This window comes from Salvelinus fontinalis, chromosome 29 (genome assembly GCF_029448725.1).
Source record: "Salvelinus fontinalis isolate EN_2023a chromosome 29, ASM2944872v1, whole genome shotgun sequence".
Lineage (NCBI taxonomy): Eukaryota > Metazoa > Chordata > Actinopteri > Salmoniformes > Salmonidae > Salvelinus > Salvelinus fontinalis.
In genome coordinates, this window is record NC_074693.1 from 34,588,249 (window position 1) to 34,710,552 (window position 122,304).

General features: G+C 42.5%; 6 protein-coding genes across 12 annotated transcripts; 4 read left to right on the forward strand and 2 right to left on the reverse strand.

The window, feature by feature from the left end:
* Window positions 1-44,376: 44,376 nt before the first annotated feature.
* On the forward strand, window positions 44,377-59,587 carry cpxm1b (carboxypeptidase X (M14 family), member 1b). Of its 2 annotated transcripts, XM_055889168.1 has the most exons (15): window positions 44,377-44,864; window positions 46,133-46,281; window position 47,424; window positions 47,924-48,033; window positions 48,204-48,343; window positions 48,473-48,557; window positions 49,303-49,456; window positions 49,580-49,671; window positions 50,618-50,741; window positions 53,809-54,005; window positions 54,157-54,345; window positions 54,766-55,060; window positions 55,206-55,345; window positions 55,429-55,531; window positions 55,714-59,587. In XM_055889168.1, the coding sequence occupies exons 1-15, from the start codon at window positions 44,429-44,431 to the stop codon at window positions 56,016-56,018; spliced, it is 2,520 nt and encodes an 839-aa protein (XP_055745143.1). In that variant the 5' UTR covers window positions 44,377-44,428; the 3' UTR covers window positions 56,019-59,587. The 2 variants fall into 2 exon arrangements, with proteins under 2 accessions (XP_055745143.1, XP_055745142.1); XM_055889167.1 differs by lacking the exons at window positions 46,133-46,281; window position 47,424 and having other exon boundaries at window positions 44,379-44,864.
* Window positions 59,588-59,674: 87 nt separating this feature from the next.
* LOC129827896 (cytochrome c oxidase assembly protein COX18, mitochondrial-like) lies at window positions 59,675-69,538 on the forward strand. Of its 3 annotated transcripts, none has more exons than XM_055889171.1 (9): window positions 59,675-59,825; window positions 62,498-62,632; window positions 63,908-63,969; window positions 64,375-64,800; window positions 65,927-66,027; window positions 66,393-66,559; window positions 66,689-66,804; window positions 67,670-67,777; window positions 68,737-69,538. In XM_055889171.1, exons 4-9 carry the CDS (start codon window positions 64,387-64,389, stop codon window positions 68,902-68,904), a joined length of 1,074 nt encoding a protein of 357 aa, XP_055745146.1. In that variant the 5' UTR covers window positions 59,675-59,825; window positions 62,498-62,632; window positions 63,908-63,969; window positions 64,375-64,386; the 3' UTR covers window positions 68,905-69,538. The 3 variants fall into 3 exon arrangements, with proteins under 3 accessions (XP_055745146.1, XP_055745145.1, XP_055745144.1); XM_055889170.1 differs by lacking the exon at window positions 62,498-62,632 and adding an exon at window positions 63,064-63,188; XM_055889169.1 differs by lacking the exon at window positions 62,498-62,632.
* Window positions 69,539-69,663: 125 nt separating this feature from the next.
* Window positions 69,664-84,286, forward strand: LOC129827897 (insulin-like growth factor-binding protein 7). Of its 2 annotated transcripts, XM_055889172.1 has the most exons (5): window positions 69,667-70,137; window positions 73,775-73,884; window positions 76,472-76,579; window positions 81,266-81,392; window positions 82,126-84,286. In XM_055889172.1, exons 1-5 carry the CDS (start codon window positions 69,720-69,722, stop codon window positions 82,146-82,148), a joined length of 786 nt encoding a protein of 261 aa, XP_055745147.1. In that variant the 5' UTR covers window positions 69,667-69,719; the 3' UTR covers window positions 82,149-84,286. The 2 variants fall into 2 exon arrangements, with proteins under 2 accessions (XP_055745148.1, XP_055745147.1); XM_055889173.1 differs by lacking the exons at window positions 81,266-81,392; window positions 82,126-84,286 and adding an exon at window positions 78,515-81,229 and having other exon boundaries at window positions 69,664-70,137.
* Window positions 84,287-84,427: 141 nt separating this feature from the next.
* Window positions 84,428-105,827, reverse strand: LOC129827893 (DNA-directed RNA polymerase II subunit RPB2). 2 transcript variants are annotated; one of them, XM_055889166.1, is made up of 24 exons: window positions 105,684-105,827; window positions 105,154-105,226; window positions 100,592-100,742; window positions 100,373-100,485; window positions 100,042-100,261; window positions 96,547-96,705; window positions 96,284-96,448; window positions 95,987-96,183; window positions 90,684-90,803; window positions 90,344-90,530; window positions 90,074-90,217; window positions 89,750-89,889; window positions 89,501-89,612; window positions 89,006-89,359; window positions 88,665-88,833; window positions 88,450-88,546; window positions 88,273-88,367; window positions 87,855-88,105; window positions 87,088-87,177; window positions 86,649-86,756; window positions 86,269-86,382; window positions 86,000-86,160; window positions 85,566-85,761; window positions 84,428-84,782 (listed from the first exon to the last, which is right to left on the reverse strand). In XM_055889166.1, exons 1-24 carry the CDS (start codon window positions 105,700-105,702, stop codon window positions 84,693-84,695), a joined length of 3,525 nt encoding a protein of 1,174 aa, XP_055745141.1. In that variant the 5' UTR covers window positions 105,703-105,827; the 3' UTR covers window positions 84,428-84,692. The 2 variants fall into 2 exon arrangements, with proteins under 2 accessions (XP_055745141.1, XP_055745140.1); XM_055889165.1 differs by having other exon boundaries at window positions 84,689-85,761.
* Window positions 105,828-106,032: 205 nt separating this feature from the next.
* noa1 (nitric oxide associated 1) lies at window positions 106,033-110,985 on the forward strand. The gene is made up of 7 exons (XM_055889176.1): window positions 106,033-107,424; window positions 108,562-108,726; window positions 108,922-109,136; window positions 109,756-109,887; window positions 110,104-110,220; window positions 110,336-110,453; window positions 110,573-110,985. Exons 1-7 carry the CDS (start codon window positions 106,122-106,124, stop codon window positions 110,803-110,805), a joined length of 2,283 nt encoding a protein of 760 aa, XP_055745151.1. The 5' UTR covers window positions 106,033-106,121; the 3' UTR covers window positions 110,806-110,985.
* A 158-nt stretch (window positions 110,986-111,143) lies between these two features.
* On the reverse strand, window positions 111,144-120,133 carry LOC129827899 (RE1-silencing transcription factor-like). 2 transcript variants are annotated; one of them, XM_055889175.1, is made up of 4 exons: window positions 119,558-120,133; window positions 117,121-118,019; window positions 116,937-117,020; window positions 111,144-116,583 (listed from the first exon to the last, which is right to left on the reverse strand). In XM_055889175.1, the coding sequence occupies exons 2-4, from the start codon at window positions 118,001-118,003 to the stop codon at window positions 114,356-114,358; spliced, it is 3,195 nt and encodes a 1,064-aa protein (XP_055745150.1). In that variant the 5' UTR covers window positions 118,004-118,019; window positions 119,558-120,133; the 3' UTR covers window positions 111,144-114,355. The 2 variants fall into 2 exon arrangements, with proteins under 2 accessions (XP_055745150.1, XP_055745149.1); XM_055889174.1 differs by lacking the exon at window positions 119,558-120,133 and having other exon boundaries at window positions 117,121-119,551.
* Window positions 120,134-122,304: the final 2,171 nt, after the last annotated feature.

The window sequence follows — 122,304 nt, forward strand, 5'->3', positions numbered from 1 at the left end:
CAAACTTGACAGAGCCTGGAGTATATTTTTAAATAATAATGTGCAAATATTGTACAATCCATGTATGCAAAGCTCTCAGAGACTTACCCATCTCTAATTGGTGCCAAAGGTGATTCTAACATGTATTGACCCAGGGGTATGAATACTTATGTAATTAAGATATTTCTGTATTTCATTTTCAATACATTTGCCCCCAAAAAACAAACATGTTTTCACTTTGTCATTCATTTTGAATTCAGGCAGTAACATAAACAAAATGTGGAATTAGTCAAGGGGTATGAAGACATTCTGAAGGCACTGTACATGGGTTTGAAGGTGTGACTGAGGGAGGGGACATCGGTGGTCAGGTGATAACTTTCCCCTTAATTGCTTTTGCTGACCACACACACACACACACACACACACACACACACACACACACACACACACACACACACACACACACACACACACACACACACACACACACACGGACGCACGCACGCACGCACACACACATGCACACACACACACATACATGCACACACACACACATACATGCACACACACACACACACACACACATACACTCCCACAGTTAGTTTAAAAAATGAGATTTCTGTGAACAGGTTCATTAATTAGATGTGCAGCACACACATTTCCTTCACTCATTGTTCTCAGTGGCATATTGTCTGTGTCTGATTGACTGGCAGTTGTAGTCTGCGTGTGTTTCTGAGAGGGGTTTGGTGCATGGGGAATCCATGGTGCAACAATGATGAGAGGATAATGACAGCTTTCAACGTGTTATCGAACGCACCGCAGCATATCTTGCCTGGCCCCCCTGTGGACAGTTGCTGTCATCACAAACAGCTCCTATGAATTGCAATGATGTTTGCCATACACACAACCAAAGCACTTACGCACGTGTCCATTTTCATTCAAACTCTTTCTCTTTGTCATATAAAATATCTGATGTGAATAATATTCAAAATATATATTTTTCACCACAGCATCATACCTGTAAAATATCTATTTAGTTAATTCTAGGCAAGCCAGTAAGGTTTCTCACACCATATGAACTACGTCTTAAAATGTCAGGGAATGTGTATATTTCTTTGTCTTGGACTTTTTTTGATTAGAGTTCATACACTGCTTTATAGCCATTGCAACACACACACAAAATAAAGAAAGAATAAGCCGCTTTTTTCCCCCCCACATCAAACTAGATGGTAGGTATACAGTACGGCTCCCTCATCATACCTTCTGTTTTCCAGCACACGTTACATCAATAAATGATCCTGAAGATACATTTAGAATAAATAAGTCATCCTGACATGTATGACACATTAATAATGGAAACACTGTTTTTCTTAACTTTCCTTTGTCCTTCTTAAACATCTCCCATGTTTGAAGCTGAAGGCACTTCAAATTAAACAACATGTTTTCCGATCCAGCAGTAAGTGACGCAGTTGGTTTCTACTTTGTTATTACATGAAATTACCCGCTTTGTGTCTGCTAGGCCTCTCGGGATTGGTTCATGCAATTGCACAAAAGAGGAACTAAAATGCTCAGGGTGATTTGAATCCCAAAGGTGGGGCGGGGGATTATTTGATAGACAGTCTGGAAGCTACTGTAACTGCAGCTGCCATCTTGATGCAGCTGAAGTCAACCACAGTTTCCTCGCCTCTCTTCATGGGAGAAGAAACAGCCTCTCTGATAGGGTATATTTGAAATTTGACCAGGGCCCCAAATACTCTTGTTGCAAATACGGAGATGTGATGACACTTGAAATTATTCATGAGTCTCATTCGCTGAACGTATGACTGGTGAGAAAGTGAAGTAAAGAAATCCAATGGATAGAGTGTAAACTGTACACTAGAGAGTTGCTGTGACACTGCTACAGTCCGCCTTGGGTGGTTTTTGTACCAGCTGAAAATTCACCTGTACTGTAAAGGAAAAAATGAAATACAAAGCTATAAAAGAGCCTCACGTTGGCGAGTACGCTGTTTCAAAAAAGAAAAGACCTGCAACATTTTTTTTAAAGTCTAAAGTCAAGTCTAAAAAAATTCTAACATGTTGGAGGGACAGTCTGTAACATGTGTTGAGCCAAAAGGATCACACATCCTCCCTCATGCTGAGGTTCCTCTGTGTCAAGATATTGGACATTTCCATGAAGAAAAAGACAACGTAGACACCTGGTGCAGCAGGCAAAACCACCTGGCCAGTCGCTGTGAAGCTCTGTCTTCGGCTAAGGTGACCCTTCCACAATCCAAAACCCTGGTTAAACATCTGGCACACGAGCTGCCCCTTCCTAGAGATCTTCACCCCCTATTTCTCTTCAGGAATATTAATTATCATGCAGGCATCATTTTCAGGCACGTTATTTCACATTAAAAATAAGCAAAAGCAAGGTGTGTTTTGCTTGCAAAATTCTAATGCCAACATTTGTCTATTTCTTCGACGAAGGAAGAAATACTGAAATGTTGGCATTCAAAAGAGTGAAAGTGAAGCAAGAAGTGTGTAGTGTGAAGCAAGAAGTGTTTGGGAATTTCTATTTCAGAATCGTGTTCAATATCTCAATGCACCTGCAGGAGACTCTCAGCAGGTGTGCGGAGTGAGTGCATTATATTTCACTGTACTCCACATTATTTTATTTTAACCCTTATTTTACCAGGTAAGTTGACTGAGAACACGCCCTCATTTACAGCAATGACCTGGAGAATATTACAGGGGAGAGGAGGGGCGGTCATGATGGTATGAGGGCCAGATTGGAAATTTAGTCAGGACACCAGGGTTACCACCCCTACTCGTACAATAAGTGCCATGGGATCTTTAGTCACCACAGAGAGTCAGGACACCTGTTTAATGTCCCATCCGAAAGACGTAACCGTATATAGGGCAATTTTCCCAATCACTGCTCTAGGGCATTGGGATATTGTTTTAGACCAAAATCACCACTTGCAACAGCATCTGGTCTCCCATCCAGAGACCAACCAGGACCAACTCTGCTTAGATTCAGAGGCAAGCCAGCAGTGGGATGCAGGGTGGGATGCTGCTGGCCTTACATAACATACTGTGCATTTTCTATATTGAACTGACAGTCAAATGAGCCTCCCATCATCTGGCGAGGCACAGAGCTGTGTTTTGACAGGCATGTAATGAAGTGATGTTTCCTTGCGATGAGCTGCTGTTATGATTATTACCACTATGATCGTTACCTTCAGGCTGAGTGCCACTTGTTGTCTCAGAGAGGGAGAGAGGGCGATCTACTATACTGATGTTCAGACCATGATCAGTTACAGGCTCCCAATCAACACTCAATTTTCTCCTTAGGGATGGTGCCATCAGTCTAGGTAAGGTGGGCAATATGAGATATCTACTGCATGTTCTTCTGTTTGACATTGCCTCTTTGCCAGACACTTTTTTCAAGGAGGGTCTATAATCTAGATAGAATAGAAATAAGTAAGAAATTGTTTGCAAACCATTTGTGAGTTGAATTTGAATGTTACTCACTCGTCGTTCAGCTGGTCTTCCACTTTCGTAAGGTGAAGTTACACGATCTGTAAGACTGTAAATCATGAGAGACTGACTGTATCACTATTCACTCTGTATGCCGCCAAACTTTTCATGCCCACTCCCCAGGTGCAGAACGTCTCAGTGTCTGTTTGCGGTGGGCTTCCAGAGTTAGGTCTATACAGTGAATTGGCTCAGATCACATGTGCAATGTAAGCGCTCTCGACCTAAGAGACTTAGACTCAAGAATGAGTTATGGTTCTAGCTCCGGACAACGCAGTGTTTCCTGGGTTCACGCAGATGACAAAAACATTATCCCCAATCCCTTTTTTCTCTCCACTGAGACATTGGGGATTTCAAACTGAGCCTTGTCTAATGGTATGAATATGTTTTTTGGCAAAGAGTTGTGGAAAAATGTCAAATTGAAGAGAAAAAAAGACTCAGGAAGTTCATCATGTTTGATGACAGACTTGACAATGAAAAGGGCAGGATGTCGTGGAAGACGAACCCTTCTTTTGAAACTGTTTTGATTCGCCTCACTGAATGGTTTCCTGTTAATAGCAAATCACTGGTTAAAGAACAACATTTGTGAGAATATTGTTTGGTAGATCCATCTTGGACCTGATTACTCAGAGACTCTTCTATTTCTCAAAGACAGCCTGTCCTGTACTCTCTCTCCAATTGATGTGCAGTTTTAATTAAGCATAATGAACATAATTATTTTATCCATCCTGTGATACTGAAGTGATACTCCACTTTACATATCTCATATTGTAATGTTGGTCTCAAATGGACAAACGGACGTCAAACAGATTGAAATCAACAACTATGTACGGCGCTACGGGGCTACGGTGCTACGGGGCTACGGCGCTACGAGGCTACGGCGCTACGGGGCTACGAGGCTACGGGGCTACGAGGCTACGGCGCTACGGGGCTACGGCGCTACGGGGCTGCGGCGCTGCTCATTTGTGTTTTTCATGTGAAACAAAAGGTCCAAGCACACTCATCGAAAGAAGTGGAAATCTCAGGCTTTAAAGAAAATCTGACATGGTAACATTCCCAACAATAGTATAATTACACGCTAAATATGGGTCGGTATTAAGATCCACTGGGGACTAATATCAAATTGGCTTTGGCTTCAACAAGGTCATGAACAAGGTTTTAAGCAGAAATCACATACTTCAGATACTGACATTTATGTGGTTCCTAATTGGTTTTAAAAGATAAAAATCTGAAGGAAATGGCTTGAAGTAAAATAGTCAAATATGCATTTCCCCTTAGATATCATGGTGTATGTACCCCCAAAATGTGCATAATAGGTCTTGGGTAGATTTTTATTCATTGTTATATTTGTTCAAATTAACTTATTGGGGATTTTAGACCTTGAAAAACAGAATAGACTATCCATTCTCTCTCGCTCTCTCTCGGGGTTTTATTGGCATGAGAAACAAATGCTGACATTGCCAAAGCAAGTGAAATAGATAATAAACAAAAGTGAAATAAACAATAAAAATGTACATTACACTCACAAAAGTTCCAAAAGAATAAAGACATCTCTCTCTCTCTCACTCACACACACACACACACACACACACACACACACACACACACACACACACACACACACACACACACACACACACACACACACACACACACACACACACACACACACACACACACACACACACACACACACACACACACACACACAGACACAGACACACACACAGACACACACACACACACACCTCATGTTTTCGCATGACCATCAAGCACTCACATATATTTGACATTGAAAACATCTTAAGCCATTAACCCCTGTTGACCATTAAATTCCACTTTTTCTTATCAGTCATCCCACTGGTCTTTGTCTTAGTACAGCCCCCCATCCGGGATAGGGTTTGGGAGGGGGCAGTATAACCAAAGCATGAAGAAAGGGTTCTTACTACTCCAAACGCAAGTGACTGCATCAATGTTGTCTTATAGGAAAGTAATGACCTGTGAAATACTCTCATAGCAATTGCCCTAATGCTCATGTGTCCGTGATAATTGGCCAAAAGTTGTTTAGAATGAGAGATAAATTGTGCAGAGTGCAATGGGGGCTATACCATTACAGAAGCTGTGTTTGGAGGAACGCAGAAAGATAGGCCAGTGGAACACTATGTGGAACATCCAGGGATCCTCAGTTGTTCTGAGGTGCCATCATCCGATACACAAATAATGAAACACTTAAGTCTGTGTTTACATTGTCATTTGACTGAACTCCTTTTCTTGAGCAAAGGTCAAAAGGGCACCAACATAAACATAATCACAATCAAAAGCAGCAACAGGACCTCCTGAGTGGCACAGCAGTCTAAGGCACTGCATCGCAGTGCTTGAGGCATCACTACAGATCCGGGTTTGATCCCGGGCTGTGTCGTAGCCGGCCACGACTGGGAGACCCATGAGGCGGCGGACAATTGGCAAAGCGTTGTTAAGGGAGGGTTTGGCCGACCGGGATGTCCTTGTCCCATCAAGCTCCAGTGGCTCCTGTGGCGGGCCGGGCACATGCACGCTGACACGGTCGGCAGTTATACAGTGTTTCCTCAAAAAAATTGGTGCGGCTGGCTTCTGGGTTAAGCGAGCAGTGTGTCAAGAATCAGTGCAGCTTGGCAGGGTCGTGTTTCGGAGGACGCATGACTCTCCACCTTCGCCTCTCCCGAGTCCGTAAGGGGGTTGCAGCAATGGGACATGACTTGAACTACAAATTGTGGGAAAAATTGGGGGTTAAACAAGCCCCCAAAAAAGACAGGCAACAAAACATTCTTCAGAGCACAGAAAACGATTTGTGATCAAAGAAAGAACATGGGCTTCTACAATTATTTCTAAAAGGTCATTATAGCCGTGAGTACTTCCAAGGCCACTCACTCCACTTTTCAGCAGTCTGCCATGATGAGCTTCAGTGCCTGACAAGGAGAGACAGAGTGATTACAGGCTGCTATCTCATCCACCCATAAGGTAGGCTAAAATCCTCTGGGCTAATGGGTTAGCTGTGTCTACATCTCTTTTACAAAAGAAGGAAAGGTTCTTCAGTCCGCACACACATACAGTATGCACACACACACATACAGTATGCACACACACACATACAGTATGCACACACACACATACAGTATGCACACACACACATACAGTATGCACACACACGCGTGCACACACACACGCGCGCTGCATTGCTATAGGGTTTCAATCAGATCTAACAGCAGCACTTGGCCTCCCTCACCATCTCTGCGGCCCTCCAGTGCTTATGACCTGACAGCGCAGCAGTGTAAACTTTTCTTCCTTTCCCTTTGATCTACTTTGAGTTCAGATGGAATTTTCCTGCCTTGAGAATAGACAAGAGACAGCAATGTCATTTAAACATCCGGCCTTTTCGGAATGTGCACAGTAGTTGAGAAGTACTTACATTTTCAAGTTTTGCAGGGTTAGAGGGAAGGGTAGGGGCAAGTGTTCAAGAACAGGACATTAAAAGAGACTAAAGCTACTGTTGTTTTTACAGAACTATCTGCAGATGCATTTATACAAGTGAACAATAGGCAGCTTTCCACTGACACAAGTTTTTCGACAAAAGCAATGTGTGATGGAAATGGCAGATATAGGAGAAGCCTTCTTAAGATCGACAACATTTTTATCCATTCGACAGGGATGGATTTGTCTTTTGTCAAACTTCATTGCGACAAATGGTAATGGAAACGGTGTTTTTCGAATAAATGATGATCGCCATATCGTTTTGAAGGAATGCGCGGTCACTGCGTAACTTTTAAACTCCACTCCACATTTCATTCTGAACGCCTACTGCTTCAACTATAAAAAATATTGTTTCTTTGCAGGACAAGGATTGTCCTGACTTTTTAAGAACGCCTGAATTGCATCGCCTTGCATGTCTGGTTGGCTGCAAGTTTCACCAACTACCTATTTCAGATCTACCGGAGTGCAAGTATCACCATGGCACGGGCCAAGGCTATATGTTGGCACATGAGAATTGTTAGAATATGGCAAATATTTGTCAAATATTGCTTTCTATACATGCTGTTTTTTGAGGGCCTACCTGAGACATGAAACAGATATGTGGGAGGGCAGACAGGCTGTCGCCAAATTTACTAATGCGCAATTTGCCTAAATGGGTAAGGGGAAGACATCAACCACTACAAAAATAGTTTTTTTTAGGTGTGACGCATTACATCCAGCTGTTTTTATCGACACAAGTTAGTTCAATGGAAAAGCACCTTAGCAGGCAATTGTCACATCTATTTTCTATGTGAACTTTCTAAATGTGGAACACGCTAATGGAAACATAGCTAGTGTTGTTGTTTTAACCAGAGAACATGTTCCCAGTCTGTATAGTTGTATCATCATATGGTTGTTACCGGTTCGGTTGATTGGCACTTGGCAGGTTGCAAACCCAAAAGTGCCCCAGCTGTCAATCAATCCAGACAGAACACTGAGTAAGCATATTAAGTCAAGGTCAGGGGAACCAGGCACCGTGTCAGTTTTGCGCACACACACTAATTCACCAAAGGAAACCCTGAAATCTGTCAATACCCGGAACAGAAGACAGGTGCAACAGGGGGGCCAACCTCACATATATTCCTTCGCTCTCAACTCAGACCAGCCCACCTGTTTGAAGAAGCCCAAAACTCATGAGACACATCGGGCTGAGAGAAAGGGGGCAAAGAAGAGAAGTATGGGAGCTGAAGTTGCACCAACCGATCGCATCAATTAATACCAATAAAGACCTTAAGTGACAACACAGAGAGGCATTAGGCCCGACAAAGCGCGGCAGCTTTGTTCCTGCGAGGCGCCAGCTGCCGGCGTGCAGGCCCAGAGGACTGGCGGGTAGCCGTCGGTTCTGCTCCAGCGGCGTGCTGGGCTGGGGTGGGCGGCTGCGGTATGGCACGCATGGGCCGGGCCGGCTCCCCGTGCGAGTGCAGTATTAATGAGGCGACAGCACGGCCCTGCTTCCGTATTCATTAGGCATCTGGGCCAGCAGATGTGAAGTGCCGCCTCAAGACGAATAAAAAATGACTTCCCATCTGGACTCCCTAAACTGGAAAAGACAAGAGCAGTTCGCTCTCTTTTTCACTTTCCCTCTCCCGGTGGCTTTCTCTCTTCCCTATTCGCCTCTCTCTCTCTCATTTAACGGTTAGGTCCTTGAAAGTAGCTAAAAGAGGGAACCTTGTCGAAGTGTGATCTGGTATCAGCCACTGATGAAGTGATTGAGGTGGTGATTGTCAAAGATAAAAGGTAAGTTTCATCTCTATAATGTATTCAAGTAGCCTTCGAGACCATCTTAGTTATGGTTCCCAGCTTCATCTCAGGTCACAGCACATCATTTGATTGATTCTTTCAATTGAGCAAGTTGGCTTTCTATCTAGAGGGCAATTATTTCATAATATCTTTTTATTCTGATTTATTTCTGCTCTTCTAGCTTGAAAAAATATATAACTCAAATTAAACACAACTGATCAACAGATATGGCTCGGTGAGTTAAATCATCTGAGTAGGTCAAAGTCATCTCTTCCAAATAAACATTTGGTTACTGTAATATTCCACACGAATTCCGAAGCCCAGAGTAGGCTAAGCCTAAAGCACCAACCAAGGTCTTAAAATTCCTGTGAACTTAACCTTTTCTAATATGAAATGATCACGTTACCGCTCCGCCCTCCCCTTTCTTAACCCCTTTAATAAGGGCTTCAATTAAAAGGCTAATTTCCCATCATCTGCTTCTTTGGTGATTTTATCTGCTGAGTCCAAATGACCAAGCTAGCGTTCAGACAGCAGGTTGTCCTCTGCTCCCTGGCTCCCAACTGAGATACTGTGAAGGTCAACAAGCAAAAAGCTACAGTATGCTCCTCCCCTGTGCCTCACAGCCCAATGTAAAGGCCCATTACCTGAAGGCCATTAAAGCCATGGCTGCGGCCCAAATCCACTTCTATGACTTCCTTTTCCCATCTCCTTACCTGGTTTCATCAGACCAGAGAATCTTGTTTCTCATGGTTTGAGAGTCTTAAGGTGCCTTTTGGCAAACTCCAAGCGGGCTGTCATGTGCCTTTTTACTGAGGAGTGGCTTCTGCCTGGCCAATCTACCATAAAGGCCTGATTGGTGGAGTGCTGCAGAGATGGTTATCCTGGTGCCTGCTGAGTGGTGCAGTGGTCTAAGGCACTGCATCGCAGTGCTAGCTGTGCCACTAGAGATTCTGGGTTCGACTCCAGGCTCTGTCACAGCCGGCCGCGACCGGGAGACCCATGGAGTGGTGTACAATTCGTCCAGGTTAGGGGAGGGTTTGGCTAGCAGGGATGTCATGCTGGAAGTTTCTCCTATCTCCACAGAGGAGCTCTGTCAGAGTGGCCATTGGGTTTGTGGTCAACACCTTGACCAAGGCCCTTTGCCCTTGATTGCTCAATTTTGTCTTATATTTTCATGCAGAATATTTTTCCCATATTTTTCTTGGGGACTGCTGCAGATTTTTTTTGGTACCCTTCCCCAGATCTGTGCCTCAACACAATCCTGTCTCAGAGCTCTACAGACAATTCCTTCAACCTCATGGCTTGGTGTTTGCTCTGTCAATTGTGGGACCTTATATAGACAGTTGTAAGCCTTTCCAAAACATGTCCAATCAATTGAATTTACCACAGGTGAAGTCCAATCAATCTCAAGGATGATCAATGGAAACAGGACGCACCTGAGCTCCATTTTGAGTCTCATCGCAAAGGGTCTGAATACTTATGTAAATAAGGTATTTCAGTTTTTTATTTTTAATATATTTGCAAAAAAATAAAAACAGTTTTTCGCTTTGTCATTATGGGGTGTTATGTGTAGATTGCTGAGGAAATGTTTTTATTTAGAATAACGCTGTAATATAACAAAATGCAGAAAAAGTCAAGGGGTCTGAATACTTTCCGAAGGCACTGTCTATAATGTAGGCTATATGGCAAAATGACTTGTTTAGAAAGGTTGTACTTTGAGATTTCAGTTGACAAAGTCATTGCAGTCCCTTTCATTTGTTCTAATGAGAGTACTGCTGTTGGTCAATAAAGCTGACCATTTACAAATTACAATGGAGCCCTGCAACAATTGACTGAGAGGAAATGTTTAAATTGAATGTGTCATTGTCACTGGTCATTGTTCTTTCACCGCAAACGACAGCAAATATCCTTTATATCCCCAGAGATACAATTGGCAATTGAAGGACTCAGTAAAAAATACAAAAGAATTGTAGAAAAACAAAAAAAATTATGTGGATATTATGTTTAATAATAAAAGCCAGGTTTATAGGGGGGAGCGATTATCATTCATGTTTTGAGGAGCACCGACCAGGTGTTTGTGGTCTAAGAAACATGGACACCAAAGGCAATTTGTTTCACTCAGCCAGATTTTGTTGCCTCTCTGGGTGGTAGGCATCTTCAGCTCTGCGCTTTGCGCGCGCGTCATCCGTTTCAGATGAAGAGTAATGAGCAAGCCACTGTGGCCAGGCCCTCAAGACATGGCGAAACTAAGGTAGGCAGAGACATCATGATTACCCGCAGCTGGGAGATCAGGCCTGCCAAAGCATGTCACTAATGGTTTGTGAAAGCTAATTCAGCGAACAGCACTCATTCGATCAGGCGATTAGAGTCCATAGCATCACATACACTGGTGATGGCCTGTGATTGTGTTGCCAGAGTTAACCTGTAGACATATGCAGAGTCAGATGGGACCATGGGAAGTCAAACGACAGTGAAAAATTAGGCAGATGGATTTACGATATTGGCAAAATCATGCAGTAAGATCATCTTGGGGAAGTAAACATAATATTGATTATGTACATTCATTTCCTCAACATCACTTTTACACCGTTTTTAAACAGAACCTTCTCTTACATTTGACACGTCTACTGTAACACTAGAGTGGCTAATGTGTAAATCACTGATTATTAGCCCATCTGACGCCTGTAATAATAAGTAAGCGGGTGCTTATATTTGTCCTATTTCACACATGTATATTAGAAATGTGTTTTTTTGCATAGCCTAACTCCCCCTGAGACACCCTCAGGGAGTGGGGTCACGGCCAGGGTCGGCCATTATCAACGGCAACCCTGGAGCAATTAGGGTTAAGTACCTTGTCGGCTTAGGGATTAAAACTTGTGACCTTTCGGTTACTGGCCCAACCCTCTAACCGCTAGGCTACCTGCCACCCCTAGCTGCAGCAGGTAATGGTGAGAAGGGCTTTAGGCCGAGCAGCAGGCCAGCTGACAGTGGTGAGATAATCCCAAGTCCTTTTGAGCAACAGGAAACACTGTGAGGGAAACGGAGGGAAGAAGACAAATATTTATCAGGAGATTTTCGACCACTCGATAGAGACAGGCACCATTCGGAGCAAATGAGACCTGTCACATATTTTACACGGCCGCGCTCTCATTAAAGTCGGAAGGCGCTCGCCGCGGTAATTGTTTTAATTTATTTGTTTATGGCGAAGACAGAGGGGACGGGCACATGGCACTTGCCTTTTTTATTGGGAACATATGGAACACATTTATCACCATTTGCAGCTATCGGCCTAAATGATTTTATTAACTAATTTGTAGCTTTACAATTTTTTAATCAAACACATGCTGCGCACCGTAATGTTTTGTTAATGCTCCCAGGCTTTGTAAAGGGAGCAACTACAACCAAAGGGAAATAAAATAAAAAAAGAGGAAAAGAAATAAAAAATCTGAAGAAATGAAAATGCAGAGAGGGGTTTTGGGGTTGTTGGCGAGGGTGAGAGAGAGAGAGGGAGAGGGCACATCGCCCCTGAGGCATTACCGTTAGCATCAGCAGTTTTAATGTATGGCAGTGATGATAAAGGTTATTATGGGGCTGCACTACTGGGCCCGAAGGTATTTAGGATGCCATAGAGCACGGTAGTTTACCTGAGCTAAGTGAAGTGGCAAAGGCTTTTCTGCTGTAGCGAACACGCTTTTGTTCTCTCCCAAGGACCGCTGCTTTGGCCCGTGCCTCATTGCTAGGATAATGTGTGGTCTTCAGGGACTCTTGGCTACTGTGGTAACTTATGTTGGGAGTTGAAGTAATGTTATTTGAACCAATACACACATGGCACAGGAAATACTAATAGTTTTAAGTCTTGGAGTGAAATGAACAGGGCCCTAGAGGTTGTAATCAGGAGTGCCAGCTAAAATAACCATACATAACCTTTTATTGATTCCGTACAGTAATAATGTAGTAATTGAAATGGTTCAGCTGCAAGTGTAATAAAAGTTAATTGGCAAACAATGCATGTTAGCAAGTTTGTACTGTAGAACAATTTTTTGCAATGTGCAACGTCATATAAGGTTCTATAGAAACTACTGTAGCCTACAGCAGTGTAATGTCATGATGTGGAAGATGGTATATATTTCACCAAATCAGTAGAGCTTCACGTAGTATTGCTTAACCCCTCACAAAAGAGACATATTGTGATTGTTTGAAAATATACAGTACCAGTCAAAAGTTTGGACACACCTGAGTACGGGTACTGTACCTTCAGAAATATCTTTCAAAAGCAACATGAGAGACGAGTTGCAGACCACAACCACGCCGTATATTTAAAGGTCAAATGCAGACGTTTTTTTTTTTTTATCTCATGTCAAATCATTTCTGGGTAACAATTAAGTACCTCAAGCAAGAATTTTGCTAAGACTGTCTGGGAGTGGTCTGAGTGGGGAGGAGAAAACTAGCTGTTATTGGCAGAGAGGTTTGGAACTCTCTTTCTTACAGGTCTATTAAGTAATTTATTGCCTGGTGGTGGTGTTATTCAGGCCAAAACTCCATCCCACCAAAACAGGCAGAAACATCATGGGTCTTTTCAAACAGCTCTTACACTAAACGGGAATTATCTTAATTTTCACAATTTCACAGTATTATTCAAACCTCATACTGTGGAAATATATATACTGAACTAAAATATAAACGCAACATGTATAGTGTTAGTCCCATGTTTCATGAGCTGAAGTAAAAGATCAGAGAAATGTTCCACATGCACAAAAAGCTTATTTTGTTTGCATCCCCGTTAGTGTACATTTCTCATTTGTCAAGATAATCCATTACATGGGTTGCATATCAAGAAGATGATTAAACAGCATGATCATTACACAGATGCACCTTGCGCTGGGGACAATAAAAGGCCGTTTTATGTCTCAAGTGATATCTCAAGTGTTGAGGGAGCGTACAAAGGGAATTCTGACTGCAAGAATGTCCACCAGAGCTGTTGCAAGATAATGTTATGTTAATTTCTCTACCATAAGTCGCCTCCAACATCGTTTTAGAGAATTTGGCAGTACGTCCAACCGGCCCCACAACCACAGTGCAACCACGCCAGGCCAGGACCTCCACATCCGGCTCCTTCACCTGGGGGGGATCATCTGAGACCAGCCACCCGAACAGCTGATGAAACAGGAGTATTTCTGTCTGTAATAAAGTCATTTTGTGGGGAAAACTCATTCTGATTGGCTGGTACTGGCTCCCCAGTGGGTGGGCCTATGCCCTCCCAAGCCCACCCATGGCTGCACCCCTGCCCAGTCATGTGAAATCCATAGATTAGGGCCTAATTTATTTATTTCAATTGACTGATTTCCTTATATGAACTGTAACTCAATAAAATAGTTGAAATTGTTTCATGTTGCGTTGATATTTTTGTTCAGTATAAAACACAGGATAATTACGTTTTTGACTGCACTGGGCCTTTAAGCTATTAGCCAGTCTACCCACAGAGCAGCGTGTCTGCTGTTCTGATTAGTCATTATATACAAATAAATAATGCAGCAAACATCAAGGCTACCATACAGTATCAGACAATGGATCTTGATTGAATGTCTGATAGAAATATGAGGAATTCAAATTGTTAGTCAGCAGTAGATTGTACAGTAAAGGTATCAGTCCCAAGCGCCTGACAACTCCAGAAATATTATCTGGTCTCTTGATGCACATCTTTTATATCGGCTGTTGAAAACAAACGTTTGTTCCCCTCACCCTTGAACCCAAATACCCTCTGAAAGCATCCTTCAAAAATGGCCTTCAAAAGCGATGGCAAATCAGCCTAAAAGACCGTCATGAACAAAATAAGCCAAAACCTCCACCAGTGATGCACTGTGAGTGTGACATGCCAACAGGTCCGTTATCACAGAGGCAAAGCCAAGGCCTTCCATTGGGCCTCCCTATCCCAACCACCTTATTCTCTCGCTCTCCTTCCCTCCTGATCTCTCACTGTTTACAATAGTAATAACAAAGGGGTGTACATGCATGCAGGAGCACGGAGGTAAAGTCATTTCCAATGATGTCAGCTGTCAAGTCCGTGGAAGCTTGACCGGGGGCGACGCCACACACTCAGCTTCACTTTGTTTCATGATTAGGGTCCCATCTTGACAGAACAGGGCGAGGGGGCGCGATGGTTGGTGTTGCTCGTACGATGGGGTAATTTAGCCCCATTTGTAGATCGACAGCTGGACAGAATTCACTAGTGAAGGGAAGAAGCCACATGTTCTATGAAAATATGATCTCTGGTCCCGCAGAGGGTTCTTCTCCGGCCTAGTTTGATGTCCCCCTCTTTAGGGTCTTAATGGGAAGTGCTCTTCCATGTCACCTTGCTTACTTGGGCGTCTCTGCGGTGGTACAGGTTATTTTCACTGGCAGTTGGCACACCCTTTTGTGAGTCGTTGTGTGGGATTTCAATGCACTTGTTTGTGTCCAGATGCTCGCAGCTGAGTAGCTTTGAGACACTGAGAAACTGTCTGCCGTTTTGGTTTGAAGAGATCTTTTGAGCAGGCTGCACCACAGCAAAGGAGTTAACACGAAAGGTGATTGGAATGGCTGTAGAAGAGCAAGATCCAAGCAACAGCCTGTTTGTGTATATTATTTAGAATGAGCAGATGATGGAAAGGACTGAATTACATGCTTGGTTTTGTCATTTAGGGTCTTGAGAAAACTGCTTGTCACAGTCTGTCCGTTTACAGAACAGTGGCTACAGATGTGATTCACAGTCCATGAAACCACAGATGTGGTGCTCAAATGAAAGCCCTTCCTTATATGAAGTATTTAGAAGTATAAATGTATCATCACTTCAGCTCATATCAGAGAAGCAAGTACTGTAGATCCACCAGCCCCTACGTACAGTTGAAGTCGGAAATGTACATACACTGAGGTTGGAGTCATTAAAACACGTTTTTCAACCACTCCTCAAATTTCTTGTGAACAAACTATAGTTTTGGCAAGTTGGTTAGGACATCTACTTTGTGCATGACACAAGTAATATTTCCCACAATTGTTTACAGACAGATTATTTCACTTATAATTCACTGTATCACAATTCCAGTGAGTCAGAAGTTGACATACACTAAGTTGACTGTGCCTTTAAACAGCTTGGAAAATTCTAATTGATGTCATGGCTTGAAAAATGATGTCATGGCATGAAAAATGATGTCATGGCTTTAAAAGCTTCTGATAGGCTAATTGACATCATTTGAGTCAATTGGAGGTGTACCTCTGGATGGATTTCAAGGCCTACATTCAAACTTAGTGCCTCTTTGCTTGACATTCTGGGAAAATCAAAAGAAATCAGCCAGGACCTCAGAAAAAAATGTGTAAACCTCCACAAGTCTGGTTCATCCTTGGGAGAAATTTCCAAACGCCTGAAGGTACCACGTTCATCTGTACCAACAATGGTATGCAAGTATAAACACGATGGGACCATGCAGCCGTCATATTGCTGAGGAAGGAGACGCGTTCTGTCTCCTAGAAATGAACATGCTATGGTGTGAAAAGTTCAAATCAATCCCAGAACAACAGCAAAGGACCTTGTGAAGATGCTGGAGGAAACAGCTACAAAAGTATCTATATCCACCGTAAAACAAGTCCTATATCGACATAACCTGAAAGGCCGCTCAGCAAGGAAGAAGCCACTGCTCCAAATCCGCCATAAAAAAGCCAGACTACAGTTTGCAACTGCACATGGGGACAAAGATCGTACTTTTTGAAGAAATGTCTTCTAGTCTGATGAAACAAAAATAGAACTGTTTGGCCATAATGACCATCATTATGTTTGGAGGAAAAAGGGGGAGGCTTGCAAGCCGAAGAACCCCATCCCAACCGTGAAGCACGGGGGTGGCAGCATCATGTTGTGGGGGTGCTTGCTGCAGGAGGGCCTGGTGCACTTCACAAAATAGATGGCATCATGAGGATGGACAATTATGTGGATATATTGAAGCAACATCTCAAGACATCATTCATGAAGTTAAAGCTTAGTCGCAAATGGGTCTTCCAAATAGACAATGACCCCAAACATACTTCCAAAGTTGTGGAAAAATGGCTTAAGGACAACAAAGTCAAGGTATTGGAGTGGCCATCACAAAGACCTGACCTCAATCCTATTGAACATTTGAGGGCAGAACTGGAAAGGCATGTGTGAGCAAGGAGGCCTACAAACCTGACTCAGTTAGCCAGCAACATACCACCCTGCATACCACTGCTGGCTTGCTTCTGAAGCTAATCAGGGTTGGTCCTGGTCAGTCCCTGGATGGGAGACCAGATGATGCTGGAAGTGGTGTTGGAGGGCCAGTAGGAGGCATTCTTTCCTCTGGTCTAAAAACATATCACAATGCCCCAGGGCAGTGATTGGGGACACTGCCCTGTGTAGGGTGCTGTCTTTCGGATGGGACGTTAAATGGGTGTCCTGACTCTCTGAGGTCATTAAAGAGCCCATGGCACTTATTGTAAGATTAGGGAAATGTTAACCCTGGTGTCCTGGCTAAATTCCCAATCTGGCCCTCAAACCATCATGGTCACCTTATAATCCCCAGTTTACAATTTGCTCATTCATCCTCTCCCCTATAACTGTTCCCCAGGTTGTTGCTGTAAATGAGAATGTGTTCTCAGTCAACTTACCTGGTAAAATAATGAATAAAAAAAGTTACACCAGCTCTGTCAGGAGGAATGGGACAAAATTCACCCGAAAGGTTGTGGAAGGCTACCTGAAACTTTCGACCCAAGTTAAACAATTTAAAGGCAATGCTACCATATACTAATTGCATGTATGTAAACTTATGACCCACCGGGGATGTGATGAAAGAAATAAAAGCTGAAATAAATCATTCTCTGTACTATTATTCTGACATTTCACATTCTTAAAATAAAGTGGTGATCCTAACTGACCTAAAACAGGGAATCTTTACTAGGATTAAATGTCAGGAATTGTGAAAAAATGTATTTGGCTAAGGTGAATATAAACTTCCGACTTCAACTGTATAATGGCACTATAGACATCTTAGGGCTCTGTAACTGGTCTGTATATGATACTCTAAATGACAAACAAAGCAAAATGGGAGAGCACTAATACATTAGAGGCCTACTCTAACTATACGACCCCTGCAGTGTACTGCACCAAAGGAGGCTTTATACTGTATGTTGTAATGCTTTTTTAAAACCATGACTCACTGGAGGTTTGGATCTGTCCTATATTGGTCTCTATTATACCATTTTCTGGGTAATAAATGTGGATATTGTTATGTCATTATATAATTTTACCACAACTACTATACTACTACTACTACTACGACAACTACTGTAGTACTACTACTACTACTACTACTGATGCTACTACTAGTACTACTACTACTACTACTACTACTGATGCTACTACTACTACTATTACTACTGCTGCACTAATACTATACCGAAAGGTTGCTGGATCGAATCCCTGAGCTGATAATAACCTAATAATAATAATAATGGTGAAGATGTGAGGAACATGGTGTCTGGTCTCCTAGTTAGCCTGTCCCAGATGTCCCTTCTCACGGTGGTGTCCCCCTGGTGACACCTGGACACGCTGTAATGACGAAAGGGCCCATGTGTTAATTAAAAACCCCATCTGCATGGCCATCGATGTCTTCACACCCCGGGACATTGGGGACAGCGAGGTGCACAGAACAACAGCCTCTTCTCTCTCAACTTCTGCTCTGCTTCGTCCTCAGAGTCTTCCACGGTTTAAGGTAGCAGGCCTGCATCCATAAAGAGTTGTTGGAAGAACTGGAGTACACGAGCTTGTTTTCAGCAAAAACACATTGCTCTGACAAATGATCTGCAGTGGACATTGTATTTATGTATTTATCCGATGTTTAGTAGTCTGATATTATATTCTGACATCTGACCTGTTCCAAAAGATAAACAGCAGAATTCTGGTTTGTGTTAAATAATGGAACACAGTGAAGCCTTTGTTAAAAACGTGCCGGAAAGGGACGTTCCTATACATCATAATGCTGGGTTCTTGAAAGAAAGCCAAATTATCCATATTACGCTGACTATTTTGAGAAGTGAATATTTCCATAACCTGCCAAAAATCTGAGCCAAAGTAATTGATGTTTCTCCATAATGGATTGCTGTTCTTTGGAAGAAGGTTGTGCTCTGTTGTAAACCATTCTCACATATTCTGGACAAGGGCTGCTACTAGCAAGACATCCTCCTATTGTCCTGGAAGATCTATGTCTCCAGGCATGAGAACACATTTGGTCCAGGTTTATTGTGAAATCACATCTAATTACGTGGTATGGCGTTGGCTAAGTGCCAAGTTAAACTCAAATGGTGGGTTTCAGTTTAAACCATCATGTATTTATGCAGCCCCTGTAGATCACATGGAATGTTCCATACTAATCCATACCGCTCACAGCTGTAGACAAATCATTTAAGGAATACATCATCGTGTTCACCAGACGTCCTCCAATTTAAAAACACTCCACTTGCTCTAGGTAGTGCCATTCACACGGGAGAGATGCCTCAAACATACTCAGAGATCAATTAAACAATGGTTGAGTAGGTTTCTCCAAGTTTTCTGCAGAAGTCGGCAACACTGGAAATGGACTGACCTGCTTTGGGAAAGATGGTTCACATCTTCTCTTGTTCTCGAATCATCTGTTTCCTATTAATTTCTCTCTTCTTACCTCCTCTTTAAATGGCTGTATTAATCGTTTTTCATATGGTTTGAATTTGAAAACCTACGAAATGACTTAGTGGTTGCCATGGCAGCGCTCTCTCCAGGGGGGGTCAGGGGTTGAAACACATGTCAGGTTTGTGTCGGCCCAGATGGAGGGCTGAAATACCTCCTCCACTTCCCCTCGCTCTCCCAAGAGTTCTGTCCCACTCCCGCACTAGAGAAACAGAAGGGATAGGCCAACGTGGGAAATGCCATTACAAATCTTTACATTGAGGAGTGTGAGTGTGTGTGAGTGAGTGAGTGAGTGAGTGAGTGAGTGAGTGAGTGAGTGAGTGAGTGAGTGAGTGAGTGAGTGAATGAGTACAATAGGTGTGTCAAAGTGAATTTACAACTGTGCAAACAGTAAGCAGAGTTGGCATATGAACTTCCTTCTCTCTGTCTTTTTTTGAGAACTACCCAACTTCCAAGTAAGAAGTTAAACTCTTTCGCATAACTTGAATGTTCTGCTCCACTCCTCTAAGAGAAAACCTACCGCCATAGATTTTGACATGGTAATCAGCAAATGATTCCATTATGAATATGTGCCTCATATAACACATCTGGAAAGGGAGCAGTGGGCTGCAGGGCTGGATGCTATGTCTGTGATGGCTCACCATTTGACAGGTAAGCAGGCCACTCTCCTAGACAAAACATTGCACGAGTTGTACTAATTTAGATGTCGATCATCTTCAGTGGGGAGCATGTTTATGTCAGCAAGCAGATTACTTTAATATTATCTTAGTCTCTTCTGGGACTTCAACGAGGTAATCGCTGCCTCCAAATAATTTGTTTTGTCAGACAGCTGCATCGTTTATATCTCACATCCATCCATACATTTATATTTGCGGCACAATATTCCAAGCAGTTAATACTGACACAATATTAAGGATGGAATGGTGGAAAGATGGTGGACAATGGTTCTGGGCCCACACGACAACCATATTTTATTTTATAAAGACATGACTTCAATTGCCAGACAGAGAGTTGCCAGAAAACTCTTCACTTAACTGTGTGCTTTATTTTGAGGTGTTTTGAAAGGAAGCAGACTGTTCAAGTTTCATCCCAACACCTGCAAACATTTTATTTCATTCCTTCCATCAAGCCACTGCCATGGGAATTTGCAAACGACAGTAAATCAAAACAACATTTAAAAAAATTCAGCCCCAATCCCAAATATCCTAGCCGTACTTGAACTGAAGTTGAGGAAGAGGCCTCAGTTGGGGATCCGTAGTGGATCTCTGGCTCTTCTCTATTACCTGAGTGTTCAGCCTTTGACTTAAAGATGTGGATGATAGTCTGAAGACAGAGACACTGGGTATTAAGTCATTGGGGAGAACAGTATGTATATGTGTATAAAGTATACCACTGACCTGTGTACACACCCCTCTGTAGTGTGATGCCAATGACGCAAAGGCCCATTACACTTCGACCCAAACGTAGGTTGAGCAGGCCGTGAGTCAAAGCTGGGAGGATGACGTATTTAAGATGTGGGTTGACCCACAGGGACATTGTGATAGGTCAGATTCTTGCCTCCCTGCCAATGGAGCCCTCTGGATGTTTACCTAATCAAATCAAGCCAGATCTCACCTTGATTCGATGATTAATAGCAAACTTCAAATGAATAGACTCTTTATCTTCTTTACTTTCGCTATGCATGGTTTATGGCATTCAGCTCACACCGAGAGGAGTTGCACGTGGTGCTTAAAGCTTTTTGGCAACTCTACCTCATTCACATTATGTTCGGATCATACCAAACGGGGGGAGTGGTAGAATGGAGGCGTGATGTGTCTGCCCAGGGGCCTTGCCTTCACACTCTACAGCACAGTGTTTTGTCTACAGAGGCTCACCTCTCTGCAAACAAACAAACGCCTCCCCGGCTCTCCGTGAGCACCATAAAGCGCTTCATGGTGTCGGTAGGCAGGGATTTACCGCCAGCTCCAGCCCCGGCTCCGACGCGAGCCGTCTATTTGCATACAGGCTCTCTCGTCTTCCTTGGCCCCTGCGATGTTCAATATTTCAGACGATGCGATGGGGAAATCGGGCTAATTACCGCCAAACAATCCCTGCGACGGCCTGACCTGCGCTTGTAGGAAGGGTACATTTCCATGTAGCGCCGCTATGCAAATGAGAGCCGTCTCTCTTTTCCTCCATCTCTCCCTCTCTCTTTTTCTCTTTCGGCATTATAAAAAAATGATGACCCCTGGCTAATTATTAGCGAGCAGGCCCCCCGCCGGGGGACGGGCCATTGTTCTTCCTGCGGTTTTCACATTAAAGATGGATGTTGAAGGCAGGAGTGTAGGAGGAGAAGAGTGAGCACGATGCTGAGAGACAGAACGGGGCCCTCTCATGTCCATGGGAGGAGAGAAACAAACAGACAACGCTCTCATTGAGGGCGAGCAAGAGGAGAGAGGGTACATAAGACTTAGATATACAGTCAGACCTGGAGTCTTTGTCTCCCATCTTGCCTTGAGTATTCACTGCATACAGTAGTATTATCCTAGGGCATCCAGGATAAGCACAGCAGCACTGCAGCATCCTTTACAAGAGCACATTGTTTCACCAAGGCAATTCAGGACAAGTGTCTAGCTCCAGGGCACAACAACAGTGAGACCCACCAGGGAGGTATACTTGTGAACTCATTCACCAGCCGTCCACTTCCTTAATCATATCGTCACATGACTATATGTGTATCACATGCGCCTCCATTGACGCCAATAGCTAAAAAGGTTCAAAATGACCATGTTTGCTGATGTTAAAGGCCATTTACATTGGGATAACAAAGAGAGTTTACCATTAGATTACAGCTGTGGAAAATGAAACTTAATATGCAATGCCTATAAGGAAAATTGGGAATGTTTTTTTGGGGGAAAAAACAGTGTGGGGCTGGGAACAATACGGTGGGTTTTCAATGCAAGCCAAGGCCCCATCTGTTCCCCTGTAATGACCTTTCCTCCCATGCTTTAATTAAGGGACCCCTTTATTTGTCATATACACAAACAAAAGGTGTCACTCGCAGATGCCTGGTGATGTCACCTTGTTCACGCCACACTCTGAAGAAATGATACAACCAGGTAGACATCTGGGTGGTGAGTCCAGCAGGTGCATTTACATGGGAGAAAGCAAGGGGAAAATAGAGAGAAAGAGAGAGAGAGGACTAAAGGTCAAGGTCACAAAGTCTTTCACAGGTTGAGAGAAGAGGCCGCAGGGCGCGAAGTCTCAACTTATGCTGATCGGATTCCGGTCGTCTCTCTCAAGGTCGGGTCATGAGCCTCAACAGGGACCCCGAAGAGCAAATACAATCAAAATAATTGAGCCTGTGACCAAGGGTCGGCATTAGCTATGGAATGTGCCTCCCAGATTATTTACATGCTCGTTAATAATAAATGGGATATATTGGCATGAAATTCAAAAGGCTTTGCGGGAGCACTCTGACACTTGAGGAGTTAATTCTGTGTTGTTAAAACCAGAAACATTTAGGTAGTGAAGTCTGCACTAAGGCTAAGCAACCCAGTGTAATTACAATGGCAATGCTTTTCAAGCTCTGCAGTGGTGGTTGAATATACAACCATCCAATACTCTTTATACACTTTAAACAAGTCTACAACAACAAAAATAACAAAAATAAATGGTCAATATTTCAGATATATCTATAATTTTGCCAGTAATATTAATTCAATTGTAAAGAAATGTTATTTGGTAAAGTTTTGGTGTTTAGCGTGTAGGCTACCTTCCCAGGGAGCAAAGCAGACAGAACTAGTCAAAATCTGGTTCTAATGACGTCATGGCAACCAGTATTGCCTGCTGTGTTTTGTTGAAACTGTGTCTCAAAGCCAACAAAATATTCAAGCTAAATTAAATGAGTCAACAAACTGCCATTGTCAGGAATATTCAATGTAATTTCTCAAATTAACATGATTATACCAATTTGGTATGATAAAATTGCTTACATTAAAACTAAGTGAGAGGTGCAAATGGCTTTAATTGCCGTTCCTAACCCTCGTTCTAATACAGTTGGACATACCCATAATGCAACTCAAAATGTTGCCAGGAACTCAAGCAGAGTACATACAGTATAGATTGCTTCTTGAAACACTCGCAAACCCACCTTACATTTCCTAGGTTCAATACAGAAACACATATTCAATCAGTATCATGCTCCAGTCTGTTTAATAATCATACAACAAAATGTACATACTGAAATCTGGGTTTCAGCAGAGGAAAACCTTGGTTACTTCAGTGTGGTGACATTGCGGTGGTCTCCTTGACCTAGAGAGTACTTGGACATATCAGACACTCTCAGCTCTTGGGTTTGATAGGAGGCCTTGGTGGAATGGAGACCTTGAGTGACTGATTAATGGACTGGACGGCAGAGTGGTAGTCAGGGGGCCAGATTACAGAAACACTGGCTCTCATCTGGGGACGCCTACTTCAGGGCCGCCACGTCGCGAACAGAAACATCCAGAAGCCTCCGTGCCAATCCCCCTCTCCCGCAATTCCCCGCTCTACCCTGGAATTCCAGACGTTGGGGAAATTAATGTTCGGATCTAGCGCGGAGGAGGGTAAGGCAAAGCGCTTGCCAAGCCATCTGAGATCGTCTCTCTTTTTTTCTATTTTGTTTGCGCCCGTGAAATGCTGCCGATTCCCAGCCTGGAGTTTTTCGGCTCCCCGTCAAATCCCCGCAGTCTTTATGGATTCTCCAGATCTCATTACAGTCAATGAGGCTGCAAAGACTTTTAGATCAAAGTGAAATACTTTAGCTCTGCAGGAAGCAAGGGGGGGGGAGAAAAAAACTGCCACAGCGAGCCAACAGCAAGTGAGAACCGTCCAGGAAACACAAGTCGGGTAGAGCCGATAAATAAACAGCGGTCAACAAAGTTTGCATAAACAACACCTCGCATACATACATTCAAAGCATTGTGTTGGTCATAAATTCAACAGGCCTCTGTTTTAACATATTCATTATTTGACGGTAGATAATGATTTCCAAGTCTGAGGAGCTTGCAGGCCATAATGTGACGACTTGAATGTATGGAGCAGCACTCATGGGCCTGACCTTGAATAAATTGACCGGGGGAAGAGAAAGGCTTTGTGTATCTCCTAGCATCAATGCGACAGATCTGTGTGTCATAATGAAAATGAGTGGTTGCTGGTGGGCTAGTTTAGTGGAGTACTGATGAACCCGTTCAGAGATCCATCAGGCAGCATGTGTGGCATTATGCTATTCTCCACTGTAGCCCGTCACTTTGTCATTCTACCGTGGGGAGTGAATGAGCTGTATCTGTCACAGAGAAATGCTGAGCAGTAGCCTTAAAGCCTATCACTGATTCTGGAATGAATTGAAACTTAGAGAAACACAAAGTGCTTTCTTAGTAGGATTATTAGAAAATAATTAATTTGTACAGGTTTGGAACTATTTTCCCACTCTAACTACACAGCCACAGCTCTCTGTATGCCATTAAAAAAAACCTGGGTAACACTTCCTTAGCCTAGATGGTTTAATATCATTCTAACTCCTTGTAAATTCTTTCATAGTTTAATAAATCTGGCTAGTTTGAACGTATGACTATGTTGTGAAAGCTATGCAAAGCACTTTCTGATTAAGTGTAAGGAACTAAGTGCCAGACACACTGTAAGTGCATCAAAGTGAGCTTTGCCAGACAGGTTATGTGAATGTCAAAAGTTAACTATTATTCCAGATAATTATTGTTAGAATTTTACACCAGAGAGTAATAGTTTAACTTTGGTGTTTTATCTGTCTTTTCTGAGTCTGAGGGACAGCAATTTGTTATCAAATTGGGAATATCGTCTCTGTGTCTTCTCATTTCAAACCTGTAACTAAAAACACATAGGAGAACCCTTTGAAGAACCCTTTTTGGTTCCATGTTGAAATGTTTCCACAGAGGGTACTACCTTGAACCAAAAAGGGTTCTACCTGAAACAACAACAAAAAAGAGTTCTCCCACGGGGACAGCCGAAGAACCCTTTTGGAACTGTTTTTTTATAAGAGTGTAGTGCTTCGTTCCTGTAGCTGGGAACCATCGTCCATTCACATGAACGGTAATCCCCTCTGTAACAGACAGCAGTAGAATTCACATAATTATACGTAATTAATGACATCAGCAGACTGTAACAGATGGGTGTTTTATTTGTCCATGGGAGAAACAGAAAGCCAAAAGGCCTACGCCCAGATCCAATTCAAACATCGGAGTGTTATCCAAGTTCATGTCCATTTTAGCTGAGAGCCAATACCATAGAGAATGGAATGTTTAGAATGGTGGGTAAGGTTTATAGTCGTGAGCCACACGTGCTAGAAAAAGCTCGCTTACAATACAGGATCAGTCAGTTGAGTGGTCAAACAATATCAAGTTTAAAGGTTGATCCACTTTTCACAGTCAGCTGGTGAGAAGCTGGAGGAGGCTCATGTGGGAGCCATGTTAGGACCAGCTGGGGGGAGTGTTGTCCTGGGGCCATACAAGTGTTTAGAACTAACTAAGTGTGTTACATGGAATTCAGCACTAAATCCAGCTCACAAGTAGGCTACTCCTACATCTAGCGACGCCTTCTCCTCCTCATCCTGTTATTATTACAAGCCTTTTGTTTTGCTTATGTTTTGTTGGGCCCCTGGTTGCCCCCCCCTCAGGGGCCCAAGGAAAAAAGAGGAAAATGTGGGGGCGGGGTGGGGTGGGGGGGGGCTTCTTCAACCACCCACCACCTACCAACCACCAGATCCCTCTCTTCCTCCTCTCCCTTCCATCCCTCAAATCCCTCTGCTTTCTCCCTCCCTCGATCCCTCCATCCAAACCCCCATTGCACTCAGCATCTGCTTGGAGAATGAATAAATGAGAGCCTCTCCGGCTCCACTCCCCTGACTGACAGAGGCCTGTCTTAATTGTAGCTGAAAGCTGGCTTTCTCTCTGCTAATTAGCAGATTGCGCTGTTAAATGATTTAAAAAGTCGGGGCTTATACGGGCCCTGCCTATCATCACTTATTCACGCGGAGCGCGGTACTTTGTGCGAACACGGCGCCCGAGGTAAATTAATTTACTCCAATTAGCAGGCCCTGTCAGCGTGCATCACTGTCTCACTTAAGACCAGCTTTTAAAAAGTAATGGACTTATTTTGTCCTCTGGATTTGTTACATCCAATGTGCACTGGAGGGGAACGGGGCGAACACAACTGGCCACAGGAAGCAGGAGGCCCCCTGCTCCTTTACTCCAAGATGCAGCGAGGGAGTACATGGGGATCCTGGCCAAGCCTTGTTCCTGTGTTAAGGTGGGCGGAAGAATCTCCTCTCTCCTCTCTCCTCTTGTTGTTGTGGTCTCCACAGGAAGTCCTAGAAGAGTTCCCAACAAAAGGGTGGTCCGGAAAACAAAAAATGATCATGCATGACACGTTACGGACCCCATAAACATTCATAAACGCTTGGGTTGGTATGTCACATTACGTCTGTGACTACTTGCACTTTTAAATACAAGCAACAACAGTGACGAACTTGGAGCATGAGCATTGTCCTTATCAATCTGCTTGAAGAATGTGTTCGATATGGCAGCTCTTTGGCAGCCTGCGCCTCAAACTGGGTGTGAATTCAATCCGTTGAAGTGTTATGATGTCAACTGTGTCTGTTAATGACATCTGACAGGTAAAGCCAAGTTGCACTGCGTCATTCAATCTGTATCGAGAGGATGTGCTCAACCGTCCACTGGCGCTAACAGGGAAGCCAAACCTCTGTACGACAATGAGTGCCAAGTACCAGCTAGCATTGTGATCCAGGAGGACTTAGACAAAGGCAGTAACACGGGACAGGTTTGCTGAATTCACTCCAAATGATAATGTAAGACTTGCGCTCTAGCAAATTCACAAAGCTTTCCCTCACTTTGGAGTTATTTATGATTCCGACCCAATCTTTTTCGAGAATATTGTCTATAGGGCCTCTAGGCATGCCTTGCATGCACTGTGGCATGCTTTTCATGGGTGGAATTGTTGCTTGTTCTATTACTATGTGACAATATTAGCATTAGGACTAGTAGTAAGAGGCCTATTCATATTAGACAATACTATTGGCATCAGTGTCAGTATTATTTGTGTTGTTAGATGTAGTAATAGTAGTTGTACTGGTGGTACTGTAGCATTCGTTGCATTGACACCATTATACACTGAGTGTATAAAACATTAAGAACATATTACTAATATTGTGTTGCACACCTTTTGCCCTCAGAACAATCTCAATTCGTTGGGGCATTGACTACATGGTGTCGAAAGTGTTCCGCAGGGATGCCGGCTCATACTACCATACCTTGTTCAAAGGCACTTCATTATTTCGTCTTGCCCATTCACCCTCTGAATGGCACACATACACAATCCATGTCTCAATTGTCTCAAGGCCTTAAAATCCTTCTTTAACCTGTCCCATCCCCTTCATCTACACTGATTGATGTGGATTTAACAAGTGACATCAATAAGGGAGCATAGCTTTCACCTGGATTCTGCAAGTCAGTGAACGTCATGGAAAGAGCAGGTGTTCCTAATGTTTTGTCCACTCAGTGGACATCATCAATACTTCCATAATTCTCAGTGGGAAAAGAAATATGTGTCTTGTACTTTACATAAAAGTGAATGACTACCACATTTTCTATCCACGGCTCAAAACTCACCACAAAACTTTTGCAACCCTTTAGGTCCTGTACTGTACGTTGACCATAGTCCACCCGCGGGCCTGTCACAGCGGCTTGCAGATAGGAGCTCTCTGGCTGTGGAAGGAAGCATACTTCAGTCGAGGTAAGCAGAAAAGCGTGTCAGGCTGATCTGTGATCAAGAAACAGATAGAGTCCCGAGTAAATTACATCGTAAGTGGCCGCAGCTGGAGGATGGGTTCAGTTACAGACAACTGAGAATTCATATATCAATAACCACGTACTCTCAGCAGTGTGGGGTAATGTGGAAAACAGCTTGCGGGGAGGTCAGCATCAGATATTATTTTATTGTCAGTTAATCCATAATGATCTACGAGGAGTTTTCCCGGTATTCCACCTCCATGAGAATTCCATAGGCTTATTTATGAATCAATTGAATATCTGGATTCCATTCATATATAGTATGGTGATGTATAGTATTATATTTGACAGATACAGTATGTTGAAATATAATTCGTATTATCATATGAATGTCACTACACTTGGAATGTCCTTCCTTTTTTAGCGGCTTCACAATCACCACGTTAAATATCCAAGCAGTCGTCCTTATTTAACAAGATTATCAAGGGTAATAGGGTATATCAAAGGCAATCTTATCACTACCAACATCTGCTATTTTCAGAGCTCTCCAAGGTTCTGAACAACATGTACTCTTACCTGCATTTTCCCACTTGTGGAAGATGAGTCCTAAAAGCTCCTCACACTGCCAAGGCAATACAATAATTGATTATTTTCCATTTCTACGACAATTCCAGTTTCTAATTGGCACCTAAAAGTAGATGAGGATTGAAGAGCATGACGAAGACTTGTTCGGTGACCTAACGCCAGATTCTCAGACCCTCTTTCACTCAGTCTTAGAGACCCCCTTGTGATGTGAGTCTTTAAGATACTGTTATTGTTAGCATATTATTTGTAAGGCAGCAGCTACTCTTCCTGGGGTCCAGCAAAATTAAGTTAGTTCATACAATTTTAAAAACATTACAATACATTCACAGATTTTCCAACACACTGTGTGCCCTCAGGCCCCTACTCCCCCACTGCCACATATCTACAGTACAAAATCCATGTGTATGTGTGTATATTGTTCGTTTGCTATCGTGTGTATGTATGTGTGTATGCATGCATGTGTCTGTGACATGTATGCATGTTTGTGTTGCTTCCCAGTACCCGCTGTTCCATAAGGTGTTTATGTATCTGTTTTTTAAATCTAATTATACTGCTTGCATGAGTTACTTGATATGGAATAAAGTTCCATGTAGCTATGGCTTTATGTAGTACTGTGCACCTCCCATAGTCTGTTCTGGACTTGGGGACTGTGAAGAGACCTCTTGTGGCATGTCTTGTGGGGTATGCACGGGTGTCCGAGCTGTGTGCCCGTAGATCAAACAGACAGCTTGGTGCATTCAACATGTCAATACCTCTCATAAATACAAGTAGTGACGAAGTCAATCTCTCCTCCACTTTAATAATTTATTAACACGCTCTTATGTTCATCAGAGAGCCCTGTCGTAATTCTCAATACTTTACTTGAAGGGTGTCGCTTGTACATATATACTACGTATATACTACGTATATACTACGTGTATACTACGTGTATGGGTATAAGTACATGACCTGAAAAAGATGCACCTCAGATCAAATCATTCCCACTTATTAAAGGTGCTACAACGAGCATTAGTGTCTGGGTATTTTCATTTCTCAAGTTTGAAATAAAAGGAATCTCCACAAGACAGAAATAAGAGGTTGCACTCTCACAAGAAAAAGTTATCTGCAAAGACTACCAAGTAAGTGGTTTGCCCATGACAATAAGTTTAAGTATCAGTCGTGTGCTCCCCACATGTTCAAATTGATGTTTCCAAATCCCTGCATTGTCGCCTTCTCTGTAAACTAGTCAGTTCTAATTACCCACGTCCCCTTGCAAAGTAGAGCATGTTGAGAGCAAACCGCGGATGGTAATGTGATTTCAACGTGGGTGTGCTATATAAATTGTGTGTGGGGAGGGAAGGTTTGCGGTCGACTCCCAGACCTTCGGGGACGGGTGCTGCTGCGGTCGAATGTGCGTTTACAGATGGGGGAAGTGGGAAGTGGGTCTTAAAGAGGTGCCCTGAGAAAACTGGTTTCCCAGCCTGGGTTAAGTGTAGGAAATGACACAAGCTGCCTCGCTTTTCCAGCGGCTCTGCTACATATGGCACCAATATGGCCTAGGAAGCGTTTTGCTGCTGGCCACGGGTCCGAACCCCAACGCCTCTGCCACCTCGCCGGTAGTCCCTGATATGGAACAGCTGAGCTGCTCTAGTTTAATAGATTCTAGATTAATGCAGCGAACGTGGGAAGCGTTGAGAATCACTGCAGACCATGCCAACCCCTAGGAGGATTCTAATGGATGCAATATGAACAGAAGAAGTTATATGGCTAAATTCATTTGGACATGCGGTTCTACTCCACTCTAGCCGTGGGAGGCGGTTTGAAGTGTTTCAGAAAATGAGTTTTGTCATGTGGGTCTGCTCCAGTGTGGTTACTTACCTTTTACGACTTTACGCAATGTTTATTGTTTCGTTCACACTAAACCTCTGAATACAAAACTACCACCAGATCATCATTGTCTAACTGTAACGTTTCACATTATTTTGGAGAATATGTTATGGCAAGAGACTGCCTTGGATTACACTACTTGTCTGAGAATAGTTCATGTACCGAGAACCAAACCATACAGACAAGATAATTGAGTCTCTCTGACCAATCATAAACGAGATGGCTCCAATACAGTGATGATGAATAGCATTAAACTAGACATCCAAGAGATATCTCTACGGCTGAATATTCATAAGCACCTGCCTTTCCAGGGGAACAACGTTGTGTTTAACAATGTGAGAAAGGCGCTTCAAAGTGATAGGAAGAGGATATGATGGCATGCCAGCGTGGGGGGGGGGGGGGGGGGGGGGTGTTAGGAGTAACAGGTTGTAAGAAAAAGTATTGTAACAGTATTTTCTGTCTTTTTTTCTGCCCCATGCAGTACTAGAAAGCCAACTTTTATTTGGAAGCAATACAATTCACTTTGAAGTTCTTAGTTGAAAGCCTCCCCACAGTAATCATCAAGACGTCCTTCACCAGCCATCAATGGGACTTGTAGGCACAAGTGCAACCCATCTCTAGTTCTGGGATGATATGACTTCTGTCGAGAGGCCCATATATCAAAATGAAACATATGCGGCTCATTAACGAGCATACAGTACATCCCAGCAAGGACAATTTTGCTTCCTAAAAACGTGTGGGAGTTTTTAATATTGTGGAGTGGAGAATGTGTCATCATGGGACCATTTTGGCTTTTCATCAATCTGCCATTTCCCCAACACCCCCCACCCTCAGTGAATGGAGATGTACGAAGTAACACAACAAAACACATTGGACTTTTTCCCGTTTTCAGTTCTCGTCTCATGAGGAAATCCCACTAGACACAGGAGAAAGTTTTTTCATCGCGCTGTATTATGAAAGCTTTGTGATTGTTATACAAATATTTTTCAAGTTATTCTTATGTATGCTCTTAGCTCAAATGTTGTATCAAAGTAAGAATTTGTTCAGTTGGCAGTAACCCGGTCCAGAGCCAATTGTTTTTCGGATCATTTTTTGGATGTTTTCACGAATCACGGACACACATTTTTCTACCATGATAAGCAATTCATATAATGTATATGATGTCAAAATAGGTCACAATATTGTAAAAAGAGAATTGATGTGAAACATAATTTTCTAAAATGTTCCAAACATCATTCTCCCTTGGTCCCATTGAGGATAGAGTTAGGGTCAGAGGTGGGGCTACAGTCATTCGAAACTTAAGGATACATTCTAATACAATTCTAATCGCATTCTCACGTAGAAGACCCCAGGTCACTACTTCAGTGTCAGCATAAATGTCAAAAATTCTCACTGTTAACCTGACAACAAGACAGGGGCATCGAGTAACGACAACAGGAAGCGATAGCTTCCCATTGACAGAACCAGAACGTAAGCTCAAACTTTATTCCTCTTCATATCATAAGTTTCCTATCACAATGTGATGGAAAATAGGCCTGGAAAGAAAAGGATTATGGAGCCTTATAAAAAATGACTCCCATCTGGACAAAGGAAGATGGAGAGGGCGGGGGCTACCGAGGAGGGGCTGGGGATTTCTTCTCCCAAAAAACATCTGGAGAAGCAATCTGGTGTAAATAAGCAGGTAGCGACTCACTGCCCACCCAATAAATAACAAAAGGGAAAGAATCACACACAATCTGCATTTTTTAAGGTCACTTCAACAAGATCCTGAATTATACTGAGCAAGAAACAACGGTTTTGTGAGACAATTGTGGTTGGCGCGAAGCTCTCCAGGATGTTCCACAAATGTGGGTGCATTTTGGAATGCATTCTTATATCGCATCAGTGTGTGTGTGTGTGTGTGTGTGTGTGTGTGTGTGTGTGTGTGTGTGTGTGTGTGTGTGTGTGTGTGTGTGTGTGTGTGTGTGTGTGTGTGTGTGTGCATGTCTATACTTGTGTGTGTGCATCAAGTTAGACTTTATTTAATGTGCATTTTACATGGGTCACAACACACTTGACATCATTAAAAAACACATACATAGGGGCGTGTGTATGTATGTGTAGTCTGTCTGTCTGTGTGTGTGTGTGTGTAGTCTGTCTGTCTGTCTGTGTGTGTGTATATATGTTCCCATTTACGACAGTGCCTCCGCGTTGCACTCTCACGTCACCCCCCAATGGGTATCCTCTCTTGGCTCGCTCACCCATATTTCCTCTTGTCCACACCACAAAGTGGCCCGTCTCCCCGGGACGCTACAGCCGCCAACACATCTGAAAAGAGAGGGGTGCACTGCTATTGTGATAAAACAAGCCGGCTCGCTGTCAGCCTCTCCAGGGACACTCAAATTCCTCTCTGAACCAGAAATATCTACTTGTGTGTGTTGTTTTTCCGTGCAGATAGGGGTTTAAGTAAACAGCATATTGCCTGCTTAGGTTGGCACCAACATGGTTTGTTAATTATAATTTCCATGCCAAGCATACAATCATGCAGTAATTAGAGTTGGAACAGAGAATTGTGATATGGCGGTGAATTTAACATATTTTGGCTTATCATTATTACCAATATTATCATTAGTAGTAGTACAAGTAGTGGTAATATTAGTAGTTGTAATGTAGTTATAAAATCGCGTAGGCCAACGTACAGGAAAAATACAGATTTTCACAGGCAATGCCCTGTCACTCTTTAACCACTACTCTTTAACCACTACATCCAAGTTGAGCAATAACTCCCTGCTCCAGTCTTTCAGCTATACCTCAGCAGCATCACCTCTCGTCACCTCCTCTCCCCAGCTGTGGTGAGAGTCATCAGTCACCAGGCCCCAGCGGTGGAGGGAAGAGTTGGCAGATGGCATTGGCCTGGGGGGAATTCGGACAGGGCACCTCTGTAAGGTGAGGGGTTCCTGGGTGGAGCCGGCAGGGGCGAGAGGTGGGAGACCTGGCGAGCGACGGGCTCCCCTCTACATCTATCAGGGCAGGGTGTTAATGAGAGAGGGGAAGGGAGAGAACCCAGGGAGGGGGAGGAAAAAGAGAACGATACAGGGGAGGGAGGGAGGGAGGTGGCGCACATCACCAACATTGACAAACGACCGAGTTAGGTGAAGCACAGGTGAAAGAGAGAGCTGAAGAGGTGGGAGAGGAAGAGAGAAGAAGAAAGGAGGTGACCGTAGCAACAGTGATAAATAACAAACAACAGGAGAGGGAAAGTGTGAGCGGAAAGTGGTGGAGCACCAAACGTAGGTTCCTCAGGGTGCAATATAAGGGAATATGAAGATTCAGGGAGCATGTGGTTTGCGGTAAGGGAAAGTGCTCAAACTAAATCAGAAAAAAATGGCATGTGATTAGAAATGTGCGCTAAATAGCGTATTCTAAGCAGGTCTTTCCCCAGGAGTGACTATACAGCCCATTTCTCCCATCATCCTTCACTCTTCCTGCTGATCTGTCTCAGTCTGGTCTCCGACCTCCCTCTGCAGAACATTAAACATGCATTATGGGATCTCAGGGAGGTGGCCGAGGGACAGGGGACACGCTTCATGAATAGTTGATAAAACATGCGAGGGACCTAACGGAGGTCGCCAGGAGAGAGCGAAGGCCATCAATATTGTATCAGACTTCCACATGTATTGTTCATAGGTGGACCATCCAGGGACTTTGCGTCCTCTTCTTTTTCGTCCAAATTTTGGGAAGTTGGAAAAAAGTTTGAAGTCCTTGTTTTCCTCTTTTGGTGGTCATCTCCAAACTTCTCAACTCCAACACTATTCAAAGCAGTAGTTGTACGATATTGTCAGGGAGGATTTGAATTATGAGGGTTCCCACTAAAACAAATCTAGGCCCCAATAAGAGGGAAAAATATTTACACTGATCCAAACCATTATTCACACGACACCCCCGACACATAAACAGTCATGGTAGGGTAGACGGTATCTTCCATGCGCTGTGTTCCATTGTTTTGAACTATTCTGTATTCAGACAGAGTAATGTAGTACTGTAGTTAGATACGAGACTGGTTGCAAAAACATAGTAGGTTTATTCTCAAGGGGGTTATACAGCCCCACTGTGCATTAAGCTATGAATAGAATATTACACTGCAAGACTGGTTTTCATATCTTAATATTGTATGCCTTTAAGGGTCTTGGTAATAGTCATTGGTACAGTAACTAAAAACACAATTAAATATTGAAAAACATGTTGATAAATGATAAAGATGTTTTTTTTTATCGTAAATATGACTTTTGTACATTTAATGCATTATAAAGTATATCAGTAATATGCACAGTGCCTTGAGCTACTGCAAAGAAAAGTAACAAATCACTGCACTAACAAATGAGGCACATAGATTTAAGTAAGATTAAAATCCAAATGCAATAGCCTTTGGAAAGATTATTAGAGCTATTTGCATGTTTATCTTTCCGACGGTTCCTGCATTTGGATATTTTCTTATTCAGTAACAAATCTTTTTACCAAACTAATTTGTGCGAACAGTTAAATTATACTTCCCTCTCTATGAATCAATTTAACCGTTATTATTTGTCCCTGTGTATCATCATACAATTGTCCTATAGTCCAAGTACTCTTCCATTATTATGATGGAAAAGGTGTGATACTCAGTCATTTTTTTCTCTGTCTTCTCTTTTTCATACTCTAGGCTTCAGCGTAACAATTGTATGCATACGCTTTATGCTGGGCTGTAAAGGAATACAACTTATACCTGTTTCAGTTATGGGTGTCATATTGCAGTCAATTCCCTGTCATGTTCTGTGACTTAAACTGTCCTGAAAGGAATTGAAAGACGCTCTGTTTAAACCGTTCACCTGGTCCTTCTGGGTAATTGGAGTTTGAGTTCCTCTGCACTGAGAAATGAGAGAGCGCTGCCAAATGGAGAGCATTTACACTAAATCCTTCCCTTCGATGATTGTGAAAGATACACTTGTCTCACACAAGGTGCAGTGAAACCGGAACCCTGTGGTAATATGGTCTTTACAGGGCCGCATGTGGCTTAAATCAGCACTCACTCACTCACACGTTCATTCCCGCTCACACACTCATAAATGTCCACCCATGCTCGTAGACAGACAGAGACAGAAACACACAACTCTCTGGTCATTATTGTACTGACAGCAGTCGAGTGGTAGCCCATCTCCACTCCACTGTTTACTGTAAGCCTGAGACATTGAACAACAAGCTCTCATAGTCTCGAGTCAGAATTAGACGTTCATCCATGTTTCTCAAACGTCACATTTTTTAGCTGTTGGTTACTTCTCTGTATCGTTCCAAGGTTAAGTTTAGGCATTAACTCTGAATTCTTAAGGTTAGGCATTAACTCCGAATGGTTAAGGTAAGGATTCATGTTTGGGATAGGCGTCCCGCTATCGGGACACCTGTCGACAAGATCCGGTGAAATTGGAGGGCGCGCAATTCAAATAAATAATTGAAATAATGGAATAATAATTCAAATAATGAAATAATAATTCATGAACATATAAGTGTCTTATATCATTTAAAAGCTTACATTCTTGTTAATCTAACTGCGTCATCTGATTTCGAAAAGGCTTTACGGCGAAAGCATAGCATGCGATTGTCTGAGGACAATCAACATATTTTTCAACCAGCACAGGCTTTATAAAATCACAAATAGCGATTAAATAAATCCCTTACTTTTGAAGATCTTCCTCTGTTTGCATTCCCAAGGGTCCCAGCTACAACATGAACGGCCGTTTTGTTAGATAAAATCCTTCTTTATATCCCAAAAGTTCCGTTTAGTTGGCGCCATCGATTTCAGTAATCCACTTGTTCAACATGCAGACAAAGGAGTCCAAAAAGCTACCGCTTAACTTCGTCCAAACAAGTCAAACGACATTTCTATGTAATCCTCAGGTACTCTAAAATGTAAATAAACTATAATATTTCATACAGAAAGTAGTATGTTCAACAGGAAAGGAAAATTAGTAAGTGCGCGCCAAAAGACTGATATTGTTTCGGCGCTCCTCACAAGAACTCCAAATACTTGTTCGTTTTTCAAAAAGCAAGCCCGAAACCTTGAATAAAGACTGTTGACATCTAGTGGAAGCCATAGGAATTGCAACCTGGGAGACGGATTTACATTGAAATAAAAGGATCCCATCATAAGAGCCTGGGAGCTCAACAAAAAAAAGTCAAAAGAATGTCAGGTTGGATTTTCTTTGGATTTTTGCCTGCCATATCAAGTCTGTTATAGTCTCAGACATTATTTTAATGGTTTTCGAAACTTCAAGGTGTTTTCTATCCAATGCTGCCAATTATATGCATATCTTGGCTTCTGGGCCTGAGTAACAGGCAGTTTACTTTGGGCACGTCAGTCAGGCGGAAATTCAGGAAACTAGACCCTATCCCAGAGAGGTTTTAACACAAAACTATCAATAACAACTTTCTAGCGCTTGATTTGAACATGCAACCCTGCGAACTAGAGGCAGATGCTTAACCCCTTCCACCGTGCTCAGCGCTCACTGTTGCCGCTACTGGCCAGTTTCTATGTAATCTCCCAACGTCCGCAGACATGGATTGACGTCGAATACTGACTTGTATCACGGGTGACCTGCCTGACATTGAATCAGGGAATTCTTGAATAGTTCATTATAACCAACAGATACTGTATCAGACATAATTACAATTAATTTCCAAAATCTTTTTTTTTTCCAGAAAAGTGATTTAATGGGAAGTCAATACAAAGTAATGAATTTGCATTGTTGAAATTGGTTGGTTAGTGGTCACACATGTGTTTTTGTCTTAGGCATTTCCATGTAAAAGGACCCATGAGCTCCAACATGAAAAGTTCTTAGGAGCATGTCAAATGGGTGTCAAATGAAAGTTAAGAGTCTATATTTTTGAGAAATGAAGGCATACAGTGCTTTCAGAAAGCACTGACTTTTTCCACATTTTGTTGTGTTAAAATGTATTTAATTGTAATTTAAAGACTGAACCAGGTTTTACTCTAGTATTTTGCATGTGCTTAGCTCTATTCCGTTTCTTTTTTATCCTGAAAAACTCCCCAGTCCTTAACAATAACAAGTATACCCATAACATGATGCAGCCACCACTATGCTTGAAAATATGGAGAGTGGTATTCAGTAATGTGTTGCATTGGATTTGCCCCAAACATAACACTTTGTATTCAGGACAAGAAGTTAATTGCTTTGCCACATTTATTTTCAGTATTACTTTAGTGCCTGCCTTACTGCAAACAGGATGCATGTTTTGGAATGTTTTTATTCTGTACAGTCTTCCTTCTTTTCACTCTGTCATTTAGGTTAGTATTGCGGAGTAACTATAATGTTGTTGATCCATCCTCAGTTTTCTCTTATCACAGCCGTTAAACTCTAACTGTTTTAAAGTCACCATTGACCTCATGGTGAAATCCCTGAGCAGTTTCCTTCCCCTCTGATACACCATCCAAAGCCTAATTTATAACTTCACCATGCTCAAAGGGATATTCAATGTCTGCTATTTTTTTATAAATCTACCAATCGGTGCCCTTCTTTGCGAGGCATTTGAAAACTTTGTTGTTGAATCTGTGCTTCAAATTCACTACTCAATTGAGGGACCTTGCAGATAATTGTATGTGAGGGGTACAGAGATGGGGTAGTGATTCAAAAATCATATTAATCATTATTATTGAACACAGAATGAGTCCAAACAACTTGTGTTTTATTAAGCACATTTTTACAACTGAACTTATTTAGACTTGCCATAACAAAGGGGTTGAATACTTACCGACTCAAAACATTTCAGATTGAATTTTTTTATTAATTTCTAAAATGTTCAACAAACAAAATTCCACTTTGACATTATGGGGTAGATCAATGACACAATAAAAATGTTAAATTCTGGCTTAACACAACAACATTTGGAAAAAGTAAAAGGGGTGTAAATACTTTCTGAAGGCACTGTATATAATTTCCCCCCACCATTTGCCATCCTAAATATTAGGAATAAGCAAAGGCTTTGATTTCTGATCAAACAGATGGAAAACGTGTCTTAGTGTCTCTACCAGAAAAAGTCTTAAAAAGGTATTAGAAATACATCAAAACACAATAATATTGAATTAAAGACCTCTGCCAACTAAAAGCAATACTTATATTTAGTTCAGGAGAAAATGTTCTGCCTTCTGTAAGTTTGAGAAACATTGAAGATATTTTGTAATGTCTCACCCTCATGAGGAGGGAGGATAATAAAAGTTCACAGAAGTAACAATTAAAGGTAGACCTATGAATTAGTTAGTGTTTTACTGATATCAATTTTGGTTGTGAATTATTAAGTGATCAAAACTCAAAATCTTTAAAGTATAGGATCACCACTTAATTTTAAGAATGTGAAATGTCAGAATAATAGTAGAGAGAATGATTTATTTCAGCTTTCATTTCTTTCATCACATTCCCAGTGGATCAGTAGTCTAAATACACTCAGTTCGTATTTGGTAGCATTGCCTTTAAATTGTTTAATTTGGGTCAAACGTTTTGGCTAGCCTTCCACAATAAGTTGGGTGAATTTTGGCCCATTCCTCCTGACAGAGCTGGTGTAACTGAGTCAGGTTTGTAGGCCTCCTTGCTCGCACACTCTTTTTAAGTTATGCCCACAGACTTTCTATAGGACTGAGGTCAGGGTTTTGTGATGGCCACTCCAATACCTTGACTTTGTTGTCCTTAAGCCATTTTACCACAACTTTGGAAGTATGCTTGGGGGTCATTGTCCATTTGGAAGACCCATTTGTGCCCAACCTTTAAATTCCTGATTGATGTCTTGAGATGTTGCTTCAATATATCCACATAATTTTCTTACCTCATGATGCCATCTATTTTGTGAAGTGCACCAGTCCCTCCTGCAGCAAAGCACCCCCACAACATGATGCTGCAACCCCCGTGCTTCACGGTTGGGATGATGTTCTTCAACTTTCAAGCCTCCCCCTTTTTCCTCCAAACATAACAATGGTCATTATGGCCAAACAGTTCTATTTTTGTTTCATCAGACTAGAGGACATTTCTCCAAAAAGTACGATCTTTGTCCCCATGTGCAGTTGCAAACCGTAGTCTGGCTTTTTTATGGCGGATTTGGAGTAGTGGCTTCTTCCTTGCTGAGCGGCCTTTCAGGTTATGTCGATATAGGACTTGTTTTACTGTGGATATAGATACTTTTGTAGCTGTTTCCTTCGGCATCTTCACAAGGTCCTTTGCTGTTGTTCTGGGATTGATTCGCACTTTTCGCACCAAAGTGTGTTCATTTCTAGGAGACAGAACGCGTCTCCTTCCTGAGCGGTATGACGGCTGCATGGTCCCATGGTCTTTAAACTTGCGTACTATTGTTTGTACAGATGAACGTGGTACCTTCAGGCGTTTGGAAATTGCTCCTAAGGATGAAGCAGACTTGTGGCGGTCAACAATTCCTTTTCTGAGGTCTTGGCTGATTTCTTTTGTTTTTCCCATGATGTCAAGCAAAGAGCCACTGAGTTTGAAGGTAGACCTTGAAATACATTCACAAGTACACCTCCAATTGACTCAAATTATGTCAATTAGCCTATCAGAAGCTTCTAAGCCATGACATCATTTTCTGGAATTTTCCAAGCTGTTTAAAGGCACAGTCAACTTAGTGTATGTAAACTTCTGACCCACTGGAATTGTGATACAGTGAATTGTAAGTGAAATAATCTATCTGTAAACAATTGTTGGAAAAATGACTTGCGTCATGCACAAAGTAGATGTCCTAACCGACTTGCCAAAACTATAGTTTGTTTACGAGAAATTTGTGGATTGGTTGAAAAACTAATTTTAATGACTCCAACATAAGTGTATGTAAACTTCCGACTTCAACTGTAAGTATTCAGACCCTTTACTCAGTACTTTGTTGAAGCACCTTTGGCAGCGACTACAGCATAGTCTTCTTCGGTATGACACTACAAGCTTGGCACACCTGTATTTGGGGAGTTTCTCCCATTATTTTCTGTAGATCCTCTTAAGCTCTGTCAGGTTGGATTGGGAGCTTTGCTGCACAACTATTTTCAGGTCTCTCCAGAGATGTTAGATCGGGTTCAAATCCGGGCTCTGGCTGGGCCAGTAAAGGACATTCAAAGACTTATCACGAATCCACTCCTGCATTGTCTTGGCTGTGTGCTTAGCGTCGTTGTCCTGTTGGAAGGTGAACCTTCACCCCAGCCTGAGGTCCTGAGCGATCCGGAGCAGGTTTTCATCAAGGATCTCTCTGTACTTTGCTCCGTAGATCTTTCCCCTCATTCCTGACTAGTCTCCCAGACCCTGCCGCTGAAAAACATCCCCACAGCATGATGCTGCCACCACCATCCTTCACCGTAGGGATGGTGCCAGGTTTCCTCCAGACGTGAAGCTTGGCATTCAGGCCAAAGAGTTTAATCTTGGTTTCATCAGACCAGATAATATTTTCTCATGGTCTGAGAGTCTTTAGGTGCCTGCAGAGATGGTTGTCCTTCTGGAAGGTTCTTCCATACCCACAGAGGAACTCTAGAGCTCTGTCAGAGTGACCATGGGGTTCTTGGTCACCTCCCTGACCAAGGCCCTTCTCCCCAATTGCTCAGTTTGGCCGGGCAGCCAGCTCTAGGAAGAGTCTTGGTGGTTCCAAACTTCTTCCATTTAAGAATGATAGAGGCCACTGTGTTCTCTGAGACCTTCAATGCTGCAGAACATTGTTGGTACCCTTTCCCAGATCTGTGCCTCGACACAATCCTGTCTCTGAGCTCTACGGACAATTCCTTTGACCTCATGGCTTGGTATTTGCTCTGCCATGCACTGTCAATTGTGGGACCTTCTATAGACAATTGTGTGCCTTTCCAAATCATGTCCAATCAATTGAATTTCCCAGAGGTGGACTCCAATCAAGTTGTATAAACATCTCAAGGATGATCAACGGAAACGGGATGCACCTGAGATCAATTTCGAGTCTCATAGCAAAGGGTCTGAATACTTATGTAAATAAGGCATTTCTGTTCTTTAATTTTAATACATTTGCAAAATTTCTTAACTTTTTTCGCTTTGTCATTATGGGGTATTGTGTATGGATTGCTGAGGATTTTTTGTTGTTGTTTTAATCCATTTTAGAATAAGGCTGTAACGTAACAAAATGTGGTAAAAGTCAAGGGGTCTGAATATTTTCTGATGGGGCTGTAATTTCCTTGAATTGACTTGGAGACAACGTTGATTCAACCAGTGTGTCACCAGTGGGATGTTTTATGAACATACAATTGTTCTATAACAGACTCATACATGTTAGAGCCAAATGTCTTCAACGGTATAGATGAAGAGTCTGAGACGAAGGCCACTAAACAAAATCCAAACAACATCCATAGGAACCCTAAGACTGAGCGAGCATTATCAAATATTCTACCACTGCTTAGATTTACAACAGCAAAACTTTTCTGCAGTAAAAAATGAAAGGTGGGAAGGTCATATTGTATTTATTTGTTAAATCTGATTATAATTAGCAATTTAAATGATGGTGCTACATTCAAAACAACTATTATGTTCAAATCAGTCCACTGGGACCAATACAACTGGGTGCTTCCTGCCTTTTCTGCTACACATGCACAAAACCTTGCGATCTCACGAACTGGCCTGCCTATCCCAACAATAACACACAATGTTCTGCCGTGTTTAAATACCAATGAAGTCAGGGATAAGACGCTAGACATATATTGGTCACGTTATTACATCATGGGGATTTTATTGACACCAGGCCTATTTTTCTTGACTAGCTTTAGAGCTGGAATACATTTTCTCTGCTGTCTCCAACTAGTTGCTCACTCTTCTTTGGCACATGCATGTGCTGAATTAAGTGTGCATGTACATTTTTGTATGCGTTTGTATAAGATAAATATGAAAATGTGTTAAAGTTGCACATTACAATGAAACATACAGTATATTTGGTCAAGTCACAAAAAGTCAGCAGCATTCCCAATTTCTGTTATGTGATGTCTCTGGGCATGCTCTCATGTCATTGCTTGGGTCCGGTGTTCCAAAGTAAAAGGCCAAAACACTACTACACCAGGTCTAAAAGTACACAGCAGGATGTTGGGGACGAGATCCAACTAACAGAGGTCCAAATACCTGCATGTGAGAATTAATTTCCCCAGAAGAGAGTAAGTGGGGCGGAACCTGAATGTACACTGGGAAACCTGCAACGTGACTCATTTGAATATAGCATGCATAACTTAGGGAGGACTGGAAAGTCTCCTCAAGTGTTTGGGCAAATGAACATTGTCCTAACAAAACGTCAATGCATAATGCAGAAACATTAATTTATAATTCCTTACAGGTTGACAGAGAGAAAAATAAATAAAAGGAGAGCTGTGAAAGAATGTTCCATTAAGTAAAGTAAGCTACTGCAGTACAATAGTAAGGCTGGTGTAAAATGTTGTTATCCACCAAGGAATAACATAGGTGGCATCATATATGCCCACCATGTTTAAAAAAAACAAAAAAACATTTGATTTAAAAATCGAATAATTATTTCCTACCCCAATCATTTATCAAAACGGTCATCAATCACTGATGACAATTATGTACAATTACATTTCATCATTCCACAAAATGTAAATAAATTAGAGAAGACAGCTACCAAAAGCTTTGTTACTTATTATGAATATAATACATTAAGTAGACAAGGCAATTTAAAATGTCAATAATAGCAAAAAAATATTATTTGGGTCTACTTTGGCACTCCAAATGTTTAGCTCAAAATCTGGTCACTGGCGCCATCTAGTGAGCGTATCTTCCCTAACACATTTTATCCCATTTACAGAACGTCATTTTAAATCAAAGCCCTACAATGTTAATGATTCGGATGATCACAATAAACAATCCATATGTATTCCATGTACAATTTTACAGTTAAATGACAAGTAAGACAGTAAGCCTTTAATTTAGCATTTCTAGGAGCTATATCACCAGTGTGTAACAAATGTCCTTTACTTGCTGAGCAATGCAACATTGCCTTTGATACATCTGACATTTGTCCCAGCTCTCTTTAGATATACCAACCAAAACATAGACAATAAATGCACACTTTATAATTTTATTAACTTAATAGGTTTTAGCAATCATTGCCATGCCAGTCCCTGCATGTTCAGTCTGAGCAAGTTCATCTACATTCAAACTGAAAGTTATTCTTGAATTTGGTGGTTGTAATACTCAACTTTGACCACTAGATGGAAGCACATCCCCATCAATATTTCGGATTTTAGCGTTACTCTGTTCTGTTTAGTAATCAGAAGCACGTCAAGCAAAAGCTGAAGCAGCTTCTGCTTTTTTCTATCAAATTAAAAGCTCATTAGCCTCCTTATCGTAACATTATGATATTGCAAATTATTAGAATTGGTTTAATAATATGAAAATAATTGTGGAGCTATGGTTCAGAAAGTAGACTGCTAGACAGACAAATTATTCAGTAGGACTGACAGACATAGTTTACAGTTCCCTCCGTTAATAATAACTACAGCCTTGTGATGATATCTTTTACATGTGTACCTTTTTAAACTGTCAAATGTGGGCTCTTATTGTGAAGCTTTTAAAATGTTCTGGACACAGAACATTTATGGGCAGCGGTCCCGTTACTTCTGCATGCGCAACGGATTGTGCACGGGATCCGTATTATGTAAGTCTATGGGTGGACCTTCATGTGGAGTGGGGGACGTTTAAATTGTCAATATTCACCCGGAATGTCTGAAAGGACAGTTATGGCACAAGCACTGTACTTTACCTTTGTTTTGTCGTGTTTGATATGTGGATCATATGGTCTCGTTTCATCTGGCAATGGCACAACTACAGTGAGGTATGTGGATTATAATACAACTACAGCTGTTACTCCGACTGAGAGACGAGATTCTACAACTAAACTAAATACAACCCAGAGCAATAAAAGCACCAACGCACCAGCGGTAAAGTTGACATCTACAACGACTTCTAAGGTACTGACAACTACTACTAGACCACCGAAAACGACCACCACCGCTAACTATAGTTTCAACACAGAAGACTTAAATGAGGGTATAGACAAGAAAGTGGAAAAAAGAGTATGGAACAAAGAACCTGAGGATGAACCACTCGAATTTGGTGAGCAGCATTGAAATGTATTTGCGAATGTTCAATTTTGAAACAATATTATGTGATGTGTTATTATAGACGTAGGCTAGACATTGTTGTAGATATTACAGACATTTTTAAATGATCTCATGTGTCTTTCAAGTGTCATTCTTTGGCAGATATCTGACATATCACTTCTGCATCAAGTAAATGTGTGAAATGTCTGGAAAAAGACACAGCCAGGGCCAGATTACAGAACGGGCTCACGGGGCACGTGCCCCAAGGCCCCAACCTTCACGGGGGTTGGGGTCATAAGCAATGCCAAAGTGTGTAAAATTGCAGGAAGTTTGCTTTAAAATTGCAACATTTTCTCTCACCCTCATAGCAAAATATGAAGAATAGTATGAGATGAGCTTTAAAAACAACACATTTCTCTCTGTCCCATGTCAAAATGTGTTGAAATGTGGGAAATTAGCCATTCCCCCCCCAAATAAAGGTTTTCCCCAGGGCCCCAAATACGGTATTTCGGCCTTGTGTGCCCAAGGCCGAAAACCGCATTTGGGGCCCTGGGGAAAACCTTTTTTTTGGGGGGGGCTAATTTCCCACATTTCAACACATTCTGACATGGGACAGAGAGAAATGTGTTGTTTGGTTAAAAAGCATCTACATTTTAGCATCTACATTTTATACATTTAGCATCTACATTGAAATCATTTAGAACATGTCCATCAACAAACAACTCTGAAAACACACATTGCAAACGAATGGGATAAATAACAACTGTGGCGCGCAAGGCAGGGAAAACACGCTTTACAGGGGTTGTTATATCTATGCTGCATTTCTGTGGTCTCGGAAACCAAGTCCAGGGGGTTGGTTCTACAAGTGTTTAGCTTGGGGGTTATCAGGTTGTGATGGGAACCAGCTGTCTTGTAGACACAGACCATCAGAAAAGCCTGAGTTAAACTGGTTGAGTCAGCTATCTACATGGTCCCGTGTGGCTCAGTTGGTAGAGCATGGCGCTTGCAACGCCAGAGTTGTGGGTTCAATTCCCACGGGGGGACCAGGGTTCAATTCCCACGGGGGGACCAGGATGAATATGTATGAACTTTCCAATTTTGTAAGTCGCTCTGGATAAGAGCGTCTGCTAAATGACTTAAATGTAATGTAAATGTACATTCAGTACCAAGATACTATATCTGCATAGCCCGAGAATGTGTTGTATAGTCCTTATGACGCACATCATACTTTCACATTTGACAATGTGCGTCTTTGTTGATGAGATGGTTTGCCTTTTGTAGCCAAGTGGTCCACCAGGAGGGTAAAGGCAGTAAAGAAGCCTAAACAGATATGGAAGAAGGTCAAGAAAGTCAAAGTCCTACCTAAGAAGCGCAAGCCCAAGGTTGTTAAAAAAAGCAAACCCAAAATCATTGGGCGCCCTTCGCTGCCAGTGAAGCCAGTGGGACGTATGTATGGGGAACTTCCCTGAGTGACATGTACAGTATGAGAATGGGTAGCTGCCTAATAGACAACATACTGTATACTGTGCAGCGCTCTTTCTCCTTACCGTCTACAACGCATGGCACATTTTCCTTTCAACTTTGAAATGCATAAATGACAGACAACTAAAATTGACGGCATTGCTTGATGGGCAGAGTAGCTACAGTACTGGCAGTAGTCGAGCAAAACAAAATATTCCCTCGCTTAAATAGTTGTTTTGCTTTTGCATTTGTTCTCCAGCAACTGACCCTAGTTTTCTGTAGTATTTCCTGCCCATCTTCTCTCTCTCCCTCTCTTTCTCGTGCTCTCCCTCTTTCTCATTACTGCTCAGTGCTGCATGGAAGCCCCTCCCTGTGGGGGGGGGGGGGCTGGTGCCCCTGATCTGGTCGGAAATGTGGCGGAAAGAGAACTGGAATTACAGGGGCCAGATGGAGAGATATACCTTGAATAAGGAGCCGAGCCGAGTAGGACGTTTGTGTGTAATGAGGCAGAGGGACCGTAAGGCCCCAAAGCAGCGGCAAGATATGAGTTTCCCCAGTTTTTCCTCAGAAAAAGGAAGTCTAATGTTTTAAATATTCATGTGGGAGATTGGCTGATCTGCCAAGCTGTTTTTCATCATGACTAATGTACTGGTAAAATGATGACGAGTAACCCCAAAGGCCACTGGATAGTTTGCTGTAATATCTAAACTGGATTCGGAAAATTGTCTCTCTTCAACTGATGCCACTGAAGAAACTATACAAATTTTTGAGGTTGGACATGAGTTAATGCATAAAGATTATACAATGTTTCCTATGCTCTAAACAGGATAGCTCTAAGAAATCATTGAGTCCTTGTGTTTGCCAATTCTCCTAACACAAATAGTATAGGAGTAAAAACACAATTTTTATGAAAACGACTAAACCATTGTTGACATGTGGTTAATATCTTTGGCATCACTTCACTAGTTCAGTAGATCAGTTGGCTACTTTACTTGGCAGACTACTATCAACAAAGCTTGAGTCGTTTTAAACAATTAGCTCTTGGAGCAGAGCAATGCTCTCTGTCACAATGACCCCCGTGGAGAGATCCTGCAGGCCTTTAAGGCAAAAGGGTATTAGGGTTTTAAGAGAGACCACTCACAGCCCTAACACAGGAACTAGTGTTTATAGGACCAGTCGACCAGGCTTAGCTCCTCAGACAATGAGCGCCTGTCTGCTCCTCACATGGAAAGGCAGGAAGTCTCTCTTTCCTGCACGCTTCTGCATCTCTTCATCATTCCCTCTCACTCTCTTTCATGCTCAAATACCTTAGAGAATTGTGCATGTATGCACCCACTGGACACTCACTGGTTGAATCAACGTTGTTTCCATCAACTTGGAATAGATGTTGAATTGACATCTGTGCCCAGTGGGCAGTCTCTCAATCTCCCTTCTACTACGGCTCCTGTCAAGGCATTAAATTCAACTTGTAATTCCCATGGTCATGTCATGTTCAAGTACAGCTTTCTTACACGTTAGATTCTTCTCTGCAAGTCAATATTTGACTTGTGTGTGTGTGTGTGTGTGACCTTGTTCTCCTCTGTGACCTTGTTCTCCTTGCGTGACTGTCAGAGTGCCCTCCGCTGGGGCTGGAGTCTCTGAGGGTGAAGGACACACAGCTGCGGGCCTCGTCCTACAAGCGCCGGGGACTTGGACCTCACCGCGGTCGACTCAACATCCAGGTGAGACCAAGAACTAGTCTACAGGTCTCTCACCCCTGTTAGCAAACCCAACAAATGTTACTGCCATTCTTACCATTTTATCCATGCATTATTCTGTGGTAACCACCTCTACAGCTTGTGTTTAGATTTGTAAAATGCACTTTGTAAATCAAATCTGTCTGTCTCGGTAGTCTGGTATTGAGGACGGGGACATCTATGACGGGGCGTGGTGCGCCCAGTATGAGGATAAGAAACAGTGGCTGGAGGTGGATGCCCGGCGACCCACGCGCTTCACCGGGGTCATCCTGCAGGGACGCAGCTCAATCTGGAGGTCAGTGGAGGTCACGGCACATGTTCACCAAGCCCCCATTGTGCAGTGATGTAGCCATAGCAATGAATTGTATGTATTGTAAATGTCGTATGGACATTGCTAAATAGTTGCACCTGTCTTTCCTAACAGTTGGGACTTCATACTCACCTACAAGGTCCAGTTCAGTAATGACACCCTGGTCTGGCAGCCAGCTATGAATGGGACTAAAGAGGCAGTGAGTTGATTCAGTACAATACATTAAAATATGATATGTAGTAACCATAATCTATTGCCTTCTTCCCATTACTTTCACTGCAACATTCAGATATTCCACCCTTTTTTATATTTTGAATAGCTTACTATTTTATTCCTCATTACCCAATTGTCAAGTTGCTGTATCACATCCAGCCGTGATTGGGAATGCCATTGGGCGGCATACAATTGGCCCAGCGTCGTCCGGATTTGGCCGGGGTAGGCCGTCATTGTAAATAAGAATTTGTTCTTAACTGACTTGCCTAGTTAAATAAAGGTTCAATTAAAAAATAAATAATTAAAAAATAAAATATCATTATGTGGTCCAGTGAGGTATTCATATCTACCGTGCTCTGACATCAGTGACCAATGACATTCCACTGCCTGTTGGCAAGCTGACCATGGCACTGACAGTTTGCCCTGGCCAAAGCTGACTCCACTGTGCCAACCTTGCCAACTGTGCCAACCCACAAGCCTTACTCTCTATGGGCACACTGTGGCAGATTGCAACATCTAGTTACCAGTCTGTGGCACTGGTTTGGCAAAGGGCTAGAGTGAAAATGTGACTGGCAGAAAGACGGAAACTGCAAAATGGGAAGTTATTGTATAATCTATTAAAGATGCAGTCTGCAATTCGAGAAACAATAAATAAATACTTCATTGAATATGAAGTCATCTCTTCAAAGAGCATGACCTATCTCCACTATTGGCTTTTTCCTGTACTGTAGGTATTTGAGGGGAACCAGGATACTGAAACTCCAGTGTTGGCTCTATTTAACGAGTCGGCAACAGTGGCGCGCTACATCCGCATCAATCCACAGAGCTGGTACGAGAACGGAACTATCTGTCTGAGAGCTGAGGTTCTGGGCTGTACCCTACCAGGTTTGTCCACCACCATCATCACAACATCCTCCCAACACTAGATTAAGACACAGGAATCATAACCTTTAACGACATTCAAATGTTATTGCATTTCCATTATGTTGCGTCTCTGCCCTCCTGTAGATCCTAACAATATCTACGCTTGGCAGCAGACAGAGCAAGGCACCCAAGACAAGCTGGACTTCAGACACCACAACTACAAGGAGATGAGGAAAGTAAGGCCTGAAGTGGAGACCTTCAGCACTCACCCATAGGCTACTGGTGTAGTTGTAGGGTTCTTTAGAATTATGGTAGAGCAGATTTGATAATGAACTGACCACCTTCACAGCCATACATCAACTCAACTACATCCTGTTCTCTTCCAACAATTAACAAATATCTGACCAATAAGAATATAGCAGCAACTCTCAACTGGTGGTGGTGGGGGGGGGGTTATAACTCAAATTTGGGTCGCGAGAGGTTTCGAATGGGTTGCGTGTGTCTGAGAGAATTATCATTATAATTCCAAACAACTGATTCACCATATTTTAGAACTACACAACAGTGACTTAGGAAATAATACAATTTCTCATGAAAAAAAAATCCTACGCTGGCTCAGATTTTGTGATGTTGTGCATTATAAACATAGAAGCAGGGACATGGCATGCAACAGTTAGCAAGAAACTTCCTCCCTTCACTTCAATCTACTCTCTGGCGCTTGACTGAATCTGTCCTGGAAGCAGAGGGTTTCTGGTTGGAGCTCCCTCCCCCAGTCTCACCGAAAAACAAATATTATTCGTGTTTTTTTCTTCTTCTCACTACACTGCCACTACCGCTCAGTAAAGAGCTTGAGGTGAGTCTGACCGGTAGGATGTAACATTAGGCTCGTGTCCACACATACACACATACCGCACTACACATACCGCACTCCCCCCATGTGCTCAGCAAACTAAACCAAGACTATGTATCCATTTGTACGGTAGACAAACTGTACTGTACATACTGATGCATTCTTCTCAGTCACACTTAACCATCATAAGGCAGTGCAACTCAATCCATTCCTGGTGGACCCCCCAGATGCAAAAATATATATTTCCCCCCAAAATGTGCATACACTGGGGGTCCCACAGGAATGGAAGTCTTATGCCCACCAGACAACACCATAACTCTGTCCCTCCTCAGCTCATGAAATCAGTGACCGAGGCCTGCCCTGACATCACACATATCTACAGCATCGGGAAGAGTCACATGGGTCTCAAGATGTACGTCATGGAGATCTCCGACCACCCTGGAAAGCATGAGCTGGGTGAGTAGATATAGGCCTATTTCACCATATGAAGTTTTAGCATAAGGAAATGCTACATAGCTTACAGCCTGGCCTCATAGACTAGACGTAACAAATTAAATGTAAATCAGGGACACTCAAATTAGAATGATATGTTATGTTTGGTATGGTATGGTTACATAAAACAGAAGGTTACTTAAAAAATAATAAAGTAGGGTGGATGGCTGGGTGGGTGTATAACGCGAATGTAACGCGAATAGCAAGCCAAAGGTTGCGTGTTCAAATTTCATCACGGACAACTTTTGCATTGTAGCATCTTTGCAACTACTTATGTATGTTAGCTAACCCTTCCCCTAACCCTAAAACTTAACCCGTAGCATTAGCGTTAGCCAACTAGCCACCTAGCTAATGTTAGTGACAACAAATTGTAATTCGTAACCTGTCATACGTTTTGCTAATTCCTAAAATATTGTACGAATTGCAATTCACAACATACACTACATGACCAAATGTATGGGAAGGCTTTCCACTAGATGTTGGAACATTGCTGCAGGGACTTGCTTCCTTTCAGCCACAAGAGCATTAGCGAGGTCGGGTGCTGATGTTGGGCGATTAGGCCTGGCTATCAATCAGCGTTCCAATTCATCCCAAAGGTGTTCGATGGGGTTGAGGTCAGGGCTTTGTGCAGGCCAGTCAAGTTCTTCCACACTGATCTCGACAAACCATTTCTGTATGGGCCTCGCTTTGTGCACGGGGGCATTATCATGCTGAAACAGGAAAGGGCCTTCCCCAAACTGTTGCCTAGCCCGAAACATGAAGAACAGCACCAGACCATTATTCCTCCTCCATCAAACTTTAGTTGGCACTATGCATTGGGGTAGGTAGCGCTCTACTGGCATCCGCCAAACCCAGATTCGTCTGCCAGATGGTGAAGCGTGATTCATCACTCTAGGGAACGTGTTTCCACTGCTCAAGAGTCCAATGGCGGCGAGCTTTACACCACTCTATGAAGATTGCATGGATGTGTGCTCGATTTTATACTCCTGTCAGCAACGGGTGTGGATGAAATAGCGGAATCCACTAATTTGAAGGTGTGTCCACATACTTTTGTATATATAGTGTATCATACAAATTGTAATTCGTAACATATCATAGGAAAAGGATGACAGACATCCACAAATTAATACATATCATACCAAATGTAACATATCATACTAATTGGAGTGTCCTGGACTTACGTTTACTATGTAAAGTCCAGGTTGGAACTTATCTGCAATGCCACTGCTATAGTACTTTGTACAGTATGCTCTCAGAGACTGGAGTCAATCCTTGTTCACTCTGACATGTCTAAAGTGTTTGCTTTGGACTCATTGACCACGCTTGGCGCCCATTGAGCCGGTCTACCAGCTCTGGCAACCACTAATACCCCTCGCCGCCAGTACTCATAATGGGAGAGGGAGTCAGGAATGCCATAGACAGAGAACTGGTTAGCCTGTGCACTGGAATATAAGGAGAAGCCGTTTCAAACGGGGTGACTAGTCTTAAAATGGCAATTTAGAATATTGGCTTGTTTTTTTAAGAGAATAAATAGCGTTGAATGTTTTTTGTCTGCCAACTTGACATAATTTTGTTGTTAACCTCCAATTCCATTGGCAGAGGATAAGCCAGACTAGTTTAAATGTTCAACTGGCAAAGTCCTTTGCCTTTTCATCCCATGTGCCAGTATGTACAATGTGAACTCAGTCAGTAGGTTCATGGTGATAGAAATGTGCTTTGTTTCTTTGGGGGGGGGTTCCCTATTTTATCAAACCCCAAATGTTTTGCTGTGAGACAAGGCTTTAGGTATGATGCACTGTTACTGTAAAAACTGACCGTACAATTAATTTCATGGCTGTGAAAAAAATACAGGCAAGATCAACAGAAAGGAGAGAACAGAAATGTAAAGAGTTTATGTCAGGGTGTCTGAGGTTCTTGTTGTCCAAAGAATGTACTGTCTGTGATTTACATGCTTTGACACAGTCAGAACCTGTGCCATTCAGACTCTCTGTACAGGTGTTTTCTATCAACAATGCATTCATTCTGTGGTTAAGACTAGGGGCCTTATTTCAACCGGAACAGTAACCATGATTCCATATCCATTCTTGCTGTGTTATGAGAACACAGTTTTAAACCAACGTGGAATAGACTTTGAATTGACGTCTGTGCCCAGTGGAAGCATATTTTTTAGTCTTACAGTATCTCAGAGATCCAGTTAGTAATGTGGACTTCATAGGTCATCTAGGGACAACATTCTAATCGTTGTCATGAGATTTAGATTTTTCTTTTCTTATTTAGATCTATCTAACTATGATTTGAATGGGTGGTTTGTGTGGTGTGAATTAGAAAGGGGAGGTTAAAAAAACGTTCCAGGAACATTGCACTCGGAACCTACAGAAGCCCCTTGAGCATAGGAACAGACGTGGCTTGTGCTCCTCTAAAGCCGAGAGTAATCTCCCAACCAAATCATAATTTTGTTAATAAATTATTAAGTCTGCACCAGGTCGTTAAGTTAGATTCAGTCCAATCACACCAGTGTATTGTTATGTTTGCCAAGTAAAAGCCACAGTTTGAAATGCTGTTGATTGAATTTACACCCAGCCATATCTCGTTGGGCCCGCCCCGGAAACGTTGTTACTTGACTCATGGGAAGTGGCTCAAAGGAAGTGGTCAAAAACCACAAAGCTATCTAGGGAGGATGTGCTGGATTTCAGAACTGTCTGCCAGTGGATTATATAAGGGTAAACTAGAGCGGCATGGAAGAATAGCTTCTAACCTAATGGTCACAACCAATGATGTACTGTATATTAACCCTGGATTGCAGATGCTATGTTTTGGCCATTGAGAGACTATGAAGCCGCTGGTCGGCCATATTGGCACTACCCCGTAGGAGATATATTACAACATTGGGGGAGTGCCAAGATGGAGGCTAGGTGGCTTCAACACAGCGCCACCTATCAGTCATCTAGTGCATATATAAATCATTGGTCACAACAACTTTTGTAGCCACTGCTATGCTGTGTTTACATATGTGCTTTGTCTCTCTCTGCAGGCGAGCCAGAGTTCCGCTATGTGGCTGGCATGCATGGGAATGAAGCCCTGGGTCGGGAGCTGCTGCTCAACCTGATGCAGTATATCTGTCAGGAGTACAAACTGGGAAACCAGCGCATCGTCCGGCTGGTCAAGGAGACACGCATCCACTTGCTGCCATCCATGAACCCCGATGGTTATGAAATGGCCTTCAAGAAGGTCTCAGAAAACATGTTATAACATGTTTTGTTGTAATATAATATATTATAGTGTTATTACTGAGAGTATCGTTTAATCAACATTACTGGTCAAATATCCTTTATCTGTTCAAAGAGGCCCATGTTGACCTCTGACCCTTCTCTCATCCCAGGGTTCCGAGTTGGCAGGGTGGGCGCTCGGTCGCTATAGCTACCAGGGCATCGACATGAACCACAACTTTGCTGACCTGAATAAAGTCATGTGGGATGCTATTGAATTTGACTTCCAAAATAACGATAAGTCCAAACTCATCAACCACTACATCCCCATACCAGAGTACTATACCTCAGAGGATGCCTTTGTAAGTTGACATTCAGAATTCACATGCATACATCAAATCACCAAATAGTATCCACTCTATGATATTGTGTTAGAGAATTGGGGAAAATCAAGAATGTGAACATTTTCTTAAATCTATCTGCAAAAATATTATTCTGCGATAATTGGCTTTAAAGTTCTGAACCCTCATTGGTTTGAATGGTATTCTTTTGAACTAAACATGAATTGGCGTATTTAGAATACTACATTGAACAGAACAACATTGAACAGAACAAGGCTATGTCAATAATTCAATTTTGACAAAAATGCCGATACTGTATAACCTTATAGAACCAAGCTCTTAATTTGTCATGTAGCAATATCCTTGAGAATGTCAAAATTGTTGTACTTCACTATATTATTTTAATGCATTATTCCTGTGGCATTGACCTATATCCAATAGGTGGCCTTAGAGACGCGTGCTGTCATTAACTGGATGCAGAACATCCCGTTCGTATTAAGTGCCAACCTCCACGGGGGTGAACTGGTGGTCACCTACCCCTTCGACAGGACTGAAGACTGGGCACCTCACGATGACACCCCTACACCGGACAATAGTTTCTTCCGCTGGCTGGCCACGGTCTATGCCAGCACCAACCAGGTCATGTCAAATCCAGACCGCCGGCCTTGTCACAATGAAAACTTCCAACGCTACAACAACATCATCAACGGAGCCAACTGGCACACGGTCCAAGGAAGTGAGAATTCCACCGCTTTTATGGTCATGCATTTTGTGATCTTGTTCATCTCATCATTGTCTTTGAAAATCAGGGTACTGTACTGTCATTTCAAGTACCATTTTAAGATTTACATTCTTGATTATTTGCCTGAAATCTATTCCAGGCATGAATGATTTCAGCTATCTACACACCAACTGCTTCGATGTGACAGTGGAGTTGTCCTGTGATAAGTTCCCCCATGCCAGTGAGCTGCCCATCGAGTGGGAGAACAACAAAGAGTCTTTACTGATCTACATGGAGCAGGTCCGTCCATCAATAGTGTCGAATACAGTTTAAACACACCATGATGGTGTTGTTGATCTCTAGATTTTTGCTTTGTATTGAAGGTCCACAGAGGACTCAAGGGTGTGATCAGAGACAAAGACACAGAGGCTGGCATTGCAGATGCCATAATCAAAGTGGATGACATCGACCACCATATTAGATCAGGTGGGCTGTCTACCTCCTCACATGCACATTTTTTCACATCAGTAAATTATTCAAGAAGAAAACCTCAAAATGATGTCGTAAAATTGCACCTAGAGGGCACTGCAGGAATATGTTATGAAAGGTGTAGGCCAGAGAAGCCTACCACTAACCAGTAGCCATTTTGTGTCCTGCCTCTACTGCAGTTGCTGACGGGGACTACTGGCGCCTGCTAAACCCGGGCGAGTACGAGGTCACGGTGAGCGCCGAGGGCTACAACCCATCCACACGTATGTGCCGTGTAATGTACGAGCATTACCCCACCATATGTGACTTCCGCCTCACCAAGACCCCCAAACAGAGGCTGAAGGAGATCCTGGCCAAGGGGGGCAAGCTCCCCAAAGACCTGCAGCTGAGGCTACGACAGCTGCGTCTGAGAAAACTGAGGGCCAGCACCAAGGCCATCAACAGTAGGCGTGCGGCTGCTAGCAGGAAGGCACGGGGGTCGTGATGTTGACCCGGCCTTTGGTGAACCAATCACAACACACTTTGTCTGCAGGGTTGTTGTATTTAATTGGCTTGTGAGGGAAGTTCCTGGTTTAAGTAAGTTTGGAAGTCTTTACACCATGTGGGCAGTTCTGTAAGGCTAGCCTACTGAGATACAAAAAAAATGTAAATGTAAAATGGATTGTACTTCCGGTATGGTTTAGTGATTTATTTCTGAAGAAAGGGACAGATTGTATTTAGATATTTGAATCAAATTAGAGCAAATAAATGCAAGGTGATTTTGGATTAAAATACCCTTTCAAACCTGTATAACAGGAAAAAACATTATTTTCTTTTGAAGAACTCCGGTTAGTTATTACAACAACAAACCAAGTGGCATGATGCTGTTCAAATCCACCGTTGGGTAGATATACCACTATTCAAGTAAAATTCATGCCACAAATTACAGACCAAACTCAAACTGAGACTAAAATGACTCGTGCATCATGCCATAGAGACGAGAGCTCTGCTGTTACAGTCTGGAACTGATAAGAGTTCTACATGAGATATTTTAAATCTATTCAAATGAAATTATATGATTTCTAATGTTTGTCTTTCTTTGGTTCATTTTTGTACTACCAAAATTAAATGCTGGCATTTGGATGTCCTTGCAAGCCAAGAGACAATGTTATGAATGGATCCCAAATAAAGCTTTACTTATAAACACCAATAGTTCAAAAAATATTGGAAAAAAATGAACTTTTCTAAATTCTTTGTGTAATACTTCAAAAGCAAACCTTTACCTGTCCAGGCTATGTTTCGTGTTGGTCACAATTCATTTTTAAGTAAAAGTAAAAACATGAGCCAAGTTTATCTCAATACCCTTCTACAGTACACAGTGTCCAGACCCTTGCATGAGAAAAAGACCCAGTGGGCACACACTGGTTGAATCAACGTTGTTTCCACGTCATTCACAGGAAATGACATTGAACCAACGTGGAATAGACATTGAATTGACATCTGTGCCAAGCGTGTTCAATCGTATGGCCAAGGATTGCACCCACGGTCCCACTTACTAGATTTCAATACATTTTGGAAATAAAACACATTTTATAAGGAGGACGGGATCCACCCAAATCATGTGGGATCCTGGATCCTTTCACAGCACTATAATTACAATTACAATTAAGTCATTTAGCAGACGCTCTTATCCAGAGCGACTTACAAGTACATACATTCATACTTTTTTTTTGTACTGGCCCCCCGTGGGAATTGAACCCACAACCCTGGCGTTGCAAGCGCCATGCTCAACCAACTGAGCTACACGGGACCAGCTACACGGGACTTCCTCCTGGGGCACACTGGCTTAGTGCTAACAGTATAAATCTGGTTCATAGGCACAGGATTACTGCATACAGTGCAAGTAATGAGGTTACTTGCATTGTGTCTACTATAAGGCTGTGTTGAGACAATTACTTATCAAGGACCTAAGCCCAGCTCATTTAATCCCTACCATTGTGACGCAGAGTTGTCATAATGCTTCAGCAAATGCACATTACACCAGGGGCGTCAGTAGACACAATGCAAGTAACCTCATTTATGTCCCTTTAACTGCCCTGAATGCCTCTACTGATCCTACAGCTATTGTATGCAGTAATCCTGTGCCTATGAACCAGATTTATACTGTTAGCACTAAGCCAGTGTGCCCCAGGAGGAAGTCCACTGTGTGAAGCTCACCCTGATTAGCAAGAATAGCAAACTTAGGCATGACATGTCAGCAACAAATGCTGACACTACACATCCAAGTATATCTGACCAAATTATGAAAGACAAGCATTGTAATTTTGAATTCCGTAAAGTTAGTGTGGAAGAGGTGAAAATATGATTGTTGTCAATCAACGATGACAAGCCACCGGGGTCTGACAACTTGGGTGGAAAATTACTGAGGATAATAGCGAACGATATTGCCACTCCTATTTGCCATATTTTCTATTTAAGCCTACTAGAATGTGTGTGCCCCCAGTGTTGGTGGGAAGCAAAAGTCATTCCGCTACCTAAGAATAGTAAAGCCCCCTTTACTGGATCAAGTAGCCAACCAATCAGCCTGTTACCAACCCTTAGTAAACTTCTGGCAAAAATTGTGTTTGACCAGATACAATGCTATTTTACAGTAAACCAATTGACAACAAACTTTCAGCATGCTTATAGAGAAGGACATTCAACAAGCACGACACTTACACAAATGTAAGCCTCTCCAACATAATCCAGGAAGAATCAGGAATTCCCCAAGGCAGCTGTCTAGGCCCCTTACTTTTTTCAATCTTTACTAATGAATTGCCACTGGCTTTGAGTAAAGCCAGAGTGTCTATGTATGTGGATGACTCAACACAATACGTCAGCTACTACAGCGACTGAAATGACTGCAACACTTAACAAAGAGTTGCAGTTAGTTTCAGAGTGGGTGGCTAGGAATAAGTTACTCCTAAATATTTCAAAAACTAAAAGCATTGTATTTGGGAAAAATCATTCACTAAACCCTAAACCTCAACTAAATCAATAATGTGGAACTTGAGCAAGTTGAGGTGACTAAACTGCTTGAAGTTACCCTGGATTGTAAATGGTCATTGTCAAAACAACAGTAGCTAAGATGGGGAGAAGTATGTCCATAATAAAGCACTGCTCTACCTTCTTAATAGCACTATCAACAAGGCAGGCCCTAAAGGCCCTAGTTTTGTCGCACCTGAACTACTGTTCAGTCATGTGATCAGGTGCCACAAAAAAGGACTTAGGAAAATTGCAATTGGTTCAGAACATGGCAGCATGGCTGGCCCTTGGATGTACACAGAGAGCTAATATTAATAATATGCATGTCAATCTGTCCTGGCACCAAGTGGATGAGAGATTGACTTCATCACTAATTGTATTTATGAGAGGTATTGACATGTTGAATGCACCAAGCTGTCTGTTTGAACTACTGGCACACAGCTCGGACACCCATGCATACCCCACAAGACATGCCACAAGAGGTCTCTTCACAGTCCACAAGTCTAGAACAGATTATGGAAGGTGCACAGTACTACATAGAGCCATGACTGAATGTATTGTAATATTTTAAAAATTGTATAAACTGCCTTAAATTTTGCTAGACCCCAGGATGAGTAGCTAATGGGGATCCATAATAAATACAAAATAGCCTAAGTACCCTAATACATTAACGGGCAACGTTATCTAGATGTGTTAGCTCAACCATGAACCAATGAAAATAACGTTTCTAGACCCATTTAGAATGGCTGACCTTTTCTTTGCAGAGAGATATCACGGAAATGATAAAGAAGTTAAATACATTTGGTTGTGACATAACTATTGGAAGCACACATATGATTAAATGGTGGAAGATTCACTCATATCACTAATACGCGGCATGTAGACAGACTAGTGGTTAGAGCTTTGTGCCAGTAATCGAAAGGTTGCTGGATCGTTCTGCCTCTAAACAAGGCAGTTAACCCACTGTTCCCCGGTAGGCCGTCATTGTAAATAAGAATTTGTTCTTAACTGACTTGCCTAGTTAAATAAAGGTACAAATAAAATTTTAAATACGCATTCCTTCATGATCAATTGCTGGTTTCAGGGCATACATACTTTTCTCCACAAGATGCTGCTAATGCTCTAGCCTCTCACAGGCGTATTAACTATTTTCCAGACGTCATATTTCCTCGACACGTTTGGCAGCCGGAGGTGAAATCATAAATGAATACTAGGTTTAGCGTGCGGCATTGTAATGTATAGATTTGGGACATACTTTTAAATATTCGTTTCTGCAAGTGGAACGAAGGTGAGAATGTATTATTTTGTCCTTACTACATGCTATAACTAGCTAATTGCATGTCACTGACTAGCCTCATGACTCGTAGTTCCATTACACAAGAGTCATTGGACGAAGGTGTCTTCTGTACGGGATATTTTGTCAAGAGCCCGGTCTCTCGGTCCGAACATTTAACACGCATCGCTTGCGTTGGTGTTTTGGAAGCATGAGGACCTTATCTTCCATATCAACTAGAAACCATTTTCAAAAAACAAAACGTTAAATTGATACACACCTTTTATAAGGTTATGTTTCCTACATGGCTATATCTCCATGTTGCAGCCCGTGTTTATGGAAGAAAGATGGACCACCTGTGTTCATTAATTAGCTATCTAACATGCTCCAAACACCTGTGTGTAACTGAAGGCCGCCAGAAAGTATTGTCACTGAAAGTGTCAACTGTGATAAAGCCCGTTAAGTGTCCAGTAAGTGTATTTTGATTAGTGTATATGATTGATGTGATATAAAAGTAAAACGCTTTGTTTCTAGAACTGTCGCAATTGAGACTCGATTCACATTAGCTAACAATACGAGTAGCCCCATTATCGACTAAAGGAGCGTAACGTTACTCCTTATGGTCCAATGACCTTGCATCATGTTTAAAGGTGAATTGGCTCTGGAAACCAAGACAGCCAAATACTCCATCTAAACATGAATCGATTCTCAATTGCGGTAGTGTTCTGGAAACATAAATCCCTTTACGTTCATATCACATCAAAATAATTTCACAAATGCAAAATAAACATATTGTACACCGTTAACAGTTGCAGCCAAAGGTATTTTTCAGTGACAACACGTTTTTTGGCGTCGCTCTTAAGGTTTACACGCAGGTGTTAGGTGACGCAGATGGGTAATTAGCACAGGTAGTGTAAATTTAAGCAAGAATGCACGAGGGGGTGTGGTATATGGCCAATGTACCACGGCTAAGGACTGTTCTTATGCAAGATACATCAAGGTGAGGTCTGATTTAACACGACTGTCAGCCAATCAGCATGCAGGGCTCGAACCACCTAGTTTATAATTTCGTTAACCCACAGATTATCCACTATATTGACCAGATACTCTAGTGGCCGCTCTAACAATGAAAAGAAACGTCTTCAAAAATGAAAGGCAGTCGGTAGGGGGCAAGATCAAGTGGTACCATTCTAGCCGATGAGAGGACAGATATGCGTGTGAACAAAAGGCACAACTTTTTCCGCTAGTTCCCACAAACACACATTCAAAATTGGCTATCGTAAACATTCATTAAGGCTGGCAGTGTGGTTAGGTTTAAAATTGTAGAAATTGGCAGGGTTTATTACTTTGTGGCTGTGGGAACTAGTGACAACCAGGTACAACTGATATAAAGTGGGTACTCTTTTTTTTTTTTCGTACTTATATCACTACACTCGTAACAACCTACGAAACTAATACTCGATTAAATATGCCACACGTAGCAAAAAAAAACATAAAACAAATGTGTTAACCAAATTCAACACACTTATTGAGCTCTGTACCAAAACTCCTTGCTTGGTAAATGAAAAAAACACCACCTGCTGGAGAAGAGATTTTGGCCCCAGTTGTCCCTCTCGCTTCTTCCTCTCTGGTTAACCTGACGTAGCAGGCTTTAAAATATGCCTGAGCAGAGTTCCCACTTCCATTTTCAGCGGAAAAGGAAGCTATGTTGAATTAGCTGTATCCCTGAAAACCGGATGCTCCCGGTTGTTGACAACTCCGCTAAAGGAGGTTTTCCATGAACACTGTAACATAGAGATATGGCCGTGTGGGAATTAACTAACCCTATAAAGGTATCAATGTAACCTTTTTTATTGATTATTATTATCAGATAAGACAGAGAAGGTCCTTATGCTTCCGAAACCGTAAGGGAAGTGATGCGCGTTAATGTTCAGATCGAGCGGCGGGCTCTCGATAAAACTCCCCAGTACAGAAGACGCCGTTGTCCAATGACTCTTATGTGTAATGGAACTGAGAGTCAATATCAAGGGCTAGTACAGTACATGATGTTGACATTCCCCTAAAGCAGTGGTTCCCAAACTTTTTATAGCCCAGTACCCCTTCAAACATTTAGCCTCCAGCTGCATACCCCCTCTAGCACCAGGGTCAGCACACTCTCAAATGTTGTTTTGACGTCATCGTATGCCTGCCACACACACTATACATTTATTAAACAAGAATGAGTGAGTTTTTGTCACAACCCGGCTCGTGGGAAGTGACAAAGAGCTCTTATAGGACCAGGGCATAAATAATAATATAATAATCAATCATTTTGCTCATTATTTAACCATCTTACATATAAAACCTTATTTGTTCATCGAAAATTGTGAATAACTCACCACAGGTTAATGAGACAGGTGTGCTTGAAAGGATGCACATAACTCTGCAATGTTGGGTTGTATTTGAGAGTCTGTCTTAAATAATTTTACACACACAGTCTGTGCCTGTATTTAGTTTGCTAGTGAGGGCCGAGAATCCACTCTCACATAGGTACGTGGTTGCAAAGGGCATCAGTATCTTAACCGTGCGATTTGCCAAGGCAGGATACTCTGAGCGCAGCCCAATCAAGAAATCTGTCAGTGGCTTCTAATTAAATTCAAATTTCACCGAACCACTTGTTGCAATTTCAATGAGGCGCTCTTGTTCAGATATCGGTAGGTGGATAACGAATCCAGTTGTTTGTATCATCTGTTTCGGGAAAGTACCTGCGTAATTGCGCACCCAACTCCGGTCCTGACGAGAAACTCCTCATCATGCAAGCGGTCAGACAAGTGAAAATTATGGTCAGTAAAGAACTTTTTGCCGGTCTCTCAATTTTAATAAACATGTCAATACTTTGCCCCATGATAACCAGCGCACTTCTGTATGCTGTAAAAGCATTACATGATCGCTGACCATATCATTGCATAGTGCAGAAAATACACAAGAGTTCAGGGGCCTTGCTTTAACAAAGTTAACCATTTTTACTGTAGTATCCAAATCGTCTTTCAAACTGCCAAGCATTCCCTTGGCAGCAAGAGCCTCTCGGAGGATGCTGCAGTGTACCCAAGTGGCGTCGGGAGCAACTGCTTGCACGCACGTTACCACTCCACTATGTCTCCCTGTCATGGCTTTTGCGACATCAGTATAGATACCAACACATCTTGATCACCAAATTCCATTTGATGTCACAAAGCTGTCTAGTACTTAAAAAATATCCTCTCCTGTTTTCCAGTGGTTTGCAGAAGAGGATGTCTTCCTTAATTGACCCCGCATAAACATAACGGACATATACAAGAAGCTGTGCCAGGCCTGCCACGTCTGACTCATCCAGCTGTAACGCATATCATTCACTGGCTTGTATGCGAATTGTTTCAAAACATCTCCTGCCATGTCTTGAAACAGTGTTGTTTGATGAAGGCATTATCTGTATAGTTTTTTAGCCTTTTCCCCCAGCATTGTCCCAACCATATCTGCGGCAGCAGGAAGAATTAAGTCCTCCACAATAGTATGGGGCTTGCCTGTCCTAGCCACTCGGTAGCTCACCATATAAGATGCTTCTAGCCCCTTCATATTAATGTTATCTGTTGCTTTTATACATGTCTTACTACTCAAAAGTCGTCTTTATTCTCACTCAAAAAACTCCTGTGGCTTATTTTCCAAATTGGAATGTTTTGTTTTTAAATGTATGCGCAAGAGTGAAGGTTTCATCAAGTTGTGAAATAGTACTTTTGCACATATAACACACTGTGGCTGAGGAAAGGCACTACTCCCAAAATCAATGTAGTTCTCATCAAATTTGCGCCTCTTCGATGGTCCAACAACCCCGTCTGTTCGGTGCTTTCACGGGTAAGGGGGAAGTAGCTCTACGGCTGCATCAGATTCACAACTGTCAGTGTCCATGCTAGCTGGGCTAACAACAAATGTAGAATTACTGATGCTAGTATTGGATATGCTCGTGGAAGCAGAACAACTTGTCGTCGACAGGTGCAGGTGTAGTACTGCTTGTAGTAGCAGTACTACCAGTAGAGCTGGTATGACTATGGACGCGGGCCTTACTTTTTAAAATCCATTTTCAGGCAAACGGAATGAGCAGCAGCTACATACGGACCGTTAGTGGGATTCCCGCAAGATAGTAAAGGTTAGTGTGATTGGATGTTAATTATTTGACTAGGCTACCTGTATTTGACATTGTGTTGTTATTTCGCTGAACACTAGATGGTTAAATTTTATTTTTGGCGGTGGAACGAGGATACTCGGGCGAGAAAAAAACCTCACCTAAATGTATAGACGGCATTGCGTACCCCAGTTTGGGAATACCTGCCCTAAAGTAATGGAAAACTTGCTGCAAAGCTAAAAAGTTCCAATGTCCATGGACCTTGTTGCCTGTGTAGCTAGCTAGGTGGCGTGTATGTCTCCATTACAGAAGGGCCAGTCATTGCTGCTAGCTAGGCTAAATAAAAATGTGCCAATGGTGATTGATTTACATACTACTGTGCAACTTCTTTTGCCCATGCCTACTTCTTAAAAATTGTCCTCTCTACAGATTTGTCCGAAGATGATCGTGAACGTGAGACCTGGCTCACTGTGGATATTAAATCAAATCAGCCACCTGTCACCCAGACCTCCCATTCGAAGCATCTCCCACGCTCCCTTTGCATGTGACCACCACAAAACGAACCGCAGCCACGTCCCCCTTCGGGTGGCCACATTAACACGCCTCCGTCCTAGTCTGCCTCTCAAATCAACTTTATGCTTTCAGCCATGTAGACCAGCATCTACAACCAGCGGTACAGGCTGGTATGAGAGCCTAGCAGACTCTACTCCTGTCCATCTGACTGAGCAGCTACTGATCTCTGTCCATCAGACCACAGGTCTACCATGGTGGGCCAGTATCGTATGCACCACTGTGGCCCTGAGGACAGTTGTCACACTGCCACTTGGAGCCTATCAGGCCGTCATCATAGCAAAGGTCTGTGTTGCATCAAGTACCAAGCATTATATTGTAGTGTTTTTTTTCTTTCAGCCCACACTAGTCCTAACGGGCAGAGTTGAGATTGAGAAGCCCTTGGCTGCATCTCTATAGTCTAAAGTCAAGTGGCATTCTTCCTCGTCTTATTTCCTTCATCTGCACAGATGTGCAAGAACAGGCAAGTGGAAAGCAAATATCCAGGAAGTGTCGACCATTGGTTTCACCTATTTTGCAAATGCATATGGGTGCAGGTCAAGGAAAAGAGATGTGGAAGCTATGTTAGACTGTTGAGATGCACCGCTGGTGTAATGTATAATTTGCTTAACAATTTGATATGTAAATGTACAGAAACAGGATTTGAAGTTGTCATCCATATTGTTGTGTGAAACAAGTGGGCTGTGGAACATGATATAGTCACAATGGGAAGGTTTTCTCTGCTGCTTATTCACTATTGCACTTGATACTCCCTCGTCTCCCATCCTTGTCCATTACTGAAGCATCCCAGGAAGATGTTTACACACATTCTGGGGGACTATGACAGGCAATTTAAAGTCAGCCAATGTTTCTCTGTGACTGTGCAAACATTGCTGAGCACTTGGCCTTTATTAAGCATTCTTTCCCACTCCTCCGTCCTCCTCAGCTGTCTGTTGTTTCTTTTTCCAGTTTTTTCCCCCGTGTCCTCCTCCTACCTTCCTTCCCCTCCCCAGTGCTGCTCTCTCTCCCACTGTGTGAGTGTAAGGGTCAGCAAATCTCTCCCACAGGCCTCACACACACACGCAGCAGCATTCTGCTCAAGCCTATGAATGTCCTCCATGATGAGTCATCATGAGAAAAACAGCTTTTTGACTTTGATATTTGGCTGTAGTACATCAAGGTCCCGGACTGTTGGAGGACTTTGAGAACTTGATTTTAAAAAAGGAGCAGCCGGGTTGAATGTTTTGTTGTCATAACTCAGAGAGTGGTCCTTTATGACCAGGCTCCCTGGCCAGCCTGATTCCCTCTATGACCCATGTCCAGTTTTGGGTTACTAATGTGGGCTGTGTAATTTAGAACTTTTGGCTGCATTTCAGGGGGAGTCCATGTTGAATCAAAGTTAACCCCCATGCTCCTCTTTGCCTCCAGCTAGGTTGAAGCCCTGCAAGTGGAGATAGCGGAGCTGGCTAAGAGGCTGCGCTACGAGATCTCGGTGCGGGCCAAAGATAAGGGCTGGACGGAAAAACACTGCCGGTGAATAAATGACCTTTGACCTGGGCTCCTGGAGGGCTGCCTCTGGGAGCTTGGCACCAACTCCGAAACCACAGCCTATAAATATTAACCAAAACACAACACACTTCCATGCAGTTTGACATTTTCTTCAAAGAAAAGTGCTCTCTTGCTCCTATCTGTCAATGTAATGGTGTATGACAGTTAACTTTTTAGATCTGGTTAGTTATGGAATACAATGGAACTTCTATGGAAGGTTCCATGTTGTTCAACTGATATATTACACTATATCAGGTTTCCAAAGTCAGCTATGAGGTTTTAAAAGTAGTGCCTTTAAAAATGGAACTTCCTTAATGGCCTGGCATTTGGGTTCCTTTGTGTCCCATTAGATACAAATTCAAGAAGAACCTGAAGAGGATCGTGTCTGAGCTGTACGTGAGGGATAACTGCCACCCCTTCAAAGCCAGTCTGCTGGTATGGGTGCAGCTGCCCATGTGGGTATGCCTCTCTCTGGCCCTGCGCAACCTGAGCCTGGGGGTGTCTGATGCTGCCACCGGTAAACCTCCACACTCACCACGGACTTGAATCACAATCAAGTCTGTTGTATCTTCTACAAGCTACATAATCACATTTGTTTTGCTTTAAGTTTGGAATGTAATATTTCAAATATGATTTTTGTTTTCAGCGTTGCAGACAGAGCTGGCAGTAGGGGGAACTCTATGGTTCTCTGACCTGACTTTGCCTGACTCTACCTGGATCATGCCTGTCTCTCTGGGCCTCATCAACTTGCTCATCACAGAGGTGAGGCCCTGGTCGAACTAACACACCCGGCTTGAGCAACACCTCCATTAGACACACAACAGGGAAACTTTTAGATGAAAGCTTTGATCCACCTAGTATTCAGACCCTGTGGCAGTTGTTTTTACAAGAGGACACTCCTCACCTAACATGCTTTCAGATAGACCTGTGTTCAACTCACAATAGATTTCAGGGGGTGGAGTGGAGTGTCAGGTTTTGGTGTAATGAAATACTCAATTGTAGGCTAGGACAGAACATACTATCGTAGATTATCTACTGGGATGCGAAAAAGATAGTGATGTGAGTTGCTCGCTTGGTTCGGACTAGTTTTGTGATAGTCACATCTGTTTTTGATTTAAAGGGATACTTCAGGATTTTGGCAATGAAGCCCTTTATTTACTTACCCAGAGTCAGATGAACTCGTGGATACCATTTTCATGTCTCGGTGTGCAGTTTGAAGGAAGTTGCGGACTAGCATTAGCGCAATGATGAAGTCTATGGTAACTGCTAGCAAGCTAGTAGATCCCATAGACATCTAGTCATTGCGCTACCACTAGTTAGCATTGGCTTGCGAAACTACCTAACTTCCTTCATACTGGATGCAGAAACATAAAAATGGTCCCCATGAGTTAATCTGACTATGGGGAAGTAGAGCTGTCCATTGGTAAAATCCCGAAGTATCCCTTTAAGCATTTCACTGTTAGTCTACACAGCATGTGACAAATAACATTTGAGATTGGTCATTCTGCATCCCGCGCTGATCCGTGACTAGATATTAAAAACCAGAATTAATTTCCCAGTAGCAATGAGAATGTCGAGATCTTCACCGCGAACGTTTCCCTTCAGTCTAGTTTATTTGTGCTGTCAGGTATTTGCTCTGCGGAGGATAGAAGCATCCAAGTTCCAGAAGTATGTGACCAACTTTATCAGAGGGATCTCTCTGTTGATGATACCCATAGCTGCCACCGTGCCCTCCGTAAGTGTGTGTGTGTGTGTGTTTGTCTGCATGCTTGTATGTGTCAGCACACGCATCCACAAACCATTTGTCCTTCAACAACATGTCCTCAAGAAAGCTGTTAAACATGCCCCATCACTTTCCCCATGTAAATTAAGGCAGCTAGAACATTTCACTAGCCATCCCTATGGAAACACCCTCCCTGAAACAAAAGACTTCAGCCACACCTCTGTCTCCCTCTTGCCCAGACAGGCATAACCTCCATTGCCCCGTGGGCCTATCCACCCATCACATTACGTAAGGGATGGATGAGACTAACACTTTGTTTAGAAGCCCACTTAAATGGTGATAGCAGAAAAAACACTGAGGATGTTTTCTCCCCGACTTTGGTGATAGTTCCACCAAGTCCACAGACCCATGCACAGGACGTCCCGCTTATCTGGGACACTGTGCGAAAGACACATACACACTCTGTACACTCTACAGTTGGGCAGATGTTACCACAGACAAACCCTGTTTGTCCCTGAAGACCCCCATCTGGCTTTGAAAGCCCTCTCTCGTTCCTATCTTTCCCAGGTACACTGATGCAGCCTCCCAATCTAGCCCCCCCTCAATCTGATTCGATAATCTGGAGCGTAATTTTTGTTGTGTCTCCCTCGGAGCACCATTGTAGTTGCATAAGAAACTGCCGAAGAGGAACCCAAACCGCACGGGTCCACGTGAGAGTAGGCCTTGTGAAATGCTGCAAGGGAGTCTGGAAAAAATCAGAAGCTCTTCACAATCTTTAGTTTAGTTAGATATATTTTAGCAAGGTGATGTTTGGTCATGCTTTTTCAGACATAATTATGAAGGGCTAACCGTATGCACCTCATTTTCTAAAGCTTTCGGTTGAATACAATTTTACGGCTATGCATGGAATTCAACTTTGCTTATTTGTCTATGCTGAACGCTCTCTTTCTCCCTTCCTCTTTCTTCCCCAGTCCATGGCTCTGTACTGGCTAAGCTCCAGTTGTGTGGGACTGGGCCACAACCTGCTCCTGCGCTCGCCTTGCTTCCGGAGGCTGTGCCGCATCCCCCCCACGCGCTCCGACTCGGACACGCCTTACAGGGACATCGCTTCTTCCTTTGTCTCCAAATACATCAAGTGAAAGAGGTTTTCCATCTGATAGTAGAGAGACTGTAGCCCCCAATCATGTCAATGCCATAGCCCCTTCCCCTGATTCAGTCAATCTTCATGATGAATTGAAGAATTATGTGTGTTAGAGCTGGGCTGGAACAAACACCTGCACTGTACACCATGTATCTCTCCAGGACCAGGGTTGGTGACCACTAAACTAAGATCTAGAGTGGACCACGGTCCATCAGAGAGAATCAGACCTTGTGGACATGGAGTATCCAACACGTCCATATCTGACAAACCAAGTCAGTGTCAAGAACTGTTTGTGACTGGTATATACTGTAGCATGTACATGCAGGTTTACTTTGAAAGGTAACCACTCCCTGTTCTACCCAGGATAACTTGGTGTTGTGATTGAAGACTAACTGGCAATGTAACTCTGTAACTGGCAAATGACATGCAAGAAATGTATTTAAGATAACGACCACAGTCATGGATGATCAATGGATACTACATTTGTACTTTGAACTTTCAGTGTAAATTGCATGAAAGGTTTGTTATTTTGTGAATTGTATTGTGATCCAGAAATTGATGACATCAGATGTGCTCAAAGTTGGAAGTAATTGAGTTAAGTTACATCAGTAAAATAAAACATTTTGTATTAACTGTGGCATTTGGTTAATTGCAAAGTAAGTAAATGTATAATGGGGACTTAGACCTTAACTTCGATGGAGACATGGAAATCAAAGATGGAGTTTAGGGGCGTGGTTGATCTACAACAAAATCGCTGATCACTGTAGGAGTCTGAACACATACAGAAACGCAACTGTAAACTCAGCAAGCAACATGTTAGTGTTTTTCGCTGTGGTTTTATCGTTGTCACTTGCGTCCGCATTTGCGGACCGAGTGCCGCGCAGTTGTGGCGCTTGTGAACCCAGTCTGTGCGACCCTCTTCCAGAGGTGGGCTGCAAGTCTGGCACGATTTTCGACTCCTGCGGTTGTTGTTCACTTTGCGCGGCTGGAGAGGGGGAGCCATGCAGGGGGCGCGGAACCACAGCCAAGCGTTGCGCCTCTGGACTGGAGTGCGTTAAGAGCGACAAGAAGACAAAGCTCGGAGTTTGCGCCTGCAAGACCAAATACGAAGTGTGTGGCTCCGATGGAGTGACCTATAAAACTGGCTGCGACTTGAAAGTTGCCAGCCTGAAAGCGGTGAGCGAGGAGAAGCCTGAAATAAAAGTCCTGAATAAAGGAAAATGTGCAACAGGTGAGAATGGGGAGACTTCTATTATAGTGGAAATTTAATTCTGTATATTTGGAAACACTAATATTTTGTGTATGGCACTAAAATAATTCGAATCTCGCTCAAATACATTCTAGCCTGATAGCCAATGTGCCTAAAATATTACATTTTGGTGTGATGGTTCACTTTCATATTGACTCATGTTTCTCCTTCCTCAGTAATTTAGTTATAATAAAAAACGTTATGATTTCTTGAGTGGGCTAATTAACCATTAATTTATTGTAAATTATGTTAATGTATTAATCACTGCTGGTATCTCATTTTTTGTCAATGTTTACCTTGCATGAACTGATTCTGAATTATATTGATTTGACTTGTCGATGCACCATCAACTTACATTGTTATTGTACATCACTGCCACAATGCACTGATTTGTCTTGGGACCCATGCAGAGACATGAGTGGTCTCTAGTTACTGGATAGAAGAACTGGCTGAGAAATATGGAAAATCTGTGGCACTGTCCACTGGGTGTGGATAAGGTTAACATCATCCTCTACCTCTATAACCCTTGCAAAATAACCAGAGTTAACTAAAGACAGCCACCGAATAGGCTGAAAGCCTTTGTCTGAACTCTGGGGTGGCACCCTCCACAGCCCTGAACAGACATGTCTGAAATTCCACCCTCCAAGGGAGGGATTTTACATTTTGTAAAGGAGAATGGCCGTCAATCAAACAGCAGCGCCTCGCCTACATACACACAGACAGGCGCTGTTGGTTTACAGCAAAGCCCGTTGGCTTCAGTGTTTAGTTCAGTGAACCTTTACATGATTAATTACAACTGCATGCTGGTTCGGGATTAGGCAGGCGAAAGGGTTCGGGACGTGAAAAAAAAAAACGCTGCCTGGCAGAAAAAAAGTCATACCACACGCGGAAAGCCCCAGACTAATTTGCCCATATCCAACAGCCCTTAAGGCTCGCAGAGAGGTCAAAGATAGCACTACGTTAGGTGCAAGTTCAAGGCCACCATTCCTCTCTCCACTCCATGTTGTTCTTGTTTTCACCGGGTCTATTAGCTAGGCCTATTTCAGGATTTTGTTAACCATACTTAACTGGTAGCAGTAAATTTCACCGGAACTCAAAATAACAGGGGCCTCTACCTACAGTATATGAGACCCTGCTTATGTATTATAGTCATGATCATATCCATTCCTTGGGTTGGAGTATTGAGAAGACAACCCTATTCAATCTTCCATAGGCATGTGTCATAACATTCTAAGGAGGCCTTCACTTTGCAACCCTTGTCATCCAAAGCCTAGTCTTCATAACTAAAATAAGATTTCAGTAAAGCTACATTTCTGTCCACACTTGTGCCACACATACAAAGTATTATGTGCCAGAAGTGTGAAGTTATGTAAAGTTGAAGTCGAAGTTTACATACACTTATGTTGGAGTCATTAAAACAAATTTTTCAACCACTCCACAAATTTCTTGTTAACAAACTATAGTTTTGGCAAGTCGGTTAGGACATCTACTTTGTGCATGACACAAATACATTTTTCCAACAATTGTTTGCAGACAGATTATTTCACTGTATCACAATTCCAGTGGGTCAGAAGTTTACATTAAGTAAACACTAAGTTGACTGTGCCTTTAAACAACTTGGAAATTCCAGAAAATGATGTCATGGCTTTAGAAGCTTCTGATAGGCTAATTGACATCATTTGAGTCAATTGGAGGTGTACCTGTGGATATATTTCAAGGCCTACCTTCAAACTCAGTGCCTCTTTGGTTGACATCATGGGAAAATTAAAATAAATCACTCTGAAAAAATGTGTAAACCTCCACAAGTCTGGTTCATCCTTGGGAGCAATTTCCAAACGCCTGAAGGTACCACGTTCATCTGTACAAACAATAGTACGAAAGTATAAACACCATGGGACCACGCAGCCGTCATACCGCTCAGGAAGGAGATGCATTCTGTCTCCTAGAGATGAACGTACTTTGGTGCGAAAAGTGCAAATCAATCCCAGAACCACAGCAAAGAACCTTGTGAAGATGCTGGAGGAAACAGGTACAAAAATATCTATATCCACAGTAAAACAAGTCCTATATTGACATAACCTGAAAGGCCGCTCAGCAAGGAAGAAGCCACTGCTCTAAAGCCGCCATAAAAAAGCCAGACTACGGTTTGCAACTGCACATGGGGACAAAGATCGTACTTTTTGGGGAAATGTTGGAGAAATGACATTTTGGAGAAATGTCCTCTGGTCTGATGAAACAAAAATAGAACTGTTTGGCCATAATGACTATCGTTATGTTTGGAGGAAAAAGGAGGAGGCTTGCAAGCCGAAGAACACCATCCCAACCGTGGAGCACGGGGGTTGCAGCATCATGTTGTGGTGGTGCTTTGCTGCAGGAGGGACTGGTGCACTTCACAAAATAGATGGCATCATGAGGAAAGAAAATTATGTGGATATATTGAAGCAACATCTCAAGACATCAGTCAGGAAGTTAAAGCTTGGTCGCAAATGGGTCTTCCAAATGGACAATGACCCCAAGCATACTTCCAAAGTTGTGGCAAAATGGCTTAAGGTATTGGAGTGGCCATCACAAAGCCCTGACCTCAATCCCATAGAAAATGTGTGGGCAGAACTGAAAAAGTGTGTGCGAGCAAGGAGGCCTACAAACCTGACTCAGTTATACCAGCTCTGTCAGGAGGAATGGGCCAAAATTCACCCTTGTATTGTGGGAAGCTTGTGGAAGGCTACCTGAAACGTTTGACCCAAGTTTAACCATTTTAAAGGCAATGCTACCAAATACTAATTGAGTGTATGTATATTCTGACCCATTGGGAATGTGATGAAAGAAATAAAAGCTGAAATAAATCATTCTACTATTATTCTGACATTTCACATTCTTAAAATAAAGTAGTGATCCTAACTGACCTAAGACAGGGAATCTTTACTAGGATTAAATGTCAGGAATTGTGAAAAACTGAGTTTAAATGTATTTGGCTAAGGTGTATGTAAACTTCCAACTTCAACTGTAAATGCACACATTTTCTTGATCCATAAAAACAGAAAATTCTGTTTTAGCCAAGCACATTTCTAGAGGTTTTGTTTATCAGATTAAATAATATTTGTGAATTTGTGCAAATCCGCATAAAACCTGTCCCAATGTTTGAAAGGCAAGGACAGTAATGTTCAGTGTTCGTATTGCAAAACCAGAGTTACTTTTTAACTAATTCTGACTGGCATGAGAGAACTAAAGGGAGAAAGTATGCTTAATATTTCACTAAATTCCTAACTAAACAGAATTCATTCTAACTCTTTTATGTGGTCCATGTTACATCAACTCCTTCACTTACTGTACTAACCTAAAAAAAAAGGCACATTCATTCCTTTCTGGATGGCTAAAAGGACTGGAGATGCTATCTGTTCATTTATATAATACATGTATCACATATCAATCAGAACATCTCTCAGTTCGGATATTGCTGCTTTGACAATTTACGACCTGTACCAGCTAGTCCCAGTGGATTACAGCAAAGCTATCTCTGATTCCGCCCAAGTTAAAAGATAAGCATTACAGGTTGATTTGAAGGAGATGATAAATCCACTCAATCGTCTCACTTTTTTCTATTTTTTCTTCTCCTCCACAGCACCTGTCATTGTGACGGCCCCTGGTGAGGTCTACAATGTCACAGGCTCCCAGGTGTATCTGAGCTGCGAGGCCATTGGAATCCCCACCCCCGTGATCACCTGGAAGAAGGTACCAGAAGGTTCAATTGTGAGGTCTCTAGTACTTTTGAATCCACACTTTTCTCAGGTGTGGTACAAAAAAAATCAAAAATCGCTCCATGCTTTGAGAAAAGTCTTTCTATATGGGTATCTTTTGTTCTAGAAACACTCCCATATGTAGTTTCGTATGATGGTCCAAAGAACTGTACATACGGTAGGTCGTTAATGTATTTTCCTATGTCAAGTTATTCATACGTCCCCTTCCACTGATTGTTGATTTGGGCTCTGCATTTGAGGACACAATGGATGAAAGAGATGTGAAAATAGAGGATATGAAGCATGCTATTGTTAACCACACACTGACACAATAGCACAGGACATGAGAGGTTTGAGGGGAAATCCTTAAATATTATCTGATCTTTACAGTCAAGGCTTTACTCATACCCACGGTCAGCGGCTAACATTCTTAACATTCTTCATGGGAAACAAAGTAAAGAAGCATGAAATTCCCATTGGTTTCACAGAGACTAAAGAGACACTAAAAATACTAAAGTTAATGAGGATAATTCGGAATGAGGTTGAGAAAATATGTAAGAAAACGGTAAGGGAGGGGAGACAAACAGGGCCACGGAAAGCCAGGATGCAAGAAGTCAATGTGGAGAACACAACTCATCATTCCTGGACAGACAAGGAAGTTAACCTACTGTTTGCTTACTCTCAAAATAGAGCAAGAGACCACTCTATATAGGATTTAATATGAAAACATATATTTAATCAAGATGGGCCAAAACAGGTATCCCTGCACTGAGAGAGAAAGAGATTACATTTATATAAGTTTTGATGTTGTAAGCATTGTTTTATTGAGTCGATTAGCCCAAACTACCGCTCTCTCAGCTAAACAGAATGTTGCTTTGTTTGAACTGTGCCCTTAGATCTGAGATTTGCCTTGACCTGTTAAATCTGACCCATTTACACTGAACAAAAAATATAAAACGCAACATGTAAAGTATTAGTCTCATGTTTCAGAAACTGAAATAAAATATCCCGTACATGTCCCATAAGCACAAAAAGCTTATTTCTCTCAAATGTTGTGCACAAATTTGTATACAGCCCTGTTAGCAAGCATTTCTCCTCTGCCAAGATAATCCAACCACCTGACAGGTGTGGCATATCAAGAAGCTGATTTAACGGCATGATCATTACACAGGTGCACCTTGTGCTGTGGACAATAAAAGGCCTCTCTTAAATGTGCAGTTTTGTCACACAACACAATGCCACAGATGTCTCAAGTTTGGAGGGAGCGTGCAATTGACATGGTGACTGCAGGAATGTCCACCAGAGCTGTTGCCAGAAAATGTAATGTTAATTTCTCTACCATAAGCCACCTCCAACGTCGTTTTAGAGAATTTTGCAGTACGTCCAACTGGCCTCACAATTGCAGACCAAGTGTACCCACGCCAGCCCAGGACCTCCACAATCCGGCTTCTTCACCTGCAGGATCTTCTGACCAGTCACCCAGACAGCTGATGAAACTGTGGGTTTGCACAATCTATGAATTTCTGCACAAAATGTCAGAAACCATCTCAGGGAAGCTCATCTGTGTGCTTGTGGTCCTCACCAGGGTCTTGACCTGTCTACAGTTCGGCGTCGTAACCAACTTCAGTGGGCAAATGCTCACCTTCGATGGCCACTGGCACGCTGGAGAAATGTGTTCTTCACAAACAATTCCCGGTTTCAAATGTACCGGGCAGATGGCATGTATGGCCTTGTGTGGGCGAGTGATTTGCTGATGTCAACATTGTGAACAGAGTGCCCCATGGTGGCAGTGGGGTTATGGTATGGGCAGGCATAAGCTATGGACAATGAATACAATTACATTTTATCGATGGCAATTTGAATGCACAGATATAACGTGACAAGATCCTGAGACCCATTGTCGTGCCATCCATCCGCCACCATTACAAATAAATATAAAGGATATTTCATGCTGAAACCCTCATTAAAACACCAATGGTATTCACTAACTTGATGGTTTATATTTAGGATCATGTTTTACAGCTGTCACTGTATTCTTTTATTTTAAAATCTTATTTAATTATTTCAGATATTTGACATGTGATTAGGCCACGCCGAGGGCCAGAGATAATTACAGACACCTGTGATAATCTGAAGTATCCAAAAGGGCCACTAGATGTCTTGTGATAGATTACATAAAATCCTTGAAAGATACCTAAATTCTGGTAGTTTACTGGTAAACGTTGAAAGTTTCAATTAATATACCCTCCCTTTGCAACTCTATATGTGTTACATCCATCTTTCTGTTTCAATACTTTCTTATGTCTCTGTTGTCTCTTTCTTTATGTCCCACTGATTTCCCAGGTGAGCCTTTCTTTTCTTTGCTTATATCATGTGTTTTTATAGCTGTAGATGTCGGTGTCTGAGCTTAGGTCATATAAAGAGTATGTAATCCTAGATTACATGAAATAACATTTGATTTAGCCAGTTGTCTCTTGTGCTGAAGCGTAGAATGTTTTCAGTTTCACAGCTGCACACACACAGCATGCTTTTAATGGGTTGATTCGATTAGTTAGTTATTAAGTTAATGGTTGTTTTCCCAGGTCACCAGCGGAAAACAGAGAATGGAGCTGCTTCCAGGAGACAGAGACAACCTGGCCATTCAGACCCGTGGAGGACCTGAGAAACATGAGGTCACCGGCTGGGTCTTGGTGAGTCCAACCAGCCCCCCCACACACACATTAACACACACACTACTTTTTGTAATGTTTTTATTGTATTTTTTTAGGGGGTAGATCAGCTTTAACATTGCAGTTAGATAGTGGTTTCTATCAGAGTAATTATCTGCATCATTTCCAATCCCCCATATATACTGTATATATACAAAAAAAAGTATATATATATATATATATTTTTTTTTTTTTTGTAACCCTGCCACGCCTCCCCTAATTGGAGTAAACTAATGGAAAACAATACAAGGCTTCCACTGCCAGCTAGCTTATCCATACTAAATACATTTCACAGACAGTATATTTTACATTAGTCCCAGCCTTCAGCTACCTTCAACCCCTCTCATAGTTTCTACAGATTGTAAATGAAAGATAAACACCTTTGCTAAGAGTATTATTATATTGATCAATTGACTTTTCAAAATCACCCAGCAGTGCTATTTCCAAGTAAATGTTGCAATCTTTCAGCCATTTCTGAACCTGCGACCAAAAACGAGCTATGATCTAATGATTCTGTCTCTTCGCAGCAAAATCTGCAGAGCTGGGATGGTTGTATCCCCCATATATATATATATATATATATATATATATATATATATATATATATATATATATATATATATATATATATATATATATATATATAACATTCTATTGGTTGCAAGAATTTTGCATAATAATTTAAATTGAAAAACTCTAATTTATTCTGAATCTGGTGTCGTTTTGTATATCAGTTCAAAAACCATGTGCCATACATCAAAAATATCCTTCCAACTATTTTGCAACCTGTATGGCGCAGCTGTAAATGTGTTGGTCCTTAAATTACAATGGTATATTTCATTTATCACAATTTTCTTTAGCCAATTTTGGTCTTTAATAAAGGGCCAACAGACAAGTTCCTTACCTTCTCCCCTTTCCACTTGCCTCCTCCATTTTTACGGTAATGCTGCAATTTTAGATATATAGTAAATGTCTGCTCTTTTTGTTAACTGCATGTGTGACATAACTCAACCAGTCATATTTTTGATATAATTTACAAAGATCGTACTGTTAAATATTTTTTTTAAATAATCAGTTAGTATATTTAAGTTTAACCATAATATTTGTTCTGACTTTCCTGGTGGATTAAACTGAAATTGCAACCAGATGTCTATTGTTTATTTTAAAAATAGTGATATTTTGGAGATTATTTAATTTTCCCATTTAATTTTGTCTGGCTTGCGGTTCCAAATAAATTGGAATATTTATTGCTCATATCATTTTTAAAAACAAGTCGTTGGGTGTAGGTAGGGTCTTAACTATATAGGTAAACTGGGATATGACTAAATAATTAATCAAGGTGATCTTTCCAGAAATAGACTGTTCTAACTGTTCCTGGCTGGTTTTGAGAAGTTGCTCTCGGAGGATGTGTTGGTACCATTCTTTATTCATGGCTGTGTTCTTAGGCAAAATTGTGAGTGAGCCCACTCCCTTGGCTGAGAAGCAACCCCACACATGAATGGTCTCGGGATGCTTTACTGTTGGCATGACACAGGACTGATGGTAGCGCTCACCTTGTCTTCTCCGGACAAGCTTTTTTTACGGATGCCCTAAACAATCAGAAAGAGGATTCATCAGAGAAAATAACTTGACCAAAGTCCTCAGCAGTCCAATCCCTGTACCTTTTGCAGAATATCAGTCTGTCCCTGATGTTTTTCCTGGAGAGAAGTGTCTTCTTTGCTGCCCTTCTTGACACCAGGCCATCCTCTAAAATTCTTCGCCTCACTGTGCGTGCAGATGCACTCCCACCTACCTGCTGCCATTCCTGAGCAAGCTCTGGAATGGCAGCATTTAGGTGCAATCTTACTGGCAGCAATATCCTTGCCTGTGAATACATTTTTGTGCAAAGCAATGATGACGGCACGTGTTTCCTTGCAGGTAACCATGGTTGACAGAGGAAGAACAATGATTCCAAGCACCACCCTCATTTTGAAGCTTCCAGTCTGTTATTCGAACTCAATCAGCATGACAGAGTGATCTCCAGCCACACTCACACCTGTATTAACGAGAGAATCACTGACATGATGCCAGCTGGTCCTTTTGTGGCAGGGCTGAAATGCAGTGGAAATGTTTTTTGGGGATTCAGTTCATTTGCATGGCAAAGAGGGACTTTGCAATTAATTGCAATTCATCTGATCACTCTTCATAACATTCTGGCGTATATGCAAGACTTTGTGAAAATTAATATTTGTGTCATTCTCAAAACGTTAGGCCACGACTGTAGTTCATTCAATCTGATTGTCACACACAGGGCATCTGAACACACAAAATACATTTTGATGATTTTCTTAAAATTTTGGGTGTTTTATTTAACTCTTGTACACTTGTGTTCCCGGTCAAAAATGACCGGTCATTATAAATTAATGGGTGAGACTACAACTAGTGTATAAAATTGAGTTAAGCCACATGCCCATTCATCAGATGGACACTTCCTCTCCCAGACCCCCAGATGCATGTGTGTTTGAGCACACACACCTCACTCCCCAACTTGGCTTCCATGACAACACCCACAGGAACTTTTCCCCAATATAATTTTTCCCCCACAGGAACCACACCTGTTGGCATTCTCACAAACAATTGCAACATTGTTTCAATAATATATTGAACTTTTCTCGCAGCTCTGGTATATAAAGCTTTTTTGAGGCCTTGCTCACAATTCATTATGTGGCAGCTCAATGACTAAATGATATACTGTATGTGAGGCTCTTAATCATGAGGAGGAGAGAGGCCAGGAAACTGACAGTGAAGATGCATTAGAGGAGGAAATGTCAGAAGTTGAAGACAACACAGAATATGATCCAGACCAAGAGACAACCGATGTGGAACAATCCAGTGATGAGGAAGAGGGCCCTGCTGAGGTTGTTGTTACATTCCTGTCAAAGAATGGGAATTTATCCTGATCTTCATCCCCAACTGAGAGGAGGGGTCGGCTGTCAAATGAAAATGTTATCGGATACGAGATACACCAGGTTGATGACATAAAATCCTGCCACAATTTAAACATTTGAAATGGTTTCAAAACAAATGTCCTTGTTAAACTTTGACACAAAGTAGTCTGTGATAAATACACAATATGTTTCATCTGAGTATTTGTTATAGTAAAAATAATCCATACATTATGTATGCTTTTTTTACTCAAAAAGGCCATAAATAACAGGCCGTAAATAGCAAATAGAAGTTCAAAACTGAAGTTGATAAAAAGATCTAACACAACATTAGGTGAATATATGTAATATTATGGATTTATAAACAGCTATAATGGGGCGGTAATTTTGGACCGGGAAAACATAATTAATTAACATGAAACAGACAAAACAGGAGGGTTAAAAGAAAACAGGAAATGTCAGCATACAGTGACACATTTATTTTTAAGCCCTGGATTTCTAGCCCGTTGATATTATTGTTGGATCTGATTTTAATAGCGAACATTTCGATGGCCATAATAAATAGATATGCCAATAGTGGACAACCTTGTTTTACTCCTCTTGACAATTTAATACTTTTTGAGAAGTAGCCATTATTTACCATTTTACACCTGGTGTTAGTAAACATAACTTTAAGCCATTGTATAAGAGATTCTCCAAAATTAGAATAGTCCAGGCATGTATATATACATTTCAGTCGTACTTTATCAAAGGCCTTTTCAAGGCCAGCTATGACTACCAGGCCTGGTTTACCAGATTTTTCATAGTGTTCTATAGTCTTTCCAGTACATGTCTTATATTATCTCCAATGTATCATCCATGTAAAAAAAACTGTCTGATTAGGATGAATAATATCTGACAAAATACTGTTTAAATTCTATGCATTTTGCTAAGATTTTGGCATCACAACACTGCAGTGTAAGGGGTCTCCAGTTTTTTAGATGGACTGGTTCTTTGTATTTACCACCTGGGTCCTGTTTCAGTAATAGTGAAATCAGACCTTGACTTGAAACACTGTTAGTTTAAAGCATTTTAGCTATCATACAGACTTGTGGGTTGTCCCACAGAAACAAATCAGTCAAATACCTCAAGGCCCACACACAGAGGTAGTGAAGGTAGAAATTCAGCATAGGATGGAAGAGTTATGTATTAGATACCTGACATTCTATTACTTTATTTATGAATAATATTACTTGAGGCACATTCCAAAGTTATCCATGAATGCTAATCATTGACTGGTTTTGTTCAGATCCTCTACATAAGAGAGTTTAATACACATGCAACTCCTTCCTCCATGTCTGAGTAAATCAACAAAAAACATTGGTGGGCCCTGTTCAGTGGTTAGATCTATCTATCCCTCTCCCTCCCTCTTTCTCTCTCAGTATTCTGCTCCCCTGCTGTCAAACATCACATTCGTTCAATTTCTTCATAGAATTTCAAAATTTCTACTCATTGGCCATCTTCCATGATATGTTTGTACTTGTGAGAAGTATCTAAAGACCTACACAGGTGCAAGCCAGCACTGGACAGCAGTCAGACAGCCATAAAACAATCCAGAACGCTTCTTTCCAATTGAAATGGCACCCTTGCTCTGTCGAAATGAGCCGAGCTTGGCTGGGAGGAAGAGTTGAAGCTGTGTTTGTGTCGCCTTGCGTGTTCTGATAAAATCAGATAAGGCGATAACCGCCACCACCATGCTTTTCAGATCTCGCCACTCACCAAGGAAGAGGCGGGCTCGTATGAGTGCCACGCTGTCAACGCCAAGGGAGAGGCCTCAGCGGTGGGCACCATTCACGTGGTGGAGTCCATCGATGACATCCCTGTCAAGAAAGGTACCCAGCGCATCCTTTTCTATTTCACTGCTATTTCTACTCTGTTTCATGTTAAATCTATAGACCCACACAATATGGCAACGGGGGATATTTACCACATACAAAGGGAAATTGTAGGTATTCAAAGGGAAAATCAAAGGGTGTGTATGTACAGTATGTGTGACTTGTTTGGAATTCAAGCCCGCTAGCCCGTGGTTCCCATTCTGTCCTGACATGTTTAGGAGTGCATACTTAGCTTGATCCACATCACCTGGCTGCTCTCTTGACAGGGCTTGATGGTTGCCTTCGACAAGGCAGCGCGTGTTACTGGGTGTGTAACTTGGTGCGAGCGTTGACAGATGCACTCACTGCACTGCCTATACATCTGCACTCCAGGGGAAAGAACTTGGATGTTTGAGTGAGAAATGCGTTCATATCAAAAGGAAAGCTCTACTTTTAGGTGTTCTTCCAACCCTGGTGATCTGTGGACACTATTCAAAACAAGGGACGCTCTCCGTCCTGCAAGAGCTAAGCACCTCTTCATTACCAGTGATCTAAAAAAGGAACCGGGGCTAGATATGTGATACAAATCTGATGGAAACCGATCAAAGTGTTCAGGTCTCCCCCAGATTCCCATATAAGACATAGGTCTCCCCTATCATTGGTCATAAATAGGACCAGCTAAGGACCATTACCCTAGAAATCCACTTACCCAATGTGTCATTGTGCTCTTGTCTGTGTGTCTCTCTCCCAGTGGCCAAGGATGATGAGCTGTAAGGCGTCTCAGCACAGTAGAGCCTCAGTGGCGACTCCTGGAAGGATCAGGAGAGGGAGAAGCCCCGACCATCCCACCAGTAGACCTGTACAATAACTAAGAAAGAGGACCAACAGCAACCATTAGCATTCCAGAGATCCATCACATTTATATTTGAGAACGTTGCCGTTTGTTAAATATTTGTTAAATATTTTTGTCATTTAGCAGACACTCTTATCCAGAGCAACTTTCAGTAGTGAGCGCATACATTTCAAAAATAATAATAATCATACCGGTCCCCCATCGGAATCAAACCCACAACCATGGAATTACAAGCACCATGCTCTATCAACTGAGCCACACAGGACCTGTAACAAGTCACAGTTTTCAGTGATATTCAGTACACTGTATTGTAGACAGTCATCCACAAGAGTCATCTAGGCCTCTCACACACAGTTATTGTCACTGACATCACACACAAGTCATTCATCAATAAGTACACAGTGTACAAAACATTAACAACACCTTCCTAATGTTGAGTTGTATCCCCTTTTGCCCTCAGAACAGATTCAATTTGTTGGGGCATGGCCTCTACGAGGTGTCAAAAGCCTTCCACAGGGATGCTGGCCCACATTGACTCCAACGCTTCCCACAGTTGTGTCAAATTTGCTGCATGTCCTTTGGGTGATGGACCATTCTTGATACACACGGGAAACTGTTGAGCGTGACAAACCCAGCGGCATTGCTGTTCTTGACGCACTCAAACTAGTGCGCCTGGCACCTACTACCATACCCCATTCAAAGGCACTTAAATCTTTTGTCTTGCCCATTCACCTTCTGAATGGCACACATACACAATCCAAGTCTCAAGGCTTAAAAATCCTTCTTTAACCGGTCTCCTCCCCTTCATTAACACTGATTGATGTGGATTTAACAAGTGATCATAGCTTTCACCTGGTCAGTGTGTCATAGGACGAGCAGGTGTTCCTACTGTTTTGTACACTGTGTATGTGCACACACACACAATTGCATGTGCATGCTTCACTCTTACACCATCTTTTTTTGATGTAGTTTACTGTTTTTGTGAATTATTCCATTTAATTCTAGCAAAAAGAATACATTGCAAGACCATCACTAGTTGGCCAAGCAGGGACAGATTAACAGGTGCGTGCCCCCTGACCTATTGTTTTTTATTACCATATGATAGCAAAATGTGTAGAATTGCATGAAATTAGCTTTAAAACTGCAACATTTTCTCTCAGCCTCATGGCAAAATGTGAATAAAAGCATGAGATGAGCTATAAAACAGCAAAGAAAATACCTTCCCCTTGGCAAAAAGTGTAGAATTGCAGGAATTTAGCTTTAAAACTGCAACATGTTCTCTTAGCTTCATGACAAAATGTGCAGAATAGCACTCAAAAACTACAACAAAAAATCTGCACAATGGCAAAATTTGAAATGCAGGAAGTTAACGGATTACCCCCCCAAAAATGGAGGCCGGTGGCCACAAATGCAGTAGTTCGGCCCTGTGGGCAAGGCAGAAACATAGACACCCGGGATTAAAATAATTACCCTTACTAAAATTGTAATGTGAAAAAACATATGAATTTGAATAAATCTTACATTAAAAAAAAAAATGTAATTTTTTTCCTAATGTACCAAGGTTATTTTTTGGACCTCCTGAAAAGTACACAAATCATTATTTCCCTTGACATGGTGCTTGACAAGCCATAAAGACATGCCTTTGCAAAAGCTATTGTGTGGAGTGAGTGATCAGGAATAAGAGGAAGGAAAACCAAACTCAGAACACTCTTGCATTCATATAATCCCAGTACTCGCATACTACGGGTTTAGCTACCAATCCAAACAGTGGCAGATGTCTGGGGATGTACTGTAGGGCATATTGAGCAACCGACAAGCATGAAATGGCGTAGAAAAAGGAGGATTTATGATGGAATGTAGAGATCCACTTTCGGTGCTAAAAGTCTGCAACTCCAATGAAGAGGCCAGCGGACATTGCTTTCCCCAAATGTTTGTAGTTTTTCCAGATTTAAGCTGTATGTATGAATTTGCTGTATTCACGTTGGTGTATGGTTTACTAACACTAGATGTTATTACTATGTGACAGGTGCTGTACATCACTAATAAATACAAAAATTTACTTGTGGTTATTTTGATATTACATGATCAAGACTTCTGCACAGAACATTTTCATGTGTGACACTATGAAAGAAATATAACATCAGTTTTTCAAATCCAGAGCAAGCTAGCTACAAAACACTGAATGAATAGTGTGACAGCACATTAATAAACATATTTATTGTAGTTTTACAAAAATAACAGACAATCTTCCTTCTTTTCCAAAACAGTGATATCACAACAAAAATACTTTTGCAGACAAAAACGCAAGCCTGACCATTATCATCAAAACAAGTTGACTGTTGCATTTAGTTTTAAATCAGTCTCCTGATTCTCCAGCTCTCCCACTGTAGAGATAAGTGATGTCCTCGACATTCCTGCCACACATAATTGAATTCCTGTCGACTCGAAGGGGTTTGGTAGTGCTCCTAACTGGTCATCATACGAGGGGCGATACTCATGGACATGAGCTCCTGGAAGAGCAGCTTGCAGGCGTACGGCATTCTGACCAGGGAGATCTGAAAAGGTTACATTGTACATTATCTTAATCGATAAATCTTCAGCAACAAAACTAAGGCTATAGAGGCCCAGAGTCCAGATTTTTTATAGACTAGTCATTTTTTAACACTAATCTATAGGACACATTTCACTATACTGTATTGTATCCAGCAGCATACCACCCTGCATACCACTGCAGGCTTGCTTCTGAAGCTAAGCAGGGTTGGTCCTGGTCAGTCCCTGGATGGGAGACCAGATGCTGCTGGAAGTGGTGTTGGAGGGCCAGTAGGAGGCACTCTTTCCTCTGGTCTAAAAAATATCCCAATGCCCCAGGGCAGTGATTGGGGACACTGCCCTGTGTAGGGTGCCGTCTTTCGGATGGGACGTTAAACGGGTGTCCTGACTCTCTGAGGTCATTAAAGATCCCATGGCACTTATCGTAAGAGTAGGGGTGTTAACCCCGGTGTCCTGGCTAAATTCCCAATCTGGCCCTCAAACCATCATGGTCACCTAATAATCCCCAGTTTACAATTGCTCATTCATCCCCCTCCTCTCCCCTGTAACTATTCCCCAGGTCGTTGCTGCAAATGAGAACGTGTTCTCAGTCAACTTACCTGGGAAAATAAATAAAAAAATAAAAAAATTGTAGTTAGAATCAGAATTGACAGTTACAGTAATAAAGGTATAATGATATAAACAACAAATGAATAGGCCGACCTAAGCATAAACCATGTTAAATAAAGGTGACATAAAAAACAAATAAAATCAAAAACAGGGACACTGGTGGTGGTGTTGACACGTACCTGTGTTTTGTTGCGACAGCCCCTGCACTCGTAGGTGTGCGTGCGGGTGTTGGCGATGGCCATGAGGCCACAGAGGTTGCAGACGTGGACCTGGTAGGGGTCGGAGGCCTCGAACAGCCTCTCACGCAGGAACTGAGCCGCGCCGTGTGCTATCTGACAATCGCGCTCCATCTCCCCAAAACGAAGACCTCCGTCACTGGGTGGACAGATGACAACATGGTTAGTAAAGCAGGCCAAATCAGGGCCTGTATGAACAAAGCATCTGATCTAGGATCTAGTACTTTTATTAACATCTAAAAAGACAGAACTGATCATAGATAAGCTCATACTTAAGTCGCTTTATGAATACGAGCTCAGAAATGCATACCCAGTGCATTCCCATAGTGCCATAAAGGGAAAAAAGTCATACGTTAAATAATTATTAGTGTTCTTACCGTGATCTGCCCTCCATGGGCTGTCTGTTGAGGATCTGGACTGGGCCTCGAGCCCGAGAGTGGATCTTGTCGTCCACCATGTGCTTCAGGCGTTGGTAGTATGTGGGCCCGAGGAAGATCTGAGAGGTAATCTTACGGCCGGTGAAACCGTTGTACAACACCTAGAGGGGAAAGATGAAGCCAGTCAATTGTACTCTCTAGACAGACTAGTGTGAAATAGTTACTATAGAAAGTAGGATGTGAATGGTGAAGGGGGCGGATGTCCTGACCTCGTTGCCCCTCAGGTGATATCCGTATTCAGACAGCAGGTTGGAGACTTTCTGCACGTTGACCGCATCGTTGAAAGGCGTGGCGTCACCAATCTCCCCTTTGTTGGCTGAAACCTACAAGGTGAAAGGAGGGCGGGAAGGTGGAAACGTTGCTACAAGAAAACTGCCATCCGCAACACTTGATTTACATGACGTCTAAAAAATAAAATGTCCTACTTGTTTTTTTATTTTATTTAACAAATTCTCGCTGACCTTTGTAATTTGTAAAAGATCTAATCTAGACGACAGACAACCCTATTGGTTTACTTATTATCAGTTTACGGTCGTAAAAGGAGTAAAAGTTGAAGTGGGTGGAGGAGTCATTAGACAGGCGACAGTACCTTGCCCTGCAGGCACTCAATCAAATGGCCGACTGTCATACGAGAGGGGATGGCGTGGGGATTGATGATGATGTCTGGGGTAATTCCCTCGCAAGTGAAGGGCATGTCCTGCGGAAAGCATCGGAACAATGGACATAGTTGACTTACAAAGGCTTCTGCATTAGGGTTCCAATTTTCGGAACCAGTTATTCTAAGGGATATCCTCTTACAGGAACGTGGCACATTCTTCCATGTTATATTTAAAATCAGTTTTATAGTACATACTCCTTCTTGGATGTTGTTTAGCATTTCCTGTGAAGAGACCTTTGTTTGTATTTATGTTCAGTCTAAACACAATATGTCTCTAGACAATTGACCAGACAGCCTGGCTCAATGACATACTGTGTAGTCTAGCGAAGAGTAGGTAGACATGGCATGAAGAACATGTCTAATACTTCACCTCCTGTCTGTACTGAATACCACAGGTACCCTTCTGCCCGTGTCGACTGGCAAACTTGTCACCGATCTGGGGGATACGAACGGAGCGAACCTGGCAAGAAAAAAAGAAAAGAAATGGAAGAGTTAAATCATGCCACAAGTAGGCAGATGAGTGTCAAGTGTAAGGAGGCCTCATAACCTTCAAATCTAACTTTATTTGTCACATACAGCAGATGTTATTGCAGGTGTAGCAAAATGCTTGTGTTTCTAGCTGAGCAGTAAGGTTAGAGGGTGCAATATTCTGTCATGTTTCATTTAGTCTATCTGTCAACAACTCAGATTTGGCTTCTTGGTCTTGTTGCTTCTATGGAAGAAATGGGGGTGGCAGGTAGTGGTTAGAACGGCAGCTAGTGGTTAGAACGTTGGGCCAATAATAATTGCTGGATCGAATACCCAAGCTTACAAGGTAAAAATATGTTGTTCTGCCCTTGAACAAGGCATTTAACCCACTGTTTCCCAGTAGGCCGTCATTGTAAATAAGAATTTGTTCTTAACTGACTTAGTTAAATAAAGGTCACACACAATGCTGCTTGTAAAACTCAAGTCATGGTTCATTCAAACCTGCCCCTACTGTGGATGTAATTCCTGCCTACCCTGAACTTGACAAATGAGAAGTAGAGCTGTCAACAGGAGTAATTTGTTACCATCTTTGTTTTTACATTTTTATAGCCTACTACTCGCGTTGTCAAAATGTCACTACTGAGGAAATCTAGAGGACTCATGACACACCCTAATCTTGCAGAACTTGTAGCCCTCCTGGTTGAGGGTGACCATGACTTGGTCCACGATGCCCGTCTCGCTGGTGCGGAGGAAGGTGCTGCAGTCTCTCTTGGTGTAGCGCCGGTTGGTGCTGTCCAGCTCGTCGTCGATCTCCGGCAGGGTCACCGTCTTGCCGATGATGACGTCCTCGCCGGAGACACGCACGCCGGGAGCTATCAAGCCGTCGTCGTCCAGCTTGTCGTAAATGGCGTGCCTCATGCCTGAGGGAAGGGGAGGACCATTGGGTTGTTCAATGAGAAATTCTCTTTGTATGAATGCCAATTTAACAGAAGTTGCTGATGGAAAATGTATGAGATGGAAATAGTAGGCTCTGGTTTTATGGCTGACTCCTTTACATTTTTAAGATGCCAAGATATCTAGGACGTACCCGAACAGGTTTCGCGTGTGGGTTTCTCAAAGATTTCCTCCTGATCGAAACCTTTCTTTGACTCCTGTTCTTTGTAGGAGCGGTAGAACACAGACCTGAAATAAAAACACTTATTTACACATTTCGTCTAAAGTAATTTTCACATCAAATTGCAGGTCTTCAAATCACAGCACAAACCTGAAGAATCCACGGTCCACCGCAGAGCGGTTCATGATGACAGAGTCCTCCTGGTTGTAGCCAGTGTACGCCGCAATAGCCACAATCGAGTTGATACCTAAACCAGGCACAAATGGAGGATTTCAACGAGCCAGAACTAAAAAAACGGCAGACATTTTTAGGTCAGAGTTAAAGAGTGTAATTAGCTGCCAATTCTGCAGCGCTCCAGTTCTCACCTGCAGGGAGCTCTCTGAAACGCAGGTACTCCATAGAGCGGGTGGTGACTAAGGGTTTTTGAGGGTAGTAGAGCACGTGGGCCAGGGTGTCCATCCGCACATGGAAGTTGGTGATGTACACACCCATGGCTTGTTTACCCATAGCAGACTGGTACGTGTTTCTGGGAGACTACACGGGAAAAGTATTGTATTCATTGATTTACAGTTAAAATGGATGGATAAAAATCTTACATTTAGGATGTTTCATAGCCACGTCTTAGCATAGATATTAACAGTCTCTTGCCATTGCATCTATTCAATCAGCCCAATAAGAAAACCTAGCGTCATATTCCGCGCCGTACCTGGTTGTGATCGGGGAAGGGGATGATGGAAGCACAGACTCCCAGGATCATGGAGGGGTGGATCTCACAGTGGCTGTATGTAGAACAGTAGGCCACGCCCTTCTCCTGGAGGTCGTCAGGGGTCATGGCCAGCATTACAGTCTCCTCCTCCAGGGTGTCGATGTACTCCACCACGCCGCTGGCCACCAGGTCCTGCCAACTGTAGTTGTTGTACTCCCTCTCCTTCAGCTGGTCAATGTGTCTCCTCTTCAGCAGCAGCTTCTGTTTCTCTACGATCAGCAGAGGACGACAGATCCTCCCGGCGTCCGTGTAGATGCGGATCTCCCTCTCTCGGATGTCTCTGATCATGGACACCTAGAAAACGGGTAATGGTGTATGAGAACAGAGAAAATCTGAAAAAGGGGATATTGGGTTTTTATGTGTAGGTTCATTTAATAATAAAATAATGAAAATGTCAGAAAAGTCCTGAAAATCTGGAACAATTATATCTCTTACCTCAGACACAATGATGTCCATCTGCCTCCTCAGTTTCCTCAGTGTGTTCATCAGCTGCTCTGGGTCCTTGTGTATGCCCACCCAACAGCCATTGACAAAGATCTTTGTGGCACTGTTAGGGTAGAATTAATGGACAACATCAGTTGTGCAGATAAAACGGGTTGAAAAGCTTTTCAGAGACATGACAGAATGTTTTTGATTCTTTCTGGATAAAATAAAGAGCAGTGTGCTGCCATCTGCTGGACTCACTCCGCTATGGCTGCCGGTGAGATCTCCTCCAGGTTCTCCATGCTCCACTCCTCCAAGAACTCCAGGATGGGAGAGGGCTGGGAGCCCACAGAGATGTAGGCCATGAGGGCCAGGTTCTTCACTAGGCCTACAGCATGACCCTGGGAAATAAGACAGGGAGGGGGACATACAAATGGGGGACAAAATAAGCAGGGACAACACTTTCAATGTCAATTGTAAGTGAGAGCTTAGCTCCTTGTGGGTAACATTACAATTTGGCATCATACAACAACTGACCCCCTTGATAATGAACGTAAATGTGATTTGGAGTGGTATTGGGCATACCTCCGGGGTCTCAGCAGGGCACACCATGCCCCACAGCGTGTTGTGAAGCTGCCGGGGCTTGGCTAGCTTGCCGTCCCTACCGATGGGGGAGTTCACACGACGAAGGTGAGAGAGGGTGGAGGCGAAGGTCAAGCGGTTCAACACCTAAAAACAGACGAGGAATGTTGTAGTTTTTAATGACGATAAACAAATCCTCTTAGAGCAGCATAATGGCAAACTAAGCTGTAACTATATAGGGATGTGTGCCAGATGTGTTCTGCCCTGCGTTACCTGGGACACTCCAGCTCTGGCCTGATGGGCCTTCTTGACGTCACCCCAGTTCCCCGTGGCCAGAGAGTACTTCAGGCCGTCGGAGATGATTCGTGTCTTGATGGCCAACTCCAGGTTGAAGTCTTTCCCTCGGTCAATAAACTTCTGGGCGTAGATGCGGATCTCTTTCAGCAGGTTCTTGAACATTCTAAATGGGTCAACAACAAAAAAAGGGAAAAAAAGCTTCCATGCATATTCTCCAAATGCTCAGTTTGAATAGGAGTGCGGTTTACACAAAGTTGCACTACATCTGAACGAAAGCTTTCTAGACATTTTATAGGTGCGTCTCTTTAGGACTTACCCACGGAACAGGAAAGCCAACAGCGGCCCAGCCAAGTCTAGTCTCTTGTTGCCATAGTGATCCCGGTCGTCCAGCTCTCTTCTGCCCAGGGCCGCTAATAGGAGTCTGTGGACCATGTACCTGCAAACAGACACACAACTGAGTTACATCAATACGTCAAAACAACAACATATTGCATAAAGACCATTGCATGCAGAAACGTGACGCCGTCATAACCATAGAATTACATAAAGAATGTCCAACAGAGACCTGGTGAGTTACACAATCTCTATGGCAGTGGTTTCAATCTGTGGTCAACAAAGTTTGTAATAAAAATGTTAAAAGTTGAAAATGGCAGAGTTAAATTATGTTATATACAATTTTACATTACTTTTCACAAGGCAAACTGTTTAACAGACATCCATCTGTAATAATAGGCATTTAATATATTACATTCACTGATAAAATTGACTCTAAATGTGACCACTAAGGGAGGTGGAAGGGGAATCAAACTCAAGGGGTCTCCCCAAATATTTTCAGGTGACCCTCCCCTTGTACTGTCAAATAAATTGAACACCATCCCCCCCTTATATAATTAAATAAAAATAATGTTTTAGACCACAAATAACAATAACTGCGTTAATAAATGTGGATATTGACTTCACCACGCTTTTGTGGCACAGTTCGATGCCATGCAGGGCTGCTGGCCAGAAGATTCGCCGACCACCACAGATGATCTCACTCTCCCTGCCTGTTTCATTACTTCACGATCAGAGCTGGTTGCAGACAATGATCAGCTAGGGTGGAATCAGATAACATTTTTACACCATATTTATAATTATATAAAATATATACAACATTTGTTCCACCAACAGGTATCTGTGCCAATGCACCACACAACCAATAAACAAAACATACCGACTACGGGCACTTCAATATCATGGTTTGCGTTTTCAACACCACAATAAATAGACTATCTCAACAAACAGAAAAGACATCCATGTCCCATTCTTCTCTGCAGATCCTCTCAAGCTCTGTCAGGTTGGATGGGGAGCATCGCTGCAGAGCTATTTTCAGGTCTCTCCAGAGATGTTAGATCTGTTTCAAGTCCAGGCTCTGGCTGGGCCACTCAAGGACATTCAGAGACTTGTCCCGAAGCCACTCCTGCGTTGTCTTGTTGGCTGTGTGCTTAGGGTCATTGTCCTGATGGAAGGTGAACCTTCACCCCAGTCTGAGGTCTTGAGCGTCTGGAGGGAAAACCCTTGTACATTTCCCCATCAGAGTTGCGTTTCCATCAAATTGACTTATTGCAGATAAAAGTATGTGCCTAAATACGTAGTGCACATAAAAATTACTTCCCATTAATCCCCATGTACTGAATAAAAAACTACAAGTTAAATGGGTTTCCATGGCATTTTCAACTTTACTGATGGTTTTGTTACAAAAAATGTTGAGTAGGTGTGTGCGCCCACTCTGCTATTGGTACATGCACGCTAGCCAACAGGTTGCAGATACAGTGCAGGTATATCCTACTACATGAGATTATTATAGACATAAATGCAAGATTATTTCTATTTGTCAAATGGCAGCCAAGCATCGATCATCATCATTGGGGCGGCAGGGTAGCCTAGTGGTTAGAGCGTTGGGCTAGAAACCGAAAGGTTGCATTGGGCTAGAAACCTAAAGGTTCAAATCCCCGAGCTGACAAGGTACAAATCTGTCATTCTGACCCTGAACAAGGCAGTTAACCCACTGTTCCTAGGCCATCATTGAAAATAAGAATTTGTTCTTAACTGACTTGCCTAGTTAAATAAAGGTAAACTATTTTTATTATCAAGCCACCAGAATAAGACCCTCCATATTTATTGAAAGGAGCATCAACCTCATCACTGTGAAGTTCCACCCTGTGAAGTTCATCATCATTTATTTAATCTGTCATGAATTTTTTATCCAACACGTAGGTTACTTTACTGCATAAAAAGGTTGGATGGAAACCTGGTTAATGTCAAGCCATTTTGCAGATGCTGGAATTATATTTTGGATGAATCTGCGCATTCCTACAGGAGACTTTTGAAGTAGCCTAATCAGATTAAAACATTGTGACTGGTTGTGTTAATGCCACATACAAAAAAGGTAACACATTTTAAAAGTGAAATGATAAATATTTCCACCATAGAGAAGCTTTCGGTTCTAGGTGCGAAAGGAATAGCCACTAGGATTGGAGAGGAGGCAGAACGTGCGTTAAGATTTCCTGAATAACTAGGCCTGCTGGGGGCATAAAGTTGAAGTCTGAAGTTTACATACACCTAAGCCAAATACATTTAAACTCAGCTTTTCACAATTCCTGACATTTAATCCTAGTAAACATTCCCTGTCTTAGGTCAGTTAGGATCACCACTTTATTTTAAGAATGTGAAATGTCAGAATAATAGTAGAGAGTGATTTATTTCAGCTTTTATTTCTTTCATCACATTCCCAGTGGGTCAGAAGTTTACATACACTCAATTAGTGTTTGGTAGCATTGCCTTTAAATTGTTTAACTTGGGTCAAACGTTTCAGGTAGCCTTCCAACTATAAGTTGGGTGAATTTTGGCCCATTCCTCCTGACAGAGCTGGTGTAACTGAGTCAGGTTTGTAGGCCTCCTTGCTCGCACACTCTTTTTCAGTTTTGCCCACAAATGTTCTATGGGATTGAGGTCAGGGCTGTGTGATGGCCACTCCAATACCTTGACTCTGTTGTCCTTAAGCCATTTTGCCACAACTTTGGAAGTATGCTTGGGGTCATTGTCTATTTGGAAGACCCATTTGCGACCAAGCTTCAACTTCCTGACTGATGTCTTGAGATGTTGCTTCAATATATCCACATAATTTTCTTTCCTCATGATGCCATCGATTTTGTGAAGTACACCAGTCCCTCCTGCAGCAAAGCACCCCCACAACATGATGCTGCCACCCCCGTGCTTCACGGTTGGGATGGTGTTCTTCGGCTTGCAAGCCTCCCTCTTTTTCCTCCAAATATAACAATGTGCAGTTGCAAACCGTAGTCTGGCTTTTTATGGCGGTTTTGGAGCAGTGGCTTCTTCCTTGCTGAGCGGCCTTTCAGGTTATGTCGATATAGAACACGTTTTATTGTGGATATAGATATTTTGTACCCGTTTCCTCCAGTGTCTTCACAAGGTCCTTCGGTGTTGTTCTGGGATTGATTTGCACTTTTCGTACCAAAGTACGTTCATCTCTAGGAGACAGAACGCGTCTCCTTACCTGAACAGTATGACAGCTGCGTGGTCCCATGGTGTTTATACTTGCGTACTATTGTTTATACAGACAGATGAACGTGGTACCTTCAGGCATTTGGAAATTGCTCCCAAGGATGAAACAGACTTGTGGAGGTCTACAATTCCTTTTCTGAGGTCTTGGCTGACTTTTTTTGATTTTCCCATGATATCAAGCAAAGAGGCACTGAGTTAGAAGATAGGCCTTGAAATACATCCATAGGTACACCTCCAATTGACTCAAATTATGTCAATTAGCCTATCAGAAGCCTCTAAAGCCATGACATCATTTTCTGGAATTTTCCAAGTTGTTTAAAGGCACAGTCAACTTAGTGTATGTAAACTTCTGACCCACTGGAAATGTGATACAGTGAATTATAAGTGAAATAATCTGTCTGTAAACAATTGCTTGAAAAATTACTTGCGTCATGCACAAAGTAGACATCCTAACCGACTTGCCAAAACTATAGTTTAACAAGAAATGTGTGGAATGGTTGAAAAACAATTTAATGACTCCAACATAAGTGTATGTAAACTCCCGACTTCAACTGTATGTGGCCACATTATTATAGGTTGACTTGGGAAAAGGATGATCTACAGACAGCACATTCAGCATCAGAAGTAAAAATACAGCCAGACTGTCCTGCTACTGAGCCTTTCTAGATCTTATAAACTGTTGAAAGGAAACCAACAACTGATCCAAATGTGATTAAACATTTGAAACACACAGCTTTTGTTATTCAAATGACATTTTCACCTCAGCCTAGAGTAGAATTTTTACTCACTTGAGAACAATAATGCAATTATTCATTACATTGTGGTGTTATAGGCTAGTCTAGGTAAGATAATTGTATTGTCCCTAAACAAGATCAACACGGCAACTTTCTTAGTTGTGTGTTTCATGTCTTCACTTTTCTTTCATGCAAAGATACCAGTGGTGTAAAGTACTTAAGTAAAAATAAAGTACTACGGTACTTAAGTAGTACTACTTTACTTCAGTCGTTTTTGAGGGTATCTGTACTTTACTACTTATATTTGACAACTTTTACTTCACTACATTCCTAAAGAAAATAATGTTTTACTCCATACATTTCCCCTGTCACCCAAAAGTACTCATCACATTTTGAACGCTTAGTTAGCAGGACAGAAAAATGGTCCAATTCACACACAGAAAACATCCTTGGTCATCCCTACTGCCTCTGGTCTGGAGGACTCACTTAAACACAAATGCTTGGTTTGTATATATCTGATTGTTTGAGTGCGCCCCTGGCAATGTGCCATCTGGTTTGCTTAATATAAGGAATCTGAAATGATTTATACTTTTACTTTTGATACTGAAGTATATTTAAAACTAAATACTTTTAGACTTTTACTCAAGTAGTATTTTACTGGGTGAATTTCACTCGAGTCATTTTCTATTTAGGTATTTTTACTCCAGTATGAAAATTGGGTACTTTTTCCACCACTGAATGATGCACCTGGCCTGTCCACTGCCTAGCAGCTATTACAATTTATTCTTGTGGATTCATATTTAAACATTGACGCAGCTTTGAATGCTTTTATATGTGGTATAATTGCTAGTTAGCCTGTTGCAGATCTGGACAAACCACTAATGTTGCAGATCCACCTACCACTAATGTCACTATAAACGGTGGATAGAAGGCAGGATAGACCGTTAGACTACTTTGACCTGTGGAACAGTAAAAGTTAGCACATGGAAAAGCGTAGTCCATAAAGGAAGTACCATAACACCTTGATATAGGGGTGCATGCAAGCAGATGAGGACATTTGGCTAGAATGGAAGACAGTAAAACCTGTAAAAGAACAATATGCACCACTATATCAAGGTATATCAAGTTAACCAGGAGAAAAAAAGTTTGACCAACCTTCCCCCTATTTTGGACCACCCCTCCCCCCAGTAAATTGCAATCTGGCCCTAAGATATTTTGTCCTCAAGAGCTTATTGAAGTGATTTGGTGGTCCCCGGAATGGAAAAGATTGAGAACTCCTGCTCCATGGTCATTACATTAATATAACATAATAAATACTCACCCTAAGAAATAGGCCTTCTTGGTCTCACAGAAGTCACTGACTCCGACGTGGGGGAGCACCTCTTTCTGCAGCACCTCCTTGGCGTACTTGATCCTCCGCTCCTTGGTGACACCGGGCTTGGCACCACGAGAGCCGATGAAGTTCAGCGCCACGTTCTGCTCCTGGATCACAAAGGCCTCGTCCAGGGATGGCTTGACCTGGTGGAGCACAGCACGTCAGATAAGTAGTGTGTGTGTGTGTGTGTGTGTGTGTGTGTCATGTTTCCTGTATCTAGAACATCCTAGACAAGAGATTTACCATCTCCATCATCTCAGGGTCGTCAAAGTCGTAGATTATGTGCTCCAGGATGTCTCTGTCGGACACAAAGCCCAGGGCTCGGAACACTATGATGATGGGCACCTCCTGTCTGATGTAGGGCAGAGTGGACACGATCCTCTGACCAATGGCACTTTTCTTCACCCCCTGGGAAAAAAAGTAAAAAAAAAAATGTTGACATGTAAATATCTGGGATGGTAGAAAATTTGCCAGTAAATTTAGGACGAGGTATATTTGTTTCTCACCTGTCCTCCCCTGGCCATCATGCTGACCCAGATGGAGCTGGTGGGGCGCGAGGAGTTTTCCAGGCAGGAGCGGCACTCCCCTGTGTACGCGTACTTTGAGTCCTTCTTGGCGAAGACGTACACTGTGTTCGTGGCCATCTTCTCCTGGGCAATCAGGACCTGCAAACCAAACAAGGCAATTGCTATCAATAGCTCAATACCAGGGTTGGCTAGGTTCCTTTCTTAATGTAATCTGTTACAGTTTACTAGTTACCTGTCCAAAATTGTAATCGGTAACATAACTTTTGGATTACCTAAACTCAGTAACAATCTGATTACTTTCAGATTACTTTCCCCTTAAGAGGCATTAGAAGACAAAAATGAATATTACCAATTGAACGACACCTATTGCAGGATAAATCAGTGTTAGAGTTTACATAACTGGCCATATATGGATGTTTCATTTTACTTTATGGGTTGGTTATGTAGGCTTCTTCTAACCCATTGCTTGCTACTACAGATAATAATACGATTAGGCTATATCTTTACATTAAAAACCAAAGTCTTTCAGACTTCTAGTCATTCCAATTAACTTAATACACCTTGGTCTTCAAGAATAGGACTTGTAAATACAGAAATACAGATTAGCCAAACTGTTTTACCTGAGCATAACCAAAAACGAAGGACTTATTAACCTACTCGGTTTATGATTTTGTAGGCTACACCACTGCTGTCGTCCTTACCTCCAAGCATTTATTCAAATTGGATAATCTTTGAATTTCCGACAGCAGTAGGACCATTTAAAAAGATACAGTGCCTTCAGAAAGTATTCATAGCCCTCAACTTACTCCACATTTTGTTGCGTTACAGCCTGAAATTTAAAAATTAAAAAGTTGTTTTTAGAAATCTTAGCAAATGTATTGAAAATAAATACAGAAATCTCATTTACACAAGTATTCACACCCCTGATCATTACATGTTAGAAACACCTTTGGCAGCTAATACAGCTGTGAGTCTTTCTGGGTAAGTCTCTAAAAGCTTTTCACACCTGGTTTGTACAAGATTTGCACATTATTCTTTTTAAAATTCTTCAAGCTCTGTCAAGTTGATTGTCGATCATTGTTTCAAGTCTTGCCATAGATTCTCATGCCTATTTGAGTCTAAACTGTAACTAGGCCACCCAGGAACATTCAATGTTATCTTGGTAAGAAATTCCAGAGTAGACCAGACCCATTCCATGGCACATGGTTTATGAATTGATACGCAAAACAACGCCGGATTCAAAACTTCGAATTTTTCAATTTAAATTATTGTACAAAATTCTTGCAACTAATAGAATGTTATATATATGGGGGATACAATCTTCCCAGCTCTGTAGATTCTGCTGTGAGGAGGCAGAGTCATTAGACCATTTATTTTGGTATTGTCCGCATGTAGCTCGTTTTTGGTCACAGGTCCAGGAATGGTTGAAGAATTGCAACATTTGCGTAGAACTAACGCTACAGATAGCAATACTGGGGGATTTGAAAAGCCATAGTCAATCAATCAATAATATAATAATTATTTTAGCAAAAATGTTTATTTTTAATTTACAATCCGTGGAAGCTATGAGAATAGGAAGATTCAAATCTTTTGTGAAGCATCACAGCACAGTTGAATAATATATGGCAAATAAAAATCCGAAATGGATGATGTTGGAAGATAGATGGGAAAGGTTGAGTGGAGCTGAAGGGTGGGACTAATAACAAGATAAACAATGTAGGGCATACGGGATCTGTGAAATGTGTATAGGTGCGGAGCTATTGTGAAATAGCACAGTTACAAGTGGAAATCAAACTGGATGGACAACAGAAATAGAGGAAGGACTAAGAACAAACAAGAGAGAACTATTATAAAGTAGACTGTGTCTGTAAAATGTGTATAAGATGTATAAATTGAAGGTAAAAACAGAAATGTTTATCAGTTTACTCCAATTGGGGGATCGGTGGTAGGGTTTGCGGGGAATAATAAAAAAAAATAATAATAATAATAATAAATAAAAAAAAAAGAAATTCCAGAGTATATTTGGCCTTGCATTTTAGGTTATTGTCCTGCTGAAGGGGGAATTTGTCTCCCAGTGTCTGTTGGCAAGCAGACAACCAGAATTTGCCTGTGTCCACCCCCCCCCCCCCCCCACAAAAAAAAAAAACTCCCTAGTCCTTGCTTAAGACAAGCGTACCCATCCATACCGGTGACAAGCATACCCTAGTCCTTGTCATGGGGTATGCTTGTCGTCGGCAAGCATACCCTTGCCAATGACAAGCAACATGATGCAGCCACCACAATACTTGAACATTTGAAGAATGGTACTCCATGATGTGTTGGATTTGCTCCAAACAGGACACAAGGTTAATTTCTTAGCCACATTTTTTGCAGATTTGCTTTAGTGCCTTATTGCAAACAGGATGCATATTTTGGAATATTTGTATTCTGTACAGGCTTCCTTCTTTTCACTCTGTCAATTAGGTGAGTATTGTAGAGTAACAATGTTGTTGATCCATCCTCAGTTCTCCTATTACAGCCATTACACTCTGCAACTGTTTTAAAGTCACCATTGACCTCATGGTGAAATCCCTGTGTGATTTCCTTCCTCTCGGGCAACAGAGTTAGGAAGGACGCCTGTATCTTTGTAGTGACTGGGTGTATTGATCCAAAGCATAATAAATAACGTCACCATGCTCAAAGGGAAATTGAATGTCTGCTTTTTATTTTAATCTACCAATAGGTGCCCGTCTTAGTGAGGCACTGGAAAACCTCCCTGGTCTCTGTGGTTGAATCAGTGTTTGAAATCCCCTGCTTGACTTACAGATAATTGTATGTGTGTGGTACAGAGATTAAGTAAATCATGATAAACACTACTATGGCAAACATAGTCCATACAACTTAAGCACACGTTTTGTCCTGAACTTATTTAGGCTTGCCAAAACAAAGGGGTTGAATACTTAAGACTAATTTCAGCTTTTGATTTTTAATTCATTTGTAAACATTTCTAAAAGCATAATTCCAAATTGACATTATGGGGTATTGTGTGTAGGCCAGTGACACAAAATCTCAATTGAATCCATTTTAAATTCAGGCTATAACACAACAAAATGTGGAAAAATGTCACGGGGTGTGAATACTTTGAATACTGTAGCTTACAAAAGCCTATTCTTGCTTTTTCCCTGCGATCCTTCAAATGCATTTAGTGTGTCATCATAGTGGTCTTTGACTTGTGGGCAGACTCACTCAGGCGGAACAAACCTAAACTTGCACCTTTTTTCAATGCTGATTTGAATATCATTGATAAAACAGGAAGGTGTCAAAGATTTTTTTACACAAACATCTTTTCCGAATTACTAAAAGCTATCAAGTTTTTTTTAAGTATCTGTCATCTGCTTACAATATTTTTTCTGGTAACATAACAGATTACAGTTTTTTCATAATATGTTACTCCCCAACCCTGATTGAAACCCTCTACTTTCTCTCTACTTTTACCTTCTCTGACCCATTGATGATGAAGTATCCCCCGGGGTCCAGTGGGCACTCGTTGAGCTCACACAGATCACGGTCTGTCAGGCCGCTGAGCAGGCAGTAGGTGGAGCGCAGCATGATCGGGATCTTGCCGATGAAGGTCTTCTGGTGCTGGGTCTGTAACTGGTCCTCACCCTCCTTGATGATGGTCTTGGTGATGTCCACGTACAGTGGAGCAGAGTACCTGTATAATACAGATGTGGCCCTAGTCGACACTGGCAGCACTGAAGGTTGCAAATGATGTGCAAGGGAGATTTATCGTGATAAAAGTATGGCCCCAAATGAGCAAACTTACGTAAGGTTCCTGAGTCTAGCCTCGTTGGGCATCATAGGCGACGGGGCTCCATCTCTTTCCCAGTGAGTGGGTTTTGAAAGGTAGATCTGCTCAAACTTCAGCAAGTAGCGTGGCTGTAGAGCAACAAAAAAGGAACGTTAATAGGGCATTAGTAAGTGCCCTCGTAGAGAGAGGCAATACATGGAGCAGAATATCTGAAAGCGCCTGTCTGTCACTCACCGGATCCTCCACCTCTCCAGAGGTGTGCTGGGCCTCAGCCTGCAGGTCAATTGGCGGGGCATCCTCCACGATCCTCTGCACAGACATCTGGATGAACTCATCAAAGGAGTCCAGCTGCTGTCGCACCAGGCCCTTCTCATCAAAATAGGAACTGTAAGGCGCAGCAGAGAGAATAGTTATTTGAACAAAAGCAAACTGCATAGTGTATGCTACATGAGGATACAAAAAAATAGGAGAGATAGGTGTTCATCCGGTTTGGAGCGAGCGGTCGCATTTGCATTCGCTCCGCAGGTAGTATAACTTTTCATTACATTTCATTACAATTCATTATAGTACAACGGTTTGATTTGTCTAACCTTAGCAATTTCTTCTTAGCTAGCTACATAGCCGTCTGTGTATCAAAGATAATTGCGTAATTATCGTATTTCGTCGTCTATCGTAGTCCACACTGCTATCTGCCTAGCAGCTAGCCAGCTAGCCAGCTAGCAAACGTCCACCGTCTACCGAATAGTAGTATAACTTTTCATTACATTTCATTATAGTACAACGGTTTGATTTGTCTAATCTTAGCAACTTCTTCTTAGCTAGCTACATAGCCGTCTTTGTATCAAAGATAATTGCGTAATTATCGTATTTCGTCGTCCTAACGCAGTCTACACTGCTATCTGCCCAGCAGCTAGCCAGCTAGCAAACGTCCACCGTCTACCGAATAGCAGCACTGTAGAAACTATTACACTCAACGAAACGACTTGATTAGTGTAGTGTTAGCTAGCTACATAGTTGTCTTTGCTGTCTTCGTATCCAAGATAATTGGGTAGTTCAGAGTGTGTAGTTTTAGAGTGATTATCTTAATTTACCGAGGTTAGCTAGCCAGCTATTTGTCGTCCTTAATGTAGGAAACACTGCTAGCTAGCCAACAGCTAGCCAACGTCTACCGAATAGAACTTCCGCACTCAACAACCCGGTCGCATTCCGCTTCGCTCCACAGGTAGTATCACATTTTCATTTCATTTCATTACAGTACAACGGTTTGATTTGTTTGATCGTAGCTAGCTACATAGCTAGCTACATAGCCGTCTTTGTATCAAAGATAATTGTGTAGTCTAGAGCGATTTTCTAGGTTAGCTAGCCAGCTATTGTCGTTCTTTTAACGTAACGTAATCAACACTGCTAGCTAGCCAGCTAGCCAACGAATAGCAGCACTGTAGCAGCACTGTAGAAACTATTACACTCAACGGAACGACTTGATTAGTGTAGTGTCAACAACGCAGCCACTGCCAACTAGCCTACTTCAGCAGTACTGTATCATTTTAATCATCTTAGTCAATAAGATTCTTGCTACGTAAGCTTAACTTTCTGAACATTCGAGACGTGTAGTCCACTTGTCATTCCAATCTCCTTTGCATTAGCGTAGCCTCTCCTGTAGCCTGTCAACTATGTGTCTGTCTATCCCTGTTCTCTCCTCTCTGCACAGACCATACAAACGCTTCACACCGCGTGGCCGCGGCCACCCTAATCTGGTGGTCCCAGCGCGCACGACCCACGTGGAGTTCCAGGTCTCCGGTAGCCTCTGGAACTGCCGATCTGCGGCCAACAAGGCAGAGTTCATCTCAGCCTATGCCTCCCTCCAGTCCCTCGACTTCTTGGCACTGATGGAAACATGGATCACCACAGATAACACTGCTACTCCTACTGCTCTCTCTTCGTCCGCCCACGTGTTCTCGCACACCCCGAGAGCAGCTGGTCAGCGGGGTGGTGGCACCGGGATCCTCATCTCTCCCAAGTGGTCATTCTCTCTTTCTCCCCTTACCCATCTGTCTATCGCCTCCTTTGAATTCCATGCTGTCACAGTTACCAGCCCTTTCAAGCTTAACATCCTTATCATTTATCGCTCTCCAGGTTCCCTCGGAGAGTTCATCAATGAGCTTGATGCCTTGATAAGCTCCTTTCCTGAGGACGGCTCACCTCTCACAGTTCTGGGCGACTTTAACCTCCCCACGTCTACCTTTGACTCATTCCTCTCTGCCTCCTTCTTTCCACTCCTCTCCTCTTTTGACCTCACCCTCTCACCTTCCACCCCTACTCACAAGGCAGGCAATACGCTTGACCTCATCTTTACTAGATGCTGTTCTTCCACTAACCACATTGCAACTCCCCTCCAAGTCTCCGACCACTACCTTGTATCCTTTTCCCTCTCGCTCTCATCCAACACTTCCCACACTGCCCCTACTCGGATGGTATCGCGCCGTCCCAACCTTCGCTCTCTCTCCCCCGCTACTCTCTCCTCTTCCATCCTATCATCCCTCCCCTCTGCTCAAACCTTCTCCAACCTATCTCCTGATTCTGCCTCCTCAACCCTCCTCTCCTCCCTTTCTGCATCCTTTGACTCTCTATGTCCCCTATCCTCCAGGCCGGCTCGGTCCTCCCCTCCCGCTCCGTGGCTCGACGACTCATTGCGAGCTCACAGAACAGGGCCCCGGGCAGCCGAGCGGAAATGGAGGAAAACTCGCCTCCCTGCGGACCTGGCATCCTTTCACTCCCTCCTCTCTACATTTTCCTCTTCTGTCTCTGCTGCTAAAGCCACTTTCTACCACTCTAAATTCCAAGCATCTGCCTCTAACCCTAGGAAGCTCTTTGCCACCTTCTCCTCCCTCCTGAATCCTCCTCCCCCTCCCCCCCCCCTCCCTCTCTGCAGATGACTTCGTCAACCATTTTGAAAAGAAGGTCGACGACATCCGATCCTCGTTTGCTAAGTCAAACGACATCGCTGGTTCTGCTCACACTGCCCTACCCTGTGCTCTGACCTCTTTCTCCCCTCTCTCTCCAGATGAAATCTCGCGTCTTGTGACGGCCGGCCGCCCAACAACCTGCCCGCTTGACCCTATCCCCTCCTCTCTTCTCCAGACCATTTCCAGAGACCTTCTCCCTTACCTCACCTCGCTCATCAACTCATCCCTGACCGCTGGCTACGTCCCTCCCGTCTTCAAGAGAGCGAGAGTTGCACCCCTTCTGAAAAAACCTACACTCGATCCCTCCGATGTCAACAACTACAGACCAGTATCCCTTCTTTCTTTTCTCTCCAAAACTCTTGAACGTGCCGTCCTTGGCCAGCTCTCCTGCTATCTCTCTCAGAATGACCTTCTTGATCCAAATCAGTCAGGTTTCAAGACTAGTCATTCAACTGAGACTGCTCTTCTCTGTATCACGGAGGCGCTCCGCACTGCTAAAGCTAACTCTCTCTCCTCTGCTCTCATCCTTCTAGACCTATCGGCTGCCTTCGACACTGTGAACCATCAGATCCTCCTCTCCACCCTCTCCGAGTTGGGCATCTCCGGCGCGGCCCACGCTTGGATTGCGTCCTACCTGACAGGTCGCTCCTACCAGGTGGCGTGGCGAGAATCTGTCTCCTCACCACGCGCTCTCACCACTGGTGTCCCCCAGGGCTCTGTTCTAGGCCCTCTCCTATTCTCGCTATACACCAAGTCACTTGGCTCTGTCATAACCTCACATGGTCTCTCCTATCATTGCTATGCAGACGACACACAATTAATCTTCTCCTTTCCTCCTCTCCTTTCCCCCTTCTGATGACCAGGTGGCGAATCGCATCTCTGCATGTCTGGCAGACATATCAGTGTGGATGACGGATCACCACCTCAAGCTGAACCTCGGCAAGACGGAGCTGCTCTTCCCCCCGGGAGGGACTGCCCGTTCCATGATCTCGCCATCACGGTTGACAACTCCATTGTGTCCTCCTCCCAGAGCGCTAAGAACCTTGGCGTGATCCTGGACAACACCCTGTCATTCTCAACTAACATCAAGGCGGTGGCCCGTTCCTGTAGGTTCATGCTCTACAACATCCGCAGAGTACGACCCTGCCTCACACAGGAAGCGGCGCAGGTCCTAATCCAGGCACTTGTCATCTCCCGTCTGGATTACTGCAACTCGCTGTTGGCTGGGCTCCCTGCCTGTGCCATTAAACCCCTACAACTCATCCAGAACGCCGCAGCCCGTCTGGTGTTCAACCTTCCCAAGTTCTCTCACGTCACCCCGCTCCTCCGCTCTCTCCACTGGCTTCCAGTTGAAGCTCGCATCCGCTACAAGACCATGGTGCTTGCCTACGGAGCTGTGAGGGGAACGGCACCTCAGTACCTCCAGGCTCTGATCAGGCCCTACACCCAAACAAGGGCACTGCGTTCATCCACCTCTGGCCTGCTCGCCTCCCTACCACTGAGGAAGTACAGTTCCCGCTCAGCCCAGTCAAAACTGTTCGCTGCTCTGGCCCCCCAATGGTGGAACAAACTCCCTCACGACGCCAGGACAGCGGAGTCAATCACCACCTTCCGGAGACACCTGAAACCCCACCTCTTTAAGGAATACCTAGGATAGGATAAAGTAATCCTTCTGACCCCCCCCCCCCCCTTAAAAGATTTAGATGCACTGTTTGTAAAGTGGCTGTTCCACTGGATGTCATAAGGTGAACGCACCAACTTGTAAGTCGCTCTGGATAAGAGCGTCTGCTAAATGACTTAAATGTAATGTTAAATGTAAGAGCATAATTTTACCTGATAACAATCCAGCAAGCTTCCTGCCATAAATCGGGGGTGATTTCATCCTCATCCTCATCGTATTGGATGTCTGAGATCACAGAATTTGGATAATAGATCACAGAAAATACATCAAAGAAGTGAATATGAACGCAGTGACATAACATTAGCCAAGGTCCTAACTAGTTAATGGAGTTTTCTACAGCACAACAACTGATAGACACAAAGAAAGGTATTTTAAATCTGCAGACCTCAAAGACTTGCTAACTTAGATTTTTCAACATGGCATGGTGTGATTTTCATATAAGCAGGCCTAGTTGAAAGTATGATTATAGCTAGGTGTTTAGTCTGGTGAAACCAGACACCTAATTAACTAGGCAATTAGTTAACTTCGCAAGCTACATAGCGCTAGTATGCTTGCTAGCTACTGTAGCTATCTATTCTTGGTGATGTGCATATTAGCCTGTATGCTAGCTAGCAACAAGCTAGCTAACTACATTATGTAAAAAATAACGCATTCGACTCAAATGGCTGAAATACCAACAAACCTTCATCTTGGTCATACATGGTTACTGCTGATTCCCTCTCGTGTTCGCATAAATAAGCAGAAACCAACTTTTAAATAATCAACAGTGTCTGATTCAACGATGTCTAACGTTACACACTTTGCTAAATGAACACAAAAAATATCGATGGTCAAGCCTGAACGTCACTTCCTATATCAACGTTATTATTTTGATGTGCAAGAAATTAGTCTTAACTAAATATGTTTACTACTCTGATCTAATATTAGCTATTATGATCAATGTTTTTCTAACAAACAATATGTTTTATTATATTATATGTCGAATCTTAATAGTTGTAAACGTAAATAAACGGCTTTTCCGGATACGTAAGTTCCTGTCAGGATATTAATGGTTTCTTGCACCAGCGACTCACATGCGTTTTTATTCAAGGTTATGTTTTCTCACTGTGATTTCTAATGTATGATTAAATTGTATTCGTTTGTAAAGATGTATAAATTGTTGCAAGTCCCGATACGTGAACTTGTTACTTGTAAATGTTCTCGACATCTTTCAGTTCCATGTCTATCTGTAAAGCATAGGACCAAATGGATATCATCACCTGCTCTACCAAGGCAGTATACTTCTGTGTTAGGAGGAAGCGTTTTCCATCAGGCACTTCCTTTTGTATTGAATGGCACATGGATGACCAGGTTTTACAGCACTGCAAGAGGAGCAAGCGGTGAAACTCAAGAGCTGGGTAAAAATGTAAAAAATCAGGGGACACACGCCTCCATAGAGCCAGAAAAAGAGGAGGAATTTGTTTTCATGGACTACATTGAGCCAGAAGATAGTCACGTTGACCAACTTCGTGGTCAGCTCCATGTGAATGCTGTCCCCATGATTTCCAAAGAAGACGAGAGGTTACCGCCGAGGTCAGGCTCCGACAAGCAGCAGAGAACTCTGGAGCAACAGCTGCGGTCATTGAAAGATGGGACCGTCACCAAACTGGAGACGGTGAGCCCTGATTCTCTCATCGAGTTTCATGATGTAGGGTTCCCTCTCAAGGAAACAAGTAAGAAAAAGAAACTTAAAGGACAGCAGAGAATCTATGGTACACCAGATATGGAGGAACCTGTCAGTGACACCTGCTGCAACGGATGTGGCGCAGTCATGCACTGCATTGCACCTGATGTGGCAGGCTATCTTCCAAGTGAGAAGTATAAACTTTTGCTAGAGGAAAACGAATTGAAAAAGGCAATTTGTCAACGTTGCTACTTGCTCACACACCACCAAAAGGCATTGACTGTCAAGATGTCCAAGGAGGAATATCGGGATATAGTCCGCAGGGTCAAATCAGAGAAAGCATTGGTACTGTTGATTGTGGATCTTCTGGACATCCCAGACTCCATAGTACCAGACTTGCTAGAGCTTGTTGGTGAAAACAAACACATAGTGGTTCTGGGTAATAAAGTGGACTTGCTCCCTGGAGACTCTGAAAACTACTTGCAAAGGATTAAACGTCAGCTTTCCATGTACTGTGCTGATGTAGGCATTTCCAGTGATAATATCAAAGATACCCACCTCATCAGTGCCAAAACAGGATACGGAATAGAAAATCTCATCTCAAGTCTTCAGAGATCGTGGAAGTACAAGGGGGACGTGTATCTGGTAGGAACAGCCAACGCTGGGAAATCCACACTGTTCAACAGTCTACTAGAGTCCGACTACTGCAAATCCAGGGCCTCAGATGTGATCCACAAAGCTACCATATCTCCATGGCCTGGTAAGATAGAGCTGCCCAGCCTGTAACCCAAAGTTCCACTATAAGATGCATTACAAACACTCAAACAAGGCCGTGAACAAAAAGCTTCTTGTTGAGTATACCAAACATCAGGATCACCTTCCTAATATTGAGTTGCACCCCAGAACAGCCTCAATTCGTCGCGGCATGGACTATAAGGTGTCAAGCATTCCACAAGGATTGCTGGCCCATGTTGACTCCAATGCTTCCCACAGTTGTGTCAAGTTGTCTGGATGTCCTTTGGGTGGGGAACCATTCTTGATACACACGGCAAACTGTTGAGTGTGGAAAAACCCAGCAGCGTTGCAGTTAATTTTACAAGTATTTTGTTGTATTTTACCTCCTTTTTCACCCCAATTTCGATCTTGTCTAAACGCTGAAACTCCCCAACGGGCTCGAGTCATGCATCCTCCGAAACATGACCAAACCGCACTTCTTAACTCCCGCCCGCTTAACCCGAAAGCCAGCCGCACCAATGTGTAGGAGGAAACACTGTTCAACTGACGACCGAGGTCAGGCACAAGGAGTCGCTAGAGTGCGATGAGCCCCGCCGGCCAAACCCTCCCCTAACCCAGACGATGCTGGACCAATTGTGTGCCGCCCTATGGCACCCGGCGATCACGGCCGGGTGTTATACAGCCCGGGATCAAACCCGGGTCTGTAGTGACGCCTCTAGCACTGCGATCCAGTGCCTTAGACCACTGTGCCACTCGGGAGGCCCCTCAGCGTTGCAGTTCTTGACACAAACAGGTGCGCCTGGCACCTGCTACTGTACCCCATTCAAAGGCACTTAAATATTTTGTCTTGCCTGTTCACCCTCTGAATGACACACACACACACACACACACACACACACAATCCATGTCTCAATTGTTCAAGGGTTCAAAATCCTTCTTTAACCTGCATCTGCTCCTTCATCTACATTTAACAGTGGATTTAACAACTGACCTCAATAATGGATCATAGCTTTCACCTGAATTCACATGGTCAGTCTATGTAATGGGAAGTTCCTAATGTTTTGTACACTCAGAGTATGTCCGTTTGTGTATAGGCTCAAGTCTCTCTAAAATGTTGAAAACAAATTCTTAAATTGTATTTGAAATTGAATATGATCCACAGGTACAACCCTGAACCTCCTGAAGTTCCCCATCATCAACCCCACCCCGTATCGCATGTTCAGGAGGTCCGAGAGGCTCCAGAGCGCCTCCAAGCAGACCGAGAGTGATCTCTCTCCACAGGAGCTCAAGAGACTAGAGCAGTTCAGCAAGCAGGGCTACCTAGTGGGTAAGAGATTGGTGTTGGCTGTTGGGAACATGACTGATGGTAACCCTAACAGGGTAGCCTAAATACCAAGGGGTGGAATTGGACAACCCATACAGCTTAACCCTTGGCCTTCTGTGTTTTCAATGGCTTGCATTGTTTCTTATAGATTTGTACTCTTAATGCAGGGTAATTGTAAAAAATCCTATGTTGGTTTAGGTCGCATTGGGAGGACGTTCCGTACCAACGTAGAATCCAACAGAGGCCTGATAGAGTTTGATCCTGATAGTCTGGCCTACGGAGAGGATGTGATTGACAAGGAGGAGAGAGACCGTACTCTTTCCAACCCTTCTACGGAAGTGCACTTGACGCTCAACGAACTGAAAGACGCGCACTGGCTCTATGACACCCCTGGCATCATGAAAGAGCATGACGTGAGCTACTTCCTATTCGCTCTTGGCTCCACTGTTACTGCCAGGCTAAAACTTTGCCCATATTATTTCATAGATTGCAATGCAAGTCATTACAATCCTGGAATCTGTCCAAAATAGCAACCTATTGGTCAAAAGTTGTGCACTATATAGGGACTAGGGTGCCATTTCAGACACACCCCTGCATCCACTTGAAACGGCATGTATTCATGATGTAACTGTTTACCAGCACTAGGAGAGAACACTTGGGACTAATTAATACCCTTTGACTATGTTTCCCTTCTGATGTTAGTGAGTTGGCAGATTAAAGTAGTTCCTTAGCTTATCCCCTGGGGGAGAAGGAGTCCCTTGTTATTCCTCTCCTATTACTACATCACGTTTGAAAGTATCATTTACACAAGTGGGATGCCAGGATACATTTACAATGGAACAGATTTATGGATGTGCAGTGGAACAGATTTATGGATCAACCATCTTGTGTGTCATTGCAGTAGATTTATGTTTAGTTAATTATTCCATTGTACCACTCTCATAAAAGTTTTCTTATAAGACAAGCCCTAACTAGTGGTGAACAGAACAATGCCATCCATTCATCTCACACCCCCTCTCCCATGTTTGTTAGGTCCTCGATCTGTTGACAGAGCAGGAGGTGAAGTTGGTGGTGCCCACACAAGCCATCGTGCCCAGGACGTTTGTGTTGAAACCTGGAATGTCGCTATTCCTGGGAGCTCTAGGCCGAATTGATTACCTTCAGGTGAATGCCTTTCATTGTTGCTTATGTCCTTGAGGTGTTCTGGTCTATTCATGTTCTGTATCATGTCACTTTCATGTTTTGTGTGGACCTCAGGAAGAGTAGCTGCTGCAACAGCTAATGGGGATCCTAATAACAAATAACCATGCTCAACTGTGACATCGAAACAGTGGTGCACACTTCTGTCTTTGACTTTGAGACGTAATATTAATTTCCCAGGGTGAGAAGTCTTGCTGGTTCTCAGTCATTGCTTCCAACCGGGTCCCGATTCACATCACCGGTCTGGACAGGGCTGACAGCATTTACCAGAAGCATGCTGGTCAAATCCTGCTGGGAGTAAGTGGATGCTGCTTACTTAACTCAGTTAAGGACATAAAAGCTCTTTCTGAAATGGTACAACAAAACAAGTTTACAAATAATGTTATCAACATGAAGAACTCTGTGTGGATAGGTACCAATGGGTGGAGAAGAACGCATGAAGGAATTCCCCCCTCTTGTCTCCCAAGATTTTGAGCTGAAGGGGCAGGGTTATCCGAAAGCCAGTGCTGATATCAAGTTTTCCTCTGCAGGTAATACACACATAATTACAAATTGATCAACCAGCCGACCCAGACGTTTCAGGGTTGGTATTTTTCAAAAGCGTAGTGCTACCAAATAAAAAAATAATAATAATGTATTCTATTCTTAGGATGGGTGGCAGTGACAGGAGTGGAGGGGAACAGTCTCCTGCTGCGTGCCCATGCTCCAGTGGGTGCAGGGCTCTCCCTGAGGAGTCCACCTCTACTCCCCAACATCGTTAACCTGAAGGGAGAGCGCATCAAGAAGTCTGTTGCTTATAAGACCAGGAAACCCCAGGCCCTGGTGGACACCAGCCTGTCCTACAAGGGAGCAGAGAGGCTCAAGGTGAAGAAGAAAAAATGAAGTGCGTAACAACCTCTCTATGGGGCAACAAGGGTCTTCATGTCAAGAGGCTTTTTGTACTGGATATTTATTCGTGATACAGCACTTTCAGTTATGGATTTTTTTCCATCTGTGTTTGTAAAATTGGCTGTAAATGTAACGATTATAAATAACCTACATATAAACAGTTGTATTTGTTTATCGATGTGTAGACTTGTGCTTCAATTTACATTGCTTTCTTTCCATTTAGACAGCAGGTAGGGAACCTTTTAGTGAATAACTTTTTTCAAAGTATTTTGAAACGTAATATACTTTTTAAACGTATTAGTAACTGCAGAAAATGTAAGAAATGGAAGGAATCACGCACCAACAACTTTTAATTTAGAAATGTAGAGCAGAAAATGGTACAGGATGTTTGTTTTAAATACACAAAAAGGTTTTAAACAGCCAATTGTTTTCAAAGTCTTGGGGACAATGTCCAATAACTCCCCACTTTGGTGAAGGTGTTAAAGTTTGTTGGCATTTATTGAATTGAAAAATAGTAAATTTCTTCACTAACTGAAAACAGTAAATGACGGGTATAGGCTAAAACTTCAATATCCCGGGCGTTAATTTTTTAAAATTCACTGAACACAACCGCCGCTTATTAAAGCCAGGCTTCTATTTCCCTAATACACACAGCTTTTGCTCAATAAAATGTTGAAAAGATATCCACACTGTTTGCGACCAGTATAAACATAACAAATCCATCGCAGATCAGACTTGCGAAGGCTGCCTATCATACACCCCTGATTTCGTGCTTCAGCACCATGAATTTTGTATCGTGTTTTATTTTTGGTGGCATCATGGCTAACAATGACAGAATTCTAAAATGTTTAAATGCACATGACTGGGAATATCAGAGCTGTGTCCATGGTAACCTCGTAAATATTAAAAGGGACAGGCGGCTATTTGAGACTGCATTTAATTGGAAGTTTTACGGTACATATGATTACACAATATGTGAATGAAAAATGGTTACAAAGAATGAACAACTTTTCCTATCAACTAAAAAACAATACAGGAAGTGAACAAAAAAAAATAGATAATTTACAGTGACACGGAATCTAACCGTCTAGATAAGAGTGCATCGGGCTAAATTCGACCAGTTTTCCAGGGAACCCTGGTACTATTCTATGCCTTCCAATAGTCAAACTCAAAACATAAGTCTTTAAATTTCTATACCTTCTCACTTTGGCATCATACCCAAAACACAATATTGCACTGAATTTACTAAGAGTACACATTGCATTTTTATTAGCTAAGTCTACCAATCACCTCAATTGAACACAACTAGATGCAGATGAAAGAAGCATATCACTGATGGCACAAACAGGCTAAGCTTTGGAGGCACAATTCTGTAAAACATGAGTGGGGTGATAACCGCAGAAATCAAGTTGATGGGTTCGATCTGCAGAGTAATCAAACAGTTACAACTAAACTTCCAAGGAATGGTTATAAAGTTAGACAGTATAACAACAATATCATTGTAATCAGACCTCTTACTGTAGGAAAATGTGACTCAATTAACAAAGCTACACTGTTAATATGCAAAAACATCAAAACAAAATCAGAAAATAATGATTGTCGAAGGCAAAAAAAAAAAATGTAGAACTACCGGTATCTTCACAGGCTCAACGGTAAAAAAAAATCATCTTTGGACATTTTCTGAAATCAAACACAAAACTGATAATGGCAAAGTTTCAGATGTGTGCACAAACATCCATTTCACAACTTGTTTTCAATGTTAGCGGTCCATTCTCTATCAGTGATAGCAACATAGTATCCTGTTCATCCTGATCTTAAGTTCTATAGGCCTATACATTTCAAGGGCCAGTAACACCCTACCTCCCATATTAGTTGTGCATTTGTTAATGAGTAGTACGAGTTTTCTTTTTGTATGACTAAATGTACTTGGATATACAAAAAGTGACAACATAATTCAAACATTAACGCAAGAAACAATTCTATACACACTTGTGCCAGATGAACCCAAAGAAACCTCGCCCCATTTCATAAATTCGACTAAGAGTCATGAGTCATGGCAATTAACACCTATAAAGTTTTTGTGATGAAGAGATTAGTTAGTCCATTGTACAGATTGATAAGATGTATACAATGTTTTTTATTTTTTAATATCTATTGATGTTATCAATAAAATAAAGAAATCAAAGTAGTTGTCAAGTACTCCCTAAATGGTGGACTTTGAACATGCAGTCCTTGTCCCCATTTCGGAGACAGGTCGCTTCACTGGAGTGGACTCGCACAATAGGAGTGAGAGCGCCATTATTCTCTGGGTTATTTGGCATGGACCACCTGGGTCCTTCTAATCTTGTCTCCCTAGGGTTTCTTTGGTTCTTCATTGAAAAAGTGTAACACTTCCTTTCATAATTGATTTACGGTTGTTCTTCAACGGGCTGATGGATTAAAACAACGGGTACAACTCATCTCTTGGTGGGTTCTTCTGTCGAAAACTCAACCGGTTTGTGAACTAAAAAAAAAGGTGTAGCGATTTCTTGAATATCAACCACTATGGAAAATCCAGGTAACTGCCAAAATAAAGGAAACACTCGAGTAAATGAGATACAAAGTATATTAAAAGCAGGTGCTTCCACACAATTGTGATTCCTGAGTTAATTAAGCAATCTACATGCCATCATGTTTAGGGTCAGGGCCATGTATAAAAATGCCCAGTTTCCCCTTATTTTGGCTACCATGGCTCGAAGAAGAGATCTTAGTGATTTTAAAGAGGGGTATCAAAGCAGCATAGGGGGTTTAAAGTGTTTTTGTCTCAGTCACCAGATCTCAACCCAATTAAACACTTATGGGAGATTGTGGAATGGTATCTGAGAGAGCATTTTTCACCACCATCAAGAAAACACCAAATGATGGAATTTCTCGTGGAAGAATGGCGTCGCATCCCTCCAATAGAGTTCCAGGCAGTTGTAGAATCTATGCCAAAACGCATTGAAGCTGTTATGGCAGCTTGTGGTAGCCCAACACCTTTACTTTGGCAGTTACTTGTTTATACAACGCTATTACAGAATGGTTCGCTTTTAGTTAGTTGCATAACCATACGAGAATAACAAGCAAAAAAAAATTGTATCCCATATTTTCTGAATTTCTCAGCCAAATGCCAAACCATGAACATTAGGTTTTCGACCTCACATGGTATAAACTCACATATCCTCTATGATTTCTGTTTGAAAACAAGAACTGTAGAATTTATAGTCAAACGGTCTGGGAACCAATACGTGAAAGCCCAGACACCAATTATCAAATAAACTAGTCTGCCTAAAGCTGGTATTACAAAGACGGTCAGATAGTTTTAGGCATACCATAGAATGTTCATATTTTATACAGCAGTAACCGTGAGCACTAATGCAAGGTAACTGAATATCTACTGTTAATATGTTGACACAGACAACTATACAAATGTTTTATAACAGGGGGAAAGGGTCAAGCAAAATACACCGCTGGAATCAAAGCTCCCTGCTCTGCAGGCACTCACTTGTCCGGCTTGGAAGCATTGTCAAAGATAATACACATTCACCAGGTGCCGATTCAGGTGCCGACGGAACTCCGCCTCCAAGAGGAAGCTACGGTCACAGAAGACGCACATGTGACTCTTGAGTTCAGTTGGAGTCGGAATCTCTTCTGTGGGAGTTTCAGGGTCATTGGCCAGTTTACCGGCGGCTGCCGCCAGCCCGTTGAGCCCTGAATCGTCACTGCCCTCCGAGGCGCTGTCACTGATCTCGCTTCCTCCGTCATGGCTGTGGATGCCCTCGTCCTCCTCGGTTTCAGTAGGCTTTCCACTTGGCCTAGGGAGCTCCAGGGAGGGTGTTGATGGTTCTCCCTGTGCCCTTCTAAAATCGCGAGAGACGTCACTTTCTATGGGAGATGGGGACTCGTCGGCGCTGCTGAAGCCTTCAGGAGTAGGAGTTTCCTCTGCTTTGTCGGCGACCTCAGCCTGCTCAGCCCGTGGGGTTGTGTCCTTGGTTGGGGATACATTTTGCCGTGCAAGGTTGTTTTCCCCATTACTGGGCCGTTCTTCTGCTGGGTTCTGCCCAGTAGATGTATCCAGGGCAGGGACAGTCTCCTGGTCAGATGCCTGCTGCTCTTCCTGTACAACTGTTGGCTGAAGCTCTGTGGCAGGACATGTTTTGCTTTCAGGGGGGCTAAAGGGGTTCTCAATGATGGAACACACCTTGTTCTCACTGGAAGCCTCGGTCTCTCCAGGGCTTGCTTTTTTCTTGTTGCTCCTTTTCAGCTTCTTCACTACAGGCGAGTACATCATCTGGTCTACTGGGTCCTTCTGCTCGGATGCTGTGCAAGGCTCAGTAGTTTTGCGTCGGGGGGTACTGGCTTTTGTTTGTGACTTGTCAGCAGTCTTGGTTTTTAACCGTTTGGCCTTAATGTTGGTGCAGGACTCATCAGGAGATTCCTTCATTGATAAGTCCAAGGCCTCTGTAGTTTTTCTCTTCACTGGCTTCGTCTTGCTCTTCTCTTTTTGTTTTTTCACTGGTGCTTCCAGACTTTGGGGAGTGTTTTCAACAGTCTTTTCAACCACTTTCTCAATTTTTTTGGAAGTACTCTTCTGAGATTTTATTGCGTTTTTGTTCTCTTTTCCTTCTTTCTCATTCTTCAGTGTCTTCAGCTGCTCTTTTTTCTCCTCCTCCAGCGTCTTGTTTTCCTCCTTCGCTTTCTCCATATTCTCCCTCTCTAGCATGTCTTTCTCTAACCTCTCCTTGACTGATTTGTCTTTCTCAATACTGTCCTCTTCCAAACCCGCCTTTTGAACTTTTTCCTTTATTTCGGTCTTATCCTGAACACTTGTTTTCCCAGTCATCTGTTTTTTGAGACTTCTCTTAACTTTATTGCCTGCTATTTCAACCACAACTGCTGTCTCCTTCCCACTCTCCTTCAGGGTAACATTCTGCTTTGTATTCTCACAGTTCATCTCTATACTCTTGCGTTTCAGTGTTACCTTTTTCTCTGCCTTGTCCTTTGCCTTTTTAGGTATCTCTTTGACAGAGGAGATGTCACATTTCTTGGGGGTCTTGTCCATTGCCATGCTTTCTACTGCTTGAACAGGGCTAGTTTTGCTGCTCTTCTTGGTCTCTTTGACAGGAGAGTTGTCACATTTCTTGGGGGTCTTCTCTGTTTCCATGCTTTCTACTGCTTGAACAGGGCTAGTTTTGCTGCTCTTCTTGGTCTCTTTGACAGGAGAGTTGTCACATTTCTTGGGGGTCTTGTCCGTTTCCATGCTTTCTAGTGCTTGAACAGGGCTAGGTTTGCTGCTCTTGGTCGAGAGATTGATAGGGCTTGATTGTTTATCAGCTCCAGAGATCTCTGGTCCCTCCTCCTCATCACCATCAATTGCTGACAGCTCAAACTTTGCTGTTCCATTCACCATGTTGTACTCATCTGTGAATTCATCAGAATCAGGTTTCTTGACACGCAGTTTGACCTTTGACACATCCATTGCGATCTGTGGGCAGCCAGGGTGTCGAGACTTGATGTGATATTGTAGGTTACACTTCTTGGAAGCGGCATACTTGCAGACAGGGCAAAGGAACTGACGCGGGTTGAGGTGGAGCTCCACATGCTTTTTGTAGTTGCTGCGGTCAGCCGTCTTGTATTGGCAGTGGGGGCAGCATAGGGGCTTGGGTCCATTGTGAACCTGTCTGGAATGGCGTGTCACCTCATGCTGATTGGCAGCCAGATAGTTGCAGCGGTCACATTTGAAAGGCCTTTCACCTGTCAAGAAAAGCATGTGTAAAATGGTCAGTTTAGAGACATTTTAACTGCTGTTAACATCAATGGGAACACTGGCACACATTTCATGCAGGGAAGATGGACCACAATACAGAGAGACAAGCAACAATTACAAGTCGAACACGAAGCATCTCACAGCACGTATCGCAAACCACTTTACCGTTCTTTTCCAAAACCATCTGCTCCAGCGAATGCAACATAAGGAGAAAAAGTTGACTATGAGAGGAAACCAAAACAGAGACCTATATCTATGCACAATCAATCATATTTGTGTCACATAATAGAAATATGTACAGTCAGGCCTCTTTGTCATGTAACCTGTGTTAGACACTCACCCGAGTGTGTTCTCATATGCCTGGTAAGATGGGTCTTCTGGGAGCTTGAGTACTCACAGTACGGACATCGAAAAGGACGCTCCCCTAAAGTAGAAAAAACAGAGTTAGCTATACTGTTAAAAAATAAAATCATACTTTGACCATTAAGTGCATACTTTGAGTGAAAAGGTTATATTTGACATACCTGTGTGAGTGCGGATATGCTGCACGTAGTTGTTCTTACGGTCCGAGAAATAGCTGCACTGGTTGCAGGTGAAGAGCTTACTGGGGAAATGGTTCCTGAGGTGCTTTTTCCAGTGGTACTGGCTGACGGTCGTATACGTGCAGATGGTGCATTTGTAGACCCTCTGGTCATCGCCCTCCTTCTCGTGGTGCTTAAGGTGAGCCATGTAATGGTCGTAGCGGTTGGTGTTGTAGCCGCAGCGCTCACAGCGGATCAGCCCTTTGTTGTTGGCCCCACCATCACCACTCTGCGCCTCTTGATCTGGTCCCGCCGACGTCTCTTTCTCCCGTGCCTTGTCCCCCACCATGCGTTTCACTGCGATCATCCTATTGGCGCTGTGGATTTGGATGTGGGTTACAAACTCCTCCTCGCACTGGGCCTGGTAGTTGCAGGGTTTACAGAAGAAAGGTTTCTTCTTCTTAGCTGACTCCATGATCATGCCCAGAGGTGTAGAAGGGGTGGAAGGGCTAAAAGGGCGCTGGTCAGAGGGTTTGGACAGGTCAATCCCTTCTTCCTCCTCATCTATCGCCTCAACCTGGGAAAGGGCAGCCCGTGGAGACTCTGGGTATTCTACGATACACATCTCTCTCTCGTGGCTATCGTAACTGTATCGGATGATGTTCTCGTCTTCACTATCGGAGTAGCTGCCGACGGTTTGAAGCTCCATCATCTCCTTCCCTTCTGCTGGGTTTTCACATGCTACGTTGGCGAGCATGACCAGCTGCGGCGCCGGCAGCTCGTTGTGTGGAAGCTCAGCCAACCCCTGGGCATCCTCCGCCATGGGCATGCCAACTGAGGTGGAGAACATGACCAATCCCATTGGATACACCGTCTGAGAAGCCATGCTGACAGGGCTGTTGCTGTGGGTGATGAGAGCAGAACCGGAGGTCATGGATCAAAAAACTTCAATTAAGATATGTTTTCATTTTCAGAACTAAAATGCTAGTAGTAGTAGTAGTCAAAGAGAGTATGAGTTTTAACAGGCCTTCAAAAGACCAGACAACTCAAGTTACATACACTTGGTCCCAACTCATTAAAATGATATGGCTTGCAAGTTGTCCAAGCAACTACCAACCATGTCACCGTACCTTCTCTGAATCAGTTATTTGGAATTTATAGAGCAGGATGTTTTTATGATAATCCGGGAATGGTGCATCCAAGAAAGAAATCACAAATGTCATCAATACAAGTGTCAGGATAAAGAAAGTATGCTAAACCAACACAATTACAGTACACCATCACATTGATTCCTTGTCTTCATGCTGTTCATATCGATGCGATGTACCGGTATGTGACTATATAACCGATTACAATGTTGTATGTATTCTTCATTTGTAAGAAATTATATTTATCTTTATTAAATGTAATAAAGAAAAAAGAAAAATCATCTATATAAAAATGTAACACAAAACGACCAAGAATATACCACCACTTCAAAATGTATGTTTCATAACTTCATTGTGGGCATACTTTTACTTTGACACAGTGCTTTGGTCAAATCCAGTCTCCTAGGTCTGTGTTTGCATGCACAGAAATTTGTGTTCGGCCATTTTGAAACAGCACCACCAACTTCGTCGACAGCGCCCAACAACTACAGTATCATGTCCTACATTCTAACTAGTATGAAGAGAAAATAAGAACTGGAAATACAAAAAATACAATTGTGCACTGGGTTGTTTGATCTCCATGCCAAACAAAATATATAGGCCTAAATGGTCATATTTACTAAATACTTAAACACATTTTACATATATTTACTTTATAAGCACAAAACTGTGTAGAGTAGACATACTTTGTATAACATGCTGGTATCAAAATAATCTAAACAGAATACGATGACTAAAAATACAACTTCTGAGTTATAGCCTATCCACTAGACCTCAACAATACAAGTGGAAAGTTGCAGTATTTCATATCGTTAACAAATGAATCAATTTTTGCTAAAAACAAACTTTTTATCAACAATAGTATTCCACATATCGCTTTGTAAGCTTGCTACGACAGAGGCAGAGAATGTCGCTGTCCAGCAAGGCCCTCAAAATTTAACTCGGAAAACTAGTTTTGCGGAAGCGCAAACTCCGAACAATACAAAAATAAATGGTATAATCTTGAACAATTTAGAAATAATGTTTATGTTATTAGTTTCATTTTAAAAAACGAATCATATCATAAATACAGTTAGGCGTGTAAACACTTCGAACGTTTAGAACAGCGTCTGTTAGCCATGGTCCTGATCTCCGTGCTGAAATCAGCCCTGGACAGCGCCTCTCCCTTTCAGCAACCCCAATGAGCAACCCCCACACTGCCTCCATTTTCAAAACTGTTCGTCAAAGTTAGTTTGTTAAACAAATTCAAAACAACAGACAATTAATATGTTAATTGGTTACATACACCTTACCTTATATATGTGTCCACTCCCTGTCGGTATTCGGTCAATATTATCGAAGTACTAGTACACAAACTGTTCAAGGAAAAAGTTTCTGGACATTCCTACACATCACCCTGGCTCCGTCTGTTCGCAGGGAAGGCTGGCTGACGTCAGCGCGAGCTAGTGTGGCGTTTCTTGGTGCTTTCAAGACATTTGGGAACTTCTGGGAAAAACTATGTAAAATCATGACTTCGGTGATCATCAGGTCGGTAAGTCGGAGCTCTAGAAAAAGGCCGGAGTCCCGGACTTGGAATTCCGAGTTGGATGACCGTTCAAAACAATTTTTTGTCTTGAATGCACTGAAGTCGGAATTCGGAGATTTCCGAGTTCGCAGTTGTTTTGAACGCGGCATCCACCCGGGGCGTCTTCGTTCCAAATAACAATGTCCAATTGGTCAAACAAAGCAATCATGTTGTACGTTTTTCTAATAAATATGTGCATTATTACGTGAGTTATTTTCATTTAGAATTTTTTTTGGCAAAGTGTTTTATTCCTCTTATGAAAAAAATACAATTTACACTGGGGAGAAAAACTAGTTACAAAGTGTCTACTGCTATATACATCTCAATAATACAAACATGTAACATTAGCATTAAATATAAAGAACATTTAACAAGTCAAAGTACAACGATTTATGAATAAATCATTAGTGTTTTTAATATTGGCTGGACTGGTAATTTCCTCAAAACTGTCCTGAAACATTGTTTACGTTATGTGTAATATATATATTCAGAATGTGTAGTTAGTAGATCAGTGTCTTGCCAATAAAAAAGTAAAGATCTTAATTGACATGTTTCAGTGTTTCATTACCAGGCATACTGGGGATAGGCCACACTGAACATAGTTTGATTGAATTCTTTCCATACCAATATGATATAATTAGAGCGTTGGGCCAGTAACCGAAAGGTTGCTGGATTGAATCCCAGAGCTGACAAGGTAAAAATCTGTCGTTCTGCTCCTGAGCAAGGCAGTTAAGTTATATCAGAGGATCTACCAGGCCAAAATGCAAAAGAAAAATTATAACATGAGAACAACTCACACAGACTGCATTCTCTAGTCCACAGTGTAATGCTGCACACAAACTCACTTTGGTCTGTTGGGGCCAAATCCTTGTGGACCATGCCAGGAAGCAGGCTCTAGTCTGGGCATACACATGCCTTCACTTTTGAAATTGTGACTTTGCAAATGTGTAGTCATGGGTCTGTTGAAAATTAAGACAGCTTTTCCTCTTGATGAAAGTGTTATTAGCAACACAAGGCCTCCAGGTCATGAATCACACCAGATGCAACACAATGCCTCCTCTGGTCATGAATCACACCAGATGCAACACAAGGCCTCCAGGTCATGAATCACACCAGATGCAACACAAGGCCTCCTCTGGTCATGAATCACACCAGATGCAACACAAGGCCTCCAGGTCATGAATCACACCAGATGCAACACAATGCCTCCTCTGGTCATGAATCACACCAGATGCAACACAATGCCTCCTCTGGTCATGAATCACACCAGATGCAACACAAGGCCTCCAGGTCATGAATCACACCAGATGCAACACAAGGCCTCCAGGTCATGAATCACACCAGATGCAACACAAGGCCTCCAGGTCATGAATCACACCAGATGCAACACAAGGCCTCCAGGTCATGAGTCACACCAGATGCAACACAAGGCCTCCAGGTCATGAGTCACACCAGATGCAACACAAGGCCTCCAGGTCATGAGTCACACCAGATGCAACACAAGGCCTCCAGGTCATGAATCACACCAGATGCAACACAAGGCCTCCAGGTCATGAATCACACCAGATGCAACACAAGGCCTCCTCTGGTCATGAATCACACCAGATGCAACACAAGGCCTCCAGGTCATGAATCACACCAGATGCAACACAAGGCCTCCTCTGGTCATGAATCACACCAGATGCAACACAAGGCCTCCAGGTCATGAATCACACCAGATGCAACACAAGGCCTCCTCTGGTCATGATTGAATTATTCAGTCATCAGATAAAAAGCACATGTTTTTGCTAACACAAAATTCAAGAGAAATGTAATTATCATGGACAAAATTTATCACAAACCAATGGACAGATTTTGGATTGAGTCGAAGACTTTAGGAGAAATCACTTTTAATGTTTATTTGGAAGATTCTGATATTTTGTTATATTTTGACCCAGCTGATATGAACCCCGATAAAATGTTCATAGTTCATTTGTTTATTTTCTTGAAAAATTCTTTATTCATAAGATGAAGTTGGCAGAGAACAAAACCCTCACATTTATTGAAGATGGAACTGAAACATTATGTTGAAATCATTAGTAAATGTAAAAACAAAAAAGCATTAAGCACCAAAATACTTTATGACAAATGTAAATGTTCTTGTATTACCCCTGTCTATGTTAAGTTTATTTCCTTTTTTGTATTGTGTTCGATACAAAAGTTAAAATATATATTTTTTAAAGTCAATGGATTTTATAGTTTTATTGCCGTCTGCCACCCGGTGGCGGTTGTGCGTTATATTTGACATGGGGACACTGCCTCAATTGTATTTTGACTGCACTGGCCTTTTAATATGTCCTACCATATTTGTTATTTTTTTACACTGACAATTGAATATCATAGTTGTATATTATTTCCTTCTGTCAAAGAGAAAAGATAATGTAAAGATAGACCACTTCAGTCAGTCCAAGGGTCAAGGGATACCAACCCAACCAG

Coding starts and splice junctions, on each gene's coding strand:
- cpxm1b (XM_055889168.1), top strand. CDS start 44,429: ATGTGGAGTGGGGGACGTTTAAATTGTCAATATTCACCCGGAATGTCT. Junction 49,672..50,617: donor ACTACAAGGAGATGAGGAAA/GTAAGGCCTGAA, acceptor GTCCCTCCTCAG/CTCATGAAATCAGTGACCGA. Junction 54,006..54,156: donor ATGAAATGGCCTTCAAGAAG/GTCTCAGAAAAC, acceptor CTCTCATCCCAG/GGTTCCGAGTTGGCAGGGTG.
- LOC129827896 (XM_055889171.1), top strand. CDS start 64,387: ATGATCGTGAACGTGAGACCTGGCTCACTGTGGATATTAAATCAAATC. Junction 64,801..65,926: donor AGGCCGTCATCATAGCAAAG/GTCTGTGTTGCA, acceptor GCCTCCAGCTAG/GTTGAAGCCCTGCAAGTGGA. Junction 66,560..66,688: donor GGTGTCTGATGCTGCCACCG/GTAAACCTCCAC, acceptor TTTTGTTTTCAG/CGTTGCAGACAGAGCTGGCA.
- LOC129827897 (XM_055889172.1), top strand. CDS start 69,720: ATGTTAGTGTTTTTCGCTGTGGTTTTATCGTTGTCACTTGCGTCCGCA. Junction 73,885..76,471: donor CCGTGATCACCTGGAAGAAG/GTACCAGAAGGT, acceptor TTGTTTTCCCAG/GTCACCAGCGGAAAACAGAG. Junction 76,580..81,265: donor AGGTCACCGGCTGGGTCTTG/GTGAGTCCAACC, acceptor CATGCTTTTCAG/ATCTCGCCACTCACCAAGGA.
- LOC129827893 (XM_055889165.1), bottom strand. Junction 100,743..105,153: donor GCTTGCTGGATTGTTATCAG/GTAAAATTATGC, acceptor TGCGCCTTACAG/TTCCTATTTTGATGAGAAGG. Junction 96,449..96,546: donor TGATGGCCAGGGGAGGACAG/GTGAGAAACAAA, acceptor TTTTTTTCCCAG/GGGGTGAAGAAAAGTGCCAT.
- noa1 (XM_055889176.1), top strand. CDS start 106,122: ATGATTAAATTGTATTCGTTTGTAAAGATGTATAAATTGTTGCAAGTC. Junction 107,425..108,561: donor TACCATATCTCCATGGCCTG/GTAAGATAGAGC, acceptor TATGATCCACAG/GTACAACCCTGAACCTCCTG. Junction 110,454..110,572: donor TATCAAGTTTTCCTCTGCAG/GTAATACACACA, acceptor TTCTATTCTTAG/GATGGGTGGCAGTGACAGGA.
- LOC129827899 (XM_055889174.1), bottom strand. CDS start 118,051: ATGACCTCCGGTTCTGCTCTCATCACCCACAGCAACAGCCCTGTCAGC. Junction 117,021..117,120: donor GCATATCCGCACTCACACAG/GTATGTCAAATA, acceptor TTTCTACTTTAG/GGGAGCGTCCTTTTCGATGT. Junction 116,584..116,936: donor GCATATGAGAACACACTCGG/GTGAGTGTCTAA, acceptor TTTTCTTGACAG/GTGAAAGGCCTTTCAAATGT.